Here is a 143,332-nt window from a genome sequence, read left to right on the forward strand (position 1 = left end):
GTGCAACGTAACGCTTGTCAGGCGCCTGCATACGCCCCCCACAAAAAAAAACTGGTGCGAGCAATCCGCACTTTTTATATAAACGGTTTCGTCCATGGTTTCATTGTTGCGACGCGCGCCCAGGGGTGGCATCATTTTCTTTGGCCTACCTACTAGTACGAATCCGATACGGAAAGAGGGGGTCTTTCCGCCGCCTATCCATCAGCCCTCCTAATTCCTATACAATATTTCGCCAACTACCATCCCTAATTTTTATTCTAGCGCATGGGGCTTCTTACCCCAGCAACACGAAATATTTTGGGCCTACCCCACTCTAGTGTAAGCTAAACACTCTACTGCCTACTCCAGTGTAAACTAAGGTTTGTTTCCCGAGAAGCTGCTTTTCTTACAGACAAATAATTTAGTAACTGCCTGTTTTCATATATGTAACAACTGCGTCATTTATGAGTTTCCTTGTTGTTGATATGTCTGTGCTTGAAGCGTTTTCCCAAGCGTTTTACGCAAGGTTTTACGCCACAGGCGGCCCCCACCCTCAAGGCACGGTAAATAGATACGCTAAGCACTATGCAAAAATTAAATTGTGCCTTGTATGCACTTCTAAAGGTTGAATGAGTGTTTTTACATGCCTTTGTTGAATGCTGAGAAAGGTTGGTGAAAGAGGAAGTTCACAACTTGAACTGGAGGAAAGTTTGAGTTGCCTCAACCTGTACCGTTTCATTTTATTTCATGAAATTTTTCATGATTTACCTTGTTTCTTCAGATACCTGGAGATATTTGAGCTGATTCTGATTTTTTTCAGCTGAAGTTGAAGCTGTTCCAACTTCCAGTTCCACTTTGATTTGCTGATTTGATTCCAGTTCTTCTTGGTGCTGGTCGCTGGATGTCCTTGCCCTGGTCTGATGTCAATAAGAAAACCAGGCAAGTGAGTATTCTCAATTTGTATGTGTTGTCAGTTATGTGATTGAGATTGGCAATATTTTTGGCTATAGTGAGTGGGAATGATGAATATCATTAGACTGTCATGCTTTCATCAATATTGATGGTGTAATCACCATTTGAAATCGCCCCCATGACTCAAAATTGAATAAAAACCTCACTGTATTGTCATAAAACATATATAGACCTAGAAAATTGGTTATTCTTACAGCATGCATCTCACATGCCCACTAGTTTGGGAAAAATTGTGCATACGATCAATAAATGCTGTAAAAAGTCGGGTACACTGACACTACGAGCAGAAATAACAAAACCTTATCTAACCTCACCTGTCCTAAGTCCTAACCTTACATAATGTAACATAACCTTGCATGACTGAACATGTGGTTGCAGGTTGGGTGTAGCTTATAAAGGCTTGTGTAAAAAGTATCATCATTATTGATGAGTGGTCTCACTTTTTAACCTTAGAAGGATGTGTTCTTTCTTTTCATGTTCTTGTTTTGTGAATTTCTTCAGTTTTCAAAGGGTGCAAACTGCAGAAGGAGGAAATCACCAGTGTTATGTTTTTTACAGGGTTCCAGGACATATATATATATATAGTCAATAGTCATAGAAGGCATGATTTAGTGGGTATCAAATTTAAGTTATAATTGTTGTAAATTAATTTAGATCAACTAGTTAATTTTGAATTTAGTGTTGAAAGCTGTGCAGGAACATGAAGTGACTACATTTCACACTACACAGAGGGCTTATGTAGTCCTGTTTCTCTGCTGCCAGTGTCTATTGCTTTGGAAATCAACCCTAAGTCAAATGTATGTGATGACAGCTCCACCTCAGCAGCCTGCAGGCCACCAGTGGTCACCTACTTAAAGCTGTGTAGTGGATTCCTGTTTGCTTTTTTTTTCTTCCTTTTCAATTTCATTTTATTGCTCAATTGCCTGAGCAGCAGTAGAAAGTAAGGAGGGAAGCAAAACATCATGAATAATTTGTACTCTGAATCCTTTTCTTCATTTGAAGTCCTATTTTTCAGTCATTTCATGCTTAGCTTAGTAGAATTAATGCATGTAAACATCTTCAAAATTGTTTTCCTTTGGAGGATTATATGTGATAAGCAAAGCAAAAGTGCTATGTTGGTGATCATCAGTGGGTGATCATCTTATGATGCCACTGCTATGATATTGATGATATTGATTGCAGAAAGAGCAGTTAATACCAAGGTTAATACTAAATGTAACTTGTATTCAACTTGAAAATGTTTTTCAGTTTCTGTTCATTGTATTTTGCTTAGGCACCTGTCATGTTGTACTACAATTGCTGGTATCTTATCACAGTCTATCATATCAAATTAATGAGACTTTAATGCTGGCGAAGTTTTATAGCAGTCCATTTTACCACTGGTGACAGACTTCTGTTATTCGGTTGATAAGGTTTGTCCTTCGAAAGCTCTATTGAAGAAACGCTATGTGTTAATTAACCCGCGCCCCGTAGGGGGGGGGGGGCCGTTGTGCTTCCTGATGGACCAACTTTCTGACACTACCTATGCTAAGACTGTTTCCTAAAACATTGTGTTTGTCCAATGCTAAAAATGTCTGACAAATTTTCTAGTGCTGCTTGCAAATGCTAGGTGCAGGTGAAGGCTTGTGGAAACCAGCTAGATGTTGTCCTTATGTTTGCAATGTTGTAACAGCTAGACAATGTGTCTTTGAGTTCTAATAATGTCATGATCACTGATCATTGGTCTGTGCTCCACTCCACGTTTTAGGCATTCGACTAGTGTCGCTGTACTGTGGATGACTCCAAAAGCCTGTGCTGTGATCTGGGGCCGGTAGATGGCTCTGCTGCTCGGCTGATCGGCCCTGCCGGCTTCCGTCAGCGTGGTGAACCGTAAACTCAGTGAAAGGTGAGGCAGTTTTCATTGTCCCCATTTCATCGTATTGTGTTTTCATGGGCGGGTTCCCATTTCATTCTGAATGACCTAAATGAATTACGCTTTCGCATTTCGATCAACATTTACTTTTCGCATTCAAGCCTGGAAAGAATGATGAAAGGCACAATTTTTTTTTGCGTCGGTTTGGTCCTCTGTTTTTTTGCGTAATCCAGTCATAATAACGCGTTTTTACCTACATGATGCATTTGTATTTTGTGACTAAATTCCCCATATTGGTGCCCCATCTCTATCAAATTTATTTTGGGTTCCACAACGACACGATTGCGAATTTATGGCATAGTTCGTTCTCCATATCTGTCACCGTTCGATGTGTGAGAGCGGGTAGGCTTCACCCTGAAGTCCCACTACCCGCCTCGGTCTGTCTTGTGATATTTTCCACCAGGGCACCACGGCTGCGTTTTGTCACGCTAGACAACGGCGGTGCCCGACTGCCTCGCTCCACTTTGGGGTGTCCCTTCGAATGGGACGGCCGCACCGGGACCGGAGCCCGCCTGAGGACGCTCCGATTGTCCCCCACGGCTCCAGACTGACCCACTTCCCCAGATTACAGTAGGCGCGACGGCTATTGCCGCTATTCCTACGACACCCATGTTCTAAAAATAGCGGCTCTCGGGCGGCTAGCGGCTTTCTAGAATCTGGCGATTGTGTGACTACGCTCCTGTTTGTAATATGAGTTGCATTTTAACTGCCAAACAATGAACTTGAGAATTTTCGAACTAGGAACCAGTTTTTTTTTTTGCACTCGTTCTGACCGGCAGCTTCCACCTCGGCCGTACACTGCTCCTCCCCGTCGACGCTAGGTGATCGCCGTCGAACGCGGCTGAGTTATGCCAACTCACGGTGATAAGATGCGTTCGGCTAGAAGCCAGTCACTGGCGCCGCCCTTCCTGAGTCAAATATGCAGACGTCAGACGACCCTCTCACAGGTATTGCAGCGACAATATTGGGTCGGCCTTTCAGGAAGTCCATGAGACTTTGATAAATAATGTTATTCTCAGAAGGGACAAGTTAGTGGAGTGACTTCCTTGAGCTATTTGCAGGGAAATGCTAAGTGAGCTCTAGGAAGCAAAACTTTCCCATTCCGGGTTATCTCAATGAGCCCGTTGATCATGGTAACTTTCCACCGTTACCAGGACCTTTCGCCGGGTTACGGTGCTACTTTTCACCACTGAACATCATGCTGTTATATCCTTGAAATATCTGGGATATTCCTCGGGCCTTACAGTTTCGCCAGAAGCGCGCAAAGTGCCGACGAATTGCGGCGTCTCATCAGCCCTCGCCTTGCTTCGATAAACGTTACGCAATGGAGCTGCCGCTTTTGAGCCCACCCTGATATCCCAGGAGAACAGTCGCAATATGAGATCCTGATTCCTGGTAGTCAAAAGGCAACATTATGGAGCGCCGTGTGGCATACGACGCTGTCTTGAATATAAAGCTCTGGTGTTTGCATTCTGAGGAGTTGTGATGGGTTGTTTTGAGAATGACTTTACAATGTCTCTGATTTACTGTTCAGCTACGCTGAAGCTGATGCCATATTCATGTGATGTTTGGCGGTAATAACTTCGATTTTCGCACTGTGGACTGCTCGATTGTAAGTCAGCATTTGGGATATTGATTGCCCGTTGTAGTTATAAAAAGTGGTGCCACCATTTTTTTTCTATCGTAGTATCCTGAACTAACTTGACTGGATTGTGAGCCCGAATATTCGCCCACTCCAACTCTGTGCGTTTTGGAACCAGAAAACCGTCGACTCTGTTGCGCAACTGAGGAGCATTGCGGGCCGAGCTGCGGAGGCGGGTCTGCACTGAATGCCTACCGGGCGCCGTAAACACACAGGCGCGGCGCCGTCGTCGTCGGCGGCCGGCCCTCAGTGCGGCGGCGCGGCGCGGCTCAGTCGGGGCGGCAGCTCGGCAGCGGAGTGAGCTGACAGTGACAGTGGAGACTGCGGAGGTCCGGACCGGACCGGCTAGCCACGGCCGGTAGGCAGAGGATATGGCCATGGAGGCGGAGTATGCGCTGGGGAGGTAGGTGCTATAGCAGCTCACTGACTGAGCTGTGGGTGGGAAGGCCGGATGGGGCGGGTCCATTGGCCGGCCATTACCATGGCCTTGGAGCCAGCAGGTGCACGGCTGGGTGGTCGGTCCGCGCGACAGGCGCTGGCTTTACTGAACGCACGGACGCCTCGCGGCGATCGCTGACCACATGACTGGCTAGACCTGCCTCTGTGACGGCCCCGGCAGCAGGCGTGACAGTGACCCTGGCCGTCCTCCCGCTCCCCGCCCCCACCGCCGCAGGCCGTCGATACTCAGCGGACGCCCCACACAGCTGACGAAATTGGAGCGGCCGGCCGGCGCGGCGGTCCGCCCGGCCCGTGTGCTGCTGGCCGTTCCGCCATGCCGGTGTGTGTGTATGTACTGGGTACTGCCGTGCTGGCGGGTCCCTGAGCACCGTCCGGTGGCCCGGCGGCGGCGGTGCATTTTTGCAGGACACTGGCGGCCGGTGGGCCTGAGAAACCAGTTCTGGCGCCCGCCGTCTGTGTGTGGGGCTGTGTGAGTGATAGGACCATGCGGTCGGACAGGACAGGACACGGACACGGGAGGACAGGATGCACTGGGTTCAGGTTATTGAGTAGCACAGGAGGAGATCATCGGATCCCCGTGGTGCTGCTGCTCCGTGCTGTGCAGAACCAAATGGGATCTGCGATATTGACCAAATGAATGATGTTCGACTAAGCGCTTCGCAACGAAAAATTTCATCCATTTAAAATATATAACTCATTTAATGCTGTTTATGCTGTTATGATGTGGTCAGCACAAATTTCGTCCTTATATCACTACTCACTGAGCAGGAGGGCGGCTCTATTGCCCGCCCTGCCGCCGCTGGCCTCGCTGACGGTCCGGTCGGCACGCGGTCCATATCCTGGCGGACCGTTCGGGGAACCCGTGTCCTGAGGCCGCCCGTGCATACTTCACCGAGCGGCGCCGGCTGGGCGGCGACTCCGCTCGCACTGCACGGTGCTGACCGCTACCGCCGCAGTCCTGATTCCAGGACAGGGTACTGCCAGAAACGAGCGGCTACCTGGGCTACGGCGGCACATGTCCAAGGGATGCTATTCGTTTAACAATGGCAGGAGCGCTTTAGTAACGCTCTCCTCTCCGCAGACCTCTGATATCGTCCTCTCCGTGCTGCCCTCACCGCCTCGGCGGGTGGAGTTTCCGCGGTGACCTGCTGTGTGGAATGGCTCCCCAGGATGTCTGGAAGCGCCTCTGTTCGCCTGGGGACCTGTCGAGGGCAGTCGCCGTCTGTTTACGTCCGCCCGCTGCCCAGACGGTGGCAGACGAAGACGGTGCGTCGGCCTGACCTTAGCGCTGGCGCGTTATCGAACGCCGTCGCCTCTGCGGTTTTCTACACCGTCTGAGCCAATGCCCGACACCATCAGCACTGTAGAAGCCTCTGCTCCTCGTCGTTACGCTACGTGTGACAATGTGACGGCGCCACCCGTCGCCGATCGTCTCCCCTCCGGTCGGTGCGTCTCCAGCGCGCGTGCTGCTCCCGTCTGACCTTGTCGCTGTCTGCCCGGTCGCTCACCCCGCCTGACTCACGGCCGCCTATTGACTTTCTGCGCGCAGCGGACGTTGCAGCGGCGGCGGCGGCGGTCGGCGGTGGCTGGATTTGTCAGCCCGCGTCCGAGAATGTCCGCCTGACACCCACTCAGTTTGGGCAGAATCATGTAATCGTGGTGTGGACCATAGTCCCATGGAGAGGCCCATGGGCCCCTCGGGTCCCGGGGGATATATCGGTGCCGCCAATGGCGGCCGCTCCTGTCGACCGTTTGATGTAGGCCTGGCCAGTTCATTGGCGGAGAGCGGTGTCCTGGTTGGTCTGGATGGATCCGGCTCAGTCCGACCTGGCTGGACACTGTGAAACTCTGCCCATTTGATTGTATCGGTGCAGTGTCGCGCAGACGTGCATTGGTGTCTGATGCTATGTCAGGTGACAGTGTTCCGACTAGCCGGAATCAATGGCTGCTGTCTCAATACCTTACAGGCTTCTCTAGGTCTGTGCGTTGACCGAGCGTGGCCTGGGCGCCCCAAAAACCAAATCACAATCATCACCAACCACTAGAGCTGTGCGTCGAGCGGTTGCGATTTGGCGGTGCCACCTGACAGATCGTCTCACTCTCCAGGCTGTCGGTGCAGCCGGCGCGGCCTGCTCTCCTGGTCGGCGGAGCGGGCCGCCGCTGACGTCTGGACCCCCGCCCCGCTCCCGCCCCCGCCCCCGCCCCCGCCCAGTCGGCGCCCATTGGCTCCGATAGCGTATCGCGGCTGCAGACGCTACCGGCATAGCTGGCGTGTCAAGGTCGCGGCCGCCGCGCCGCTCGGTTCAGCCGTGTTTCCGCCGAGTCACGGTTGGCGCGGGTCCCAAATGGCGCCATTTCTGCTTTCCTTGTTGTTCTGTTGTCCTATCCTGCTCTTGCTGTCTCAGCAGACAGACATAACTCCCATCCGCGCTTATAGCTTGAACGGGATGCCCGCATCAACTCACAGCATCTCACCGCTGCAGCTCACCGCATCTCACTGCATCAGCTCACCGTAGGCCATAGACAGCTCAACCATATCCCCAAACCGCCGATCGGCAAACAGGTCTCACCGATTCGACAGAACAGCGTAGTCGGCCGAGCGGCTTTGCGGCGGTTCGTAGCGGTTTTTGTGCCTGTGAGGCTGGCACTGAGAATAAACGAATGCAACTAGCGTGTGCCTGGCTGAGTCACCGTGTGGGCTCTCCATTAGCGCCGCACCGGTCGAATGTCAGGCAGCAGGATGGGTCACGTGTGCTGTGTCGCAATGCCCGTGATTCGGTTTTCTCGAAGGTGGCGTGCGTGCTGAGTTGTTGCGCATAGGTTCCAGAAGACGATCCGCCGTTCAACTCCTGTGTTGAAGTGATTGTAGCTCTATCAGTGCTGAACAGGGACCCACAGTCCTGACAAACGGGTACAGTCCCGAGGTGGTCCCCCGGATATCTTGCACCTGCTGGGCGCTTGCCCACCTGCTTATGCGAGGGTAATTGTAACATTGATTGTGACAGTAAGCCGGTCCGATCGGTCGGAGGGGCACAGCTCTCTGGTGACGTTCGGTACACCGGGAATCACCCGCTCCGGCCTGACAGTGGCGTCTACTGGCCGTATCCGGGAGCATGGCGGTCACGTGCCGGCGTCAGTGGACCGAAACAGAACGGAACTCGACACTGAAACTGCTGTCAATACCTCACAAATATCCGCCCGTGTAGGGTGACGATTTTCAATTTTGTGTTTGCCTGGGAGTTAGCAGGAAGCCACTATTCTTCCTTCAAATAGTGCTGCCGAATGATTCATGAAATATTGATTATTTGGTAAATACTAAGAGAGTCCGGTCTTTCCAATGTCTCAAGCAAAGAAAAATCAGACGTTACCGAGCCCTGAGCTACAGAACCTGGGCACCTGGCGAGCTGACGAGCGGAGCTGATCTAGCATCCCCAGAGAACTATTAGCAGCCCCACTTGCGACCAACTCTTGTCTGAGGTGGACTTATCAGGAAGGAAGCTATTTGTTGACTTGCTTAGTGTGAGGTCTGTCGAACAGCTGACTGGGCAGTCTCCCCCAGGCCCCAACCACCCTCCCCCGTTCCGCCACTTCTCTCGCCCCTGCAAACACTCACCTGAGCGGGGGGGGGTACGAACGGGTCATCAGCTGGTCTGACTCATGGCACAGGTGTCCGCGCTGTGTCCGATATTTGTCTGCTGTCTGTCTGCACCTGTCCACTGTTTTCACAGAAAGGGGAAGTATCTGTCAAGGCGAGGCTTATGAACACAGACTTATTTTCATTGAGCGATGCAGTCTGGATCACCAGAGAGCCGCTCATCATCGTCTATGATAAATGATGAAAGATATCGACTCTGCTTCGCCCTCCTATGCACTCCACAGATCTTGGCTTAGTTGGACGTTGACACCTTTTTGAGGGCACAGACTAGCTGAGACAGTAAGAAACTGTGGGGAAATGAGGAAGATGTTGTGAGCTCGGCTCATCTTTGACAAACATATTGATTTTGGAACGGCTCAAAACAAGCCATTTTTTCACAAAAGTTTTGAGTCGGATAAAAACCAAACTGCTAACGTTATTCGCACGCGCACGCACGTTTGGTCTGACAGTTTGGAGCGCGCTGACAGTGTGCCCTGTGTCCTGTTAGCCCCTGGCGAGTATTTGGGCCGATCGGGCCGCCTATCTAAATAAAGTGGCTGGTCCGGCCGGCCGGCCGCCGTTCTGCAGGGACAGGCTGCTGCTGCTGCCGCCGGCTGCCGGATGGACATTGGACGGGCTCCGTCGCGCCGGCAATTGATTATGTAACGCACGGCTGGGGCGGCGACCGCGACCGGCCGGCCGGCGGATCGACCGACCGGTCTGAGAGGAGGGCCGATGTGCTCTTCACAGTGTACACAGGCTCCGGGTAAAACAACTTCTGGGACGTGCATCGTGCAGATCAATAGGTCGCTTTTGGGTGTTGGATTTGAGTGCAGCATGGGTATTGACTTACATTGGGCTTCTTCATAGAGCTTCTTGCACAGAGAAGCCAACCTCGGAGGGTTTTTGTTACTCGAGCGGTGATATGTAAAAGGGAAGCCGTTTCAGTGCTGCTTCTTCATTGCTTTATAAGTGACAATTGGATGAAATTCCTCGTTGTCATGAAATGCCAGCGTGGCAAGGAAGCGACCACCTATATTCGAGCGTGCAAGCCGTTTGTCCTGTCCCCGTCACTGACACCTGGCTGTCCTGAGCCGGTGCCGAACCGACCAGGACAAACAGGACAAATTGTAGGTGCGAGACGTTGGTCGATGAGTCACGGCGGTAGCCGGCTGGCCGGCCGGGCATGGCGCGGCCGTCGACCGGGTACTTTTCCGACCGATCCACTCCGGCGGCGGGCCCGCTCCAAACTGAGTGTTGCCGCCGCGGTGGGCGGTCAGCTCACCAAGTGGACGGGATCGCTGCAATTGAGGGTGAGTCTGACGAGAAACGTCTGGGAGCATCCTTGGTTATAGTGAGGTGGGTCATGAACTCAAACCAACGCGTCAGTCCGTAATGCGTAGCTTGAACTACCATTATGACCGCTGAGCAACCTTTCCCAACTGGTCAATGTGCCCAACAGCAGGTCATGTCAGTGCGTTGTGTGCGTGTGCCAGCCCACCAGCTGTGTGACGCCCTCTATAAGCTATATCCCTACGCCCGCCGCCATGGGCCGTGCTCCTCCGGCCGCCATGGGTCCATGGCAGTCGGTGACACACCAGGGAAATAAGCTAAAATTAGAGCGCTCTATTTATTGCTCCCGCTACTTCACCGTCTCCCATAGGGTCCTGTGTTGAGCTGGTGTCGAGGCTCTAAAAATGACGCCGATTTTTGCACCCTTATCACGAAAACCGCTCGGACCGCCTGGAAACTAATTGTTCCGCTCTAAAAATTTCATGATCGACGAGAAAATGAATGAGGAAAAGATTGGTCCTGAAATAATTCTGAACTCCCTGTAGAACATATCGAAATATGGCTGCAAACTAGGAGCATGTCAAAATCGACAAAACAATACAAATAAACTTACCGGGATTTTTTATTTTCCATGCATCTGTGTATGAAATCAGTCGGTTTTTCGGAAAGATCATCTTCTGTTTAATAAATAATTCCACAATTGCAATCGAGAAAAAAAAACATTTCTGCTGTGACAGCAGTTTTGGCATTTTGCCAGTAGTGTGGCGTGCGCGGTGCTGCGTGGTCGTCGGGACGGAGTTGTGAGTATTTTCGGTGTTTTAAATGGTTGATGGCCATTTGAACCAGCTTTATATTATTTCCTACAAATTTTTGCATCAAATTATTGCTTTGAAAGACCATTGAAACCCCTTATCTCTTCATGAAACACGATCATATTCATCGTCGACGAAAATGGCGCGGGACTTCATGTGCGTTCCGATCGAAATAAATCGTAAATTAAATAATATTCGATGATAAGTATCATATTCTAGTGACACATTTTCATAAAATAAGGCATAAACTTTGCAAGGAAGTCAACATTGGATAATTGGATTCTTATTTTCCTCACATATCCTTGTGTAGTCAAATGGCTCAATTGTTAGATAAATGTAAGCATATGTTTTGGCTTGATGTTTGCAGTGAAACCACCCAGCCACTTGCTGGTTGAGTGTTTTTTGATAATTACCTGATAATCATTTCTCCTTTTCCTTAAAAGAAACTAAAATTCTTTTCAAAGTAATCCATTTTTAGGAAAGGCGGCTTGCTCATTGACATTTCATGTTCTTGTTTTGTTATTGCTGGCAGTATTTTGATACAATAATGCAATATGAATTTTTTGCAATAATAAAACCTAAGACAAACTTAGTTAATGCGTCAATCAAACACCCAACAGAAAGATTGTGAGTCCTTGTGACGTGAAGTAGAATATTCTATGAATGTGTTATATAGAATATGCCAAATTTTAAATTAATTTATTATTTGATACTGATAGCTGAGCATGTGAATTATGCCACAATATAATTTCATTTTCTGGTTTTGAAATAGCCGGCAGTATTTTACTTCAACAAATGTAATATACATGGAATACATGTTATGTTATGTTAAAAGTTTAATAACAGCAAACAGAAGGGGCTGTTTCAGCAGATAATATTTGTACCTTATGCATTACCTTTCTTTTCTGCAGGACCATGCTTCCGCTGGGTGGTCGACATTTGCCTCCTGAAGAAGTTGAGCAACATGAAGACCACCAGATGAGGTGTCTGCAGTTCATGTGGAACTCTGCAGACTACATGTGTTATGCCAACCACAACCAAAGTGCTGTGATCATGGAGGCATGAACCTCATGACAACACTTCAGATTTGCAGTTGTACCAAAGTGTGATTCAAACCACCCGTGGCATTTCACTCAATGTGTGAACAGTGTGATCATTGTGCAGTGTTCAGCTGCAACTAAGACATTTAGTAGTGACTTGTTTTGCAATTAGCCACCAAAAGCATTTTTTGGGCTGGCTGCTGTAATTTGTTGTGCACTGCGCAATGGTGGTAGTGTTTTGTCACTTGTCAAGTTGTCAGTTGTGCATGTTGCATGTTTCTCTTCCCTCAGCCCTCATCAGTTAAGTGGTGAATTGGCATCACTCAGTCTCCCCAGATCTCCATTGACTGTCTGTCAACCACCTAACTTGAGATGGTAGTTGCTAATAGTGTCAGAAAAGAAGTGATTGTAGACATTTTTAGGAATATGAGCTCCGTTTCATGCGTGTTGCAGTGGTCATTTTGTCACTTGTCCCATAGTGTAATAAATGGAAACTGTTGTTCCCTTTTCAAGGTACTCGCGGATGCAGAAAGCGTTGGGCCTAATTATTAAACGCACCCTTCTATCAGCGACGCACGAAATCGACAAATATCATCCTTTTTAGAGCAGGAGGAAACGAAAACTTGAGAACATAGCTGTACCCATGGGTGTAGTTTTCCAAAAATCATTGGGGGTGCTCAATAGCTTTCAGAAAGGCATGCCATATTTTTCGTAGGTCTTTTTTCAGCTGTTCTTTTTTACTGTATCAGGCATCATGCAAGAAATGATGTTAAATCGATTCGAGAGCTTGTTTAGCGCCACTGTAAAACAATTTTGGCTCACCCAATGCATTCATAATCACGGAATTTTTTTTTCAACATATTTCAGAACACGCTGGGTTTAAAATTTTAAATTCAGGCCCTACCGGACTTTTGGTAGGTCCGCGCTTAGGCAGCCTGGTCTGCATAGCTCTGCACGAATGAGCTTATATTGAGGGCTATCCAACATGACGCCTGACGGGACAGGCTCGATGGTTACTCTCCGGACATGGTTCTCGTGAAATATTGCATTTTGTCCCTGGAACTTAAACCTCGCCGGCACAGGCCATTTTGCATCCTTCGATGGCACAAGGGAGGGGGGTGGTAAGACCCCCCTCGCGTTTGGCCTCTGATCGAGCTAGAGCTTCGCGAAAAAAAAACGAGCGTGTTGCCCGTCACGAGAGAAAGCCGATGATACCCAATTTTAAGGTCCTAGGTCATCGGTTGACCTTCCAGGTCAGGTCAATGACCCAAAAGTCGGGAAAATCGTGACCTGTTAGAAAGTCGTAAAGTGTGGCTGTTATGGGGTTCCCGGGGTGCTGATCACGAATATCGCGTTAGTTTTGATCACAGATGATGTCTTTAAGCATTTAGACCAGGTCGGGTCAGGTCAGGTCAGGTCAACCGGTAGGGGCCGTGACAGGTATTTGTACCTAGTACGTGTCAACCGCCTCTGACAGCTTCGTAACATGTTACGAAGGCACCAAAACTACTTCGTAAATGTTCAAATGGTTGCTAAATTCGAATTCAGCTCGAAAAACTAGCCAAGAAACATGTAAAACTCGAAAAAGTGAACCGAGGTCACCAAAGGTAAATGGTCTGACCTAATCTTGAGGTGACCTTGACATCCACCCTAATGCATGGGAGCAGCATCAAATCACATGTTTGAACGTTTGAAACCACGAAAAACTTACAAAAGCGCGGCTAAGGCAAGCCGACATACGCCGAATCGCGATTCCGGCCAAACATGGTCTCGGAAAGTAGGTCACAGGTCAAAGGTCATTTGGGTCAGGGTCATGAAATTTTTAGAGTAGGTGTAAAATTGATCAATGCGAGGGTACTGAAAGTTTCGTCCCGATCGGCCGCTTTTTACGCGAGTTACTCGCGAAAAACCTTAGGGGGGTTGCATCATGACCCCCCCCCCCTCCTCCTGTGCCGGCGAGGGTTAAATAATAACGCTATACTTGCCGTGCTATATTTACATTTATTTACTAAAAAATGATATAATTTCATTAAAAATATTTAAAAATAGCACATTGATTTCAATAAACGAAAGTCATAGATTTGCTGCCGGATGCTGGGGCTCCTCATGAGGAGCATGGAGATGCCAGCTTGTCCACCTCCAGCGCGTCTCGAGCACAGGGCGATACTATGCGCCTTCAATGCTCATGTTAGGTCCGTCCTCCAATACGAAAGTGTCATTTGGAGCGGTGCAGCCCAGTCCCACCTGGTACGGCTGGAGCGGCTACAGCACTGCTTTCCCATGTGGCTAGGGGCTAAAACGCAGAGGAACTGTCCTATGGACTATCGTAGTCTACTGCAAACCTTTAAAACTGAGTCCATCAAAGCCCGCCTCATTCATACCGATGTCATGTTCTTGTACCAACCCCTTCACCACCGTACCGACTGCGCTTACTTGGTATCGATGTTTGGTCTTAACCCTCGCCAGCACGGGGGGGTTGATGCAACCTTCCCCCCTCGGTTTTTCGCGAATAACCCGCGTAAAAAGCGGCCGATCGCGACGAAACTTTTAGTACCCTCGCATTGATCAATTTTACATCAATCCTTAAAATTTCATGACCCTGACCCAAATGACCTTTGGCCTGTGACCTACTTTCCGAGACCATGTTTGGCCGGAATCGCGATTCGGCGTATGTCGGCTCGCATTAGCCGCGCGTTTGCAAGCTTTTCGTGGTTTCAAACGTTCAAACATGTGATCTGATGTTGCTCCCATGCATGGTGGATGTCATGGTCACCTGATGGTCAGGTCAGGTCATTGACCTTTGGTGACCTCGGTTCACTTTTTCGAGTTTTACATGTTTCTAGGCTAGTTTTTTTAGCTGAACTCGAATTTATCAACCATTTCAACGTTTACGAAGTAGTTTTGGTGCCTCCGTAACATGCTACGAAGCTGTCAGAGGCGGTTGACACGTTCTACGAATAACCGTCACGACCCCTACCGGTTGACCTGACCTGACCTGACCCGACCTGGTCTAAATGCCCAAAGACATCATCTGTGATCAAAACTAACACGATATTCGTGATCAGCACCCCAGAAAATCCCTTAGCAGCCACACTTTACGACTTTCTAACAGGTCCCGATTTTCCCGACTTTTGGGTCATTGACCTGACCTGGAGGTCGGCCGATGATCTGGGACCTTAAAATTGGATATCATCGGCTTCCTCTCGTGACGGGCAACACGCTCGTTTTTTCTTCGAAGCTCTAACTCGATCAGGGGCCAAACGCGAGGGGGTCTACCAACCCGCCTCATTCATACCGATGTCCCCCCCCCCCTTGTGCCGTCGAAGGACGCAAATTGGCCTGTGCCGGCGAGGGTTAATGTGCCTGGGAGGCGTAACCGCCGCACGGGCTTGTTTCATGTGCCCTTCGGGAGATTGAAAACCGGAAAGAACTGTCTTTCTGTGCATATTCCTCGGTTGTGCAATCAATTTTTGGCACAAGGTCCGTCGGTGGACTTTTACCACCCTTCCACGTCCTTCCGGCGTGAGGCTTTCCAGTACGCCCGAACACTGGGCAGCTATGGGATCTCTCTGTCATCATGTCCCACTTGATTCATTGACCCAGGTTGTACTGAACTTTTAGAATATTACAGAAAATTGGATATTGTTAGGCTGGCGGCTGCTTATACATGCTTGTATCATGTTTTACCCAAACAGAGGAACTAAGTATGGTGTTGTGAATGTCGATAAATTTTACAGCCATTGACATTGTTTGCCAACCTTCATTTATGTTAGATTGGACTTTGGAGATCCTATACTTAGTCCCAAGCACCATAATATCAGATGTAATGTAACCACAACCATCATGCATCTTAATTTGTGGTTATTTATTCAATGTATACTCTCTTAGTCACTGAATTGAGTAAGCATAGTATTTGCATGATTCACTGAGCTCATTACAGTACTAGGAGAAGAAAATACTGATTATTGAGGGCCTTGAGTCAGCTGGGAATGTTTTGAGGAGGCTGGGGGTGCTTTAAGGAGGCAGGGGGTGCTTTAGGGAGGCAGGGGGTGCTGAGCTCAGGATTGGGGGTGCTTGAGCACCCACAAAGAGATATAAAGTTACGCTTATGGCTGTACCTACAACAGTGCATAAGGAATTGAAATTCTGGGAGTTTTTGAAATTCGGAGAAACTCAAGTTGTCGACAGGTATGCCCCCTTGTACGTCAAAGACCGCCTAAAAAACAAACTTCTACAAATGAAGACAGTATTTGTATGTTCGTTGTAATTGCAGCAGCCTAGCAACATGCATTGCGGTCCGATGGCGAATTACACTCGTGCTAAAAAAAAACTATGCCGGTAACTGCCAACGTACTTAGGTCATAGGTGAGGAGAGGAAGGGTTATGTCAAATGTCAACATCAAAGAAATGGCTTCATCTGAGCTGTGCCTATTGTACATAATTCAACCAATCTATGCATTTCGTTTCTTGCAATCTACTCATGCTTTCACTCCAGCTTCAGAGTAATAATCCCATATTGTGCGTCTTAAGATATTGATTTCTATGGCAGTTTGCAATTGCTAGCCACGTCTCACCTCAGTTTGGTGGCCCCGCATCGGCCCATTCGGCCGCTCTAAAATTGACTTACGGAGGAGAATGGTGGCTTTTATTTTAGCTTCTCCGCTGGCTGCGGGGAGCGCCGTCGCCGAGGTAGGAGCAACAATTAGCTTATGTTTGGGACTAATTTCCACGCTTAATTAGCATGTTAATGTTATTTTAATTAATTCATGTTAATCTTTGACGCATTCTCTTTCTATTGATACCATCCACCGGTCTGAGAATTACTGTCTTGCTGCGTAAGGGCCGATAAAAGATCACGCTTTTAGGGGTATCTCTTCAACATGGGGCAGGAGCAATAAATAGAGCGCTCTAATTTTAGCTTATTTCCCTGGTATGTCACCAACTGATGGACGGGCCGGGGCGGCAGCGGCTGCTCCAAGGTCAGCGGCGCGCGGCCGGCGGCGGCAGCGGCGCTCCTGACCTTGTCAGCACCGCCCGGCGTGCAACGAACCCGCCCCGGCTGACCGGCGCGTGGTGGCCGTAACGATGCGTGTGACGGTATGTGACAGAGGTGACGCCAGCCGCTCCGGAGTGCCCTATCGTGTCAGCCCGGCGGGTGATAAGTCACGCAGTCACATCATACGGCGCTGACGTGAGGCGGTGCGACACGTCACCCTGAAAGGGGTACGTCATCAGCTGTCAGACACGGGTGTCAGCATACGTCACTATCTGTTTGACATTGGTGTCAGACAAGGGCCGTCAGACAGTCCCGAGTGTCAGGGTAGAACAGGGAGAATTGTGTAGGTGGACATCCGCCCGTACTGAAGACCCGCCCGCCCGTATTGGAAGCCCGTGAAGTGTCGAAGCTGAAAGCTAGCTTTTCAGTTTGTTTGTGGTGACAAGCCTCTTAGTCTGCTCCTATAGACATGCGTTATCTTTGTACCTATTGAACCAGAGACCCTGTAGATAGAAATGTATGCAAGGTTCTTAGGGAGGTTTATCAGGGCTCTTAAGTTGAGATAATTTATCTCATCAGAGGACAAGTTGTTTGTGTGAAACACACACTGATAAACGCCACCGTTACGCTGGCGAGGATGTCTTAGATCGACAGGTGGCCTCTGTTCGCCTGCCTTCAAATTGTCATGTTTCGAATAGGCGAACAGTTTGAAAGCGTCCGTCGCTCCCTAAACTAGCTGTGGCAGCTACACGGTCAGGCCGTCGGACTGGGTCGGACCGGGCCGGACCGAGTGCCAGCATCAGTCCAGTGCAGACAGTCGCGCAGATGGGGCTGCATTTTAGTGACGTTCAGTGAGATGGCGGATCATCTAAGGTTCCTCTTCTGACTGTCGAGATTCCAGTGACCATACCTATCTGTCCGCTTGGTGTCAGTTTGAGAAGGGTTATCTCCCAACCGGTCAGAGCCCCACACGCACCTCTCCCGTCCCTACCACCGCCACCGCTGCTGCTGAGAGGTGTACCCAAATCCTTGACCCCGACCGCGGACACCGTTCCATGAAGCTACACGCGGGTTCTTGCCAGCTGCGACCCCGGGCCGGCTCGGAGGTCGGTCTCGGCGCCGGCCGGTCCGCCGAAATATGTATGAACTCGTCTGCGCGGGCGCGGGGTCGTCGGGTACGTTCTGCGGTCACAAGTGTTATAGTTCTGACCCTGGGGCCAGGTGCTGCTGTGTGGTTGAACGTCGCCTTACTCGTACTGTGGTTCCGGACCGTTGCGTGTGTTGATGATGGCCATTGCTTTGAACGGTCTGGTGCTGTTCAGGTAGCCTCGGCACTAGATGTTCCCTCGGTCATACCGCCGCTTTATGGGCTGTAGCTTCCATATAAGGAAAGTGGGATTGGGACGCTATCAACATTTGATATGCTACACCGGTGGATCCAACCTTTTTTGCTTTTAGATTATGAGCTTCCATGGAATGGAACGGCTAGCACAATATTACTTCTTTTCGTGCACTATAATAGACAGCGGTATTGTAGCTTTCCGCTGCCAGCCCACATACCTAGCTTCAAAAATAACGTCAATTTGCAGAAGCGGCAATATCATATCCGACCGGGTCAGCCAGTGGTATTTTAGTTCTCTGGTGGTTTCGAGCTTCTATTTGGGATCCACTCCCGTAATTCAGTGATGTTATATCACAGTCGAATCTCGTCCAAGGATTACCGGTGTGAGGATGCTCTCATGGCAATGGTGACCGTAACGGAGGAAGGACTTTTCCGACTTTGTATTTTTATTGTGGTCGATATGAGTCTTTGGTGACGTGAGCACTTGTCAGTGGGTCCTCTCTGCACCACACAGAAAGGGGATGAACGCACGCGACTCAACGGCCGATTTCGGGAAGTGCCTACGGTCTACGCTCTGAACGGACACAACCGTGACTCATCGGATGACTCAGACTCTGTCCGTCACTGCAGACGTCCCTATCAGACGCGTCAGTGAGATAAAACGAACCTAGATTTCTACAGAAGGATAGTCTCATACGATCGAACATGATTCGCATAAACATGGTTAGGGGGCCGTGTCGTATTGTGAATCATGGGTCAAACTCTAACCCTAGCTCTCGGGCTGGGAGCGGTTGTGCCGCTGTTGAGTGTTGACTGTACCCCGGGGGTGGAATTGCACCCGGCCGTGCTCTGTGGCCGTCTGGTCGGGCCGACCCCGCGGCGCCGCGGCGCCGTACGATGGGCAATGTGAGCCTGCCGGGCGGTGTTCAGTTTGTTCCGCCTCAGCGTCTGGCGTCCGACTGTCCTGCCGCCGGCCGGGGCAGCGGTGTTATCCTGGAGAGCAGAAGGTATTCATCTCATAGCGGCGACGCGGCTATGGAAGGTTAGGACCCTGCCCGGGCGCCACCGAACGTGACCGGAGCAAAGGGAGACGGGGGTCGGAGATAGATAAATCACCCCGCCGACAGACGCGGGGCAGACCCTGACTAGGGGTGGTGCGAAGGGGAGTGTAGGAACGGGCGCGCCGCTGGCAGGAGAGCCGAGAGGCGCGAACGGCAGTCGTCGACTGCGACGGACGGCGAGTGGAGCAGAGAGTGGGCGAGAAGTGAGCTAAGGAATCCGTGCGGAGTGCCAACGGCTACGAGGATTATCCGATCACGCACTCCTTAACGCCGACATGGCCGCCGGCGAGTGGAGCGGAGAGCGAGCGAGAAGGCAGGGAAGCTGTGGGGAGTACCAACGGCTACAAGGATTCTATGGTCAGGCATACTAACGCCGGCACGGCAGGTGAGGCGTATCGAGCACGGCTCGGGGGTACGTACAGCGGAGTGCGGTTCCTTGGCGGCGACACCACGAGGATGGTCGCCCGGCGACTGACGCGGCGCCACCATGAGGATGGTTTCCCCGGCGACTGACGCGCATCTATTCAGAGGCATATTAAGCGCACACGCAATCGTAAAGGAAACCGGGGAGCCTGGTAGGCACGCTTTGAAGGGTCGTGCAACGCGGCACCCCAACCTGCGACGCGATACACACAAAACACCTGGTTCCGGCCACCCTACAACTCATGCACACACATCAGGTCCGCCGCCGACCCCTCGGCTACTCTGCAACTGCAATGCGTCCGACGCCCCGGCAACTCCGCACTGCAAATACATCAGGCCCGCTGCCGACGCCTCGGCTACTCTGCAACTCACGCACATACATACTCATGCACATGCATCAGGTCCGCCGCCGACGCCTCGGCACGCACATACATCAGGTCCGCCGCCGACGCCTCGGCACGCACATGCATCAGGTCCGCCGCCGACGCCTCGGCTACTCTGCAGTAGAGATGTCCTCGGATATAACTTTTCGGTATACCGATACCATACTGATACCAACTCGGTACTTGCTAATTGATTCCTAATGTGTTCGGTATTTTGTTGGTATAATGCACCCTAGGTTGGTACTTGGTTTGGTATCGGTATTCCGACTTTCCGTAGTCGACGTCCTACTCTGCGCCGCACATACATCAGGTCCGCCGCCGACGCCTCGGCACCCACACGCATCAGGTCCGCCGCCGACGCCTCGGCACCCACACGCATCAGGTCCGCCGCCGACGCCTCGGCTACGCTGCTGTAGAGATGTCCTCGGATACAACTTTCGGTATACCGATACCATACTGATACCAACTCGGTACTTGGTATTTGATTCCTAATGTGTTCGGTATTTTGTTGGTATAATGCACCCTAGGTTGGTACTTGGTTTGGTATCGGTACTCCGATTTTCCGTAGTCGACGTCCTACTCGGCACTGCACATACATCAGGTCCGCCGCCGACGCCTCGGCACGCACAGGCATCAGGTCCGCCGCCGACGCCTCGGCTACTCTGCAGTAGAGATGTCCTCGGATATAACTTTTCGGTATACCGATACCATACTGATACCAACTCGGTACTTGCTAATTGATTCCTAATGTGTTCGGTATTTTGTTGGTATAATGCACCCTAGGTTGGTACTTGGTTTGGTATCGGTATTCCGATTTTCCGTAGTCGACGTCCTACTCTGCACCGCACATGCATCAGGTCCGCCGCCGACGCCTCGGCACCCACACGCATCAGGTCCGCCGCCGACGCCTCGGCTACTCTGCTGTAGAGATGTCCTCGGATACAACTTTCGGTATACCGATACCATACTGATACCAACTCGGTACTTGGTATTTGATTCCTAATGTGTTCGGTATTTTGTTGGTATAATGCACCCTAGGTTGGTACTTGGTTTGGTATCGGTATTCCGATTTTCCGTAGTCGACGTCCTACTCTGCACCGCACATACATCAGGTCCGCCGCCGACGCCTCGGCACGCACACGCATCAGGTCCGCCGCCGACGCCTCGGCTACTCTGCAGTAGAGATGTCCTCGGATACAACTTTTCGGTATACCGATACCATACTGATACCAACTCGGTACTTGGTATTTGATTCCTAATGTGTTCGGTATTTTGATGGTATAATGAACCATAGGCTGGTACTTGGTTTGGTATCGGTATTCCGTTTTTCCGTAGTTGACATCAATACACTGCACTGCACATACAACAGGTCCGCCACCGACGCCTCGGCTACTCTGCAACCCACGCACACACATCAGGTTCGCCGACAACGCCCCGGCCACTCCGCAAATCACGCACATACATCAGGTCCGCCGCCGACGCCTCGGCTACTCTGCAACTCATGCACATGCATCAGGTCCGCCGCCGACGCCTCGGCCCCTCTGCTACTCATGCACACACATCAGGCCCGCCGTCGTATAGCCTCAGCCACCCCGTAAAATCTGCACCGGCATGGGTCGAGAATATGGTATGGCAGGCATGGCACGCGCCACACCAACTTAAAAGATGGTATGGCAATGCCATACCAACTTTTCAGGGTAACAGCTACGAAATTTAAGGATTTCAGTTTGATAAGAATAAAACACGATAGTATTGTTTCGAGCAACTGGCGCCATACCAACTTTGAAAACAATTCTCCACCCATGTTCGCACGTACATGAGGTCCGCCGCCGACGCCTCGGCTACTCTGCAACTCACACACATGCATCAGGTCCGCCGCCGACGCCTCGGTTACTCTGCAACGGCACATACATCAGGTCCGCCGCCGACGCTTCGGCTACTCTGCAACTCACGCACACGCATCAGGTCCGCCACTGACGCCTCGGCTACGCTACACCCCTTGCACGTAAGTACCTACATCAGGACCGCCGCCGACGCCTCAGCTACTCTGCAACTCATGCACATACATCGGGCCCGCCGCCGACGCCTGGGCTGCACTGTAACCCCTGCACACATCGGGTCCGCCACCGGCGCCTCGGCTAATCTGCAACCCATGCACACGCATCAGGCCTGCCGCCGACGCCTCGGCTACTCTGCAACTTACAGGCGCCAGGTGCGCCGCCGTCACCTCGGCCCTCTGCAACACGGTAGGCACTTAGCTTACTAAAGCGCATTTTAGTGACATCAGAGCCTGAGTCGATCGCCGGCGACCTGGTCACTCGTGGAGGTGTTCACCGCCGTACCGTACAACACGGAACGCAGACCATTTAGTCACGCCGGCGATTCGATCGGAGTCTGGCAGGCGTAGTTCAGACACGCTATTGTCATCGCATATAACATCTTGCCACGAAACCTGACACGAACCTGCCTGGGAGCCGCTTCAATAGCGAGATAAAGCAGCACTTGTTGACGAGGCAACGTGGCGGGGTTGGTTAGATGGGATAAGGCCCCTTGTCAAAACAGACCACGCATTTCGAGAAGCGCTTCCGAACGCAACCTGATGGACATACGCTGCCGCAGAAACACATCTCAGCCAGTCACCTTGGAGGCTCGGTTTAGCACTCAAGGAGTCTCTTTGTGAAAAGGTCTCAAAGTATTTTCTAAGTGGCCGCCTCCGTATTTCTGCAAATCGGCATACGCATACATCCGGTCCGGCGCCGACGCCTCGACCACTCTGTCTACACTACACACCTGGTCCGCTGCCGACGCCTCGGCTACTCTGTCTACACTACACACCTGGTCCGCTGCCGACGCCTCGGCCACTCTGTCTACACTACACACCTGGTCCGCTGCCGACGCCTCGGCCACTTTGCGCTTAACACATACGCACACACACACACACACACACACACACGCACCCCCCCCCCACACACACACATACACACCCGGTCTGCGTCATGCATCGGCTGCTCTGCAACTCGACAGGCATCTAGCTATCGACAGACTATGAACTTCTTTCGTCCAATGTCTGAAATACTGGGCTCAACGGTGGCAGACGAGACCGAACGAACAATCCGCACACACTGAGAAAACAGTTTCTCCTTTTTCGGTCTCAGAGATCAGTTTCGGGCTAATGTCCCCGATTCAAAACAGATCACACATTTTGAGAATATTTTCTGAGCAACGCCATTGATCGCAGAAACAGAGCTCAGTCGGTACCTATTTTCGGTGTCAAGCTTTTAAAAATTAGTCTTACTATGAAACCAGTTTCCAGTCCGAACCCCAGTTTCGGTATCGCTTGAATCCAGTATTCGGGTACATGAGCCCTTAGGAAGCCTTACTGAAACCGTTTTAAAATCAGACACATTCGAGGCTGGTTTTCAGCGCTCAATTGAGTCTTTATATTCAAACTGCTCTCAAAGTGTATTCTGAGTGCAGGAATCGAGCAAGCACAGACAAAATGCATGCAAGATCATGCCCGGACACAACTACACCGACTACGCCGCTGCCTGCCGGCTCCCCACTCTCGAGACTCTGAGTAAGCGTCGCGACACTGCAATCTGCGGCAAGCTGGCAGCCGACACTTTCGCGAACCCTGCCCACCCACGGTAACCCGTGCGAGCAGCTGCCAAATGTGAGTCCCCATATGCGCTGGCAATGCAAAGTTGTCATCCCGCAGGCCAGAACGGAGCGGCAGAAAAGTCATCGGCGCCCGTGCTCACAGGCCTCATGAACAGCACGTGATTCTTAGGTAGGGGTAGGTGCGTTTAAAGTACCCTAACAATGCACCGTTCCTACTTTCCGTGAGGCACTGTGCTTTGCGTGCGGTGCCATCACAGCACCGGAATCTATGCACAACCTTTTCTACCAGTCATTCACGGCCACATGGCCATACAAACCCCATTTATGTATGTGCGGTCGTATGAGCACGTAAACCGGGTCCGCCGCCGACGCCGCGGCTAAGTTGCGCGCAACATAGGTCTACGGGACCGCTGCAGACGACTAGATAATCTGCAGCACGATATCAAAGACGAAACCAGGCCACTGATCCCAGATTCGCGGCATTCCATTTTAGCCAGCACCGATGACGTCGGTTTAGGCGCCGGGAAGCGTGCCGGGCTAAACATCACAACCCCGAGGCCGTGAACACGGGGGTCCAAGACCGACACGAGGACAAAACCATCGGATCGGACCCCCCCCTCTCACCGCAGTGTGTCCAGGCATGGCTTCACACACACCGGAATATCAGCGAACGACACGGCAGGGCCGCCGGGAACCACAGTCGCCCCTCCCCCCCCCCCCCCCACCCCCTCCCCCAAGGCCGACCGCGCCGACCGCCAGTCAGAAAAGACAGCCATCGGCGGAGCCAGAGCCGGCCGCCGGCCGCTGTCACAGCCCCGGCACCGCCATGACACCGGACCGGCTGATGAGACAGTCAACGCCGGGGCAGCCGCGGGCCCGCCTGCCGGTACTGTCCGCGGGGCCACAGAGGCTCACAGTGGGGCCGCCACGGTCCTCAAACCGGGCGACAGCGGCGGGACGGGCCGCCCGCCGCAACCTGATACCAGCCGACGCCGCACGACCCGGCTCCCCCGCTGGTCCCCCGGCGGCCACGAGAGGCAGACGACTAACGAACACCCCGAACACGGTCACGTTCCATTAGTGGGTCGCGGCGCCCCCACGCCGGTCGACAGTGAGTCACTGGCGTCACTGTGCGGGGAGTATGGGGTCCAGTCACAGCTGACTCAGGACGGGAGCCGACCTTGGGGTGGAGGGAGTCCCTCGCCGCCCCGGTTCACACTAACTGGTTCGACCCAAACTCACCACCAAGAGCCATGCCGCAATAACAGACCGGGCATCGCCAGCGGAACACACTGGGAACCTTCCGCATGCGGCATGTGCCCGGATTCGTGGTCAAACCATTAACTGCTCAGCAGAGATCGAGAAAGGTGTGGGCAGCGGACGCTTAGCCTAAGACTTTTTCATTCCATTGGGTGTATTTGGCGTTTTTTAGGGGCCGTCCTACCCTACAAACGAGCCGACGCGAGTGGTTTCGGCCGCTGACAGCCAACTGAGGCGAACGCTTGGTGATAGTGGCGCGGGCAACGGGGGCCTAATCATCTCATAGCGGCGACGCGGCTATGGAAGGTTAGGACCCTGCCCGGGCGCCACCGAACGTGACCGGAGCAAAGGGAGACGGGGGTCGGAGATAGATAAATCACCCCGCCGACAGACGCGGGGCAGACCCTGACTAGGGGTGGTGCGAAGGGGAGTGTAGGAACGGGCGCGCCGCTGGCAGGAGAGCCGAGAGGCGCGAACGGCAGTCGTCGACTGCGACGGACGGCGAGTGGAGCAGAGAGTGGGCGAGAAGTTTCCCACCCACCCTCACCTATTTAATAGATGCGACTTCGAGATTCGTCAAACCTGCATATCCTTAATCCCGACCATATACCTCGTCGTTATCACTCCGTCGGTGCGTTTTTTAGGGGCCGTCCTACCCTACAAACGAGCCGACGCGAGTGGTTTCGGCCGCTGACAGCCAACTGAGGCGAACGCTTGGTGATAGTGGCGCGGGCAACGGGGGCCTAACTGGTGATGTTGACAAGAAGTTATCTCTGAGTTTTGTGTGACTTCTGCTGCCCACAGCACCAGCGATTGATATCCTCTAGTTGTTTATTGATTACAATCGGGATTTACTGGCCTTGCTCTTCTGCTTCAAATCGTATGTTCGAAAATTTGTCGCTGGCTACTTCACGCTGCTCCCAAGACCCAATCAGGTTCTGTAACGCTTCTTGAAACGTCTCTCATTCGCGCTTCCGTTGCCATTGATCCCTTTCAATTCTCATTTACAGATCATCTGTGCATCATTCCGATACTTCACCTGCTTCTAGTCCCATTGCTGACCTTCGAACCACCAAAGAGACCCCTTCTGGCGAAAGACCCTGTCTCCTCCTTTGACTGTAGGGAGACCCCCTTTTGATGTGCCCTTGTCGCGTGTGAAGAGATCCCTTCTGATAGGAGGCCCTCTCTCCACCTGCTGACTGTGCAGAATGGAGACGCTTTCGGACGAGAGACCCCACCTGACGTGACCTTTCACCGTTGACTGTGGGGAGACCCCGTTCTGACAGTATACCCCCCCCTCTTTGTCTCCCGCAGGTCCAACACGGTCTCGATGGCCGAGGTGCCGGAGGTGACCGGCTCGGTGGTCACCCCCACCACCGGCAAAATCATCAAGGAGGGCTGGCTCTACAAACGAGGTGAGTGTGGGTGGCTGCGGCTGGCAGTCTACGTGGGAGTGCGGTGCGTCCAGCGTTGGCTCCTGTCTACGTGGGAGTGCGGTGCGTCCAGCGTTGGCTCCTGTCTATGTGGGAGTGGGTGCGGTGAATACTAGCTGCCTAGGACGATGAATGCATCGAGGGTTGACGGTTTAAGGGGGTGAAGTACTTGCTAATTGGTTTATCTGTTTGTCCTCGCACAGACGTCCTACAGCCCACACTCATTGCTGCAATGAGTTAAACGTTTATAACTGACCATTCATGCAGAAGGGCTGTCTCTAAAAGCGAGCTTGTGTCGGGCGTGAACGCCGGTTAGCCATTCAAAGGCAGTATCATACCGCTTCCTGTGTCGTGTATGGACACAACTTGGGACCTGTTCGTTCCGAATATCACGTACTCACCTGATCCCGTTGTCTCGTCTTTAGAGTCCCGAGCGAGTCTTAAACAAAGCGTGAGCCGGTGAGTTGTCCGGTCACTGACCCCCAAGCCTGCCCCAACCCTCCGATTCTAACACAGGTGGATGGACCTGTGGCGTCATAGGTATGTACCAGTTTATACCTCAGAGGGGCAGTCACCGCTAAAATTATTATCGGCGGGGTCTTCCCGGGGCGACAGGGCGCGGTAATTAATTCCTTGAAAGTGTCCTCGCTGATACATCTTTTGAGGGATGGGTTTGATAGCTGATGGCTCGTGGCTGTGTGGCCAGGTGGGTGGGACGTGTGTTGGGAAATTGATACAGTGACGTGTTGGTGAGGTGCAAGCCACCAGGAGATATATGAACCAAATATAGCAGGTAGTGCCCCAGTACCAAAAGAAGACAAATGACGTGAATGTATGTCTAGGAATTATTCGGTTGACATGGCATCTGTATTCATGAAGATAGCACCGCAAGCAGGCGTGATCGTAACATTATTTGTAAATTTATTTAATAAACCTGCCACAATCTGAACATAGAGAGGGAGTGAACAACCTCAAGCGCATTGTAGTTGGTCCCTGCCAGCTGCCGCCACCGCTGTCACGGCTCCATGGCCACCGCGGCCCCAAATCGCGGCGCAGCCGGTCCGCGCACCGCTAAATGCCACTCCGCGCTCACCGTTTTACAACCGGCCGGCGCGCGGCGGCCTCGCGGCTCGCTGTGTGTTTCCGGCGGCCGGCATGGCAACTGGCGTCTCTCTGGGGCTCTGTGGGGAGGAGGTGATCTGGTCTGACCGGCACCGAGGTGTGGATTAGCCCCGGCCGGCCGCTCTCGGCGCCTCCGCGGCGTCACGAACACGGTTCTCCAGGCGTCGGTCCGGGAATCGGGCTCAGAGTCTGCAGAAATCCGCGGTGGTCGCATCTGATGGGGTTGGTGGGGAACGGCGGGTTGTGTGTGGAAGGGTGGTGACTCCGGTGAGGGTGGAGACACTGGGGCAGTGGACACAGTTCAGGTGGAGACCCTGGGTTTGGAAATTGGGTGTTTGTTATTGTAATCATAGTTGTAAGGTGTTGCATTTGGTGTTTGGCAGGCTAGCAAAGCCGAATAGGGGACAAACTCGGGGTTATGTTCTTGACAAATTGAGCATCTGTGTTCCAGGAAGTGGTCATTTAGGACTTGATCCAATGAACCAACCAACAGCCAACATGGTGTAGCTTTGAGTCCTTATTTCTTTCCTGGTGGCCATGGTTGTCCTGTGGTGAATTTAGGGATCGCGCTCGCACAACCAATCTCTCTAATATCAGACACCAGCTGTGCGCCTCTGGCCGCCTGCGTCAATCTACCCTCCGCAGTTCGCCCACGTCAGCCTGCAACTGCGTCTGACGCTGCTGACGTCCCATTCGTCTGCCCACTGACGTGCCGGACGTACCGACAGTTTGTGGCCGACCGTGACGCATTGTCGACACTCGCGGCGGATGGCGGCGTCCGTCCGTCCGTCCGTCCGTCCGTCCGTCTGGACGTCAGGACGTCTGTCCGCATGTTCGCCTGTTCGCCTGTTCGCCTGTCCGTCCGTCCGTCCGTCCGTCCGTCCGTCTGAACGTCGGGACGTCTGTCCGCATTTTCGCCTGTTCGCCCGTCCGTCCCGCCGCCCTTCCGCCCCATTCTGTAGACACAGGTGTCCTCTCGGTGTAAACAAATGGCTGCACCAGCTGGGCGGAAGGAATGACGCTGAGTGCGCTGTGGTCTGCTGTCTGTTCTGACTGACCGGAGGATCTGCCTTGGTTGATGCGTTTTCACAGTCTAGCCATGCGATTCTTTCTCCCAGTCCCGTCCGAATGTTAGGCGGGCCACTCTCCAGCGGGTGACGATGACGCCATCACCCCGGTCGAGTTGGTTTAGTCTCGCCCGTGTTTTGTGCAGACTGTCTGGGTGGGTCGGAGGGGGAGGGGTGGATCGTCTCGCCCGGCTCCTCAGAGGCCCATTAGCGGCGGTCTGCAGCTGTGCCGGGTGTCTGCAGTGGGATGGGCTGGGTCCCCTGTCTGGGTTGGCGGTGAGCTCGGCACCCTGGCCCCAGTCGGGCTCCGACCGGAGCCGGTGCACGGGACAGGCGAGACTGACACACATGTTGACAACTCCGGCCGGTTGTGGAACGCGGCGGTACGCGCGGTGGGAGCCAAGGACACCGCACTGCCCGTGCCCGGCCGGCGACCTGTGCTCGGGCGGTGACTTGTCCGTTCGGCCGGTGACCTACGCTCGGCCGGTGACCTGTGTCCGGCCGGCCGGTGACCTACGCTCAGCCGGCGACCTACGCTCGGCCGGTGACCCGCACCGGTGCCCGCTCGTCAGTCCGGCCGCCGCGCCCGGCTCCACACAGGCTGCGCGTCGCCCGGCCGGCCGTTCACCTCTTGTTATTCACCTTCCACTGTTGGCAATTTACGATCAACTTCCGCTGTCCGCCTTCTGTCGTCCGAGTAACTTAGCCGCACAATTGTCAATCGTCCTCTTTGCGCCATTCTGTTTTCACCATGCACCTTTCTCTGTTCAACTTCAGCCGTCCGCAATCCTTTCCATTGCGCCATCATCCGTTGTCCTTCCACAAATACCGTCCATCTTACCATCCTATCTTCATTCCACTGTCCACCTTCCACCATTTACATTCCACCCAACGTCCACCGTCCACCTCTCTTCCACCCCAGTCCCCGCCGCCGGCCGGCCGGCTGTTTCCGATGCCGCGCTGTTGTTTGCACACACATTCTCTGGGCTGTTTTGGCGGCCAAGGTCACCGCTGTTTTTGCAGTCAAGGGCACCGAGGCGGCGGCCCGATCGGGAAGTGAACGACCTGTATTGCTCCGGCCGCCGAGAGATTGGCCGTAGACGGGCACTGCTGCAGGCGGGAGAGTGCAGAGACCGGCCCCGGCGGCCGCTGCCGCAATAGCTGGGGGCTTGAGGCTGGTGTTTGTCGCTCCATTATCGTGCGGTGTGTTGGATGTTGTTGGAGACGAGGGCAACTCGTTCCGACGAGCTGTTTTTGTGCTCGGAATTCGGAAATGGTGGCAAGAAACAGTGCCTCCGCCATCGCTGATGTTTGTTTTGTTTTCGGAGTGGTTTGAAGAAAGCTGCGTTGTTGTTCACTGTCGAGTTTGTGTGTATAAAAAGTTGTTATCTCACTCAGTAAAAGTAACCATATCGGTCGAAATTGGTTGCATCTTGCAGACAGTTACGGATCGGTATTCGTCAGCTAATCTCCTTCCTCCCACATTCCAATTTTGTTTTTTATCTTTGCGAATGCTTCCCTTTCTGCTTACAGATCTCTTTCCTGTTCTGATTTCCCTCCCGGCCCATCATGTTCCCTCTCAGCCACCAGCGCCGCTGCCGTGACCGAAGCCTATTTATGAGTCGCACTGCCGCCCGCGCTAACCCCGGAACGTGCCGTCACTAACGGCTGGCACCACCGCACCGCAGCGGTCACCACAGCGGTCACCAGTATCACCACTGCGGTGCACCACCGACCACTCGGTGTTTATGTCGTAGGAGAGAGGGCTGAGAAGGCGAGGGAGAGGATGAGAGAGTGAATCGATCGTGGCTGGACCAGGCGGTAGAGAGCAATGGATGAACGGATAACATTGGTGAGAAAGAAGTGAGACTGCAGACTTTCTGTATTGAAATTGACTACGGTTATATAGGTAGTGGTGTGGTGGTTATAGTGGTGGTTGATTCCGTACCGCTGAAACTCCCTCCACGGTGACTCCAGTTAATACTATGTTTATTAGCCGCGATAGACGTGCTGTTTTTTCGCATGTAAAAACTGGTCGCGTTATCTGCTATTCGGCAGCTTTGTTTAAAGTGCTTGGTAAACAGATCTTGTCTCCGAGACAGAGTTATTTGCCGAGCGGCTAACCGGTTCTGGGATATTAGAGGCGGGTGGAGCTGAGATTGTAACTCTTCAACGGTGCGAAGAAGTGAAAACTCAAACACTCGTCAGCGTTCTATGGTTTGTTTAGTGATCGCCGAATGGTTGGAATCCGACGTTATAACATGGATTTCGTCAGATGCCTCGCTTGAGCTTCATCTTGACTGACGTCCTAGCCCACCCGGAATTTATTTCTGAGAACGCTACAGCTGAAATGTTGAATACTTTGTACGGCAAAGAGAACTGATGAAGGCATGCATATCTCGCTTAAATATAGCAATAATAAGTTTTGCGTTGTTTCGATGCATTCGGGTGATGTTTTTTTCACTTTTATCCCCTGACTCTCTGTCGATCGTCCCCACCCTCCTTCCGCCGTGGGCCCGTGGACATCACATCAGAACACCTGACTCCCCCCCCCCCCCTCCTTCCACAGGTGAACACATCAAGACGTGGCGGCCGCGCTACTTCACACTGTTTGACGACGGAAAGCTGCTTGGGTTCAAACAGGCGCCGTCGGCGGGCGACTTCAGCTCACCGCTGAACGACTTCAATGTCCGAGACAGTCAGGTACGAGATAGAAAAACGGTCTATATGTCAGAACGATGCCTGTAGCGGGTACGAGATATTCGGGTCTATGTTTGTCAGGTCAGGCCAGGTTATTACTTGGTACAGTTAGAGGTAAGTGGCAGGACAGTGTGAGTCAGGTTAAGTAAGCTCAGGTCAGGTCAATGTCCGCGCCGGTCGAATATGAAGGTGTCGGTTGATGGTCAAGCTAAGTCAATGCCTGAGGCGTTCATATCGATGTTTGTCGATCAGATCAGATCGATAATCAGGTGAGGCCGAAACAATTACTGAGACGGGTCGATGTCTCATCAGTAAAGTCAGATCAATACCTGCCTCAGTCCATGGCTGTTGCAGGCCTCAAGAAGTCGACTGTTGTGGGACAACGAACGCCTCTTCATTCGTGGGCACGGAAATGGTCCTAGCTGAAACGCCGATGGTAGCCAATCCCACCAAATGGTCCCAGGGGCCACAGAAGCTGCCGTAAAGCCTGATTGGGGACAGCAGTCGCAGCCATTTCTGAGCCGAAGCAGCTGAGTGGGTGACTCAGGATGTGTGAGTGGTTTGTTTCTGTGTGTTATGGCGAACCAGAAAGTTCGACTCTTGCGCCGCGGACGCCGACGCGGACGCTAACCTGCGCCGCGCTTGTGCAACCGAGCGTTCACCCGCGTACACGCGCACCAACGCAGTCCGGTCATAACATCTTGTTTTCGTTTGCCTCTGCGGTGGGGTGGGTAGCGCCGGTTAGGCGGTAGGCGGTATTGTGTTTTTTAGTTACGGTCTTGTTTATTGTAACTCGCTCTGACAGGGCGGTGGGGATGTTTAATGCGTGTGTGTAACGTGATAGTGCGTCGGACAGGTGTTATTCGGCGGGCGGGCGTCGGTAGGCCTGTCTGATGGAGGTAGGCTGGGGGAGATAGTAATGTGATATGACACGCGTCATGTCGCGGCACTGGTATGGTAAGGCTAATAATGCGTATTCTGCTACAGCCCATTCATCGCTCCGCATTAACCACTGAACTATCAATCGATCCCTGCCTATGTAGTGTCGTTAGCCGTGGCTCAGCTACGCTCCTCTCACTGACCAGGGCCTCGTTTCATAAAGCGATTCCGTAACTTACGCCGGTTTTTGGTCTTGTATTGCAAGTGCATGTGAAGCGCTAAGGATAGTTTGAATCGTGGAATTTATTCATCTTGCAAGCAAGAATAGAAGGGAGAAGGGGAAATCAATTTATCGCTTCACATGCGCTTGCAATACAAGCTCAAAAACCGGCGTGAGTTACGGACTCGCTTTATGAAGCGAGGCCCAGGACACGTATGTGATGGCCACACACTGCCACAGGTGTGCTGGGGGAACCTGGGGCTCCCGCTGCTCGTCACGGCGTGAATCAATTGCGGGGAGTGTAACATTGCTAGATGTGGGGAGAGGTGGCCATTGGAGGATGGAAAGAGGTAGTCAGGGTAGGGATTACTCAAACCTATCTAAGATCCCAGCCTTCTGACACGCCTGTGTTTGTGTTTATCCAGTGACGTCTGCTCAACTGACCGGCCAGCAGGGCCGACCGGGGACGGAGGGCTGGTCTTGGCCGTCGGCCGGCCGTCCTACCCCACCATCCCCCCTCGGGGGAGGGGGGGGAGGGGCCCACCCCGTCCTGGCCAAACCGACGGCCGGTCGCCTGTGCTCAGTCATCCCCTCCCCACCGCCCCCTGACAGGCTGCCCCACCGACCGAGCGACTTCCCTGCCGCCCTTGGACTTCACGGACAACCAACCCTGCCTGGACGGAGGGCTCCCACCCCGCTCAGACCCCATCGCGTGGCTCGGGCTCCCTCCATGACCGTCTGCAATGTGGGGTCGCTCGGTCTCGTATGTCATATGCTGGGGAAGGGCGGCCGATGGGGTGCGGTGCGGGCGCGGGCGAGAGGCGCCAGTGGGGTGTGCTTTGGGCGAAAAGGGAGGGCTGCTGCGAGGCGTATGGGAGGAGAGGAACATAGGTCATAGGAGAGGGTTACGGGGGTACGGGTGACCGCATGGAAATTATGTGTCGTTCCCAGGAACCTGTTGTTATTAGCCTGCTCGATAGTCTTTGCTCAGCTAAAAACGACATTTTTCGAGTTATTGCAGTACGTTCTTCAGTGCATATTGCGAGCTTTGCAGAATGTTTGGAATTTGGAAACGTGATGATATGAATAAAAACCATTTTATAGATTAGCATCATGATTCACCCTGCGTTACACCAAATCCAATTCTGCCTTGCGCGGCCCCTCATTTGACATCCCATCACTGTGCAGTGTGCAGTATGCATGGCTCCACTTGGCCGGCTCCTCTCCCATTATGACTACGTTTCCATGGCACAAGTTAAGCCGATTTTGAAAAATGGATTTGCTCCATCATAGCATTTAGGCATAATGTAAAAATGTAAATACATATAGGATTAGGTGCTATAGTTCGTTTTTTTTTCAAAAGGACGCTGGCTCAAAGTGCAATATCGAAACTCTCACGTGAGTTTTGGCAGCTTCAGTGTCTGGCCAAGAATTTCTTACCGAAAAAATAATCGATTTCAAATTGTGCACGGTAAGTAGCTGGAAATTGTTTCTTAAAAATGATCATACTATGATGACGTCACTGGTGGCAGCGGGCACCCAAATGTCCGTGCAATGGGACAAGTGTCAACGAAGTTGGGAGAAAATTAGTTTTTCACTGTTGCCGAGCATAATCGAGTAAGCGGTTCCGTCCATGATAGTTATACGTTACATTGCAATACATGTTTGACAGCATGACGTCACCACTGTTCCCATATCTGGTTCCAAAACGCACATATGAAAATTATCGGGAAGAAATCACATGTTAAAATTAGTCGACGTTCGATTTTCTCAGGTTCAGTTTTTGCTCGTTTTGGCGGCTAAAACACGTGCTTGTTCGAAAAACATACTTGGAGCCAGCGTCCTTTTGAAAAAAAAAAACGAACTATAGCTAAAACCATATATACGCTCATTTTTTTGCATAAGGTAAATAGTTTCCGAGAAAAACGCACGTGAAATTTCGCTTAATCGATTAAACGTGTCATGGAAACGTAGTGATTATCTCCTTCTTTGTCTCTCTCCCTCTGCGCTGCCCATCATTGGCTAAAACGATGGAGCTATCTTGCTTTACACTGGTCATTATGTAACGATCCGGCCATGCCACTGGTGACTGAGCATATTCGATGGCATACCATGCCTTACTGCGCCTCACAGCGCTACGAGACACCACTGCATCTGCTGAGTCAGTGGCGTGCATCTTGAGACTTCCTGGAAACTCTGCCTGATGTGTGCTGAACTGTTGGAATTGTTTTGATGCACTGCGCACTTTCGGATAGGCTGTCAGTTAAACAAATAAGTATTGAGTCTTCACTTCTGTAGTTTTGGCGAATGACTGCCTATTTTGACTGCCCTACTGAATGATGACTCTGGAATTGGTGACTGATGACCGTTTGGTGAATTGGTGAAATGGTGGCCGTTTCGTTGCCATCGTGCAATGCCCCGGTGGGATGATGACTGTGACTGCTGATATCCTGTCTTGCTTCCGCTTGTGGGTATCACTGCAGAAGAATGAATGATGTACCTTCATGGAAAAAATGGTACCTTGATGGAAAAAATGGACCTTTTCCAGCAGAATGGTAACTAATGTAACCTGACCTCATACCCCGTATTCTCTTGCCCACACCTGTGCGAATGTGTGACTGATGTGACCTGACGACTGATGTGGCCCTCTGTTTACCCGCAGGTGATGGTTTCGGACCGACCCAAGCCTCACGCGTTTAGCATCCGGGGTCTCCAGTTCATGTCGGTCATCGAGCGCAACTTCCACGTACAATCGGACAAAGAAAGGTATGCGTGCTCACTGGCCACAGGGTGTTTAAGTTGAGGAGAGCCGTGTGCTGCTGGAGTCGTGCAGGGATAGAGACTAAGGAAAGGTGCATATGTGTTGATGCCTCAGGACGAAGTGAGACACCACAGTCTATCTGTTTGGTCTGCTTTGTTCCGTCTGTATCTTTGTTTGGTCTGGTCGGTCTGTGTCTGTGGCTCTGATCTGTAAGAGTCTGGCTCTTGCCTAACCTGCTCTGGATGATCTGGTTCCGACCTTCAAACAATTTGCCCGCTCAGCTGGCAGTTCTAGACTCGGACATGCGCCACACACCATGTCGAGCTCTGTATACAGATGTGTGTTTTCTGTCCTCGTGTTCCATCGGAGACATGTGCCACTCCCCCTTGTTTGTCCCGCTCTGTGACATATTCCCCCTCCGCGCACCCCTTCCCTGTACCAGTGTACTCATCCAACGTCTGCTTCCCCCACCCATCCTTCCCTGAATGCTACACTCCTTCCAACGTCTCTCCCCGTAATGCTGCTCAGTGCTCATCTCCCCTATTCTGAAAACCCTGCATCCCCTACACCTCCCCCCTGTCTTCATCGTCCCTATTTCTATAACTTACACCCTCCCCCCCCCCCCCCGTCATTCCGCAGGGACGAGTGGACGCAGGCGATCTCATACGTCATCAACAAGCTGGCGGATGACGATCGGGGCGGCGGTGACGTCGAGATGGGACGCGTGGCAGAGGAGGATGACTTCTCGGCCAAGTTCCGAGCAATGTCCACCACTCAGAGCAAACACTCGGGAAAGAAGAAAGTGGTGCGTGGCGGTGATGGTGGGGAGGGGGCTCGCTCGGGGACAGAGGTGGGAGCTATTGGGGTCGGGTCGATGAGGGAGGAATGATTTCGGCAGTTGAGTAGGACATATTCAGCTTGGGAGGGTAGGCTGAAGAGCTTTTGTAAATGGAAATTCCATTTCGGGAACTGTTGATGTTTTGATCAAATTTGGTTCATCAGGCAGCATAACACACCGCGAATGTTTGTAAAATCACTCGCTGAATTTCCATGCCCCACGCATTGTAGCAACTTTATACGATAAATATGTGCAACTGGCGACTTGGGTTTGCTAAACTGTCAGACTCACTCTGTGACCCTGCCTAGTGCTTACGTCACAGGCCCCATCGTAAACTCTCTGCATTATTAATCTCACCCGTGTTTATGTCTTCCTTCTACAGACGTTCGACAATTTCGAGTTCCTGAAGGTGCTCGGGAAGGGCACGTTCGGCAAGGTGATCCTGTGCCGAGAAAAATGCACCGGCCATCTGTACGCCATCAAGGTGTTACGGAAGGACGTCATCATTGCCAAGGACGAGGTGACGCACACGCAGACGGAGAACAGGGTACTACAGCGCACCAGTCACCCCTTCCTTACGGTGAGAACTCAGGGTACTACAGCGCACCAGTCACCCCTTCCTTACGGTGAGAACTCAGGGTACTACAGCGCACCAGTCACCCTTTCCTAACGGTGAGAACTCAGGGTACTACAGCGCACCAGTCACCCCTTCCTAACGGTGAGAACTCAGGTTACTGCAGTGCAAAGTCACCCCTTCCTAAGGCACCAGGTTTTTCTAGTTAGGACTTTCCTGGTGGAACTCACAACACAACAACAGCACACATTACAACACTACCACATTTCAGCATCAAGATTCAGCAGCAAGAAATGTAAGTACTCAAAATCCCTCTCGGCACTGCCACTCTGGCACCCTTTCTGGCTTTCCCTTGCACTTGCTCCCACCGGACGTCACATGAGCCGGTCTAACGTAAACTTTGCTCTTGATATTGCCTTGGGCCGGAATAACATAGCCGGCATTAAAGTAAAGTAAAACGGAAGATCTGGCTAATTGCAAGCTAGTAACTTCCCCTACCCCGACCAGGGCCTCGGCCTGTCGGGAGCAAAATTCAAAAAAAAAACCTTCCTAACGGTGAGAACTGGGTACTAGCGCCACCCCCTTCCTTACGGTGAGAACAGGCCGGGTACTACAGCCATCCCATCCAAACGGTGAGAACAGCCTATCCTCACCAACCATCCCATCCTCAGGGCTGGTGAGCCGTGGAGAACGGAGAGAACAGGCCCGACGGTTGTAATTAGTGATGTCAATTATGGAAAATCGGAATACCGATACCAAACCAAATACCAACCAAAACCGTGGAGAAATACCGAAACCAAACCAACTTAGGAACATGAGGAAAATACCAACTTTTTACCGATTTCTTAGCCTCTTAAACATTAGCGAGGGTTCATGATACCAACACAATACCAAACATATTAGGATTGAAATACCAAATACCAAGTTGGTATCGGTTTGGTATCGGTATACCAAAAAGTTGGTATCCGATTGACATCTCTAGTTGTGATGGTGGGAGGTGTGGATTTGGAAAGTCGAATCACAGTCCCGCTTTTACCGGATGTCTCAATAGTCGTTATGGGAGAGGAATCTTCGAAAGATGTGATGAGGCAGCTGGGTTATTCTGAACTTTGTTCACAGTAGTTGGAAGGGTTGTGTGTAAGTCCGATCGCATTTCCCGTCCCTCCCATCTCGTGCCATCCTCATCCAGTCCGCTCTTCGCTCTCGTTCCGCAGTCGCCGGGCTGAGATCCGTTTATGTTTCCACATTGAGCGTTTCATCCTTACACAGTATAGGGATATCCGCCAGTTCGGCTTGTTTGCGCCGATGTAAGTGTTTGGGCGTGCCACTGCGGGCGGTAGATCAATGGATTCTGTTCTGTGGTCCGGGTGACAAGTTACCATGGTGATTGCCGGGCCGGAGTGGAGTTCCGCTCCCGACTCAGTCGAGTGCAGTGTCAGACGGTACGACCGGTAACGAGATTGCAGTCCGAAATTGGGTCGCCGTGCTGTCTGAATCCAGCAGTGGCAATTGTCTTTGGTCTCGGTGGCAGAGGAAATGGGGTTTGTGGTAACCAGTAGCTATCTTTTCGAGCGGGATGTCGGAGCGAGGTTGTTGAGTATAACTGTTTTATTCCAGCCTTCTGATTAAAAGCTGGGGAAGAGCAGATGATCTTTCTTATTTCAGTTCTGACATTCGTGAGTTCGTTATAGCAAACATTTATGAATATGCTTGTGGTCAATCTCAAGCTGTTTTTTTTTTTCAAAACGGCATGTCGCAACTTCATTTCAAGCATGTTAACTGTCATATGCACTATGCAGATCCAAACATTCACCAACAGTAACTGCCTTTAGCACTGAATATCGCCAACCTCTGCCAGAATATATGTATAGCAGCTCCCCATCGCTCCTGTTTCGCCCCCACAGACCGCTGAAATACTGATATACCTCTAACCTCCCCCACCCTACCGCCCGCGTTAACCATTTCCTGTGCCCCTTTTCAGTCACTCAAATATTCGTTCCGGACGCCGGACCGGCTCTGCTTTGTGCTCGAGTACGTGAACGGCGGGGAGCTGTTCTTCCACCTGAACCGGGAACGAAAGTTCTCCGAGGAGCGGACGCGCTTCTACGGCGCGGAAATCATCTCGGCGCTGGCCTACATGCACAAGAACGGCATCATCTACCGGGATATCAAGGTAGGAGGTGTGAGACGGAGCTTCATTGAGACATTAGGATGAAGGGAAGAATGATACCGAGATCGGATGTTCGAGACTAGGGAGGGCAGGGGCAGAGGTATAACGGCAGGCAGACGGGGACGAGACTAAGTGGGAGGCATAGAAAGTGGGAGGCATGAAACAAATGCGGAACGAGACGGGAGGGGCTGTTGCCAGGGGAGCCTCAGCTCTATTAATTGAAAGTTGAATCAGTGTGCTCCATGACGGCTGCCATTTTAGTTACAGCAACGAGAGTTTGTGCGCACCCATTTCGGGCATCAAACAAATGAGTGATAAGTGTGGCTGCATGCTAATTAAAGACAAACTGGTAGACTAGCTGCGGAATTCTAGCAGACTCAGGCTCAACAGACTTCCAACATTCTCAGAGCAGGGCTCGCCATTACTAGCCTTGTGTTATTGTCCCTTAGTCCATCAGCAACGCTCTCCGCCATCCGATGCCTCCACTGACCATCACCAGGAGCCATAATCGTTGCCAGCCACCACGGAATTAGTTATCCAATCCGATCGCTACATATTCATGCGGGTTTTGTCCTATTCCCTGTCACTAGCGGCTGTGGCCTGGCATCGCGCCCGTCTTATGGCTGGGGAGATCAGTGACCACTGTCCTGTCCTCAGTTCTGTCTGTTAGTTGGGTGTTAGGTAGCAATAAGGGATAATAGTCGACTGACCTTGACGAGTGATGAACTTTCTGAGATGTAATGCGTCTCATTGATTGGTGCTGTTTCCTGGTTTGAGGCAATGAAATTATTGCCTCGTTATGAGGAAGTCACGGTTCCAGTGGGACGGGGATTATGTGTCGCAAACTGTGAACAATGATCAGTACAGTAGTCCAATCATATTTGGTGGCGCATCTCGCTATGATTGCAGCAAAATGCAGTCAGCGATCGGTCGGCATCTGTGATTGTTTTTGGGCGGTAGACCTACCTCGGACTCACCAATTCTCACTACTCTGGCTGTGGTTTCCCACCGTGTCTGCGCTGGTCAGAAGCGATGGCTGTTCTGCCCAGTTAAGAGCAGTTAGTCTGGTCGACTTTAGCCGGGTGACAGCCGGGTTTGTCTGGCCGGCTGCGGACAGCGGCGGGCGGAGGCTTCGGCCGGCGGTCGGTGGCGATTGAAGCCAGGTGGATCGATCGGGTGCCGGTCACCCGGCGGTGGCACTGCGCTGGCGGCCGGCGGCACGGGGACGGCACGAGATGGTGCTGCGGGACAGTGCGGGCGGCCGGCGGCACGGGACGGCACGAGATGGTGCTGCGGGACAGTACAGGCGGCCGGCGGCACGGGGACGGCACGAGATGGTGCTGCGGGACAGTGCGGGCGGCCAGCGGCACGGGGACGGCACGAGATGGTGCTGCGGGACAGTGCGGGCGGCCAGCGGCACGTGGACGGCACGAGATGGTGCTGCGGGACGGTACAGGCGGCCGGCGGCACGGGGACGGCACGAGATGGTGCTGCGGGACAGTGCGGGCGGCACGGGGACGGCACGAGATGGTGCTGCGGGACAGTGCGGGCGGCCGGCGGCACGGGACGGCACGAGATGGTGCTGCGGGACGGTACAGGCGGCCGGCGGCACGGGGACGGCACGAGATGGTGCTGCGGGACAGTGCGGGCGGCCAGCGGCACGGGGACGGCACGAGATGGTGCTGCGGGACGGTACAGGCGGCCGGCGGCACGGGGACGGCACGAGATGGTGCTGCGGGACAGTGCGGGCGGCACGGGGACGGCACGAGATGGTGCTGCGGGACAGTGCGGGCGGCCGGCGGCACGGGACGGCACGAGATGGTGCTGCGGGACGGTACAGGCGGCCGGCGGCACGGGGACGGCACGAGATGGTGCTGCGGGACAGTGCGGGCGGCCAGCGGCACGGGGACGGCACGAGATGGTGCTGCGGGACAGTACAGGCGGCCAGTGGCACGGGGACGGCACGAGATGGTGCTGCGGGACAGTACAGGCGGCCAGTGGCACGGGGACGGCACGAGATGGTGCTGCGGGACAGTGCGGGCGGCCGGTGGCACGGCACGGGGCGGGACGCTACTCACCGACGCGTCCCAAACTATCAGAGCAGGAAACCCTAAATGTCCTGCCCTGCCCCTGTCCTGGCTGATCCTTTCCCTGCGCTGTTCTATCCCGTTGCCACAGCCCTTTCGTCACTTTCCTCACCTCTCCCTCAGTTGGGGTCTAATGGTATTTAGAGTCCAACTCTCACTCATTGACTGCCAACTGCAATCGCTACCGCCGCCACAGCCGCACAGCAGCAGTAGCAGCAGCTTTGTGCTGGTCCTGCGGGTTTTGTCAGGCCGTGCCCGTTTTCTGGTGTCGAAACTAATGAAGCTGATTAACGATAATACATTCCAACTAGAAGCTCCGGCTTCCGAGCGAGGCCTGCCTGCATCAACCCGCTCAATACTGAGTGTTGGGAGTCCCCGTGGCGTATCAAAGCCGTGCGACCGAGCCGCTGTGACTGCAGTCCGCTGGGTCAAAGGCCCGGCTCAGAGTGCTGTGTTGTTCGAGCATTAGCTCACCGTGATGATGTAGGTACTAATGGCATTTACGTAATGTCGGTAGATGACGGATTTTATAGTTGTCGCGTCATTAGTCTGTCTAGGCAGCCGGCCTGTCGGTTCCCGTCATGGCCGTAATGTGACGTCTATCCTAGAATCAGAAATGTTCAACGAAGATCGCTGCGATCGCTAAAAGCGTACCCGTCCCATCGTTACCAACCCGAACCGACTGGGCTGCTACCGGCACCGGGCTTCGGTAGTGGTGTCGGCTCGTGACGACGCATAATATCCTGATTAACCCCTGTCGCGGGGCGTCTAAATCGGTCTCAGAGAAGCGGGAAGAAGGTCTGGATGTGTGCTACCGCGCAACCTCTGGTGAGATACTAGTCAGCGGCAGTGTCCCAAAATTTGTAGATGTGGGTGGGAAACGACATCGAAATGCAAATCATTTTCCACTCTCACCTCCAGTTTTCAAGCCCAATTTTCCACTCCCAATCCCACCGAGAAGGAGCAATTGCGGGAATGGTTGTTTTACATCTGTCACAATTGTAGATAGATTAATGTTTTTGATCATTTTCCCACTCTTTTTGGGCCTTACCTGACCGACAATTTTCACTCTCATCCTTTTTTTGGTCAGCAATTTTCCCCTCTGACACCCAAGCAAAAATATGATTTTAGTACACTGGTCAGCGGTGAATGTCTGTCCCAATGACAGACTCATGATGACTTGGCGACTATGCAGATGAAAACCGTGGGTCGGGTAGGGGTTGGTAATGGTCTTCCCGTCCAGTGTCGTAGGCGGGAGCAGCTGGGGAGAAGAGCCACGTGGGATGGTCGTGATGCCAAGAGGAATGAATTCGTTAAGTGCATCGGCACGGGAGACGTCGCGGGGTCGTCATACGCGTCCTTGTGCAAGGACAGTGCACTGCTAGGTGAAAAACGACTGGGGCGCTGATGGAAGCATTTTATTACGGATATTTTCCTGTAATATAACGGTTGTTGTTTGTCTTTCGATTATTTTTATTGTTGGTACTGTATTTCTGTATATTTATGGTAACCCAACATTGCCTATTTCCCGCACGTATCCATTTCAGGGCATTTCTGTTTGAGATTTTATCAGAAGCGTTCACCAATGGTATCCGTTTACTGTTGCTTATCGTTCCCTAATGTGACTGGTTATATAATGGCCAGTTGACTTCTGTGCGTGCCTTTGCCCGTGGTCAACATTCACTCCATTCTCCGGTGCCATTTTCCTGTTCTGACGTCAGCTATCCAACGTCAACATGTGAATGCCGGATGACGCGTCCGCAGTGGTGTGCACACGCTTTGAAAACCTGCTGATGGCCTGTGTGTTTTGCTAGATGGTGAACCTGGCTGACCTGTGTTTTTTTTTCGGTTGGCTTACATGCCGCTATCCTTTCTTACTCTTCTGTTTTTCTGATTGTCATACCAGTTGCTTTTTGGCGGTTGAAGAACCTACTGACCTGTTTGCCTTCTGTCAATTTGAGGACCTGATACTGACCTCTTTTTTCTTCTTTCAGTTGGAAAACTTGCTCCTGGACAAGGACGGTCACGTCAAGATCGCCGACTTCGGTCTCTGCAAGGAGAACATTGTCGATGACACGACGACCAAGACGTTCTGCGGCACACCGGAGTACCTGGCGCCAGAGGTCAGTATGGGTGAGGTCAGGTCACGGACGGGACACCGGTGAGGTCAGTGTCAGTTTGGTTGTTATTACGGAGGTTTGTATGTGGCCGGGGCGGGCCTGGGAAGACTGTGTACTGTGTAGTCGGCGTTAGTGTCTGTATCAGTATCCGTGCTGTGCGGGGGATGGATGCGGGCTGGGGCAAATTACGGTTAGTGCTAGTCTCAGTGTCAGCGTTGTCTCAGTGTCGCTATTTAGATATTGTACCAGTGCTAGCATTCAGCATTCAACATCCATATTGACGTCTGTGTTTATATCGGGCTCGGTGATTGACAGTGGCATTGATACCTGATTTTGTGATCTTGCATTCATACCTTATACCTGGCGGTCTAAATATGGATGGAGTAGGGATCGGGTGGCAGCGACAGCCGCTGGGATCCCTGGGGAAATCACCGACAGACCCCGGCTCCAGCCACCGCCGCCGGCGGCGCTCTGTGGGCTGAACAGATGACCGTCAACGCGGCAGGCAAAGCAGCTAGATATAGGGCCTGGGCAGCTAGTAAAGCTATTTGGTACGGGATGAAGTGACATCTATCTGACTTTGTCGCCTCCGACAGTGACAGGCCCAGACCACTCTGAGTGCACAATCAGGCCTATTCGAAGTTATTGCTGTCATCTCAGAGTTGGTGTCTCACAGAGATGACCAAACTCAACCTGTCCTCACATGTAGACTCCCTGCTGAATGCAACGCATTAATGTATTCTCCACGACTTCTATCGCGATTCCATATTCTCCTGTTTCCAAAATATACGCTGCTGCAGGCCCTGAAGTCATTCCTCCCAAGTATTAGTCTTTCCCACTCCTACCCTACTTCCCTTCTCTCCAAACTCGTCAGACACCTCCGCCCAGACTCTCTCTGAGCTGCCCAGTTACCGCCGCCAGGCTCTCTCCGAGCTACTAAGTTGCCGCCGCCCACCCGTCTCGGTGCACCAGTTCCGGGCTGTTCGCCGAACTCCTCCTTATAATAGCTCTGTCGTCGGGCGCCGAGGGATTCTTCCGCGGCTGCCGAGCTTCAACTGAGGGAGGCGGCTGCTCTACCAGGGAAGCGGACGCCTCACAGGGCTTTAGATCGTGGAATGGACCGAGATCTGAGGGCTGGTAACGCCCATCGCGACATGAGGTGTCCTCTTTGAGGGAGACTGCTCCGGAATCTCACAGCAGGTAGAGAGAGCTGGCTCGGAAATGGGCGTGGTCTTGTTCCTTGTACCGCACGAGCGAAAGGAGGAGGCCACTGTCTCTTCTATCCCCGAACCTAACCAACCAGACTACAGGAGCGAAGTATGCATTGCCATGGGAGCACCTCAGGGGGCGTTGTTGGCGCAATACGGAAACTGCTGGTCAACCAGCGGTGAGTGGGTCCTGTCGTGCTCGTGGGCTGTGACATTGCCAGTTACACTAGATCGGTGTGCGCATAGCGCTGGGGCGGGCACTAAAAGTGGGACGTTGACCAGCACTGGAAGACGTGATTTATGACGTAGGCTTGCCCTCTGTGATACTCTGGGTCATTGGAAGTTGTTTGGACTGGCTCTAGTATCCCAATGCAATTTACTGGACTTTTTAAGCGATGTCTTGAAATAGGCTTGGTGTTCCCTTTGATGTCCTGAGTGTATTCTCTTTCCAATATTGTTATCATGAGAGCGTATGATTCAAGATCTGAGATCCGTTATTTCATTTGGATGGCTGAGGTCCTTTGGCATTACCCTAAATCAGCCTCTCGGCTTCCATGGACCGCTCGTTGTACAGAGCCTACGACCACTCCGCGACTGCCACTCGGCGACTGGCTGGGCCTGCTGTGGGCCGCAGTGGCTGTCGGGAGGCCTCCCGTCGTGGCACTACCACGCTCCCGCAGCTGGCACTGTTTGTATCACGGGTAGCGGTTCAACTCCCGAGACGACCAGGGGCCCGGCAGGGGCGGTGGGGGCGGCGTCTACATAGACTGGCAACAAGGGTAGCGGGACTGGCGAGACTGGTAGTGGAACTGGCGAATGACGCGGGCGGTAGCTGGGGTGGCTGGTGGGAGTTTGCAACCTCAAGGGCTGTGTGGTGTCCTTCTCTATGTGCTAAATTTGCCTTGTGCTTTTTGAATGTTTTTTGATGGATTATTATTATGTGGTGGCAGGTGGGGTGCACTGTTAACAGCAGGAAATTGCTGTGGTGCTTATAAAATAGTATTCATTTCTTGTTGCATTTTATCAGGTCTCTATTAATTTAGGAGGCTGGCCGAACTGGCGACCACTGGTTGTTGGTTCTGTTATTTATGCTGGAAATTCAATTAACACTGATTCGTTATGACGAAACACTGGGCTGTATGCATTCCATATGCATACAAATTCCATTTTGACGAGTCGTATAAACACAGCCTAGTTGCTGGTCGCCTTGTAACCTACATCTTCTCACAAGGGTCAACTAACAGTCAACGCTCTGTACAACGCTGTATTTTGCTGCTGTTGACCGACTTTTAGCGCAATCGTCGTATTTTGAGTACACCCCTGTCATACACCGCACGGATCCCCACATGAATTATTGTCAAACCCTGGCTTCATTCTGCTGTCTGTGTCACCGTTTGTTGGCCACCGCGTCGCTCTGGCCTATGTTGCTTCCAATGAATATCTCGTGTTTGATTTCAGCGCCTGACTATTCCAATATCAGCATAAACGGTCCCCAAATCAAGCTCTGCCGGGACACCATTGCCATTGCAATGACCGAGCGCCCCTAGAACTTCATCATCACCATCAAGCTATGTGTAAACTGATGTCGCATCCCCTCCTTTGCTGACCGTCACTTCTTCCGCAGGTGTTGGAGGACAACTACTACGGTCGAGCAGTGGACTGGTGGGGCATCGGCGTCGTCATGTACGAGATGATGGTGGGCCGGCTGCCCTTCTACAACCGCGACCACGAGCGGCTCTTCGAGCTCATTCTCGTCGAACAGGTAATTGAGTGGATGAGGGAATGGGAGGGAAGCGGAGATGAGGGAGAGGGATGCTGGTGTGGAATGTATGGTGACCCGGGTAGCAGGAGAATGATTAATACCGTCTTTTCAGAGGGGCGGGTGACAGCGAATAGGAGATTAATCTGATCCGTTGTTTTGCGTCATATTTGTGTTTTCGTGTTTTTAGTATGAATAAATTACCCTCCCTTTGACGAAACACGCTTCAACAGCTCCCGCACACTTCTGCTATGTCCTCCCCACGCTTTTCTCTCCCATGATGACCGACCCCCGCCCGTCCCCATACTGACTCTGTCCCCCCTCTTTTCACCAGGTGCGGTTCCCTCTGTCGCTGAGCGACATGGCCCAGTCGCTACTGCAGGGCCTGCTTCAGAAGGACCCGGCGCGGCGGCTCGGCGGCGGCCCGCGAGACGCCGAGGAGATCAAGGAGCACCCCTTCTTCTCGCCCATCAACTGGGAGGACCTCGAGGCGAAAAAGGTGAGGACTGGCCGCGGGCTGGGTAGTTGGGCACTGAGGGGGAAGATGGGCATTGACTTGCGTTACGAAAAAGGTGTTAAGCTTTTGTTAGTTTGATTCAGAGGAATGTGATGATTTATTTTTTTGTTGATGTAAAACAATCGGCCTGGCGAACTCCATGTGGACTAACAGCTCGTATGATTGTCTTGCTTATGAATTACAAGCGGAGTAATTCGGAGTTCTTTCGGGAGACTGGCTCAAGAGCGAAGTGAGATGTGCTCGCGCACTTTTATATTATTATCTGGTTGTCCAAGACATGCTCAACAGTCAACTACGGCTTGATCACGTCCTGACGACCTCGCCGATTGCCACCGTTTTGCTATACGCTTGCACCTGGCCTGACACTGTCTCTCCGCCAGATCACCCCACCGTTCAAGCCCCAAGTGGAAAGTGAGACCGATACGCGGTACTTTGACTCCGAGTTCACCGGCGAATCGGTGGAGCTCACCCCTCCGGAGAACGCGCCGCTGGACGCCATCACGGAGGAGCCCGCCTCTTACTTCACCGCCTTCAGCTACCAGGACTCGCCGCGATAGGTGGCGCCACCCGCCGCTATAGGTGGCGCGGCGGGCTTTGGTATAGGTGGCGCTGTCGTCGGCCTGTGATAAACTTGCTCCACGGCGGGGGCGGTTTGTGCTGGGAGCGCGGTGAGCTGGCGCGGTGCGGTATCGTCCGGGCCGGGGCGGTGCGAATGAACTCGCCGCTCGACGGACGGTGGCGTGTCTGGATGCCAGACCCGCCTCCCCTCCCCTCCCTCGGCCCCGCTCCCGCCCCATGTTGGCTCGGCGACCGGTTTTGTTTGTCTGAATCATGTGTAGTTTTAATCGGATGGCCTCGACACTGAGGCCGGCGGGCTAGCCGCCGATGTCTGTTGCCGGCACGAACTGCGTGTGTCTGCGTTCGTGCGAACGTATACAGTGTCTGTGTGTCTCTGTGCGCCCCTCCCCGCTGTTCCCCTTCCCCCAAGATGGCGGCCAACTGGACACTGGAACTCAAGAGCGCGACAACACAGGGATAAATGCACTCTCTGACAGTGGACCTAGTGGATGATGAGCGTGCGTCCGACCGCCGCGGCTGTTATGAGTGGAACGGTGGTTCGGAACTGTGGACGCCGCGGGCGCTACACTAGTGCCACCTATTTGTGGCAATTTGAATTAGCAGCGCCACCTACCGGACGGTGGTCTTCGCGCCCGCGCTAAAGGGCATGAGGGTATGTTCGTGAATGAACGAGTGCGAACGTGTAAGTGATACGCGGGTTAGTCAGAAGTGGTTTCCTTGTGTGAAATGTTCCCGTATATTGCGTATACTTCAGCAGAACTGTCCTCCATGCCAGTCAAATACAATGGAAGCTGCCGTATGATGCATGACTTTAATGTTGTCCGTGGTTCTATGATGGTTGCAGGCTGCACCTGGCTGTGGAACCTGGAAACGTAAGCGTATAGAAACTGCGGGGCTAGACATGATACTGACATGCTCGCACCTCCACAAATGAGTGATGTAATGGATGTTGTTTCACTTATTGTCTCATTGTTTATCGCTAACACTGCCGTTCGCGTCAGTCACAGACTCAAACCAAATACTGTTACCCGGTCATTATTTTATTTGGTTCGGTTAATACCGCTCCGACGGATAATGTATGGTACACAATAATGCTACGGTATAAATTCGGGTGCAACACATCACTAGTCTCCCGACATGACGACATCTACCGTCTCAGATAATGCCGTTTTCACCGTTTCGTCAGTCATTTCACCAATAATCTCACTTCGCCCAGCTTATTTAACGCTGGGAGGTTCATATCGCCACTACGCAATGCCATGAACCGGCGAGACTTGGAAATTTCCCTACTCGACAACCCTTACTCGAACAAAGTCCCGGGACACGCCTCGGCTTGCAGCCTGACGCTAGTAGCTCGTAGGTTGTTGCTCATTGTCCTAGATGTCGCTCGTGGTGACCCTGCCTGCCTCCGACCCACAGGGCGGGCGACGGCTCACAGCTGTTCCAGTGGCACATCACGGCTACTTCGGTGATGATCACAGCTGCTTTTCTATCCATTCGACGTAGTCCCTGACGCGGGTGTAGACGGCCTCCCTGATTCCGCAGGTGTGAGTGCCGAACGACGTCACTCCGACCAGGTACCAATGAGTGCCGTGAGGGCCTGCGGGTCAGTCACACACCGGTCAGTTGTCAGACACTCTCACCAGGTACCAGTGAGTGCCGTGGGAGTCTGAGTGCCGTGGGGGGTCTGCAGGTCAGACATCAGTCAGTAGTCACGATCACGACACTCCGACCGGACCTCAGTGAGTGCCGTGGGGGCTGAGGGTCAGTCACACACCGGTCAGACACTCCGACCAGGTACCAGTAAGTGCAGTGAGGGCCTGCGTGTCAGACATCAGTTAGTAGTCAGACACTCTAACCAGGTACCATTGAGTGCCGACGGCCTGAGGGTCAGTCATACACCGGTCAGGAGTCGTAGCGGCTCGAGTGGCCATTCTGGCGGAGCAGTGGAGACTGGAGACTGGCTGAAGGCAAGGGGGAGGGGGCAGAGAAGCTTAGCGGCCTCTGCCTTCCTCACTTCCCACTCCTCCCACTTTTCCCTTGACAAAAAAAGCCCGTTCTCTCACTCACTGTGCGTCATCAGCGGGCCACCGGAGTCGCCCCGGCAGGTGTCTACGCCAGTACCCTCGCCGGCGCACAGGCGGCTCCCGAAGGCGGCCGTCAGGCTGCGTCTGTAGGTGTTCTCACACCTCTCCGGCGCCACTATACGGATGCTGGCCTCCTGCAGCTCCGGGGTGAAGCTCTCCGCTGTCGGCGACAGGACACGGTTGTCACAACTGTGAGGGTTAGGATGTCACTCGCTTGTTGCTTCGTCCTCAGACGTTCAAGGCTGTCGCCATGGCCAATCACAAACCTTTCAGTCGTTCCTAGTCACTCTTACTCATCCATACTCCATAGTCACTCAGTTATTTAAACATTTACAGCGATTTGCTGGAGCTCTCTGACCAGCACATACTGCTAATTAGCCCCAGCCACTCTCAAGAGTCCACAGACCGTCCCCAGCCACTCACAGGAGTTCGCTAATCGTCCCCAGCCACCCACAGGAGTTCTTTAACCGTCCCCAGCCACTTACAGGAGTTCGCTGACCGTCCCCAGCCGGTGATGAAGACGCGACTTCCAATGGTGTCGTCGGCACCTCCCCGCAGTCGGGCCAGGTCGACGGGCAGACAGACCGGGCGGACGAAGTCGGTGAACGGTTCAGCAGAGCGAGCCAGGCGGATCACGGCTATGTCGTGCTCCAGGGCGTTCCCGAAACGGCCCTGCGAGGGTGTCGGAGTGGTGTTAGGGGTCACTGTCAGGTTTGTCTCTCCTTGATCTCAATAGCTTTTGGTTTTGCGTTCGGTGTCAGCGCATGGTGGCGGGTGCGGTTCAGTTCGCTTATGAGCAGGGGTCAGGCTGTTACAATTTGTGGGTTGCTGTAAAGCCGAAGTAGAAATGCATGAATTTTAGACCTCCATGAAATTAAATTAACGATTTATCACGAAATCACGTTCAAATCACGACGCCGCGCCGGACCGTAGATTAGTGCTTTATGTTGGTACCAGCGGCAAGCGATCCGTTTCACGCACCTTGTAGAGCTCGTGGGGCCGGGTGCTCTCGATACGGATGTCCCTGAACCGGTCGGCGCAGTGACTCCGGTTGAACGGCAGACAGTCGGGATCGGTGTTGAAGTCCAGCTCGCCGAGACGGACCACCAGACTGAAACGGTACAGACGCCGTAGGACGTAGCCGTCAGTCGTCCGCCATAGATGAAGTGGCTCAGCAATATGGATCGACCGATGCTATCAGCTCCAGGCGCGGATACAAGGGGGGGGCATGGGGGCCATGCCCCCCCCCCTTGGCCGATTTTTTTCCAAAATAAAATAAAAAGTTAAAAAGTTAAAAAGCTGAAAAGGGGGCCTCCTGAAAATAAAGTGGCCGAAATCCGATGAGTTTTTTTTTTTTTAACCTACCCACTTAGTTATTTCTTAGAAGACTAGCTGAGAAGACTTCTTTGTTAGAAGATTGGTAAAGCTTTTCATAACTTGGAGGTCTCTTATACTCACAGAGATGACCACTTTTACAGGGCCTCCTAACCTGCACAGAGGGCCTCCAAGCCTGCACAGATGTTGAGATGTTGCCTGAACAGCTAGATAAGCTCAATAGACGCAGTTTTTTTTTGGGGGGGGCCCAACAAGTGGGAAGATGGGGCCTCCAACAGGTGGGATTATGGGGGGGGGCCTCCTGGTTTCTAATGGCCCCTCCCTTGGAGATTTTCTGGATCCGCCCCTGATCAGCTCTTATATTGATAAACGGTATGATTTAATAAAATGTTTGCCTCCTGGTTCATATTTTAATTTAAATCGATCGACTTTTTATATAAACACGACTTCTATTTATAGCCAGATTCTCATTTGATCTCATTGGGGATTGCTAGTGCAGAGTTAGCAGAGACTACTGAAAAAATCCATTGCTTTTCTAATCTGTCAAAATATTTTGATGTGAAAACGATTGCAAACCCCTCCCCCCCCCCCCCACCACCAACTGCCACGACCTACAGGAAGTTGGATACGACCTTGGACTCGAGCTGTACTTATTGTTTGTACTTTGCCCCGCGGCGATACAATGGACCACGTGACCAGTCACCAGTGCCGGTACCGGCCTCTCGACCAATCAGAGCTCTGAGTCAGCTGACTGACACGTACGAGTACGACGCGATGTAAACCAAATGTAAACTTCCGCCTCGTACGGTCAGTGTGAGGGGAGTGGAGTGGAGTGGGGGAAATGGATATATCATATAAGTGTGGCCAATTTTGGTAATTGTGCGTTGGTGAATTGCGTTACGTATTTGTGTAGCGTTCGTGGTTCTCGCGGTGTGATATTGTGCTGTTTTGTAGCGATGTTGCCAAACTTGAAAGTGCGTGGTTTTCGTTGCGATAACTCAAACTGAAGAACTGAGGGACGCGCTGCGAATTGTTGCGCAGAATGCGTTCACGGACAGTGGTTCCTGTTGGACGACATGAGAAGGGAGTGCTCTTCGCGAAAATGAGTTGAGTGGGAGTGAGTCGTTGGACGTAGGCCTAGATCAAAAGTCAGATCGATCAGCTTAGTGTAAAGAGACTAGTGACCAAGAAGCGTGCCAGTGCTGGCCCGTTGCCGCGCGAACGTCAAACCAAATTCAGGTTGAGGTTGACAACGGGAGAGATATTCTGCCTGAACTGGAACTGGATCGCCGACAAGGTAAGTTCTGAGAAATCTTATGAGACTGTAGCTCTAAATGTCTAGTCCTTCGCAATGGATACCAACCTGAACCATGTTTCGCCGTGACCCAACCCACTCACCGTTCGCTACGCTTTGCTAAGATTCATCGTGATCGGTTCACGATGGGTCCAGACTCCAGTGTTTCACGCATTAGCGTCGCCACGGGGGGGCAAGCGGGGCAGCTTGCCCCCCCCAACCTCGGACCGGGCACCCCCTGAGATCGATACAGATCCGATGAGATTTTTGAGTCGGGAAAAATGGGGGTACCTTTCTGAGAATGCCTGTGAGGTCAGACTCGGTTGGAGCGTGCAGTTCAAACCAGAGTCTGACTCGCAGTTGCCAAAATATTCAAGACTCCGAGTCGAGACTCGGAAATGTCAATGCTGTGATTCGTTCCATGTTCCTAGTTCGTTCTTTATTACACTTTACAACTGATTTTCATAAGTTTTGGAGTGCTCACACAACTTACGTTCAAAGCGTGAAACGAAACCTTCGGGGCCTTTCTCAACTCTCGTCAAATGTCTGCGACATGCTCAAGTACCGTACAAGTGTCGCAGGGCTCATGAGCTTGCTTTAAACAAAGGCTCCCAAGGAGCTCCACTGAGCCCTAAAGAAGGTTTCAGAGGGCCCAAACCGGCCTCGGAAAGTCCCACTGGTGTCCATGTTCTCTGAGGGTCCATACAGGGATCTTTGAGCCTTCGAACATTTCTGAGAACCTTAGCCCTCGCCGGCCGAGGGGGGGGGGGGCGGGTGCCGCCCCCCCATAGGTTTTTTTCGCGATAGCTCCGAACACGCTGGCGATAGAGAGCTGAAACTTGGCATACCTGACCTTTGATCCAAGCCGCATCTTTTGACACCAACCGCATTTTTTGGTCAGGTCAGGTCACTGACCTATGACGTCATAAGTGAACCTCTGCACGGTCTTCAGATGTCGCAACTTCGCAACGCCCTCACTGCCAGAGGAGATGTCACAGGGAAATGAAACTTGCAGGATCTAGTATCCATTATGAGTCTCACGACTTGTATATCTCGGATTTTTCCTAAAGGTCATATGAGGTCAGGTCATTTTCGTGACCTCACCATTATAAGTCAATGGGGAAAAATGAAAACTGCTTTTCTGGCGCCGGTAACGATCTCCAACTATCTCAAGCACACAGAATCGTGATTTGATGCACTCCTTGCAAGGTTAGATGCGTCACTTGTGCAATGTTGACCTTCCGTGACGTCATTTATGACGTCATTAAGGTCATATTAGTTTTTCGTCAATAACTCCCGACCAAATTGAGCTAGCGAGTCGAGAAAGCCACCAATGGACTCAGGAAGACCTGCCAAATCGAATAATATGCGACATGACCTCTTTCGACCAACTTCGTGACCTGGGGGTGCTGACCTGACCTTGACCTGAGGTCAACATCCTAAGTTGACCTGACCCGAACAAAAAGTATATCATTCGACGCGCCTGAGCGAGGCGAACACGATGCTGCCAAAATCGCGGCTCTGCGGCCGTTTTTTGCGAAGTTATTCACCAAAAACTGAACCGTACCCTGGGGCACTTGACCTGACCTCAGAGGTCACCGGTTGACCTAGGACCTTAAAATCGGGTACAAATCTCTGCGTCTCGTAACGGCGCACACGCTCGTTTTTTCCGCGACGCGCTAGCTCCACCAGGGGCGAAACGGCGAGGGGGGGGGGGGTCGTACCCGCTCCCCCCCTCGGCCGGCGCGTATGTAGAAAACCAATAGGTCCGGCGGGGGTTAACTGGCCTCTGATAGTTCAGCCAAACTATTGAGACTTTGCTAACCCAAAGCCGGCATCTGAGGGGTCACAGCTCACGTGTTCCTCTGAGGTCCGCAACACATGTTTATTATGTCCCTGCGTAGGGTCTTTAGGGATTCGAAACAGACCCCGAAGGTGCATACGTTATCCGAGGACTCCAGGCTCACCCTGGGCCTAGTCTCTTAGCGCCCGCCGCCCACACTGGCTTCTTAGGGCCCCACCTTGGGCTCGGAAAGCCCTAAAGCACCACGTACACGTAAATATTTGAGGTGACCCACGCCGATCTCCGGGATCCTAAGCATGCTGCCGAGAGTCAGCAGTCAGCACTGACCCTGAGTGACCTGAAATGGCCTGAAAGTCCCAAACCTATCTCTAAGGGATCCCTTGCCGCTATGCTGTGCGTAACTTTTGGTTCCGTTGAACAGTTTTTGCTCGCGTTTGCAGCGCTTCCCTTCACACGAAAAACGGGAAACTTTTTTCACACTCGAGTGAACAAAACACTTCCTCTCACCATGGAGCAAAGATGAATTACCTCCGATTCAAACTTCCGACATTCACTCTCCGCCGAATGCCCAACTTAGCTATGATCGGCGGCTGGGATAAGTCCTATACATTTTTACGTAAAACCTCTGCATGCATGCGTGAATGGAGGTTTTAGCAGGGTGATCCGATTAAATGGAGCGTTTTTCACCTTTTTCTGGGTAATGATTATGAGCGTCGAGCGTCTGCACACCGCCAGCGGCCCTCTGCAGTGCGTCGGCAATCGCAGCCACTATACACTAGTGGCTGCGATTAGTAATTCTACTAGTCGTTTTTGTCATGAAATTTCAATATTTCGATTTTTTTTGTATACTATAATTCTACTAGTCGTTTTTGTCATGAAATTTCAATATTTCGATTTTTCTGTAAAAAATTACATGTCATAGCTAGAAGAAAACCTTTGTCACCATCGGATTCCTCGCACCATTGCGCATTGAATGATATGTAAAACGAGTGAGTTAAGACTGGGGAAAGGCAAGTTTTAACACAAAATTTGATTTTGCCCCCCCAACCGAAAATCTCTGGCGACGCCTATGGTTTCACGTCTCACCAATGATTGATTTAATACCGTAACCAATGGTATGGCCAACTCACGGTTCGCCTTCGCCGACTCACGGTTTCCCGTATGGGCGGCTCACGGTTATCCGTGACCGACTCACGAGTCACGACGCGGCTCACCGTGACACCCATGGTTCTCCGTTACCAACTCACGGTTCGCCGTATGGCCGGCTCACGGTTATCCGTGACCGACACACTGCTTGTCGTGGCTGACTCACGTTTCTCCATGATCGACTTACGGCTCACCTTGACGTTCACGGTTCTCCGCGACCGGACCGACTCACGGCTCGCTGCCTGTGACACTCACGGTTCTCCGTCTCACCAACTCACGGTGCGTCATATGACAAATTCCTGGTTTGTCGTGACCGACTTACGGTTCTCCGTGACCGAATCACGGATCGCCGCTACCAACCTCGGTTTGCCGTGACTAAATCACGGTTCTCCCGCTCCGTTACCAACTCACGGTTAGCCGCATGACCGGCTCGGTTATCCGCCACAAACTCACGGTCTGCTGTGACGGACTCACGGTTCGCCGTGACACTTCGCGGCTCAACGTGACTCACTTTTTACCGTGCCCGACTCGCGGCTCTCCTTATGACCAGCTCAAGGCTCACCGTGACACTCACGGTTCGCCGTAATCAGCTTATGGTTCACCGTGCCCGTTATTCACGGCTTACCGTGACCGACTCACGGTTTGTCCGTTGTCGTATGGCCAACTCACGGTTCGCTGGTGCCGAGCTGAGTAACGCAGTGGGCGGCCGTCACCACATGATGGGACGTGATGAGCGTCCCTCCGCACTGCCAGCGGATCTCCCGGGCCCCAGACACTGTCCAACAGAGATGACCCGTTGTCAGACATGAGACAGGAGGCCGGAGGGGCTGGTTGATGCATGGGCTTCGCGGTAAAAAAAAGATAATAACCGTGCTTCGTCAATAAGCCATGTTCGCCTATTGACAATGAACAAATATCCTGATTTTACAGCGCACTCAATTCACTAGAGGCGTTTCCGTCCCAAAATAAGCATTTATTTCGAGAGGCGCTTACATGTTGTGGGTCTTAGGTCTCGAGCGCCACCACGTCTTTCATATAGCTTGTAGCTGTGTAAGTTGATCTTTTTCTTTGTCGGCAGCGCATCGGTATATTCACGGATGCAGTTGGTAGGTACTCGTCTGCTCGACTGTGATCATTGAATGGCATGTAGCCTTGCAATGGCACGGCAAGGAGTCAATCAGGCATCAGCTGCAGCGCCGTGTACTCTCACCTCTGTATCCGATGGAGACCACCCAGGGCCACGCGCCGATCTCCGCCGTCTGCCCGCCGAAAATCCGTGACAGGAACGTTCTCATACCGCACACCGACTCATCGGGCAGCTTGCTCGGGACGACGGGCGCGGCAGGGGTCACCGCGGGGTCAGGGGTCACGACGGGGTCAGGGGTTACCGCGGGGTCAGCGGTGGGCACAGGCGCGGGGGTCTCAGGTGGAGGCAGGATCGGATCGGGAACGGGGGTCGCTGGTGGAGGCAGAATCACATCGGGGACCGGTGTCACTGGTGGGACAAAGGGAACCTGCGGAACGGGTGTGACCGGGGCCGGGGTGACGGGATCGAGTACGACCGGGGCGGCCGTCTGAAGGCGCGGCAGCCTCGGCTTCTGGGGTTTGGTCGTGACGGGCGCGATGGCGCTGAGTTTGCAGCAGACCCGCGGATCGTGGGCGGCGGTGAAGTGGCATTTGAGCGTCTCCTGCCGGAGCCGGAGCCGCTGGAATGGGTCGGCCTGGTTGCGTTTGTAGAGCCGGAGCAGGTGGTCGAGGGGCGGGCAGGCGCGCAGCTCCGTACAGAGGCCGTCACTGCCGTCCGCGGTGGTGCAGCGCGGCACGAACGGGCCCGAGTCCGGGGCCTGGCGCCGCTCTGGGAACAGAAAGGCTTACATGCTTAAGTTCCGCCGCCATCCTAGGCCTGACGCCGCTCTGGGGGACAGGCAGGGGCACAGGGTTATGTTCCGCCGTCCTTCAGGATGTGGCACCGCTGTGCAAGGTTTAGAAATGAGGTCACATTGCAACTCAATGAAATGGCCGTCGGTTTAATAACTTCAGTCCCACACAATTCACATTCCAATGTGGAAAGAAGGAAAAGGATGCTTTCCTGTTGCGTCATAAAATCCAATTTAAATTTGGTGTGTCATGCAAAAAAGCACTGTGAAACGGTGCTGCATCAAAGCATTGTGCAAGCATGAATCAGACTGCCGATCACGTGTTCCACATAATCGGTGATGGCAAAATTATCGAGTCGTTCCTCCTGCGGGACAACATGCCGCAAGCAATGTCCGGAGGGACCTGCAGGGTCGACTTTTTTGTTTGTTTTTCGCCTAGTTACATGGCGATTGGCAAGACGTACTTGACAGAAAGAAACTTATAGAAGTTGAACTGGTACAAAAGTATACCTAAACATCTTACGAGGAACCTCTTCAGCAAAACAACAATGCATTTTTACTGTTCAACAACGGGTCCAAGTCCGATCGACGGAGGACAAAATAGGTAGCCAGCACAATGATGAGTTTGTGTTTGCCTGAGTGTCGGGTTAAAGACGGGAATAGATGTAAAATGTTGGCGCCAGGTGAGAAAAGTTTTACATTCATCCGGCACTGATGAGTCTTTGCGTGCATTTCTTTACCGCTGCAGCAACCTGACCATCATTCTACCAATGCATCAAACATGGAATGGTCCGTGTTTCACCGAGAACCATGGGCATCTGTTCGATTGAACCACAAAATTTATTTAGCTGACCCAGTGAGCGAAAAAGATAAATCCCGCTGTTTGCTCTAATTAGCCCCAAACGGTCTTGCCCACCACTGATGAGCTGGACTCACCTCTATCGTGTGCTGCGCGTGCAGAGCAGGTCAGCCCGGCCAGCACCGTCAGCACCAACAACAGGCCGACCACCGACGGTCGTCCGGTCTCCATTCTTCACTGTCCTGTCCGACCCGCGCCGACCGCCGTCCGTCTACCACCCCTCGCCGCCGCCAACAGTGCCGGCTCGTCGGCTCGGCGCGGACACCCTTCTCACTCGGGGAAAACCGCGAACCGACAGGTTCCCCGCACTGTGGCAGCGCGGCGCGGCGCTCGGGAAGGCCCCTCGGTACCCACTCTGATGGCGAACCCATCACGATTTACAATGCATCGAACTTGCTGTATACAACGGTCGGGGATAGGCCAACTTTCGGACTGCAGAGCTAAGGTGATTTCCCGCCGACCTGCATCTTCTCTGGGCCTACATTCACATTAGCATAGCCGCCAGTTACGTTAACACGGCGGCCGCTGGGCCTCCGCGCCACCCGCCGGCCGCTGGGGGGGGGGGCATATAGTTGCCCCCCCTTTACTTCTGCGACGATATCGTCGCAACGCGAAGAGATAGAGAAGCGAAACTTTGCACACATCTTCCTGAATACCTAGCCGAGGTTGTGTCCAAATTTGGTGTCGATCCCATTTGAAATGACGTCACAGTGACGTCATAAGTGAAATTATAGATTTGTGACTCTTATATTCCTCCCTCACGATACATCAGATATATGGGACCGAATATAAAGGGTCGATTATTGGTCAGAAACTAGATGGAAGTGTAGTTAGATATTTTAGGATGACAGCAGGTGCTGTCTAGTTCATTTACAGTTGAGTTTCATGCTCAGCGTCATCAGAAACGGTCCATATCGGAAAACGACAAAACTTTATGACGTCACTGTGACGTCATCTCAGGTGCTACAACCACCAAACTTTCCTCAAACATTGCCTAGGTATTCATTTGAAGCTATGCCAAGTTTCACGTTCGTAGCTCATCAGGTTTCGGAGATATTTCACAAAACGTAAAGGGGGGGGGGCAACTTTATGCCCCCCCCCCCCCAGCGGCTCGTGGGTTAATGTTTGAGCACAAACGAATGGGACTCTCGGAGGTGTAAGGTCACACTATGAGTATGACAATTGTGCTGAAAAAGGTCGTGGTCAGCACGCGAGCCAGGGCGGCGGCCGACACTTTTCCCTCTTATAGCAACACCGTCATGGCTCCTAAGTAGGTATAATGACCTCTTCACCTCTCTGTCTCATAGGCGGCGGAACGGGGAGGGCACCGGGGCACCGTGCCCCCCTTTGATTTTGACATTTTAACATTAGCCCTATGGGCGTTACGTGGAAAGAATGGGACCAAAAGTCGGCAGTGCCCCCCCTTAACTAAAGGTGTTCCGCCTCTACTGCTCTGTCTCCCCGTGAGATCACTGAGGTCATCCCAACCGTCTCCCAAACCGTATAGTTTTCCCAGCCGTCCCCTGCCTTACCCGATGTCCTCCACCATCCCCTGGCTGTCCCCAATATCTGCATCACCCACACTTCACTCGAACTGCCTTTCCGCAGTGACAAACGAACGCGCGTGGCTATTCGTCTTGTCCTCAGTCGCGACGCTGAATACAACAGGCCTTTGTGCAATGACTGAGGAGCACACTGAACAATGACGAGGTCTCTCTCGCTGACAGCGTTACATACAAAAAGGTCGTTTTCCTACAGCACTGGACAAGCCCGTTCGTTTCCCGATCCGGCATGAGTGATTATTTCTGTTCGTGTGTGTGATTATGCACGAATAGTCCTATAGTTGACGTGACAAGTTCATCTGGTAGCAGAAGATAACAAACATCAATGGTGCTGGTCACAATCGGTAACTCTCTGGCCTCTGCAGCGCTCAACCTAGGAAATGTAGAAGAGGGCTGTGGTAGGTATAATGCTAGGAGTGAAATAAAAGTCAACAGGGGTAAGGCCAGTCCTGAGCCGATGACTTTTAACAATAGACGCTCGCGATAGCGTATAATGATGCTCATCAACCGCCACGGAATTTCTGGGCCAGCCCTCGGCTGCTCGGGGACCGTGAATTCCTCGACCCCTCCCCGATCCAGCCCTAGCCATTTCATTTGTCGGGCGTGCCCCTCACTCGGATATTTCGAACGATATATGAAGGCAGTAAATATCAACAAATGTCCCGGAAGATTTGTCGCCACAGCGCGTGTCAAAGGGTTGTATTTCTGACAGTGATTCCTGGACAAATTGTTCATGTTATTTATTTTGGCAAAATTGGAAAGGAATGGGTTTTCTGCTGTGCCAGTGGTCCGTGTTTGGTGATCTAGCCATTTGACGTGCTGGTTATTCCGTCGTGGCGTGACCATCGATGACTATCTGCAACCCTGCACTGACATGCAACCTGACGGCTGCCGTCTGAACGCCACGTGCAGTGAACGAGCTCGCATCCACAGCCCTGTCATTAGCTAAAGCATGCACAACAACAAAACCTGCAGAGACAATGCTATTCGCTGATGTTCCGAAGTCCGAACCTTATTACAAACGGTGCATGCTATTCTCATAAACAGATTCAATGGCCTAGCCTCCATAAGACATGTGTTATTTTTGTATGATGACGTCTCCATATCCGACAATTTTCCTTGCTATCATGACATTTAGTTTCTTCATCACAAGATCGTATTTCCTATTGTGAAATCTAGCACGGATGTGACACATTTAAACGGTAGCAAATTCACCTCACCGATTGTTGCGCCAGGCATCAGCCTGAAAAATAATTGGCCTCATTTGATCGTAGTCCTAGTACCCATATTACCCACCTACGTAGCCCGTGGATTATCCACAAGATTTAAAACGGTAGGTGGTGTAGTTTTATGTTGATCGAAACTGGAAGGAAAGTAAGCACGGTGTTTAAATTAATCGACCATGGTTAGCCTTTTGGACTTGTTATAGAATCATAAGAATTTATTGCCTATTTTATTAGGCAATGAACATGCTATTCAATTTAATAGTGCTATCAAACCATTTAAATGCTCTTAGCTTCAGTTTAAAAGCATGATGGCGCAGTCAGCATTCGTGACAATAATTTTTAAACGGTTTTACTTTCACATGGTTTGACAAAAAGTTGTACATGGAGAAGGGATTCTTTTAATATAAAATTTAAGCGCTGAAATATTTTGGCTGGCTAGCTTGGGCCACAGATAAGAGATCACCAGTGTTTGCCTCTCCCCCTCTAAGCTGCTCGGACCACACTCGCATACCTAAACCCTTTTTCGTTAACTCGACATCAGACATGTTTATGATTACCTATCGAAAACGTGCTTATGCGCATGAGAATATAAAGCTGTTGACCAAGAAACAATGCTCAGAAATGCCTTCGTGTCATCTCTCGACTCAACATAAAGGCTCATATTCACATTGTTACTGACCTCCTGACCTGCCATCCATCGCCTGTGCGACCTCCCTGCAGCCCCGTGGACCACGACCGTCCTGTGGCGCCACCTATAGAGCGCCGCGGGGCGCCACCTATCGCGCCTCGTTAGTGAGTATTGACGCCCAGCCTGCGGTGACAATGCCGGTGCTGCGTCCAGCGGCGCCGGCGGTGACTGATGTAAACATGTTTGGCGCGACACGGGCCAGTGACAAAAACGGCGCATTGTTGCGGGTGGCGGGGGCGGGACAGCGGCGCCGTGGTGACCCGATACCATCGCGGCGCGGCGCCCGGGCACGCGCTCATTTCTCAGCCGGCGGCGGTGGTCGGCCAGAGGGACCGGTAACGCCCCGTCCGACCGCCCTGAGACCGACCCGGGCCGGCCCGGTCCGACCCGGGCGGGTACACAACACATGGCACGTGGTATCAGCCATGAGGAGGCCATTGGAATGATCCACCTGCGTACTGGAACCGAGTTGCTGGCCCCGAGTCGCTCCAGACCTCGTCTTAGGTCACAACTTGACATGCAATCATCCCGTTCCCATTCTCCCTTTATATAGCATGTGTAGTAAAACTAAACCGATCGCTTTCTTTCCTCATTAGTAATAGCATCAGAGACCAGGAACGCACAGAAGCTGATTCTTGGTCCATTCCTACAAATTGACGGCGCTACCTCCCGCGCCACCTAATTGGCTTCCGTATGTGCGTGCGCACCTGCGACGGATGCCGTGTTATGCGATTACATTATCGATCAGCTACTGCCCCGCGATAGTGTTCATGTGTACGAGGCGCGATTATCTAACTATCTCGTACGCTAACGCTCCACTACCGTAGGGGAGGGAGCTGATATCGTAACATCAATAGCGACGTGCCGTCTCTACCACCGACTGATGATAAAGCTGATCTTCTGATAAAACCACCATAACGCTCTGCTCCTCCATCACTGATGCTCCAGTCTACACCACTCCTTAGAGTTTCCGTCATTATTTCGGCAACATCACACCGACGTCATTCCGTCTGATGATGCCGTCACCCGTCTAATGTGGCCGTCACCCCGTCTAATGTCGCCGTCACCCGTCTGACGGCCGGACGGTGACGCTGACGGCCTGTCGGTCGGTCGTCGGTCCGTCAGCGGCCGGCTCTAATCTCGGTGGTCCGTCGGCTGTCGGCTGGGTATAAATAGTGAGGTGCCACCGCCGCCCGCGACCACGCCCTCGCCTGGACCGCGACTCGGCGGCTGATCTAACGCACCGCCAATGTTTGCTACCGGCTAGTGTAGTGGCTAGTGGCTACACAACACACTGATAGGCACGCTCATCGGACCCGCCCTCTCTCTCTCCCTCTCCTCTCTCCCTCTCCCTCCCTCCCTCCCTCTCTCCCCCTTTCTCTCTCTCTCTCTCTCTCTCTCTCTCTCTCTCTCTCTCTCTCTCTCTCTCTCTCTCTCTCTCTTTCTCTCTCTCTCTCTCTCTCTTCATCCGCCTCCATCAGGCCAGTTTGACAAATCACGTGCTGCACACTTGCCGGCGCGTCCGCTGCGCGCATCCCGCGTCGAAAACAAATTTGTACCGCCCGCGCTGCCAGGCCGCAGCCGCGTCACCGGCGGTCGTCGGCGCCTCTCTGTGCGCACAAACCCATCACCCGGCCATCCGTCATCGCGAGCAGGCCTGCTGTTCGCGGAGGTTTTTCAGCGGTGCTTAGTGTGCTCCTGTTGCACACTGTACCTCGGTGGTGGGGCCGTGGGATGGTCTGGTGTTCCTTCCTCATCTCCCGCAGCTGGGAGATGGGGAAGGATATGATGATGTGGAGCTCGGGAGGGTGTGGGGTATCTGTGTCTTCTGATGGTCGGGACGTCGTCAGTGGCGGAGGCTGTGGGGTGATGAGGCTGCAAACGCGTTGTAACTGATGCCGTTGAAGCCTAATTTAGTTGTTCATTGTTTCATGTCCTCATGTTTTCCATCGGCGGCTCTCCAAAGGACCAAAGCTCCCAACCACGGTGAATGAACCTCAGTCCCCAAAGTGACCCGTCTGCTTCACCCAGTGTTTTGTCCATTTGGAGAAGCTTAATGAACTTACCGTATAGCTGCTGGTAGACCTTTGTAAGTTGAACAAGGCTTGGTTCTTGCGCCCTGTTTTTCTCCTTGGATGTTTTCAGCACCTGACATTAGCGAAGAAGCAGCACTTTGCAAATTGTGCTGATCGCACCGAAAATCTATACACCTTGTTTGCGTGAGCTTCGATGAATATTTCTGAGTTCTGACTCGATAAAACTCCTCATTTAATGCTTACCTATCTCTTTTTTATTTCACTTATACCGGAGGCTATATCTAGGTATATTTGTAGGTACCAGTGGCTGAAACAACGGTAGCTATATGGCATTTGTCGTTTTGTCATACTAAACTGACACCGATAAAACACCGGTTCATTTATCCAGATGATATTTTGCAGTCAGTTTCAAACAGTCATGTCTCGCCCAGCTGGTTCAGCCTGCAGGCTGGCCACCCCACCACTACATATGCATATTCGCATACCCCGACCTCCGCGCGGGTCAGTCAAGGGACGACACGCACACACTCACTTACCCGGCCCCTGGTCGAAGCCAGTCCAAGGGGCGCGCGGGCGGTAAGAGCGGTCCGGATACCACTGATCGGTCCACTCTGGAGCGCTGATCGCGACCCAATATCACATCACACGGCGACAAATATCACATCACACCGCGACTGATATCACATCACTCGGTGACTGATATCCACAGCGACTGATATATCACACAGCGACTGATGTCACATAACATGGCGACTAATATCACATCACACATTGTCACTGATATCACGTCACTGAGCGACTAATATCACATCATATGTAGGATCACCTATATCACATCACACAGCGACTGATATCACATCTCACGGCGACTGACTCCGCCCGATCGACACACCGATTACCAGGGGCGTAATCACTCCTCAAAAAATGGGCTGGAAATAACTCCCTCTGGGGGCGGCATCAAATGCCAAGGGAAGGGCGGCACTTGTGTTTCGGGAGCCAGAGGTGAGTACTTGAGGGCATTTACTGTGTCGCTGTTGTGTGTCAAATTCTTACGCTTTGTGAAATACGAACAATAATCAGCAGTCAAACTGACTACACGTTATAAGGGGCAGACGCAGAGAGCACGCCACAGCTCTGGTGTTCGAGATACTGGTACTTTATGCGGTAGATATGCATGCGTAAGATGGGTGGTCAGCCCGCTGCTGGCAGTTTGACTTTGCTACTACGCACCGGATTGATAAATGATAGGCACACTCTTCAATAGTTCACTTCATTCAGGTGAGTTCAATTGCAATGGGATCTGACCATGGGCGTCGAAAGCGGGGGGGGGGCCTCAGCGGTCTCTAAGGGCCCTTACCGGCCTCAGGGCCCTTACCGGCCAGACCGTCCTAACCAGCCTGAGGGGCCTTACCGGTCCATTAGGGGCCAGCTCTAGGGGCCCCAGGCCACACCCGTCTGTGACGGTCCCACACCAATTTCTTTGAGGGCCCCGTAATGGCGACTGATAGCCCTCACCGGCGCCTCTGAGGGCCTAAACAGGTCCCGAAGGTCCCCCACACGGGCACGAGGGGCCCTGTGGCGCCAATTGGCCGTTGAGGGTTTACTGACCATATTTCTGTCATATTTCGACTCAGAAGTGCCCCACAGGGCTCGTAAGGACATCCCATGGGGCCATGGGCCCCTGAGTAGCCACACTAAGTTCTCCATAAAGGCCCTACGCCACCTTCTGAGTGTCCCTTGCTGGTTTCTGAGGGCCTTACCGGCCTATTACGGGCCACCTCTAGTGGCCTCGAACCCGCCTGTGATAGCCCCACACTAATTTCTGAGGGCCCATAACGGCGACTCTGAGGGCCCTCACCGGCGCCTATGAGGTCCCAAACCGGCGTATCTGAGGGTCCCCCCCAACTCTGACGGCCTACACCAGTGTCTCTAAAGGCCCTGTATCGGCGGTCCTGAGGGCCCCACACCAGTGGCTCTGACGGCCTCACACTGGTGACTCGGAGGGTACCAGCAGCATCTGAGAAAACCATGCCGGTGTTTAAGGACCCCACAGGGCTCCTCAAGGCACCACCGACTTCTGAAATCCCCTTGTCGGCTTATGAAGGGTCCACAACAGCAGCTCGCGCCTCTGATGGCCCTGTGTCTCTGAGGGACTCCACATTGGCGCCTGTGAAGGGCTTCACCGGCGACTGTGCAGGTCCTACACCGGCGCTTCTGAGTGCCCCCACACTGCCACCTCTGAGGGCCTCATACCAGTGCTTCTGAGGGCCCCACGCTGGCACTCCTGAGGGCCCCACACCGTGCCTCTTCAGGACCTTTATCAGCGGCTCTGAGGACCCAACATCGGCGCCTCTGAGGGCCCCACACCAGCGCATCTGACGGCCACCCACCGGTGACGTTTGAGTGCCCTACATCGGCGACTCTGAGGGCCCCACCGGCGTCTGAAAGTATTGTGCCGGTCCCTAAGGACCCCACAGAGCTTCTGAAGGTATCGCCGGCCTATGGGAGCCCTTTGCTGGCCTGAGGGCCCCTTGCTGGTCTCTGAGAGCCCCCTGCCGGCTTGTAAGGGGTTCAGACCAGCAGCTCTAGCCTCTATGGGCCCCACATTCGTCTGTGACGGCCCCACACCAGTGTCTCTGAGGGCCCACAACGGCGCCTGTGAGGAACCTCACTGGCGTCTCTCAGGGCCTCACACTAGCACTTCTGAGGGTCCACACCGGCACCTCTTTGGCCTCAGTCAGCAATAATACCTCTGAGGACCCCACAATAATGCTTCCGAACCGGTCCTACCGAAGGCACCACTTAACCCTCGCCCGTATAGGGGGGGGGGGTCGAACGGACCCCCCCCCATGGTTTTTCGCGAATAAATCGCGTAAAAAGCGGCCGATCGCGACGAAACTGTAAGTGCCCTCGCGTTTATCAATTGTACACCTACCCTTAAAATTTCATGACCCTGACTCTAATGACCTTTGACCTGTGACCTACTTTTCGAGACCATGTTTGGCCCGGCCGGAATCGCGATTCGGCGTATGTCGGCTCGCATTAGCCGCGCGTTTGCAGTCTTTTCGTGGTTTCAAGCTTTCAAACATGGGATATGATGTTGCTCCCATGCATTAGAGTGGGTGTCAAGGTCACCGGAAGGTCAGGTCAGGTCATTGACCTTTGATGACCTCGGTTCACTTTTTCGAGTTTTACATGTTTCTAGGCTAGTTTTTTTTTTAGCTGAATTCGAATTTAACAACCATTTGAACATTTACCAAGTAGTTTTGGTGCCTTCGTAACATGTTACGAAGCTGTCAGAGGCGGTTGCCACCAACTACGAATACCCGGCAAAACCCTCACTGGTTGACCTGACCTGACCTGACTCGACCTGGCCTAAATGCATTAAGAAATCATCTATTATCATAACTAACATGATATTCGTAATCAGCACCCTAAAAACCCCATAGTAACCACGTTTTACGACGTTCTAACTGGTCCCGATTTTCCCGACTTTTGGGTCATTGACCTGACCTGGAAGGTCAACCGATGATCTAGGACCTTAAAATTGGGTATCATCGGCTTCCTCTCGTCACGGGCAACACGCTCGTTCTTTCCGCGAAGCTCTAGGTCGATCAGGGGCGAAACGGCAAGGTGGGGGCCAACGGACCCCCTCCCCCCTTATACGTTCGTGGCTGGAAAAACACATACCTACGGGCGAGGGTTAAGTCCTTTATCACCTCGCTAAGCTTCAATCCCATACCGGCCTTCGGAAGGCACCACGCCAGTGCACTCACTGCCCCACACGGGCAACTGTAAAGGCTTCACACTGACCTCTCTTGAGTCTCACACCGGTGCCTTCCTCTGAGGGTCCCATACCGGCTCATCGCCCACGGCCCGGCCACTCACCGGTGATGCTGAGAGTCCTCACCGGTGACTCTGAGGGTCCTACACTGAAGACTCTGGAAGCCCCCACCAGCTTCTAAGAGCACCAGCCACCACGCGACGCCGGCCTCTGAGGGTATCACGCCAAACCTCAACGGATCACACACCCGCCTGTGAGAGCACCACGCCGACGCCTCTGAGAAGCTCAAAGGGCTTGACCAGTGCATCTGAGGGCGTAACACTGGCATTTTAAGGCACCACGCTGGTCTTTGGGTGCCCAACGCACAGGCCTTCTGAAAGCAGTACGCAACTTTTAAGCAGCCACGCTTAACTCTCAGAGCCCCACACCGGCCTCTGATGGCCCCTAAGCTTTCGAGCCTGCCTAAAGAGGACCCATTCCAGGCGTGAGCCTGCATGACGGGATCCAGCCAAAGACCTCACCCACTCAAGGGCCCCACAGTAGACCGAGGACTCTTTCAAGTGCTCAGCTTTACTCTTGAGTCTTGCTGCGCGCTCAGGGCACTATTCGTTGGCTCGGAATGTTTACATCAAGCAATCACACAGGGCCTTTTCGCGACTTCGATGGTTGTTTGCGATCAGAGCGTCTCACCTGACGCTCTCATGGGCTGAATTCGCATAGGCGAATCCCTTAGACTTATCGAGCCCAAAATGTAACACTTTGTGTTGGGCAGCATACAGAGCCCGCCAAAACGTGCGCACGTCCTTCATTTGCGCACGTTAAGAGTAGCAACCAAACTGTGATACCTAGGCATGGAATTATGAATCCCCCGGTCCGCACGATGTTCACCTATCGGAGATGTTTCAGCACAATTCGCCAAGTCTATGCGTAGTTGTTATATGTAAACAGCAGCAATTTAAGCACCCCTGACTGAGCTATCGCAAATATTCGCCAGGGTTAGGGGCGAAAAACGGCCCCCCCCCGGGCCAGCGAGGGCTAGCATTCCGGGGAGAGGTGGCACAGCGCCTGACGAGAGCAGCACAGACGTCGATGGAGCGTTATAGGGAGGGGCGAATCATTAAACCTTTTGACACATTCTGGGAAGGGAGGCGCGTAAGGGCAGAAAGGCGTCTGGGGAGGGGCGGCACGTAGCGGCGGCAAGGTGCCTTGGGAGGGTGGCGCCGACTGCGATAGAGCATTGTGGGGTGTGGCGGCTTGTTGAGGGCGGCGGGGTGTTGTGGCGAGGGGCGGCACATAGTGGGCGCCAAGATACTCTGGGGAGGACGGCAAGGCGTTTATGGAGGGCGGCGCAGACGGTGGTAAAGCGTTGTGGGGAGGGGCGGCACATTGGGGGCGGCGGGGTTTGTGGTGAGGGGCGCCACATAGAGGGCGCCAAGGCACTTCGGGGTTGGGCGCACATATGGCGATAGAGCATAGGGCGGCTTATTGAGGGCGGCGGGAAGTTGTGGCGAGGGCAGCACATAGAGAGCGCCGAGGTACTCTGGGGAGGGCGGCACAGACGGCGATAGAGCTATATGCGGAGGGGCGGCACATTGAGTGCGGCGGGGTTCTGTGAGGGGCGGCACATGAGAGCTCCGAGGAACTTGAGGGGAAGTCGGTGCGGAGGGGCGGAAAGACATCTGGGAGGGGCGGCATGTAGAGGGCACCTAGTTATTTTAGTGAGGAGCGGCACGTTGAGGTCAGGCGTATAGTGGACCGAGCAGTGCCGTTTCTTTTTTCTTGGTTTTGAAGTCCGCGAGTCCCGCAATTGCAGACTTCCTCTACCGGGGGCGGCATTTCAGCATCCCAAAAATGGGCTGGAATTTCCAGCGTTCCAGCGCGGTGGTTACGCCCATGCCGATTACTCCATCATTACCAGAGCTCCTACCAGCGCGGCGCACAGTCTGTGAGCTCTCGGGAAGAGCAGGAGAGCGGGAGAGAGGGAGGGAGCTGGAATGTCACCGAGACCAGCTCCACCCACCCCTCAGACTAGTTCCGGTGGCCGGCCGGGACCTCTTTACAAGATAGCGCTCGTGAGGAAACAATCTACTAATCACCTCATTAGCAGAAAACAAGAGCTCTCGGCGGCTATTAATCAAATAATATGACAACCAGAATGGAAACGGACAAGCTTCGTAGCGCCTGCATTCTGACTTTGACGTTTCCCCGCAAAACCAGTTGGATTCTGGCTGCTGGCTTTGCACGCATTGTGAAACGCCACGACAGTCGATGAGTAAGAAATCATCTGACGGCTTACCGTCAGTTTGGCTTTGTTCTGTTCGGCACCGGTGTAAACGGCCCGATAACGTTATCAGCGCTGATTAAACCATTTTCCAGCAGTTAATTGTGTATCAGGAATCCAAACTGCTTCTCATTGATGTATTTGCATCGGTTCTCCGCTGAAATTGAATAAATTTTTAAACGGCTTCGCAATTTGCATAACTCCAATGCAGTCCCGACTTCCAAACGGCTTCTGCATTTGACCAGAACTGCGTTTGATTCCGCATTTTGTAACTGCATTGAGGGACAGTGGACAGACACTACATGGTTCCATTTCACCCGTCTTGCAATCAACCATCAGTCGTTCGTGGCCCACGGCGCTGCGCTGCTCCGCTGTGTCTTCTGAGGCGTCTCTCGCACGTACGGCGCTCGTGTTTACGAGGCCAGTGGTGGAACACCATGCGCCGCGCCTCCTATATCCGTCAGCCTGCCCCACTGTCCACAAACGTACGACCCTCCGTGACCGATTAGATGCGTCGGGGCGCCGCTGAGCAATCTCGTGTCTCCCTTCTTCCGGACAGCGGCTGGCCCATGGCGGGAAGTTTGGCTGAGGGATGTGTGTATAGTGGAGGGTTGGAAGGAGGGGTTGTTGTGTGCCGGCGGGCTGCTGTCAGTTGGTCACGGATTCACCATGTCCCCTGCTCGGTCAGAGGCTCTTTTGTGATCAACTATTGTGCCCTAACGAACAGTTTGTCTAGTGTAACGGTCCTTACCCCTTCCTTTATAGTCGGCGTCATTCACCCTAATATTCCACGGCTTGGCATAGCATGCAAATTAGTGAGCGTATTCACAACGCGTCCGTTAGCGCCGACCTGTTGACATTTCGGTCGATATCAGACCAACATGGATGGTCCCAATTCTGCGACAGCATTCACTGGCGGCCGTTCGGTTCCTAAAGCCGTCAGTTCGGCTCGATATGTGCTGAACGGCATATGCCTACGCTTGATTCGCCTGCATACAAACGCGCCGCTATGCAGCCTGCCTTCGTGGCCGATCCTCGATATATTATTCATCGCCGAGTGAGCTGCTGAAACTGTGTCATCGGACGCGGACGGTCTGTCACACGGCTCCGTGACAGGACAGTGGCAGTTGGTGGGTGACAGCCGCCGGCTGATTCTGACAGACCGGCTGACACAGGGGGACAACGCCATGGCCCCCGGCACTGCCAGCTCCCAGCGCCTTCCATGGACAATAGGACACGCAGCGAGCGCACTGAAATACTCATACTCCCCCGCGATAGTCAATAGCCTTCCATCATACTGTGACGTGCCGAATCATATGTAATTACAGAGAGCTGAGCGCCGCGGATCAATGGTGTACAATGACCCAAGTACGGCTGTGACTAGCCAGCTGTGTGTGTGGCGGAACACAGACACAGGCAGAGTCGGTGAGGAGCGGTGTCACATGCCTCGGGCGAAGCACCCAGCCTCATGACAAGGTGGCGAAGATTGATGTCATTCATATAAAAGTTATGAAATCGATGATTTTTTTTCACTGGGGCTTACCTAACTTGATTCAGCGAATAAAACAAAATTGTAATTTTTCTGCATTGGCTGGGACTATTAGTAAAATAACTACCAGCAATATTTGTCTTTTTTTTGAGTGGCGGAATAACTATCGAATCTATCCTAGTGATACTCGTAAGTAGATTATATTCATTAACCCGCGCCCTGCTGGGGGTCCTGGATTTCCACGCCCTGCTGGGGGGGGGGGTGTTTGAACACCCCCTTGTAACTCGGCTCCTGGGCCACGTAGCGATACGCGGAAGGCGGCGTTCGAAAGAGCGTGAAAAATAATGACGAAATCACTTCGGTCAATTTTTTGGTCAGGTCAAAGGTCAGGTCACCAGAGGTCATTGAAGGCAAAATTTCGCCGATTTCCAGGTCGAATGTCGAAAATTTCCAAGAAGCCAACGCATAACTCGGGAACCAATAGAGCTACAGCGCCGCGGAAAAGCGCATTCGATAGCCCTATTAACGCCCTTTCTGAGTAATTCTCTCAGATTTGACCTAACGTCAACGGTTTTGCCTGCAGGGGGCAAAAACTGCAAAAATAACTGATTTTTTCGAAAACAGTTTTTCTGCAATAACTTTTGACCCAAGCCTTGTACGAGCTTACTTTTACCGGCATCGTGTTCCTCTCGTCAAGACGCATCGAATGAACTATAATTTGACCTTAAAAGGTCAACTTGAAAATTTGACCTCAGGTCAAGGTCATGACCTGACCGGAAAGGGTCATGTTGCATATCAGTCGATCCGTATCGTCGAGCTGAACACATCTAAGGCGTTTTCATCGCTCTAGCATGCCTCTATCAAAAGTTATTTGCGAAAAACTGTTAGATACCATTCGTGACCTAAGATGACCTCAGGGCATAAACAAGGGTCACGGACACCATTTTCAAGTTCAGTGTGTCTAAACCACTTGTAATTCGGTGTTTGGGAGTGTTTATAATGTCTTTCATCCAAAAGAGGCGCATTTCAATTTTCTCCCATTGACTTATAATGGGGAGGTCGCAAAATTGACCTGACCTTAGGTCATCGATATCAAAATTCTGAGATATACATTTTGTACATGCTATTGCTCTTAGCAATCGCTGAAAGTTTCAAAGCGATCGGCCACTCGGTGTAGCTATGACAGACATTGAAAGTTTTTATGAGGTGAGGTCACTTCAAGTGACCTGGTGACCTGACCTTGAATGACCTTGGTCTGAAATTTTCACAACATGTGTAGAATTGATGTATGATAAGGTGTACCAAAAACGGCGGCGCTCCGCGACGCCGTTTTTTTAGATATTCGCGAAAAACCACAAGGGGGGGTGTTCAAACACCCCCCCCCCCCCCAGCAGGGCGCGGGTTAAATATGGTCTGTTTCATTACCATAACATTGTATCACACGATATTTTACATCGTAAATGGCATCACATCGAACTGAATCTCCTCTCCAGAACCTCAACCAAAGATAAATGTAAACGGGTGCTTTCAGCATTCACCCCGATCCTGACGTTGCACTCTTTCCTGCATGTCCATCGACTGAGAGGCTGTCTGTTCAAAGTGCATCAGTCGCTCTATAGACCAAAGCCACCTTTATGGTGGGCGGATATGTATCGAGCCTGGTTGTGACAGGAGCTGCAGCAGCTCCAAGCTCTCACGGCTCCGTTCACTGAGATTGTATACCGGCGGCCCAATAGTCGGCCAATGGTTGAACACTTCAGTGAAAGCACAGAAGCTGCATTCAGCCTTGCTGGCTTTTACGCGGGAATACGTCTTTGAGTAATTGTGAACGTTCCGAAGCTCTTGCGTAGTACTAACGATGAAATAACATCGGTTTGACGAGTTTACTGGTCGTTAGGCATAGGTTTGAGATTGCTTAGGTAATTTGTACTTGTTTATGTTATATGTTTCCCCTGGGAAATGAGAAGTTACATTTTGATGATTATAACCAATCCTTACGAATGAAAAACTGTCATGTAGGTACTTTAACAAGTATGTATCGGTACGCAAAATTGCCACCTGTGTCTCGCTTGGCACATGCCGATTGACAGACACCCTGAAATCATCGCAGACCGTATGTCGACCCAAATTTATGGGGCGGAGACGTCACCAATGCGAACAGCACTACGCCGCTACAGCGATTTTTACCGCCATAAAATAACCAGTCATTCCTGCGTGCTAAAAATCAAGTAGCCGAAACAGAACAATGGGCAACACCACCCACAATTGAGAGGCATATGTCATTGTGGACGCGGAGCGAAGATAGAAAAGAACATCAATCTGTTTTACCGTGACGGCAAACGAACACGGTTCTGCGCGCTGGGCGGACTTTCTGTCAGTATGCTGTCAGCGCGATGGTGCAGCGGCCGGGTGGAAGGCGGGTAGATATAGGAGGAGCAGAGGGGTGGAGGGTAAGAGCCGATGATGTAGATTTTCGGCCGTTTAATAACAACCGTTTTTACGATGGGCTATCTAGCGAATGAACCTTATTTGACCAAATCTGTACCAATTCTGCACCAAATGTGTACCACATAGCCGTCGTGAAGACGGCTTTTGGCCGCATTAGAGACGGTGATAGCTTCTTTGTTGGATGCTTGCTGATTTCCTCCGTGAACGTAGGTTCACACAATGTCGGTGAATTATGCACTTAATTACAAGCGGTGCCTTTTTTTCCTAAAATGGATGCGATGCTTCAATCCTAATTCGAGTCATCCTTCGCACCGTATACCTATACTGCAGGCCTGGGGCTGGAGGCTGAGGCAATTGTTGCCTCTTCCCAGGTAAGTCTGTTTGTATTAGTATGCTAGTGTGTGTGATTGTTGACGAAATTTGTTTTGTTCTTATAAATGTATCGCCAATGGCTAGCTATAAATTTATTTACCAATGAATCAGCAGAGTATCGGAAGAAAAACCTGGGGTGAGTCGGAGACTGTCACAACAAAGGGCCGCGCCGGCCGTGCTGTGGGTGCGCCGGGACGGGGGGCGGTGCCGGTCACAGCCGGGTGGGCGCCGATCAGCAGGATGTTGCACATCAGGTCGACCCTGTCGGTGACCCGGCGGCCGCCACCGCCGCCCACCCGCCGACAATGCGGCCAATCGCAGCCCCTAATCAGGATGTGACAATTCGGCGGCGGCCGTCTGACGGTTACCCCGCCCGCCCGTCCGCTGCGGCGGCAGGGTCCGACCGCACCCGCGCGCTGCATCATCGCTGCACTGCGCTGCGGTGGGACGACAACACCGCGATGTGGTCACTGTCGGCCGGTTCGGCGGGCTGGTCACGACACTGGTCCCGGCCCTCTCGCCATATCCTAGTGCCGGCTCAAGGCTGAGACCAAGTTCTGTCCTCTAGCTTGGTTACTCCACTTACTTCTGTTCCGTCTCCTGTCATGGTCTTTTCCGCGTCTGTGTCCTGCCACGGTCCTTCCTGTTCCTATTCCCTTGCCCTTGTTCTTCCTTTTCCCTTTCACTCACCTCGGTATTCACCCCATCTGCTCTTGTTTTCGCACGACCAACTGTCCTGCTCTTCCGCTGCCCCTCGCACGCCTTTCTTTTGCCTGACCCGGGTCCGGCTGTTTTGAAATAGGACACTGTTTCAGAGACCAGTCTGTATTCACTTCCGCACCTTACCGGTCCTCCAACCATAGTCTCGGTCATCGCCGGAAGAGGCGTGAGTAAAGGCGAGAGTGCGGTCACACACATACACAAAGGGTCCACTATTCAGGGGCACGTGGATTGCCGGCTGTCCCCCTACTGGCCAGGGGGGACGGCGAAAGGCGCGGAGACAGACCCCCCACGACGTCTCGGCCACCGCGCCGCCCGCGATGGACCACTTCCCTTTTCGGTCCGAGGACAAATACCGCTCTTTCCATTTTTACCTTCTAGTACGTACTAGCATTTGAGCATTTCCTGATGTTGGCTTGTCAGACATTGCTTATTGAAGCTCCTCTAATGCCATGTGAAGATATTTCCGGCATCTTGAGGTAGCTGTAAGTTGTAACCGTGTGCTGCTATGCGCTTTTCATTTTGATTTATTACAGTTTCTTTAGTTGATTCCAATATTTATTGCAGTTGTCGAACATTTTGCATTTTGTAAAATGCAATACCAATAAAATGCAAATAAAACCTGCAATATCCTGCCCAGCTCGGTTTCCCTGAAGCACTGACCTTTGTTACATGTCATCAGTTCCAGCAGTCAATGCCAAACGTCTGAGTAACCGTGGTCGACCTTCGTGTCGCTAAACCGCAGTGAGCTTTGCAGCCGACGTCGCTGAAAGACGACTATGCAGCAGTGTGTGAACGCCGCACCCTTAATGGAGCAGATGTATCCATGTGTTTGACTGACAGAGCCTCTCCAGACCGGACGCTGCAGTGTTTTTGTATATCGTGTTATTGAAATGAGATATCGTCGGGCCGCGGCGTCGACATGACAGTGATTGAAGCCTGGGACAGTCTTCCACAGCGCGACTGATCAAATCTGCAGTGAAAACAAGCTCACACCATAAATACTGGCATCGAGACGGGCTGCGAAAATTGTTTCATAAATCACAAGAAAAATCGGCAACAGGGGCGCCACCTGCGTCCGATCGGTCGGCTGGCGGCGCGATCAATTCTGTACCCGGGCGGCGCGGCGGGGAAGTCGGGGGGGGGGGGGGAAGGGGGCAGGGAGGGAGTGGGCGGGCCCGTCCGCGTGCCAGCCGGACGTCATCGCCAGGCCATCCCACCTTCATCACCGGACGTCATCGCGTCATCGCGTCAGTACGTCATCGGGCGCGGCGCGGTCCGTGGGGACCTGACCCGATGAACTGAGCGGCCAGGGCAGACGGGCTGCCGGCCGGAGTTCTAATTCTCGTCCGTGTATGAAAAACACCGACAATAAGTGATTGCAGGAGCTGAAGCGAGCCAGTGGCGGGTTCTTGTACCGGAATTTTCGGGAGGTGAAATTGTGCTTCTGAGTAAGATGAATGTAAGTGAGGCGTCCTAGTATTCGGGGCTAGCCGGCCACCATCAATTGACATTTGTCCATGACCGGCTTTGTTCTGTTCTTGGTAGCAAATGATGTTTCAGCGTCGTCACCGGAGGCTGGCTCGATCTTCCCTTGGGCAGCAGCGCTGGTCGTTCATCTTGTCCACGGCCGACGTGACGGATAGATTCATCTCGCCGCCGCTGCCGATACCGCCACCAAATCGTCGACTCCGACGGTCTCCGTCCGACTTTCTCCGTCTTCGGGGCACGATCGGAGCGGCTCTGATCGCCGATGTCCGCCGCCGACCTCTGGCCCAATCGTCTGTGCGAACTCATTCGAGGGTGATTGTGGCGCTCATCGCCTCAGGAAATCGAGCTCGGCGGCCGCGGCGGTGATTGTCGCAGGAATGGGGGCGTGGTGGCGGCGGTGGCAGCGCCGCGGTGGCGATAGACCGCCCCGCCCGGCCGCCACCACCATCCATCATCCAGAGGTCCATCCATTGTGACCGGCGGAGTCGTCCAGGGACCGGCACTGTGTGACCCAGCTGCGCCCAGGGCCGCCCCGGGCCGGAGAACGATCACAGCGCGGGGAGACGGACGGATGAGGAAGGGAGAGAGCGTGGGAGAGGGCAGAGGGACGGAGGACTCAAGTGGCGATGCGTCATGCGGTGCGTCACTCGATCGGTCTTGGGAGGTGTCGCCCGCTCCGATAGCTGGTCATACCCAATCTGATAATGGATAGACATCGATGGCACAGGCAACTGGTGTATAGAGCTGTGATAAATAGCATAAGAAAGCCGCAATTCATGGATGAATGTGACCAATTTTATCGTGATAACTTATTGTGGTGTTAGCATTAGATTCAGAAACATGAAAATTTGAGTTGCTGTCTGACTTGTTAGCTAGAAAACGCTGGGAAGCAGCTGCATTTTCAGCGCTTTGTGAGCGCTTTGGAAGTAATTAAATGCCACACAGAAGAAAACTCTGATTACTTCAATTACCTGAGTGCTATGTAATTAACGAAAGTTTGAAGGGTTTCACAAGAGGAATTATATTTAGACTTGCACTACATTGCTACAGCATTCAATAGAACCGTATTGAATTCAAACGGAAACCTTAGACCGTTTTGTATAGTTTCGCTATCTCGTCAGAGAGTGGTTTCCGGAGCGTTTCGCACGTCACGGCTCCCCATTTTCGGGGATTTCACCAATCACACGGTGCAAACCCATCCTTTGAAGTCGAGTCGTTCGCTAGTGATCGCTCCCGCCTTCGACTAAGGCCTCACAGACCCCGTGCTACGCGTCCCTCCGGCACACTCGCCCGGGCGCCGGAGGCGATATATCGGGCCAACTGGCGCCGGCCCACTGCCGCCGAATTAGGCCGACCATTAGCCGTGACCTATGGCCGTTAAGACTCCCAAGTTCAATTTTCCAAAGTTGCATCGGCCCCTGAGCCCCGGACCGGTACGGTTCGCTGCTCACTGCTGCCGCCCCGCCCAGGCTGCATGTGCTCAGCCACCATTTTACTCCGGGACCCAGCGGGGCTCCGGTGGATCTGACAGTATCCGCCGCGATCCGGGGGCTGCTCGCACTGTGCCCGCGGCGGGGCGTCTTAATTAACCTGTCCAGGTGAGCTCCGACCGTTCTTATTCACCACTACCGCTGTGCGGTACACACACACATACCGGCCCGCCTCGGTGGAGAGCGGGCCCGGTGAAAGCCCATAGTCGATCGGAGAAGGATGGGTTCTGAGTTTGTGGGCGGCCGAGCTAAGAGATTCACTGCTTCCGATCGCTCTGATTGTTCCGGGCCGACGCCCTTCCACCGCCCTACCACCGCCCGATGAACCACCCGACCAACTGCCGGATGGACAGCCCTGTTCACCTCATCGGGACCGATCGGTCCGACCACCGACCGGTCCATCGGTCCGACCGCCGACCCGATTGGCCGACCACCCGGCCGGCCCGCTGACCGATGTTCTGTATCACCTGACGGGGTGCCGCCGTCACTGCTCCTTTCACTTTCCAACGGGTGGCTTCGTGGGCAGATGTGAGATGATTTGGGTAGGAGATAATGTTCCGATATCGTTTTGAGATCATTAGTTGGATTGCCGTCATCTATGAGATACAAGATCTTGTCATCTTTCTGTTTGGATTTTTAACGGCTGACGTTTTACATGAATGTTGTAAGGTATTGGAAACATTTTATCAGCATTGCGTTGAGCATTTCATAAGAAATAGCCGATAAAACCAAAATGCATACAACATGCTTTGATTAAGCTTATCAGTAACCAAAAACAAGGATGTTCCGTAAGAGGAGTACGCAATATTTATTGTGGGTGGGTATGCTGTTCCGGAGTACTCAACTGCCTTGCGGCACAGTCTACCTACAGGTGAACGCTTATCGTACAATGTAAATTGAAATGGAAAACAAACATCTTGCCTGATTTCCCGGCACAAAACTGTTGATGGCAATTTTGTCGACTATATCCCTTGTCTTTTATGAAATATTTAAATTTCCGCAATCGTTGTAGCATCCATATTTCTAACGGTTTGGCTCCCGGTCCCAGTCTATCCTGAACCGTGGGACGTAGAAACTGTATTAGGTTTGTTCGCCCATCCCTAATATCTTCGCTCGTTTGTTTCGGAAGCTAGACCACATGTGGCTAGTTAATTCCAGCCACCATATGCTTGTTCAGGCCGTTGTGGGTGACACGCACAGCCTTTGGCCAGCCGCCTGAGCTCAGCCTGACCAGGTTGGACCGGGTTGGGCCGTGGGAGGAGCCGGCCGCGTCTGAGCAGACCCAGACTCCCGCGGAGACGCCGATAGACCCGAGAGGTGCTCGTGAAGGGTGAGACGGACAGCGAGAGCCGACGCAACAGAGACGTGACAACAGCGGCGTGGGAGGTGACGGACGGCTCGGGCCGACCCGAGATGGGACAGTGGGCGGCAGTGAGAGCGGGATGGCGCGGGTCGGCCGGCCATCAGGAGCCGGCTCCCCGCTGGCTGCAGCCTGTCAACAGAGTACAAACAGCCGACCTGCTGGGCCGCGGGCGCCTCCGCGCCGCCGGCGCCCACCACAGAACAATAGTCGCTGCTTCACCGGCCGACCAGTGGCGTAATGGAGCGGCATTGTGGATTTTCAGAGCAGCTAATCAGACCTCATCTGCAGGTAAACACACGGTGTGTTCGCGCCGCCGGTCGCGGTCATTAGCTCTCTCACGGGGCGGTACTGGGTAGCGGACTCCCTGGACGGTGGCGAGGGGTGGCGCCAAACGAACAGAGCACGTGAGAACCCACCGAATTCGCTATAGGTGCTCACTGCTCAGCCTGTTGGCATTTTGTTGTGAATTTTGCAACTATTTATGCATCATTTGAAGGCTTTTATTTTATCCCTAGACATGGCATGAAAGTGGTAACATGTGTCGTTTACATCCTGCATTTGTTTGTCTGAAATATAAGCTCATGCTAATACCTATATCTTTCTTTGCAATTATGCCTACGATCTACTCGTATACTGTTAAGTGTTATGCAACAGTTAACAAATTTCTAGCGGCATATTCACTTAAAATGAAGGCGCAATTTAGAGAAAAACGTCTGCCAATGCCTGCATCACCGCTTACAGGGGCGGTGCCGAAAATACTAGTCCCGGATGCCTATCGTGGTCAATTATGGGCTTAGCTGCCCGCGGCCCAGTGCAGCCGCCGTCTGAAGCCGTGCACTGGCCGACCCGGAGGAGTCAACATCTCAGCCGTGTATTATTGCCGCTCGGTGTTGACTCAGCCGCCTCTCCAGGTGTCGGGCCAACCGGCGGTCCGATAAGCTGCCGCACCGGGCCGAGCTCACGCGCCGCCACCATCATCGGCCGGTCCGGCGGCACTCCAAACCCGCGACCCATCGCTCGTTTTAACCGGCGCCTCCTCCCCGACGACAGGCGCGCGCCAGAGGAAACGACCCGACTCAGCCGGCGGCAGATGCCTGCCATCAAATCGCACCGGCTGTAAATAGCGCCGTGATGAGCTTTTCCAATATGTTGGATAAACAGTTCAGGTCCATCTGGCTGCGAGCGGTACCCCGGGGGGCGTAATTCAGGTCTGCTCCGCGTCTGACGCGAACCCGGGGAGCGATTGGGCTTGGACTCCCGGGATCCGGCTGACCGCCGGCAGCTCTGGACGGTCAGGGAGTCTGGGAGCCGATTTAATACACCTGGGTGGCGGCTGTCTTCAGACGCCGTCGGCGGTCGACCGTCAGCCGAGGTCATTTCCCGACCAAATCGCGTCCTCCGCCACCGCCTTGAGAATGTCAAGGCCGTTCTGCAATTCGAGGGAGGCGATTAAACGCGATGGGCCGGGCGTCTGGCCCGCCCCCATAAGCGAATTAGCTCCGTAAGTAGATTGGGTGAATCGCCGCTGGGGGTGGCACGGGAGATTGGATGGCAATTGCCCTGCAGGGCCACCTGTCAGGACATATGTTAGGATTTGGTGTGCCCGATTACATGTGCGCATATTTTGCAAGCAAAGAAAGACGGTCTTCTGTGTGTCGTTAACATTTGTACATCCACCTGGATCCTAGTCATGAGCATGCAAGTCATTTTTTAGCCAATTATCTGATTTCAAAATAAAACCATTTTAATTAGCCATTAGGTGCGTCACTCAAATTGAATTGCATACTGAATGCATGACTACCGTATTTATCCAACGTTCAGCTCCGTAGCCTGCCTGACATTTTTGGTAGTTTTAAGCTGTAATCCATGTCATTAATTTTACTCGCTTGCGAGTTAATCAACGCACTCCACATGACAAAACTCACGGCATGTTTGAAATTTTATCCGCGCTCCCTGTGTTTATCCAAATTCCGTCAGTTTCCAAGGCTGGTCGGCGTTAGTTCGTTAGTGCCCTGTTGCCCCAGGGACAAGGGCGGCGCGCGCCCCCGCCTCAGACTTGGTCCGGTTGTGAAACACAAAACTAGACAAACCTGGCCTCTGATCACCAGCCGCCGAGCCCGCTGTTCGCGATGTTAATGCGCGTGAGAAGTACCGACATCGGCTGTATGGGCCGCTGCCAGCGGGCGTTCAGAAGCAGCAGCGGAGGGCGCGGAGGGCGCGGTGGGCGGAGGGCGGTGGGCGGCGGCGTCGCGGAACGGCGCCTGTATTGAGAGCGCCGCTCGCTCTAGCTGTTTGTATGCTGTCGATCGAGCCACAAAGCGGCTCGGCGGCCACGATGGATCGGATGGGATAACAAGTTTACGGAGCGGCCCAGAGAGAAGCCGAGAGGAGCGCCAGAGATCTGTTGTTTCCAGAGGATGAGACGCGCTCAGTGAGAGGTGGTGGGCGCGAGCGATATTTCAGCAGCAGCGGTCGGGACTGGGGCTGAGATCGGTAACTTTTTCTGCTGTAACAGCAGCGAATATTGACTAGGACGATTGGTAGTTCTTTCGTATTCGTTGAGTTCCATAAAAGGGTAGGTAAGTTAAAGCATGAAGATGAATTTATTGTCACATCTTTTCTAAGCTGCAGGTCATGTTATCCTGATTTAACAGAAGACCTGTACCAAGCGTCTTTTATGTTATTTATCCTCACGTTCATGTTGAAAGACGTAAATCGCTGTCCCGTGTCCATTCTTATTCAATATAGGTTTAAATGCCAGTTCGTAGAACTTTTTTGCTACCAAGCAAAACAGCTTCAGGCATGAATAGAATGCGGAGGAATGAATATATCACAATGAGTCTGAGGACCCTCCATTCTGAGGTCGCCGAGTTTACAGCTATGCCGCCTAATTGTCCCATCCAGCGGTAGCGCCGGGGGTCGGCCCTCTCGCTGCGCGCGGTGCGGCTGGGGAGTGCCGCACTCTGAGGGCCCTCGGCCCGGCCAACAGTGCACTCTGAGGACTGTCGATCGGCCGACCTGCCCGCTGAATTGACAGCCGGCGGCCACCGGTCGATTGAACAAACTGTGTGGAGCGTGGGAGCGCCCCTGTGGATTTCAATGGTGGCTGCGCCCGCCCGGGCGACACGTGCGGGCTCCCTCAGTGAGGGGCTCCCTCCGTCCCCCGGCGCAGGGTCGCTCACGGTTGAAAGGAGTTCAGTTAGATGCGGAGATGATCAATGCCGGGTAGAGCCCTGTGTGCTAACGTTGTTAGCGAGATCAAACGAGCTAGCCTGACTCTGAGGCTTATCAGCCATGCCCGTGCGGCCATTCGTCGATTTTCCATTCTTCATGTCTGCAGTGCCGCTCCTTCCGTTACTGCTAAGCAATATCGGGCATCATGAGCATTGGTGATTGGACATTGAACTGCGCTGTCCGTCTTCGTTTGTCCTCTGACACTATTTATTCGGACACCGTTCTTCTTAACTATGTTTCATTGAAACTACCTTACAAGCATTGTGACATTTTGCGAGGAATGCGAGTAAGGAATTCGCGTGTCACTGCCCTGGCAGCCTTGAACCCACTCCCGGCCCATGTGTCGTACCCCTACCTCCATCCTACAGTGTCACCGTGCCCCGATCCTCGGACCCCCGCCGATGCCGCGTTCCCCATTCCTCCCTGACCGCCCTCCTCATCGTTCTCCTTCCTCCGTCCCCTACCGTCTGAGGTACCCCGGTCGGTGGCTAATGGTGTCTGCTGTGCCCCGGTCGGTGGCTGCTGCTGGGTGCTGTCCTGCCAGTGCCTGTTGGTGTCTGCTGTCTACTGTATACTGCCGGTGGCTGCTGGCTCCCTCCCGTAGCGCCGGTGACCACTCACTGGCCGCGCTGCACCTTTGTCCGTGGCGGCATCTCATCAGCGCTCCGATCCATATCTAGTGGCCGGACCAGCCTCCTCTGCGAGTGTGTGCATACCGCGATACCCGACCTGATAAACACCGGGTGAAACTTAATTGAAACCCAGCCCGAAGGAAGACAGGTACACACCAGTCTATAATCGTGTCTCTATTCCTGTTTGATCAGGTTTCTTGCCTACTTTGTACATATCACAGCTTTAACAAAATACAAACGGGCCGATCGGAGCACAAGGGCGCGCGCTCGCGGCTCTGCAGGGCAGCGGCGGCGGTGGCGCACGGGTTATTGCGGCACGTGCGACGGTCGCCACGGGCCGCCGCACGTGCAGATGGCACGGGAATGACACCAAGCGGTTACTGATGCCGCGCACGCGGAGACCCTACAAGCAGGCGGCGCAATAAATACACAACGGCGACTCGCGCACGCTCGGCCGACACGAAGAACGCCCGCGCGTTCATCGTACGACGATCACGTCCAAATAACGTCCATATAACGTCCATCGGCGCGACGATAACGACTAGGCCAGCTTTTCCACGACGCCGCCGGCTGGCTGAGCACTGGATATGTGAGGGTAGGCGACCGGCGCGGCCGAGCGCAGCCCGTAGCCGTGGTAGCCGCCGCCGGCCGGGATGCCGTAATAGTCCGAGTCATCGGTCTCGACGGGCGGCGCTGCACGGCGCGCGCACGGCACGACGCCCGGCGGCGGCCGCTCGTCGTACGAGGACTCGCCCTCGGAGCAGCGGTACTCGACGCACGGGTCGCGGTACTGGTAGCCGCCGCGCGCCGCGCCCGCCCGGTGGTAGGTGGCCCGCTCGTCGGGCGGCGGGTGTGACGGCGGCGGCGGTATGACGTCCAGAAGACGCGGCTGGCACGGCTGGTGCGCCCCGCCGCCCGCGCCGGCCGGCAGCGTCGGGAAGCCCCTGCTGCCGCTGCTGCCGCTGGCGCTACTGCCGCTGCCGCCGGGCAGACTCTGCGCGCCCGCGTACCCGCCCGGCAGGCTGTACATCCGATTGAGCGGGTTCTGGCGGATCACGCAGGCGGACGCGTACGGACCGTTGTCGCGCAGCTGGTCGAGCTCAGCGTACTCGGCGCAGAGGGCGGCCGTCTGACCGGGCGGGCCGCCGCCCACGTGGTGCTGCTGGTACCCGAGCAGCTTCTGCTCGGACAGACTCGAGTCCTTGTCCGAGTCTGCCGGCCGCCAGTTGCGGTCCACCCACATAGCCTCCTGGCTCTGTTTGCCCCGCGGCGACGACAAGCCCTGCTTCAGCGTCTGCTGTCGCTTCACGTACACCAACCCGATCACCAGCGCCGCCACCACGAACACCAGGAAGCCGAGGAGCGCGATGAACCAGGCCTGGTCGAGCACGCGGCCGCTGTCGCCGGCGGCGGGCGGCGGTGGCCCGCCGGTGGTGAACGCGAGCGGCTCCGTGTCGGGTCCCGTGCCGGGCGCGGTCACGGCCGCCACCTGCACCCAGTAGTCGGTGTGCGGCTCCAGGTAGGTCAGCCGCAGGTCCAGCGTGGTGGCGTTCAGCGTGAAGTTGCGCCGCAGCTGGGTGGCGTTGGACAGCAGGCGCAGCACGAAGCCGGTGAGGAGGCCGTTGCGGTGCTCTTTGGGAGGCGGCTGCCAGTGGAGCAGCACGCTCGTGTCGTTCACCACGCGCGCCTTCAGACCCTGCGGCGGCGCCGACGGAGCTGCAACAGACACGGCGAGGCAGATGTCAGTGCATGGGCGGCACAGATGGTCACATCCGATAGCAGTACATTATAGCTGCATGATATTGCGTTGCACAGAGTTGTACCGTTTGAAATACCTGATATCAGCAGAGACAAAAAGTGAACGATGACAACGTCGTATCGGTAATAACGCTCGACATCAACACGTCACAGATACGCAGCTAGCGGTAAATCAAGTCTAGATTGCAAGGCGTGATACATAATTAGAGTCCAATATGTCCTAATGTAGCCACCAGCCTCGCCACTGCGGTATGTGTTTTCGTGTGACATAGGACCGGACCCGACCCGAGACAGCTGCTGCTGTCTCAATGTATGTCGCTATTGTTTTAGAATTTCGGCGGCGCTCCTGCTACCCACTGCACTGCTGCTTGTTTTTCCCAAAAACAAAGGTTCCACGGGGTGACTCAGGTCTCGCTCGGTGGCAGCACTGCTGATTAAACACCGGAAGGCGGCCACAAAGACGGGCGCCGAGACGGCTCTGCTCACCGCCGTGAAATAAATGAACGACGGGCCGCAGTGTGCGCTGCCGTGCCGCTCAATGTGCACCCGGTGCCGCTCGGGTGCGCGCTGCACGGCATTCTCTCCGGTAATGTGGCGTGCAGGGGTCGTGGCTCGGCCTCTCGGCTGTGACTGTCGCCGGCGCTCCGTCTGGGACGGCGCTGGGGGCCCGGACTGCTCCCCTCGGCACAGCGCTCCGTTCCGCCCCACATCGCGGCGCCCGGTGCGTCTCCGTCTGGCCGTGGCCGCGCGGAGACGCTCGGGACCGACGCACCTCCCCCGCCGCGTGTCTGCGCTGTCAGAGGTGTTCGGCGTTACCCCGAGTGTGGTCCGCACGGGGTCCGCTTTCACCCAAACTCGTGGTCTGAAAATAGTGCGCCGCCCACCCCGTGACATCACCCGGGTGTGGTATTCCAAAAGCTGTGTGTTTTGTTATCCTATACCGGTGGTGACTGACTGGTGACTAACGTCGGTGGCTCGTCCCTCTCCGGGTGTCCCGCGGTGCTCCTTACCGTCCTGCAGAGTGGTGAAGGTGGCCAGCGGCGCGGCACGCCCCTCGACTCCTCGGTAGTACGGTGACACGATCGCCTGGTACTCCGTGTGGCTGCGCAGCGCAGTCAGACGGTGGCTGGTCGCCGCCGGGTCGGGCACGGTAACCGTGGCAAACGGACCGCCAGCCGCCGGTCGGTACCGCACATAGAACCCGTCCACCGGCGACAGGCCCGGTTCCGAGCTCCAGACGAGCAGCGCGCCGGAGGGCGACTCGGCGCGAGCGGTCAGCAGGGACACCGGGCGCCGGTCGAGCAGCTGGCGCGCCTGCTGCTGCGGCGCCGGCAGCTGCGCCACCGGCTGCGAGCGCAGCAGCAGCTCCATGCGCAGCAGGTCGGAGCCGGCCGTGCTGACTGCGCCGCACACGTAGTAGCCCTGGTCGCCGGGCCGCGGCCGGGACAGCACCAGAGAGCCGTTGGTGCCGAGCGTGTGCCGTCCGCCGGGAGCCAGCGGCTCGGGACGGCCCTCCTTCAGCCAGTAGACGATGGGCGTGGGCCGGCCCTCGGCGCGGCAGTCGAGCGCCACCGGCTCTGAGATGTCCGACTCGGCGATCGTCGCCCGGGTGGTGATCTTCGGCGGCGCTGCGGAAGGTCAGCGAGAGGTCAGATCCAGGTCAAACATGGCCAGAGGGAGGTCTGAAGTCATTGTTGATTGTGTTCAGAGGTTGATTGTGTTTTAGTGACGGGATGAAGAGCAGACGGAGTATGTCGTCGTCCGTTCTTTAGTGGTCCAGGCACGGAGGCGCCTGTGCGTGACGGTATCATTTATAATTCCTTGTGTTGCCGCCAGCCGCCAGCCCAGCTGACAAACATTACCGCGAATGACAACGGGCCTTAGAACTAGACACGAGAAATCGGCAACATCCGCCGGGCCACATCAGAGGAGCGGATGGACAGTGAACGGAGCGGGCGGATGAGGTCACTGCGGGGCACTGAGCCAGTCAGGCGGTGGCAATCCAGACAGGGGGATCGCAATACTACACAAGCGCCGAGTGATGCCACAAAGGCGCACAGGATTGATCTAGACAAGCTTCACAACTAGTCGGCAAGTTGTGTAACGCAAATAGCGAGTGTAGTTTCGCCAGCGGGTCGGTCGATTTTAGTCAGCGTGTGATCGTAATATCTCAGAAAGGCGGCGGCTTAACAGGCTTTTGTCTCGGGTTACTGGGTGCGTAATATGAATTCCAAAATAGCCAAACGAGGTGATTTATCACAACAATCCAACTTCATTTCATATCGCCCCAGCGCACTATGGTTGGAAACGGCCTCACGGATGGCCGGGGGTCAACGCGAAAAAAATGTTTTGCCCATAACTTGTTAATGCGTAGACCGACTGCGATGAAACTTTGCATAGGTATACCAGTGTCTTTCGTGCATCATACAGTAACTCAGAAATGACGAGGTCACGTCACGTCACGCGTGTGTGACGTCATCATTGCAAGTATGTTATAAGTCGCCTATGTCTTTCGTTATGTTATCGATATCGCGAGGCATTTTGAACATGTTTTGAATACTGCTATTACTGAATGGATATTGTTGTTATGCTTTAGGGCAAGACATATCAACGTAGTGACGCACAGTGTCTTACTATTGGTCATAAACGGTCAAAAATTTGGAGAAAGAGTATTTATGATTTTTTTTAGATTGGGCAAAAAAGTAAGAAATAAAATGACGATCAAATGACAAAACATGCGTCAGATTAACCCGGCAGTTGCTGGGGTATTTCCCCATCCGCCGTTTGCCCGGGGGGGGGGGGCGTTCAACGCCCCCAGCCGATAACTCGCGAACAAATAGGCGCAGCGAAGCGCACGAGGCGCGGCAAACGAAAGAAGAACGCGACGAGACGATTCACATGAATACTTTAAAGTTGAATTTCGAGGTCACAGGTCGGGTCAAGGTCAGGTCAAACACTTGAAATCGGGTTTTCAGTAGCATGGACTTTAGAACCTCGCAATCGGTGCCTCGCGTTTCGCGTTTCGATTATATCGTCATCAGTTGGTCCTAAATAAATTCAGTCATCAGTTGGTCCTAAGCAATCTGTCACAACTGTCACAACCCTTCATATAAGTGCTAAAAGAGTGTCAGATCAATGTAGGGGTCAGTCAAACATAGGCCACTGGCCAGGGTCAAAGTCAGGTCAATCAGGTAAGCACATAACCCCGAAAATTAAAACTGGTACCTATTCGCAGCCCATGCATGACACATGTTTTATGGGTACTTTTGGGCGTAGAACACGATGGTGACATTCATTTTATCATACGAGTACGTAGCTGGTTGAAAAAAAGATCAATTTCAGAAATGCATGCATCATGGTCGTGAAGTAGGTAGTCACGAGAAATTGCCAACATTCAGTTCAAGATTTTGGGAAATGTAGAACGATGATCAAAAACCATAGATAGCCATTTGATTTGCCATGGTATTGGCAGTGTAATGGCGTTTACAGCATGTCTGTATGTCTGCTCTGTCGGTGGATATCCATATCCATACTCCAGGATATCCATACACGTTTGCACGATATCCATACTCCAGGTGCAGCGGCGAGCAGTTACTTCTTACGAGGGGTGCGGAGTCGAAGTCAGAGTCGGAGTCAGAGTCGGAGTCGGAGCCAGAGTCGCCCAGAGTCGTGGCAACGAGCCAGGAGTCGGAGTCGGAGTCGGGGTCGGTCAGGAGCCCGCAGTGGAAGTCGGAGTCGGTCCGAATCGGAACAGCTCCATCACGACTCCGAAACACTGGCAGGGGTCCGGAGTCGGAGACAGAGTCGGCCGGAGTCATGGCAACGAGTCAGGAGTCGGAGTCGTAGTCGGAGTCGGATTTGGCTCCACCACGACTCCGCAACCCTGCTTCTTACCATCATTTATAAGGATAAGCGATTGCAAGACTGACGAGCCGACCTGGTGCTAACGAAGCGACGGGTAGGTACGCCTCGGGAGATGAAGCTTCACGGACGATTTTGCGCACAAGTGCGCAGTCTGCTTTTACGTTCCCCTTACGCAGAATTGAACAGAGACTTATTCTGCCAAAAAGCTCAATGGAGGTCGATGGAGAACTTTTTGTATGTCCAATGAAACATAAACGTAATTTTGCAAATATTGCTGTGGTGACACTGCAAACAGAATGCAATGCCGTTCCTGATTTTGAACACGCATGGGAAAAAGAGTCACTCCACTCGATAGCCAACATAACAAGGATTATTTTGATATATAATAATCCAGTTTTACAACGTCATGGAGGTACTCCACATGCTATCACCAGCGCGGTTGTTTAAACCTTTGACGGCGCACCAAAAAAGCCACTCTCAGAAACTCCCGATTCCACGTACAATAATGGAGACTAAATGCGCAACTAAATAATTTTTTCTGCCCAATTCAAAACATTTCATCAATTTCCAACAGAATGACACCCCAAATATACATATATTCCGAGATTGCCCACGGCCATCCGTGAGGCCGTTTCCAACCATAGTGCAGCGGTAGATCAAACTGAGGCCAGCTGTAACCGTCGCCTACCGACCAAAAAATGGCCTTTGATCGCGGGTGATCCGTTTCCATATACCGTCTCGGCTGGGGTGGCGAGTATTTCATGTCACATGTGGTCGGCCGCTGGCCGGCGTGCGGCGCAGCGGCCCGCGAACTTGTGACAGCTGACAGCCTCTGGGTCTGTCAGCGACACGGAGGAGGGCCGCCCCCGCCCCCGCCCCGCGCCGGACAGCCGTCAAACATGGCCAAAGTTCCGCCGACATTCCCGGAGTGGTGCCGCTCAGAACTCTCGGCAGTAGGGCGATGCTGACCGGACATGTTGGACAGCGCACTTAGCGGCGGGTTAGCGCAGGGCGGCGCCGGGAGACCTACAAAGAAACCGTCAGCCGCCGCCTGACTGCCCTTTCCCGTCAGACAGCGGCCCGCGCCCTGCATACAGTCCGGTCCTGTACCCGCCCTCGACCCGGTCCTTCCGCCTGTTGCTCCTCGCTTCCTCCGCTGATAGGCCCGCTCTGCTGAGACTGCTCTGACTGACGGCCCGGGCGGTCTGTTCGGGAGAGTGACCGAGTGTGACAGGAAGGAGACCGCCCACCTCCCACAGAGGAGCGGAGGGAGAGGGGCGCACGAAACTACCGGTGCACACTCCCTCCCCTTTTTCCGACTCCCACGCAGCCTTCATTCGATAGAAGTGCAATAGGCGCCGTGCACGCTAAGGCCGGGCAACTGGCTGGTTTGTTTATGAGTTCATGGCACGGGGCAGGCTGCTGACGTCATTGTACCAGTGGTGTGAATTGGTGCACGTGTGTGCTAGGCATGAGTTGGAGTTCGATGAATGCAAACACAGGATTTCAATGGGGCTTATATCATAAACCAGCTGCAAAACTTGCTGAAATTCACACATTAATTACTTTACAGTTCATGAATAAGCTGAACATATTACGGACATAATCACTAATTCATTTAATCGTTACAAATGCTGTCCTCAGCCACCTGTATAAGCTCGGGAGCCGACCAACCCCGCGATCGCCCACCACTTAGGTCCCTCCACGCACCTGTGGTAAGGGGGGCGCGCCGGACTCCGACCCCACCCTCCTCACACCTCCTTCCGGGTCATCCTTATTGAGCCGTGACCAAGAGGCGCGTGCCGAACCCCACCCCTCCACTCGAACCGTTTCCCCTGCCTCTGACCCGAGAGGGTTCACGCCTCACTCCACGCGCCTGGACGCTCTCGAGCGTGGGTCAGCCGTGCGGATCTGCTAACGAAGAAGCGCGCCTATACCCTACCCTTCAGTTCAGACCTCTCCAGCCCGGGTCACCTGTACCCACCTGTAACGGAGAGTCTCGCCGATCCGGTGACACTCCCGACGGCGTTCTCCGCGCGGCAGAAGTACTCTCCTTCGTCCCCCAGTCGTATGTCGTCGATACGCAGGCTCTTCTCGTCGGTGACTAGGACGCGGCCGACGGGTAGCTCGGCGCCCACCCGTTTCCAGACGATCTGCGGCTGGGGGTCGCCAGACACCTGGCAGGTGAGCTCTGCGCGCTGAGAGACGGCGGTAGTGATGTCCTCCGGCGGACGCAGAAAGAACGGCTTCACTGAGGACACAGGGGTGCAGAGAGGGTTACGCTGCTGTCCCGAGGTCGTCGCCTTTGGGTATTTTGTGGCGTAGACACGGTATACCGAACAGAAGCAGAGGTCAGCATGCTCAAAACAAGTTTGATAGCGAGCTGTTATGCAGTTTTCTCAATTTCCTTGTCCCTGAAGGCTTGTCGAATAAGTTAATGTGTTTACAAGTTGAACGGCGGCCCATCCTCAACCCGTCAGACCACAAGACGAATTGCGTGTCATCTTCAGAAGGCAGGCCTGGGCTCGGGTCCATACTCCATACTGATGTTACAGCGGGCTACCTTGCCATCATCCCAAGGCACAAAGGTTGACGAAACTGATTTCGCAAGTCACAATAGCAAAAAATAGACCCGTCCTGATACTGTTTTGGAACGTGCGACATCTTAACATAACATAACCCGATTATGTCACAGCGATAGGGCAAAGTTTGCATTAATCGTAACCGCGCAACAGCACACTGCGAAGCTGCAGTGCATATGTAGACGACGACTGTTCAAAAGAGGACAAAAACTAACAAGCAGTTGCGACGGAAGTGATAATAAAAAGGAACAATCCAATCACATGTCAAGAAAAATGAAGGAATCCACTGCGCTAGAAGCGCTGAATGCGCTGATTTCAGATTCGAAGTAGCATATACAAACATCGTGGAATACCTGGTCTGCGCAGCCTACCCACAATGGTTTTTGTCATGATTCTGATAACATAACGAAAACACAGCTTGAATATTGTCGACGATGGCATATATCAACAGATACGATTGACAGGCCACACATTCAGATTGGTCTGCTTGTTTTCGCAGACTACCGCGGTTACGCGTCTGGTGCACCTCTCCACCCACTCCCCATCCCTCTCCTGGCCGTCTGGAGGGCTGTGCCTTCTCACGTCCGAGGCTGTTTGGGGTGGCATGCGCCCCAGCCTAGCAAATGAGAAAGAGTCAGTCGTTAACTGGTCGAGGAACTCGATCAAATCTTATAGGTCTGTAAACCAGGAAGACGATGGCTGATGTTCTATGTTGGTGGGCTACAGGATTATTTTTGAAAGATTGTCCATATGATCAAAGAATGAACTACTTGGATTTGATGGTACTGTTTCTCAGGCTGCGTACTGTCTTTGTGTCATTCAGCTGCTGAGCGTGAAGTTTGTGGCTGTCAGACACTGCTGAGGGCGATAATCCGCCTGTCGAACACAGTTGGATCGGGTTATGTCACCGTCTCAGCCACTGCCGAGCGGGGTAATCCGCCCACTGACAGCTGCCGGCTCCTGTGGCGCCGTGTCGAAGGCTGCCATGCTGTCCTCGGCTCCCTGTCTGACACTGTCGCCCTGCTGGGTCACGCAGTACCTTGCCGTGTCGCTGAGCCCGGCTGCTCGGGCGGTGCCGTGACGCGGCCGGGGCGCAGGCGGTAAAAGCGAGTGCGATCGGCGGCGCTGACATATGGGATAATTTACGACGGTCGGGTTGGTCCCGGTGGCGGCCGGGCGGGGCCGGGCCGGTCCATTACGGCACTGGACATCGGTCACCCCAGCCGTCAGTCCGGCGGCGCGGGCGGGGGCGGGGGCGGGGGCGGGGCCGGCCCGCCAGCTGGTGTCCACGGCACGCAGCCCGTCGGCCCACCGACGCGCTGTTGTGACGCCGTAAAACGTCTCCATCCCAATAAACTGATGGCGAATTACCGTCCGACCAACACGCGGCCGGCCCGGCTCGTAAACCCGTCCGTGGCCCGCCGGTGGAGCGGCGCGCCGGAGACGGGCCGGCCGGCCCTCCCATCGGACGGCCGCAAACGGCGTCGATGAGTCGACCCGCCAACTGAACCGTACTCGACAGCTTTATTCACATCCTCAGAACGGATGGTGGACGTTCCGGGAACGCAGTGGCGCCGCCCCGTGTTTCCCGAACGCCGTGTGCGTCCGTGCGGCGCCGCGGTGCCGAGTTTAACGAGCGCTGGATCCCGGGGGCTCTATTTGCCGGTCTGCTTTAAACACAGCGCCGGGCAACATATCATCTGGGAGTGTCAACTGCGGTGGGGTCTCAGGCCGGCGGTGACCGACCCGCTGAGTCGACCGGCGGACAGCACAGCTGTCTGCGCTCGAATCTGTCCGAGAAAAGTAATAAAACCACCGTCGTCCGCTCATGAAATGCACTGCATGACTCAGGCACGCTCGTAAACCGAGCCCTGCGAGCCATCAGAACATCTGAAGTGAAGCATTACACATGCTGAGAGTTGAGACAAAGCGCTGCCAAATAGGGGTAGGCGATTTTCATCGGCGAGATAGATGGTTGTCCATATATGATTAGGGTGCAACAATACCCTGCACGATAACGGCCTGCTATTCACGAGCGCCGCTCTCAATAGGCGGGATAACGAATAACCCGCAGCTTAATCGCCGCTCTGCCGGCTGCATACTACATTCATCATGAATTATGCTAAACCAACAACGGGGTATTTCTGGTGCGTAATGCTCAGCATATCCGGTGGCCACATGGCGTTAGTGTTACGGTGATGCTGCATAGGTAAGCAATGTTTCAAGTTTTTTCTTCACTGTATCAGTCACATTTTCTATGCTCAAGAAGAGCAAGACAAAGGTCAAGATAAACAGAAGGTTACTTATAGGTAGCAATTAAATCACCGGAGCATCAAAAGCACGCACATTGATTTTGATGACGTACTAGGAGTTTTGGGGACCAAGTTATTTGAAATCGGTAGCTGGGAAAATTAAAATAACTGGGCCTGTCGTATCTGTCGATAACCCTGGCCTCTGCCTTTCCGTTGTGCCACTGAAGTTTGTGTTTCCGGCTGGCCACCGTGCGGCCCTGTGCCCGGCTCGTGCACTCCTCCCTCCCCGCTGTCTACGAGCGGCCGGCAGGGGCCGCTCCGCTACCCGCGGGGCGCTCCTTATCACCCCGGTCCGTCCCAGCACCGCGGTAATTAGTGGTGTGGCACGACTCGGCTCGCGCCCCAGACACACGTGACGCACCGGAGACAAACGCGCCACGTGCAGCGCGCTGGGTTGCGTCGCGTTTGTCGCCGGCGTCGGATGTTGCGTGTCGGTCGTCTTGGAGGCGTGTGGGATGAGACAATTATCACGCTGTCGGTGCAATGATACGGTTGTTTATCAGAGTAAAAACAGACGTCATTCACCGCGCGGCGTGACGAAGGGAGCAAAAGCGATGCATTGAGAACAGCGACTTACGCATACTGAACTATGGTATTGGTATGACGTAACGTTGACGTCATTGGCCGTGGACAGCGGACTTCCTGTGTGTGTGATGTCACTGACCAGGGTCCATTTCATTGAGTGGCTCGTGTAGACTACTCACTCACTCAAACTGCACGCTCCCAGAGTCGAGAATTGGACCATTCCACTCTGCCGTCCGGTCCCCAGAGAATCAGTTGCTCAATGCTGCAGCGGGCCACATCCCAATCTCCGCACCAGGCGTCTCACTGCGCGCACCGGTCGTCTCACTCGCAGCCGCCCCGGACCGGCACACCGGTCACCTGCCGGTCTTTGGCGCTATCGCCGTGAGGATCGGACGCTCCGTCAGTGAGCGAGCCGGCGGACACGGCGCACGCGGCGGCCGGCAGCACACCGCCACTCGACGCTCGAGCACGGACAAAGGCACCTCAGACCGCCGCCTCCCGATATAGACCCATCCGGGCGCGCGGTGTCCGTCAATGGCTGTTTGGAGACTATTCTGGCGCCTCGTGTATTGTCGGTGTGGTGGTATTTGCGGACTGAATGGTGTTAGGAAGATATGCGCTGTCAGCGAGGTTTTATTAGGTTGTGCTTTTGTATTGATTCTGCTCAGTGATCAGTTCTCACAGCTGCCAGGAAGGGCGACATTTCCGCGTAAACTGATCAGGAGAAGGAAGTCTAACAATGTTCACTGTGCAGAAGCATTTCAAAGGAACATAAGTCACTGCGGACTGTGAGATTATTTTCATTAGCGCTGAGGCGTCACACTGTGCAGGAGTAATATTAATGAAACATGGCTCAGCGGCAGCGACACTCGACTGAATGACAACTGCCTCAAACGCGCCGCCCCGCGCTCTGTTTAATCAAGAAACATTGCCGAGCGCTCGCCATACATTTGATCCGAGGCGGTGCACGGCCAGATCAGATGTCGGAAACATAATGCAATGGCCGCTGGAAGTCCAGTGTGAGATTGCCTTAGTTCCTTTGTTCCGGTAACCAATACAAATGAGGTCTAGAGGCGCACACGGACACGCCATCAGAGGCGGCGCGCTTTGATACAGTTGCAGCGCGGCGGCGGCGTGCGCGGCGCGGTGCGGCGACTGTCGACCTTGTGCTGCCAGTTTGGGGCGGCGGGCGGACAGGCGGCAGGCACAGCCTTCCCTCCTGCCTCGCCTCCCACTCGGCGGCCCCACGGCCGGTACCGACGCGTCCCGCGTGCACCTGTCCGGGCGTCATCAGGCCTCCGGCACGCTCCAGCCCCCGGAGGAGCCGCCGAGGACTGGCGGCCGAGAGCACTGAGCAGTAAGCACCCCCGGCACGTCCCGGCCTCCGGACCGGAGGAGCCAGCAGGGCTGGCGGGCGTGAGCGGCCTCCTCCGTCACGCATATACGGCCCTCGGAGAAGCCTCTGGTCGCAGCTGACTGCCGCCGTCGCTAACCGTCAGCCGAGCGGCGAGCCACGACCCCCACCCTGCCCTGCCGGCTGCTCCGCGAACTGGCCGCCGCCGTAGTCACTGCATGCTCCACTGAAACCGACCTGCCGACCGGCCTGTCTGTCAGAGACGTGCAGCGACAAGAGCGGCACGGCGGGGGCGGCCGCGTCCGTCAATAGCCGTGAGACGGATGGCCACCAACTGCACAAGACGGATGGCCGGATAGGCTACTGCGCCGATGCTGATTCGGCTGCCGTCCTTGGTGCGATCATTCGTAGCTGCGTGTATAGCCCATCAGCTGCGTGTGTGACTCGCAGAATGGACTGGTAATTGGGACTCGGCGCGGCGCTCCCTGAAGGGATCAGCCGGCCGGGCGGGAGCCACCCTGGGACTCCGCTGGGAGAGTACCGGGAAACCCGAGACCGGGAGCCTCCCGGACGGCGCCGGGGCGCGGCCGCTGCTCATCAGAGGTCCTTCTGTGCCGCGAGTACACGGCTAATCACCTCCTCCCGCGCACACCTTGAGCGGAGTGGAGCCTGATGAGGCTGCAGGGCATGGGCAGCAGCCGCCACTGGGGCCGGCTATTGTTCTGTCAAGGTAATACCCCGCCCTTTCCCTTTCATCCTCCCCCGCACGACATTACCGATACATAGCCTGCCGCCCGCGGTAACCCCACTCGGCCCCCGCTGCTCGCCCCCGCCGCGGCTGATGCATGCGCTCCCGCCCGGCCCTGTATCTGTCTGCCGGCCGTGAGGGCACGCAGAGACCGGCACGGCCAACACGCGCCTTACAGCGCGCCTTACACCGGCGCCGACCGACTACACCTGCCCCGCCCCCGCGCACACCGCACAGAACATATTGCACAATTTATTGGCGCGCCTGCCGAAATAGCGAGCGGTGCGCTCGTTGGCATGCGCGCGCCGGAGCGGCGCCCGCTTAGCGGGGCGGGCAATTTGTCAGCGGGGGCTGCCGGCGGTACAGAGGAGCTCGGCTGACGGCGAGCCCGGCTCGGCAGCTCGGCGTCGTCATAACGGCCGTGCAGCTCGTCCGTCCTGCGCCGGCCGCACTATCTAGATCGGATATTTACATTTTCGGACGCGCCGCGCATACCGGCTGAAGTGATGGCCGTCCGGTGCGCGGCCGGAGCGGGCGTAAGGCAGTTTATCGGGGGCGGTGTGCGCGCGGCCGACCGCCGGACGGTGCTAATCCTGCAGAGGACGGGACGAGGCGAAAGGGGCACACCGATCCGGAGGAGCGTCGCGCGGCTGTCGCCCGTCAGTTGCGCCATCGGTTCCCATCTACCCCCGTCTGCGGCGAACGGCCTGGCGTCTGTCTTCTGGAGAACACACCCCCGAGACAGACTGAGAATACACTACCGAGAACAGAGCCGCCGCCGAGACACTAACGAAGAAGCGTCCGACAATCGCAGCACAAAGCGGCGCCCGCCACAGCCTCCATTACTGCATTGCTTGCTATTCATGCGGTATCACCGCGCCGGCCGGCTCAAAGCCCGCCCTTGTGGCGTCATGCAAGTCACTGAGCTGCAGCCGAGCGCGGCAGAATATGTGCCCCAGACGGTGTCTGAGTTTCACTGATCTGTTTCACAAACACGGTTCCCGCCGGGCTCCCCGCCCCGGCTGCGGTCGGCCGTCGCCGTCCCGGCGGGTGAGGCGCTTCTCATGCAGCCGACGGCGTCATGCAAAGTGGACGGGGCACGCACGGCGGCGGCCTCACAAATAAGGCTGCCGTCGGCGGGCTGACACGTCGACCACCAGGTGTCGCGGTGACACCGACTGACACCGGCGGATAATGTGACACCGCCGCCGTCCGGGGGCTATCCGCTCTCCGTGTCCGGCTGTCTGTAACGGCGCGCCGTGACACCGCCCGCACTCCATTTGTATTGTATCGACACCATGTCACGGAGCCAGGGCGGTCAGTGCGACCCACGGCCGGACACGACCGTTTATAAGTAAAACGGGCCACTGGATAGCAGAGATGACCGCAATGCTCATATTCACGGCCAATTTATTCGATATTACACACCACAATCACACACTCATATTCAATGCATTTGAGTGTAGAGCTGAACCACAAATCAAAACGCAATACCGGGAATCCAATCTGGAAATCAGATCGCTCGTTTCAGAGAGACATCACGACCGTATATGGGCTCTGGCGCGTCAAAGTCGTATTCACGAGGGTCGCCGTGTACGCCATATCGGTCGACGGCGGCGGGGACACGATGTAGCGCGGTCAGGTCACTTTGATGGCACCATGTCACCGTTTTCGGCTCGGGTGCTCCCTCCCGCCGGGTAGGCTCAGTCCCCTGCCGAGAGACGTTCGATTTCCCGCCTGCCTGTCTGTCCGTTCCACTTGTCCCAGCTGCACGGGGCCTGTCAACGTCAGTTTCCGCTGCTGATTTCAAGTGTGAATCATGGATTTGCTACTTACAGGACCACGCCGAGAGGGGTGCATACTCTAGGGAGGGATCTCTGATCGCTGCATAATTCCGCGGCTTTTCGACCATCGTAAGTGCTAAGGCGGGATTTCACGCCAATAAGTGTCACAGAGAATCATTTGATAACGAGTTGCACTAACCTGCTTCATGAATCACCGATGGCGTGCTATACGAGACTCAATTTGGTGGTGCGTGAGGACGTACAAGGAGCGTAACTTGCAAAAGATACGTTTCAATTTACATTTACAATGCCCAGATACTGAAAGGATATTGCCAATAGCCTGCTTCGTGCACATCATGCAACGGGCTATAAATTGGTCATTGGTCAGCTCGTATTCTGAATCGTCAGTCCATGACATGAGTCACGTTTCGTTTTATCATAAACCGTGAGTCGGAACCCTCCGAGTCACCATGCGGCATAAAATGTGAGCCAGCCTACCCAAACATTACGAACCATGAGCCAAAGTTTCATGCTCACCATGGTTCGCGAGCCTCATGACTTCGCTGACTGCGTCTCGTGAGTTTTCACTCCACACGGCCTGCAAGCTTTCCCTGCCCATTCGCCTGGTCCTGTGACTTCCTTTTCCCTCCTTCCCTCCTTAAGTCCCGTGGGCTTATCTCCTTCCCTCTACAGTGCCTTGCATTCCTCACTCCCCGATACTCCGAGTTCCCCACGCCACACTCTCCTTGACCTGTAAGTTTCCCTACACACTCCCCACGACCCCGTGAGTTCCCCCTGTCCCACTCACCATGCACGGTGAGACGGGCCGGCCGGCTGCGTCGCTCCCCCGCTCTGTTTCGCGCCACACACGTGTACGCGCCCTCGTCATGGTGCCGCGCGTCGGTCACCACCAGGTCAGTGCCGTCGACACGGAGCCGCCGTGACCCGGTCACGTCGAGCGGCTCTCCGTTGCGCAGCCAGGTGACCTCTGGCGGCGGATGACCCCGCGGCGGGTCACAGCGCAGGCGCGCCGTCTCCGTCTGCGCTACCTGCACGTCCTGCGGCGACACGCGAAACTCCTCCCGCAGCGCTGTGGAGAGGGAGGGGTGTTGTCAGATCACATGGGTCAGAGCGGGGGAATGTAAGACACCTGTGCTATTTGTAACACTGAGGCAGACCAGGTGGCCGTGGGTGAACTCGGGGTAGGGTTTGGACAGGGTGATGCTAACCACACGGCGAACAGGCGGGGAGAAACGCAGCCAGGAACTGCACACCTCGACACAGAACAGAGCCGGTGAGTCGGTGCCGAGACGGCTCACAGGCCTCCGAAGTGTCTGCTGCGGCCACACAGCCTCTCAGAGGTCTGCGCTGACACACAGCCGCTCTCAGTGTACCCGCCGTGGTCGGCGGTCGCCGCGGCTCCGACCGCTCGCTCAGCACGTGGCACCCCCATCAGCTGCACGTCGGCGACGCCACAACAATGGGCGCATTGAGCGCGCGGCTGCATTGGGCGCCGGCTCCATCGGCGCTCCGTCTGCGGTCACCGACAGCAGCGCCGTCGGCGGCGACGACCAACGACGCGGCGGTGACGAGTGACGCGCCGATAAAAGCCGCCTTCAGCGCCGCAGTTTTTGTACCTCGTCCGCACGACAATCCTGTAATGATTTCATTAACGGAGTGGCGCCACAAGAGTTGGATTAATGACGGTAGCTGGGGGACCATTCGCGGGCCGTGCATGGGCCACCACAATTATTCGCCACTGGCACGACAATACAGCGCCGGCCTGAATATGTGCGGAATATGGAGCGGCGCGGTGGCCGTTCCGAGCCGAGGTGCGGCGGTATTCTCTCGGGACGTGGCTGCCGTAATAGGTCGTTCCGGCGCAAATATGGCGCATATTGCAGCCGCCGAACAACGCTGCCGGCCTGCCAAGGGTGTGTTCTACGGCCACACAGCGGTTTTTCCGTACGCCGGGCCTGGTCGGCAGAGATAGACGCCAGCCGCGGCTCGTCGAGGGCGTATGGTAGGGAGGGAGCAGTCTGATCGAATGCATCCCGAGGCGGGGGTGTGCTGAGGTGTGAGAAGTAAGGATCCGCATGAGAATTACTTCTCTGACACCATCGCTCCGCCAAGGAGTGCCGCGCCCTTCCCGTCCACCTCCCGGGGGCAGGGCGGACGGTCGGCCGGCCGACTGGCGCCCTCGGTCGTCGTTCACGACGCTGGTGACTCACGGCCGCACCGGGTGACCTACGGGCACACGTCACCTTCGACACGAGCTCCGGTCCGCCGCTCGATACCGCTCACTGTCAGGGACAGACAGGTGAACAGAGCTGTCTGGGAACCCTCCTGCACTGTCGAGCAGTCTGTGCGAGCGGCAGTGTATCGCCGCGCGACCCTCCTCAGCCGCGCCGCGCGTCTGGCGTGCATCGTTTATAATTTATCTGATAATGACGTCGCCCTGCTGCATCCGAGTGGCTCGGGGCAGGTTACCGGAGCGGCGGGCGGCCCGGTGTTGATGCCAGAACAGGTTCCTCCGACGGCGCAGCTGATAATCAGACGGCGCCGAGACGACGGTCTGTCTTCGGTGCGGGCGAATCGCTGTGCCGAGGGAGTTACACTGCGCCAGGGCGGTGACGTGTGCCGCCTGCGTCAATAGCCGTTAATTTCAGCTGGCCCAGTTATCGACTGGGCTGGCGGCGGCTGCGACCGCGCCGCCGGAGGTCTGACCCCAGGTGTGGCAGCGCCGACTGGGGGAGCGGGGCGGGGGTGCACAGCAGCGGCGCCGGATCGGCCGACAGGCACGCTCCGGCCATGAAAAAGTTTACGGCCGCTCCTGGCTGAGTCGCTGCCTGCGCCGGTGCCGTGGCAACCCTCCACTTCCTGCCTCCCCCGCGCGGCGCCACTCCCAGTGAGTCCGGCGGCTCTCTCTGGCGGCGCACCCCGCGCCGGCCCGGCGGGTCCGCGCGGCGACACGGGACGCATGTGAAACCGAGGACTGTGCTCCCCACCGTCCGCCGTCCCCGCCGCCTCTCCAGCCTCTCTGTGTTTGTTTGGACTCTGTCCAGCCGGACCGTGCGACTATCGGCGCGGCGACACAGCCGAGAGTCGCTATCAGCGGGGCCAGGCGCCGTTCCAGGCCGTTAGCGACAGCCCCGAGATGGTCGCGCCGCCGCTCGATGATCGCGCCGCGGCTGTCGTCCCGACCAGTTGTCCGCCGGGCGCGACCCGCTGTCGGCCAACCGGTCCCCACTGACTTGTTGCCACAGTCGAGCGCGGCTAATTTACACACAGAGATGTGCAATAAATAAGAGGAGATTGCCTGCCTACATTAGCTGTTATGAAGACGGTGAGTTCGCGCCGGCCGGCGCCTGCCGCGGTGTTTTTTGATGGTGACAAGCTCTGCCCAGCCGAGGAATGAGCTCCCACAAATCTGCCTGAAGGTGGGCTGGCGAGCCGCCTAAAAAATGAACGCATTCCGGCGTCTGGTCTCATTAGGAGGTAATTGCTCGGCAAAACGTGCCAGCCACGGCCGAGCTGCCGCCGTGAGCTTCTGTCGGCTGCGGCACGTCCTGAATGCGTCTCATCTCCGGCCGAGCGGAGGAGCCGAGGAGATGGAACGCACATGTTTGCGGAACGACGCGTGAATGAAATCCGCTCAGTCAACCTCGGAGCTGGGCCAGGTGCTGGCAGCCGTATCTGATTTACGGAACATTCGCCGCAGCTGTCGTACAGCAGAGCCGACATCTTGAGGGACCACCTTTGAGATCTCATGAATCGCGAGGTTACTGCTAACCACAAAGGCCGTGCTAAACACCTAATGACGTGCGGTGTGAAAGAACGTCTCCTTTACGAACACCTAGCCTTTCATGCTCGTGTTTTAGAGAGCGCTTAAAGGGGTGCCTGATAGCATACGACACCATTTCATTGTCATTCAATTGAACCACTTACGGTAAATGGTGCGCTTATAGAAATTCCCGAGTTATGGTCTGGCTGGCGCCTGAAGGGTGAGAATGTTTGGGCAAAGTCCGCGGCCATCCATTAGCTCGGCCAAAGGACCGCGCGGGGACGTTTAGGTCGCCAGGCGTCAGTGAACCCGCTCCTTTCAAAGTTTGCCGAGCCGCACTACAAAGAGCACAAAGGGGCTGCCATTCGATTGGCTCAAGTGGCGGCTGGTGCGCCAGCGGCGGAGGCGGCGACCACGGCTCACACGCGCGACATCGCCGCACCAGTGACGAAAACACACAGAGTGTAACGCGCTGTGACCTGTCCAAGGAGGCGCCCCCGGCAGCCGGGTTTGTGGGCGCGAGTGTTGGCGTTCCGGTGACCTCAGCCAGCCCAAAGCAGCGGCGCTACGTGCTCGACGGAGCGATGACAGCCGTATCTGCGCAGTCCCGCAGCAGACCGCAGATGCAGATCTGGACACTGGACGATTGATGGCGTTTTAAGCGGCACCATTGTTGAAAAACGTCCCGTAAAAAGCCCGGCTAAGTATCCCCTCGCCGGTGACGGAAATGCATACGCTCGTCATACAGCTGACGCGTTCTTTCTCGCGCGACCGCCGCCGGGTCGTCACCTCCTCTCACAGTAAAAACGCTTTACGCGTCGCCGAAGACAGGTTGAGTTGCGCGCGGCAGCGGCGCGGCCGGTCATCGCGCTCCCATTAGTGCCACGGTGACAGGCAGAGGAGCTGCCCCCGCGCTGGTGAGGGCCTCCGCCCGCCGCCGCGCGCCGCCGGCCTCCCCTGGGCGGAGGGAGCGGCCGGCGGCCTCCCGGGCCGCCGACCGCCCCGGACGCGCGGCTGGCAAAACATTTATCCTGATCTCAGGAGACGGCGCCGAGTGGCCGGCCGCGCGCCGCGCGCCGCGTCGCCGGACCGCCGGCAGCCCACCACGCCTCCTGGCCGGCGGAGATCGATTTCCGCGTCACGACTCGTGCCGGAGACAGCTGAGGAGACGACGGTCCGCGCGGCGTGGCCGTCCGGCAGAACGGCCGGCCGCAATCAATCCGCTCCGCCGCCCCTCCGCCTCCGCGAGTAGAGCAATAATAGCGGCCACCGACGGCGCAGCTTTGTGGACAACTGGCCGGCGGGGCCGATCAGCAGCCAGCGGTATGGTCCGCCGACCACAATCCACGGCGGGTGGGCAGCTCGGCCGGCGGACCGACCACAGCTCACCGAGCGGGACGTACGGGGACAGACCCGACGAGCGGCCGTCGTCGCAGGCAGTTGAGCAGCCTCTGCAGCCAGCTGAACTATGTCCGAATCGCTGCCATCCGGACCGACTCACCAAACCGCCCGTCTTCAAGGCTGGCCGGGGCGTCGCGCCCATACTGTCTGAGAATGAGGCCCCGTCTGCCGGTAGGAGCTGGGAACCGGTCAGTTGGTCAGTAGCCGTCGGTCAGGCTATGAGCTGTATTGGTGCGGCGCTTCTCCCCACGGCTCCGGGCCGACTCAGTGCCGGTGGGTGGCTTTCATGGGATCGAGGAGACTCTCACATACAACGTGACCACAAACGTCGGTAAGGCGTCGGCGGTAGCGACGACGCCGACGGACGGCTGTGCTACAGTGGTTTAGCGCCGGAGTCTATACCGACACGCGCCGTTCCGTGGCAGCCGTGCCGGCGGCGGGGCGGCGATGACGGCGGCGCGGGCGGCGCGGGCCGCTGATGAATCGGCTGGCGGTGGCGGCTGTCAGCAGCAGCGGCCCGGCGCGCCGCGGCCGATCGAGACAGAGTGCGTGCCGCTCGGAGCCTGACGCGTCCCGGTAACACGCCGTAATGGAGCGCCAGGGACGCGGAGGCGGCGGCGCCGACCACCCGTCTGACGACCCCCGCCACCGCCCGCCCTGTTTGTTGAGATGTGTCATGCCGGTCGGTCTGACGGATCGCCCGGACAGGTCGGCTCCTGGCACCGACACCGGCTCTGAACCAACCCGTGTCACCGGCGTGTCAACGACATGTCATCGGCGTGTCGCCGGCCGTGTCAGCCGCCGGAAAATACTGTTCGTTTGTTTATTCAGCGCGAGGTGGGTGACATCTTCATTTTTCTAGTGCAGCCAAGTGTGTCATTGGAGCTGTTGCAATTTAGGAAGCTGAATGGGGACGTGCACGAATTAAAACATACGCAACAGAACGCACTGGCTGGGTGTAGGTAGATAAAATCAGTGCGTACCGTGTATAAATGCGCGGTGTCTGGTTCCCCGCCGCCGTTTCACCGTTGCACACTGCTTCGGTTTCGCACATTGACGTCGCAATCCGTTACCGCACGACGATCCGTGTACCAGTCCGACACCTGATCTCAAGTGGAATCGACCAGTAAATTCCTACACGGCAAATCGCTGCAGTAAATATCATATCCCTCTCACTGCCGCTATGTAGTGCCACTTCGATATAAGGCTAGGCCTATATAGCACCGTTACCTATGGCCATCAATATACATATAAAGGGCCCCTGCTGGGCCCTATCAGAGTAACAAGGTGCGCTGAATGTGCGTGCGAGTGTCCATTACTCACCTGGGCCGCGTGAGGTCCCGCGGTGAAAACTGCACCCAGCGACATATGCACACGCACATGCAAAGCGGCATACTTCGCCTGATGCAGTCCGCGCGTGCAGATGAATAATGGGGCCCGGGGTCAGCTCTTTACAGCGGTCACATTGTATATCAGCGCGACACGCCCGTGTTCGCGGCGCTCGTAGATATGCGCCGTTTCCAGCCCGGCCGGCTATGACCATTGAAATGCAGCGAGCGGCAGATCGGGGGACCGCGGGTTGTGTGTCCGACTGTCCGTCCCTCGGAGGCGGTGTCACACAGCCGCTCTGTCGACAGTCCCCGGCCCGCTGACCGATCACCGCCGGCCGACACGGCGCCGCTGACATTTGAGCCCCGGTGGCGTCGGCGCCTGTCACAAAGGGCACCCTGTGCGGCTGCAGCAGCGCGCGTGAGCGGCCGACCCCCGCCCCGGAGCCGCGCGAGCCGCGCTGACTCGCCCACTCGCAAATGGCTGACTCGCCTGAGTTGAGTCGCTGACTCGAACCAGACCCACTGAATTCTAGCAGGAACGACTATTTGAGTTTGTCGTCCGGCAGCAATGAAGTCGTGCCTTCCCGACCCGGAAACGGTCAGTTGGCTTTTATTTCATTTCCGAGACCGACTCCGGCCCAAAGTTCCATTTACAGCAGCTGAGCCAGAAAAATATTGAAACATCATTTTGCTGAAACTACCCGGTCTGCAGTCTGATTTTAAAGTCGAGTTTAGCCCTCTGCTCTGGCCGAGCCCATGAGCGTAATTTGTCTTCCCGGCCGCGCGGGGCTACTCTAACGACCATTTAAGCAGGTAGCTTCCGACCAACTCCTGCGGGCCGGGGCGGCGCGGCCGGCCAGCTATATATGCGTCTGGGGCGGGCGTTGCTCGGCGGCGCGCTCCTGCACCGATTGCCTTTGATGGGTGTCAGCGGGGCTATTTTTCGCCGCAGCTCGCCGGCCGCCGACCACCGCTATCGACCGGACGACGGCGCGGCGCGGAGCTGCCGGCTCACGGCGGCGCCGCACGCACGCGTCGGCACGGCCGGACGACGGTCAGCGACGGGAGGTGGCCTGCACACCGGTCTCTGCACACGGCCCGCTCCCAGCCCCACGGCACGGGGACGGTGAGGTCGCGCGGAGGGCGCCGCCGACAGCGTGGTGACGGGGCCGGCACGCGCTGCCGCCGCCGCCGGCCACTCGATGACACTGTGACGGTGGCCGTGACAGCGGTCCGTGACGAGGTGGTGACAGCGCGGTGATGACAGCGGCCGGGGCGCGACTGTCCGTTGGTCGGAGCGCCGCGCTGACAGCGCTCCCTCTCGGCCTCCTCCACCTCCCTCCGCGCACCGCCCATCGCAGACAAATTGAGCCGGCAGTCCACCCTTCAGACGGCTGAGCCGCGGATTTGCTGACGCCACCACGGCAGCCGAACCGCCGTCAGCCGAAATCAAATGAATTGATCATGCAGCCCGTTCGGGCGTCGCGCTGCTGCTCCGCGCGTTCCCCGTCCACCGGTCTCGTTCGTTCCGTCCTGTGCCCGTCCTGATATAAAATGCAGTGTCGTTACACCGTTTCTGCTGTTCTGCAGCGGACGAGTGTCGGTGTTCGGAGGACGATGGTATAATTTTCCGGCGGGGACGGCGCGCTCTGCGGACCGCCGATGGACAGAGTCCGGCCGGCAGACGCCCGCAGCCGACCCCCGACTGCAGACGGACGCGCACTCGATAAATCATCACCGCCGCACGCCTCCCCATTAGCATACACTGCATCATGCTTGTTATGCAGACGCGGTGCTTAGACGGGCATTGTGCAGAAGACGACTTTCAATGAATCTATAAGTTGGTCTACCACCGGCCCTCGGAGGGCTTTGATGTGCGTCGGGCCGGACCGCCTCCTCGCCGGCTGAATGGCGATCGGTTTTCGGCCCAGCAGTCGTTAGACGTGGTAATAGGTGGGTACAAAGCGACGCCAATCGACTCGTGCAAATCATACTGACTGCAGAACCAGCCCTAACGGCGGACGATTAGGTACCACATGGCCGTATATAGCATGATAAGTATATTGGACTAACGGACGAGATGAATATCGCTACTTTGAAAGAACATGAATGTGAAATTCCACTGAAATGGTGAACGGTAAGGCGGGGTCCTCATTCCCCCGCCTGCACGAATGGTTAAGAGAAAAATACGATGCCGGGTTCGCCGAAAAAAGGACTAGGCCCGGAAACGGAGAAGGTAACAGGTGGCCAAATGGTAGCGTGCCAAGTGACTACATGGATGGGGTTATTGCCATGGGATTATTGGAGAGATTAGGTATGCCGTTAGAAGCCTTCAAGCGCCGCGAGGTATTAAAAATGTACACAGTAAAAAGCTAAAATCAGTGACAAAGATGCATGACATGTTTTGTCGATTAGCGTAATTGTTTTTCAATAAAAATGTGAACAAAGTTGCCATTGCTTTTGTTCTGATGCCAAAAGCGTGTATGAAAACGGTCTACGTAAATGCAAAGCTGGTAGAAGATGAGTCGCCTGTGAAAATCACGCAGCTTATCAGCGTTAGCGCGTGAGTGTACATTTCCATCGCTAGATGTCACTAGTATCAAACGCCTGAAGATATGCTGTTCCGCAATACACGCTCGCGGTAGGCAGTTACTCGGAGTAGGCGCGCGCCATTTAGTGAATGAGCCGCTTGTTGACAATGCTCGACATTCAGAAACCGACCTGAACATGATCAGATATCGGACTATGTCCTGGCTGTTAGCATTCAATTGCACCATTACGGGCATTCCAGAAATACCGTATGACAATTGACGTATGTATAACGGGTAACGACCCGGTAAGTTTAGTAAGGCTGCTGGAAGGTCAACAGCGCGCCGGAGGACACGGAATAAGACCTGAAGCGTATGTATACTGTTTGAAGTGTGTTTCATTTGCTCCCGCCATGATGCCGCCCCCCTCGGGCATCCCCTCCCCCAATTCTGGGTCTCACTCACCTGCTATCTGCAGCGTGGCGTTTCGGCTGCGCGCCTCGCCGTGCCGGTTGGCCGCCACACACCAGTAGACTCCAGCATCATCCTCTTTGCGCACCTCCACAAAGTAGAGCGTGTTGCCGTGCAGGAAGAACCTCTCGGGTCCCTCGCCGGGTACCAGCGGGCGGCCATCTTTGAACCAGCTGACGATCGGGGTGGGCTCGCCCTCGGCCTTACAGTGTAAGGTCACCGGCTGACCGCGCACCACCAGCTCACTGTTGGGCTGCTCGGTGATCCGTGGTGCGGCGCCGTCACCTGCCGGAGATCAGGGCGCCGGGTCAGTGAGGATCACCTGCCACAGGTCAGGGCGCCGGGTCAGTGGGGAGCCGGGCGCACTGTGGGGTCTCTTTAGGCTGCCAAGGTCACCAAATGGCAATGCAACACTTACGGGTAGGTATGTGCTCCGTGAGTTGGACACGAAAAAAAAACACAAATTAAGGCGTATAGCAGTGCAGCAATAAAATGCTGAACCATCACACCTCATTAATCCAATGATAACGAATGAAGTCCTGCGCTTAATCCAGCAGGACCACTGTTCATGCTTCGTACTAGCTCGTCCTTCCTGGGTTTGAAAAAAAAGACTGGCCGAGTTAAGTCATACCCAAATAAGTCCTGGAGCATATGAAATGGAGCCCGACACCACGCTCGCGGTTTAAAAATTGTGGCCTTAGTACGAGTTTAATAAGCTTGGTGACGTTATCTAGGCCCCGGCACGACGCTAATTTCCGACATAAATTTACGTCAAATCACTTTTATCTTGACATTCGTGCACTTAAATAGTCATTAAGCATGGGCAACACCCAAAAGCTTTCAGATCAGAACTTGTCATTCTATGAAAACCATTTTGATCAACAAATTGGGGTCAACCGTATGCGTCCATTAGGTACCTAGTGTCTGCAACGACAGTTCTTCCATATCCATCGTTCTTTGCATGGAATACGTAAAATGATCCAACATTAGGGGCATTTATGGGTGTAATTGAAGACAAAAAAAGCAAAGAATGCATGTTCTGTCTAGCCGTCCAGCCATTGTCTTTAGCTGGACTGTACGCATAATTGCTGTTTTATGGCTGATCGTCGTTGATAGCTGGGGTGTTTCCGCCCAAATAATGCACGGTGCAGATCTGATGTATCCCACGCGTCTCACGTCTGGCCCACGCCAGCACACCAACGCATTTCAACATGGCCATTGGTGGTAGGGATGTCTCACGCTTGTGATAGACGATAGACAGCACTTACGTAAGAATTGGCTCATGCCAATTGTCATTGACGGAATTTAACTCTAAGGAATAGGCTTGAAATGATCTCACGCATGTCAAAGTGTTTTTATTTTAGGCAAAATAAATATCTAAAACAGTAAAACAAGCTTTCGGCATTACGCCATCATCAAGTTTGAATAAATTAACATGTTAATTATTAACATTAAATTAACATGTTTGAATAAATTAACATGTTAATTTATTCAAACTTGATGATGGCGTAATGCCGAAAGCTTGTTTTACTGTTTTAGATATTTATTTTGCCTAAAATAAAAACACTTTGACATGCGTGAGATCATTTCAAGCCTCGTTATATTAATAATAATCATGTCATCCATCCTCGACCACATAAAAACTAAGGAATAGGATCTCATTCAGTTGCATGTGCAATTCCAGTAGCAAATGAATGTGATTGTTATGGTACGGTATAAGGATCATAATAAAAGCCTTTTGACTAAAATGACCGGTCACGAGACAGTCATCCCAGTCAGCAGAAACGACAGAAATTAACGTAATATATCACAATGTAGTGTAACTAATGTGCGCCACCGAGGCATAGGTTATTTAAATAATATTTTTGCAAGTCTCTGTAGAAAAGTTACAACGAAAAAGCCCTTGATCTTCCTCGTTGAGGTAAACCTCGGTCAACCTGATAAATCACCTGGCGTTGTCTTCCCAAACCGTAATCACCACCCTTACTACATACTGCTGTAAGAATTACATCCAGAATTGGCCATACCAGTCATCCATATGAGCGTTATGAGCAATAAGCGTCCACAGGTCGCGCTACGGGAGGCAGGGGTCAAGTGTTTCCAAACGAACCGCGCTCACACGAGCACCCACTCGTGACCGCCGAGCATGACTTTCAAACGGGACGACCCCGCTACCGGTGGTCCGCTCCCTGATGGCTCCTTCTGCATGTCGCGGGCGAGGAGTGGCCCGGTGGAAGCGGCCGGACCCGTGATCATCGAGTTAGCTCGTTTCCTGGTAGGGCGGCTCGCGTGCCGGCCGCCCGTCTGCGGCGCCGCTGCACGCTGGTCCGTGTACCGACAGACGCGCGCGGCGACTCCACCCGCCTGGAAATGGGCCCGTGAACCCGCCGGCCGACGCGGCGGTGTGAAAACCAGCGGCGGCGCGTTATACATCCGGCCGACGGCCTGTGATCTGTGCCGGCCAGAGGTTTGAGGCTCTCGTAATGTTCGCGGGCCGTTGCAGAAAGCTGGCACAAATTCGTGATTCCGATGGGAACTTGATGGTGGTTTTGGATCTCGGTTACACTACATCGTGCTGATGTGCATTTCACAACCCCACAGATGGCGTTCGTGGGTCGCCTCTGCAGAGCTACCTTTCTGGTTCTCTCCACAACCTACCTCAGTTCCTCAGCCCTCTGACCCCCTTTGGACCCCTCCCTCTCCGGAATGCCCTCCCCCCCCCCCCGACTCTGCGGTCGTGCCGACCCAGAGCGGTGCATTTGGCCGCCGGCTACAAAAACTGCGCGGGTCGCCGTTTTTGCCCACCCGATCATTTGTCAGCATTTGCATGATACACATCTTCGTGGAGGTGTGGGCGGCCCTGATGGCTGGGGAGGGGAAGGAGGGGGGTTTAAGGACCGGGGAGAGGACAAGGTGGGGTGCGGAGCCGCTGAGGGGCCGGGAGGGATCAGTGGAGGTGCGATATGTTGATCCCCGCTCAATGGATTGCCGCTGGAGGGAGCTCTGAGCCAGTCGCTGCGCGCTGACAGGCACTCCGGTGGCGTGTGGGCGTGACGGGGGTGCAGCCGGGGTGCGAACGGGGTGTGCAGGGAGGGTGCCGGGTGCAGGGGAGGTGCAGAGCCGCGGAGTCCGCCGTAGGACGGGCGCAGGCCTCCGTTTGTAGCCGTGCTTCGTTTATTTATCATACCGGTGCGCCGGGCGAGGTCTGGTGGGAGAGAGAGGTGAGACGGAGAGAGGGAGAGGTGAGATGGAGAGAGGGAGAGAAGGGGAGACGCAGCCGGACAGGATCGGCACTTAGCTCCCCTCCAGCGTCACCCCAGCCGGGAAAATGGTTCAGAACTGGCCGAAATGGCTCTCTGGGAAAGGAAACCGTCTGAAATTGCCGCCGTCTCTGCAGGTGGCAGATGGGGGACGGCGGGGACTGGGAGAGCAGGACCGGGAGAAGGGGGACTGGTGGTTACCGAGGGGCAGAGGGGACACCTCGGCCACCAGATGATACAGGCTATTTGTTTATTCGTACGCGGCGCACGGCTCGGATATACAGGAAGTGACTGAGGGGTTGGCCTCTGCCCGGAAGGCACGCTCGGGCATACACAGAGCTCTGATTGATGGAGGCGGAGACAGAGGAATAAACACGACGGTCGCGCCGGCCCAGTGCCCTCCTACTCAGCAGCCACTCATCTGGGGACCGCAGCGAACGCGGCCGGCGGCGCCACGCCACACCGACAACACCGCCATTTTTGTCCGCAATAATAAATACACAGAGACCCAAGTGCTAAGTCCAGAGTTTGTCATGTTTATGGCGGGCATTTAGCTTCCACAAGAAGTCCCACCGCGAATGTATCGCGGTCGTTTGGGAATCACAAACTCCAGACGCGTATCAACGGCTGTCAGCGTGATAGAAGACGGCAGTCGCTGTCTTCGCCGCTGGCACCTACTTTCCAGCTGTTTTGCAGGGTCTGATTAGTGAGACCAACTGCTAGTGCAGCCGCACGGGGCCGGGTTCTTCCACCACCTGGCCGCCCCCTCACCCCGGACCCCGGGCCCCGGACCCCGGGACCCGGGCTCCCCAATTTGTCACCCTTTCCGGCAGCGCGCCGGTGTCGCGTTTCGAGCACGCTTCATTTGACGCCCCGCGCCCCGAAACGCGCCTGCAAATTAGCCGTGCATGCGAACAATCGGCCGACTAAGAGCCGGCCCAGCTGTCGACGACGCGTCGCCATGGAAACCGCTCGGACCGGCCGTGGCAAGCAGTACTTTGTCATGTCACAGTGCTGCACTTATCCCCACTGAATGGGTGCATTAAAGCATATGGCTCCTGTAACTTTGAGATGGTTACATGTCTTTATTCTCAGATTCCTAAGCGAACCGTATAGTTAAAACGCATATTTCATCCAAAGGATATCCTTCTTTATCCAAAAGCAATTAATTAAATATAGGGGAGAGTGGGGTGGGTTGTATCAGTTTTTACTCCGAGACCCATAACCTCGTAACTATCCGTGATAAACTCATTATTTCCATACTATCTCCTTCCTTGATTCTTCTGCTTTTTTGTGCAAAGTAACTTTTCCGCTACCTCTACCAGTTTTTCTTCTACGGTCTGCCGAATAGAACAATGTTTTTGATACAACTTGCCCCATGGCTTGGGTGAGTTGTATCACATGGTGGGGTAATTTGTATCACTATATATTTCACGTTTCAGGGAGTGTGCTTGCTACTGGTTTTGAACATAACAACAACATTAAATGGGGTTAATACAATGTATATGCTCAAAAACTTCACTTTTATTAGACCAAACTTAGGTCAATGCAATCCGAACAAAACATCGAAACGAACGAAACATCAACAGACTAGATGCAAAAGTGGCCCGTTAGGAGCAAAGAAGCCAACACATTGTGCCGAAATGGAACGAGTATTGACTAGCTACCTACAAACGCGAGACAGGGCCTAGTTTTCGCGATCAAAAGCAACATGCCCATACAAACATACATGTTACAACATACCCCACCCGGCTCTGATACAACATGTACGTCGCCGCCATCTTGGAAAAAAACATCCTCGTGCTCAAAAACAGCGGACAGCTGGAGAAATCCATTTTCACTCACGCAGCCTTAGAACCTACCCTCACCACCGCTACGGAGATCTTTCAAATTCGTGCACATCTAAATGCCCAAAACACACATTTTCTTGCAACTCATTTTTTTAGAATGACATTAAAAAAACATAAAATCGGCTCTCACCTCGAGACGCGTCCACCCAGCCACACGACAGAACAGGGAAAGATGGCGCCCGGAAAACCTCGTCGGCTGGTCGTGTCACGAGCGCTATCTATTGGATAAGTTTGGCACAATTCGCCCTGATACAACTTGGACATGATACAACTCTCCCCGCTCTCCCCTACTACCAATATAAATGATTTAACATCATCCTCGCTCTAATTTCGAGCGTCTCACAATTTTGCCGTTCGCTCTGGCCATTTTATCCGACCGAGTCGCTGCGATAGGCGTTATCACAAGTGTATTCGCGGCCATTGGGGCGACGAAAGAAAAGAGGAAAACAACTGGCCCCAGGAACTTTAAATTATCAGTTAGCATGCATCTTTTCCTTGATATGTAGATAATTTACCATCAATTGTTAGAGAAAATTGCATATAAAATCTTCCATTTATGCTTTTTTCATCGTTTGCATAATATGTTCTTTTACTAAGCTAGAAACACTAATTAGAAATAGTTCCCGCATCATCGTCAAGAACAATAGGAAAGGCTTGAAGTGAATACAATAATCTAAATGGTTTTGTAATCTATGTGAAGACACTTCTAAAATTGCCTGTAGAAATATTGAAGGCAAAAGTTCAACTTTTTCACAAGACGGATGTCTATAAACCTATTCAACGTGTGACAACTCAGCCGGTATTTCGTCGCCTACAGCCAAGCTTTCCCTAGTGACCGATAGAGGCGCTGCTATCGATGTCCGCCCGTGCCGCCTAACGGAACCGGCTGGCGCTCCATCTACGCGGTCTGATGCGCGGCCAGCGCCGTCGGCCAGAGACACTAATCTGGCGACACATTTGGCTCCATCAAGACGACGAAAGACGCAGCGCACTAATGAAGGCAATCAGGGGCGACATCTGGCGTCGGTGCGACGACCGTCGTCGTCCCCCGTCCGCCCGTCGTCTGTCCGCCTCCCCCCTGTCCGTCCCTTCGTCGAGCGTTCGCCAGACGGCGCGGTTTTCTGCCCTGATTGTCCCCGGCCCCAAGTCTCTTGGCGAGACGCTCTTTGTCCCCAGCCAATCACGACACCAATCGTGTCCAGCGCACGGGAGGGGGTCTTGGGCATCAGCCGAGCCGCGGCGGACGCACACCCGAGCGCAGGCGCTTCGTGTCCAAAATCCAGCCCCGTGTCCAACTCGCCGGAGGCTGATGCTCTTTTGAATGACGCCCATTAATTCATTAGCCGACAGCGAGTTGCCGGCACTGTCGACGCGGCTGCATTTATTAACATCAGAACGGGACGACGTGGCGAGGGCACCGCCGGATCCGTGACGCGCGCGCCGCTCGCATCTCATCTATGCACGTCCCGTGGCGGCGAAAGGCGCATCTCTCAGCTGGATTCAGCTGTCAAACGCTCACTCGGCTGGTAAATGGTGAGTCGGCCGGCGAATGCATGCCGGATCAGAAATGAGCGTTTTTGTCATGACAGAGCACTTCATTTTTCTTGACAGCGTCCAGGCCGCGAACAGGCAAGCCATACATCATCTGCCTATTTCGCGATTCGATGCGCTCGCTTTGCGCAGACCCCAGCGGGGGGCTCACGAGATCCCAGCATATGCCACCGAAATCGGACGGGCGTTTTATTTTCGGAGCGTCGAATGAGCGCGTTAATCAGCATAAACGCTGACGGATAACACTCGCAACAGGGCCTCCTCTAACATACCCACTGGGTGGGCAAATGCCCACCCAGTCACCATAAATGCCCACCCAGTGGCGTCGATTTGCCCACCCAGAAACAAATGCAAAAATAAAGGTCCGGCCGGACGTCCGGTACTACCACTTCGGTTTCCCGAAAAAAGAAAAACTAGCTAGCAGCCAGTGCCCCAGTGTCCCACTCACTTCCAGTTATTTCTTAACTCTCGCCGGACCTATTGGTTTTCTACATACGCGCCGGCCGACTGGGGGGGGGGCGGGTACGACCCCCCTCGCCGTTTCGCCCCTGGTGGAGCTAGCGCGTCGCGGAAAAAACGAGCGTGTGCGCCGTTACGAGACGCAGAGATTGGTACCCGATTTTAAGGTCCTAGGTCAACCGGTGACCTTTGAGGTCAGGTCAAGTGCCCCAAGGTACGGTTCAGTTTTTGGTGAATAGCTTCGCAAAAAACGACCGCAGAGCCGCGATTTTGGCAGCATCGTGTTCGCCTCGCTCATGCGCGTCGAATGATATACTTTTTGTACGGGTCAGGTCAACTTGGGGTGTTGACCTCAGGTCAAGGTCAGGTCAGCACCCCCAGGTCACGAAGTTGGTCGAAAGAGGTCATGTTGCATATCATTCGATTCGGCAGGTCTTCCTGAGTCCATTGGTGGCTTTCCCGACTCGCTAGCTCAATTTGATCAAGAGTTATTGACGACAAACTAATATGACCTTGATGACGTCATAAATGACGTCACGCAAGGTCAACATTGCAAAAATGACGCATCTAACCTTGCAAGGAGTGCATCAAATCACGATTCTGTGTGCTTGAGATAGTTGGAGATCGTTCCCGGCGCCAGAATAGCAGTTTTCATTTTTCCCCATTGACTTATAATGGTGAGGTCACGAAAATGACCTGACCTCATATGACCTTTAGGAAAAATCCGAGATATACAACTTGTGAGACTCATAATGGATACTAGATCCTGCAAGTTTCATTTCCCTGTAACATCTCCTCTGGCAGTGAGGGCGTTGCGAAGTTGCGACATCTGAAGACCGTGCAGAGGTTCACTTATGACGTCATAGGTCAGTGACCTGACCTGACCCAAAAATGCAGTTGGTGTCAAAAGATGCGGCTTGGATCAAAGGTCAAGTACGCCAAGTTTCAGCTCTCTATCGCCAGCGTGTTCGGAGCTATTGCGAGAAAACCCTATAGGGGGGGGGGGCGGCACCCGCCCCCCCCCCCTCGGCCGGCGAGGGTTAATATGGAAGCATTCGTGACCTCTAGATGACCTCAGGTCACCCGAACTTGGAAAACCTGGAAGTTGGTTATAAATATACAACTCGGTGAGCTTAGCATACCCTGCCAGTTTGAATCAAGAACAACTCTCAGATTTCATTGGCAAAATAGCGCATTTTCAGTGCCATTTTGACCATGTACCGGTTTTTGTGACCTTGTGACCTGACCTGAGGTCATTGGAACACAAAACTCCCAGGTCACATGTCAAATGGCTGCCCCAAGTAGTGTCTGAAATTTGGTGACGCAATGTTTTATGGTTCTTACGCTATAAACGATAAACTCAGCAATTCCGTCGCCGCTAATATAGTCCAATTTTACCCTGTTATTGTACCGGTTTTAGTGACCTGGTGACCTGACCTAAAATAGCAGAGACCTGAAATTTTAAGGGAAGGTGCCAAAAAGGTGGCCCCAGAGGTATGCCAAATTTGGCGGTGCTACGCGCCGCCGTTTTTACGCTATTTGCGAAAAACCTAAGGGGGCTGCATCAACCCCTCTGACCCGGCGAGGGTTAATGTCAATGTAAGAAGGCCGTGTGTAACTAAGATGAAGAGGACGCGTCAAAAGTAAGCTGACCATGCCTCCTAAAAAGAAGCAGCGAACATTATTAGATTTCTGCTTCAAGGAGCCCGAGCAATCATGGACATGGTAAGTTTGTGTTAACTTTGCAAACTGTCATCTTGTTTCCAATAATGGCACAGCTTATTTCGCCTCGCCCTCACCCCCCCCCCCCCCCGGTCACAGGTTTTGAAATTGGTTGACCTCCAAAACAAGTGGCTGGATCCGCCCTTGGGCAGGGGAGCGGCGAAAAATTTTGCCCACCCAGTGAAAAATCCTTAGAGGAGGCCCTGACTCGCAATTCTCCGCCCACGCCATCCGAGTCGGTTTTATGGGGCGCCTGGTGCCGTTCGAAGTTGCGCGTCCGCGCGTCCGTTTTCCGCTGTGGTCTGCAGTGCAGCAGGCAGCTGGCGACAGTTGCCTCCCCTCGCTGCCGCCGTCCGCGCCCATCCCCTTCCCGGATGTCGGTATACAGCGGATGGAAGCCCGTCCAATGATCGCCCCCGGCTACCCTTTGGTGCAGAGCAAATAGGGCCCGTCTGGCTCGCTGTCTATACCAGCCTCGTTGGGCGGTGGCTGAGGGGAGAGAGAGCCCTCGCGAGCAGGCAGCGATGTGGCACTGCGGTTCACAGCCCTGCCTCACTCCACAGCGTAACGCTCAACGCAGCGAGGCGAGGCGGCCATCGACAGCCATCGATTAGAATTCCGGCAGCCGGGCCCCCGAAATCCCACACTCCCGATAATGGCCTGTCGACCGAGCTCGGCTGCGGCCGACCGACCCGGCGCCGGTCCGAGCTGTCGAGCGGCGGGCCGCACCGATTGGCTCCAACTCAGCACTGTCCGGGTAATTGAAACACTGCGTGTGCGTGGGCGGTGCGTGCTGCAATGTCGACCCATCAGCGCACAGTGTGGGGCCGTATTGGAGGCTGTTATTTGCACAGTGCTTCAGTTGATGGAGGGCTCAACTGAGCCACCGCAGTGCCGCGAGCCCACCCGGCAGCGGGCGACGAACAGAGAACGGGCAGGCAGTGGCGCCGGGCGATCAAATGATGGACATGATTGCGTGAATCCGGCCGACGCGCCGGCTCACTGGCGCGGTGACTGGTTGTTGACAGGCCACCGACTGTCGGCCGCGCCCCACGCCCTCCACCCCCACCCGAACCCATCATCAAACATCCTACTGCGCCATCATACCCGTCCGTCCCACCCTGGAGTGGCACTCTTTGGCCCACCACGCTCCCGGACATTACACCTGCGCAACCCTCCACAAGAGCAGCGCTCGACGCTCCATCGACACCCCTTGAGCATCGTTACCGACAATCTATATACCCGATCGTGCCACAGAGGGAATTCATGAATGCGGCGGCTGCATTTGGCCCACAATGGCGACCTGTCACATGGCCAGTCGACTGCCGGCGGTCAGACAGAACTGAGTCAACTCATTAACGACACACAATACGGGAGGTGTACTGATCAAACAGACTGGCGAATACGCCGCCGGGTCGGAGCGCGCACGGGAAGCGACCGCACGCCGGCACGGAAACGGCGGCCTTCCGTCGTACCCGACACGGTGTCTGGTGTGGTCGGAAATTGGTACAACATCGACGGAAACGGGCCGATCGTGCGGCGGGGAGCGGTGAGCGGCCCACCGGCGCGCCGAGCCGACGATAGCGCCGGCGGCCGCCGAGGAGCCTACCTGGTCGGTATCGACCCAGCAGCACACGGCGCGTCCGCTCGGCGCCAGCCGGGGCCGGCACCGGACTCAGACGAGTCGCGTGTCACCGTCGACCTGACCCCGACCGGCGGCGACGGGTCCCGTGTCACCCAGGTGAGCTGACCCGGCGCCGGGGCCGGGCGGCGTCAGGTCGCCGGCTAATGGGTGGCCGGGTTCACTGAGGTGCGCTACCAGAGAACCAGAGAGGTGTCAGCCGAGACGCCAGCTGAGCTGTCATCCTCCCCGTCTCGCCTATCGTCTCGTCTCGTGTCGCGGGGTAGTCTCCATCCCCGCAGCACCACGCGTCCTCAGCCGTTACCACCCCGTCAGCGCGCCGGCCAGCTCAAAGAGGCGGATCAACTGACACGCATCGTCTTCCACCTTTGAGAGGAGACGGACCAGATCCGCGCCGGATAAAGACCGGCTGAGCCAACACCGCGGCCGTCTTTCACACCGGCCGACCCGGTCTGATCCCATCGGGGAGCGGCCGGATCGGACGCTCGTTCATCACGCACTGGCGGCGGCCCAGCCGGCAGCCCGCCGCACGCAACGAAAAATCCACGGAAAAAGTCGGCTGCAGCGTATGACATGCAACTATGGGGACCTCCTTCTCTGCGGTGCACGGCTTGCAGGGGACAGGGGGAGGACAGAGATGGGCCGGGTGTCATTATAAGGCCATCAGGCGGACGGACGGGGGCGGGCCGCGTCCGTTGTGCCGCTGACGCCTGATGGTGACAGACTCCGAGACGTGACTTGGCGCCGTCTCGTCCCGGCCGCCCAGACACGTCTCTGGGGCTGCGGCAGGTCACAGCGGTCACAGGGGTCACAGATGGCCCGGTGAGGGCATACGGCGTGCTGTTGCGTTCCGCTGAATCCCGCAGGACGCATCAAAGTCAACTTGATATGTCAACAGCTGCACCAATCGAGGGCGAGCTATCCCCAGTGGGAGCAGGCATGACGCACTGCCTCCCACCAGAACCTTGTTTGACCCAGCAGCACACGGGTCTGGGTCAGATCAAACACTCGGATCAAATAAATCTCGTCACGATAAATCACACCACCCAGACATCACCTATGTGGTTCGACAGCCCTGCAGCAATGCACGGTGCTCGGAGTAACTATCATTTCGTCGTCGGGCTGTCGGCGGGTCGATGCGGCCCGCTGCAGAGCGCGCGACGAGGTCGACCTCGCGCCCGTCGCCGTCGCCGACACTGGCGGCGCCGTGCGCATCGATTGCCGTCGAATCAGTTGGTCGTCGACGTCAGCGTTACGCTGCAGGTTATTGCTGCCGCCAGGTCGGCCGAAATAAACGGCACTAACTGACGGCCGTGCGCAACGAACCGTTTTAGTTCCCAACATTGATGAGAAAGAAAAACGTCAACTTTGACAATAAATCGTCCAAGAATTTCGCAATAGTTCCGGTTACAACTTTGTTGAAGTCTCGGCAGACGCACGGCTCCGCCCGGAGAGTTTGAATTCGGTCTGGCAGACGGACGCAGACGGCTCCAGTCCTGATTGACGTCAATCTGTCGGCTGCGAACAAGTTCCTCTGTTGGTTGAGCGGCCGAAGTGAGCGAATCTGTCCGACTTTATCTGGGCTCAGCAAACGCTGAGCGGCTCTAGCGAGGCCCACTAAAAACTCTGACAACTTGAATGGAGCCAACCGACCTCTGGCCATCGAGACCGAACGGATGGGCTCCGGTCTCGGGCCTTGAACGGGCACGTCGTAGCTGGATACGTTATGGGACGTATTTGAAGGACCCATCTGAAGGTTGCGTCACGGATGAAAGCAGTGTTACGGCTGAAAATAGCGCCGTGCGTCACGCAGGGCGATCGGCGATCGTCCGCTCGTTCCCAGGAGCGGCTCCATTTCCTCTGATCTCCCACGGTCCGACCACACGCGCTGATGACCGACTCCAAACAGAGCGCTGAGCGGCGAGCAGCGCCGCACAGCCGTGCGCTGCGGCGAGAACAGACGCACGGCGGCGTGGACTGACGCGGCGCGGCCGGTGTGCCTCTGGTTTTAACAGCTGCGCGCCGTGCTCTGGACTCGCTCCAGGTCGCATGTGGTCAGCGCCGTCCGCCGGTCCGGCGCCATTCCTCGTCGACGCCGCGCCATCCCTCGCCGTCGTCTCCGACGCGGCCCGACCTGGCACGACGGTATCGCAGGATCGCGGTGCGTCGCTCGGGCGACAGTGCACCTTTGTTCTGCGCGTCGCGGTGCGCTCCTGCCTGGCCTTCCTCCACTCCGGCGAGGGGCGGTGACGGCCGGCGCGGCTGGTCGACAGTTACGGCGCGTCACCGGCGCCGCGACGTTATCGACGCGGCCGTAACCCGTCAGAGAGCCGTCGCCCGGTTTAATGTCCGCTCATTATCAGCCAGTGCGTCCGGGCGGGTCGCGCGCCTGCGCCGCAGCGGCCGGGGTGGGCTGTTGACGGGGCAGTGAACCGCCGACCGACAGCGATGAACACGCCCCAATCGACGGCCGACGTTCGGACAGCTGCGAATAGCACGTCGAGCCGATGACAAATGATCGCAGTCCGCTCACCTTCCGTGCTTTCACAGCGGCGTCTCTGTAAGACGGCACGCGCGGCCGGCGACAGCGGGGGCGGGCGCCGAGGGCCTTTCACCAGCGGCGTTCCCTGGGTGTCACCCGTGACGAAGTGACGCACCGAGAGGCGCGCTCGGCGGCCGCCGTCCCTCCGCGCCGGCCCGGCCGCCGCTGAGGGACGTTTATTGCCCGGCTGGTGGACAGATGGGAGGCGCCGCGGCCGCCCGATGCCCTCCGATGACCTGCGGCCGACGGACGGGGGCCGCCCTGCCGGCCGGTCCGCCGTGCAGCGCCGCGCCCTCAGATTACATCGGCGCCCGTGTACGGGTCGACTCATTGTCGCCGGTCGTTCCCGGCGAGCGAGTGCGGCGCGCCTGTCTCCGCCGGCCGTAACGCGATCGCCTGTGTAAATTAGATTGTCACGTGCAGTGCGCGGCGCGCCTGTCCGGTCAGGGTTTATTAGCTCGGTCGTCACATGTCGCGCGCGAGGTGAGATGGTGGTCAGAAGATCCTGAGGGCCCGCTGACCACATAGATCCTCTGCACAAACTGCAGAGACAGCTCAGCCAGTCCGAGCGGGTGAGCCCGCAGTCACACCGGAACGCTCATGAGCCGCTGTTTAAGATAAGCGCAGGCAAGCGTAGACTAACATCGTGCAGCTGGCATATCTTATTACAGCGACAGCGTGCAGTCAGCCGGCGGCCCGTTCCCGTTAGTTCCGTGAAGCGGCCCCCAGTTGGCCTTCGGCCGTCCCGTCCCTCCCGTGAGCCGACCAGCCGTGATCTCAGTCGCGGCCGCGGCTTCGGGGCTACATGTGGCGCACCCCGACCGCCGGCGGCTGACGTGCAGCGCCCGGCACGCGGCCAGCGCCGGTCAGCGTGCTCCGGAAGCGTCCACATGAGCCTGTATCAGAGGCGACGAGCTGTGAGTGCACTGATGCACGCATCCGTCCCGCCCCGCCCGCCGCCCTCCCGGCGCCCGCAGCCAGCTCACATCCTCAATCTGAAGTCGTTGCGGCGAGCCAGAGATGATTCAACGTGTTTGGACTGGTCGTTAATGAATCCCAGATCTAATCTGGGATCGTACAAATCTAACATGCTCATGATCACATCATCTCTTGACCCGAATGGTCGCTGTTTCATGAGTTGGCCAACTTCCCGAGCCTCCGCTTGACAGACCCTAAAACCCACTCGGTCTTCTAGTTTGGCAACTGCTCCACATTTTCGCTGAGCTCGCTGGCATCGACAACAGTGGGCCCTTTGTTTTAAGTGACTTGGGCCGGAACGGTACTTTTTAGTCCGGGCCAGGTCTCTGGCCGGTTTGGTTTCGGGCTGCGCCCTTTGAGATTCCACTGGAGTGGGTGCGGCGGTGGGTGACCCCCGGGTGCCCGCGTGCCCCGCGGCCATCGCGGAGGCCTGCCCAGTTATGTCGGCCCGTTTGACTAATGGTGGTAGAATGACGGACTCGCATGTCGTCCGGCGCGGCGGCCGGTGAGCGGGCTGGCCGTGCCAGTCTCCGCGGGCGCAGCAGAGGTCGCCGGTCCGCCGTGCCGCCCCGGTCACCCCCTGACGAGGTCAGAGGCTGTCGTGACGCTGCACGGTCACCCAGATTCCGCCGCAGGACACAGTAGGGGGTCGGCGAAAGGTCGAATGCACTAGCTTCGTGCTGGTGGAGATACAGTACATACAGCACGTGCGATTTCAGTCTCGTGAAAGGTCAGATATTTGGGATAGCTGTCGTGGCACTCCACCCATTTGACATTAGGCAGTCCAACACGAGCGCTGAAGAGACTGCAGCGTTCGGGCCACTCACTCAACGAGCTCCCTCATAGCCAGAACATATCGCCCCGTTCTGCCTTAGAGCGCCGTCGGTGGCGGGCCGGCACGAGCCGTAATGCGGCCGTCGGTCTGCCATGATTGCTGTGGTGCTGCCGTGCGCCGGCTGCAGAGAGCCGTCATTGTGGACTTGGAGCGGCCGAGCGGCGAGCTGCACCGCCGCCCGGCTGAGTTTCACATTAGAGCCGCCAGCATGCAACTCACGTCCCTTTGTGGACTGATTATAGGTGCCGTAATGGCGGCGCACTGCCATCGGCCGCCGTCGTCGTGTGCCGCACGCATTCCTCCGCCGACAGTGGGGAGGGACACGGGGTGGGGTGGGGTCTGTCCAGGGCCGCGCGGGGACAGACATGACCGGCCGGCCGCGCGGCGACTGGGCGAGTCCAAACAGTGTGGACATGTCTTCCCATACGGTCACCGATTGGCCGGTGTCAACAGGAGGCCCTGAGCTGGCCAGTTCCGTGTGCTCTGGCGGGGCCACGGGGAGAGTCACGGCGCCAGGGGAGAGTCATGGCGCCGCGGCGGCCTTGTCACCGCGCGCGAGCGACGCATGCCGATGGGGCTCGACTGCTGTATGATGCTGCATCATTTCCGATGCATGAGGATCCGGAGTTTAACCCGCGCGGGGCTGGGGGGGGGGGGTAAATTTTACCCCCCCCTCGCGAATTTTTGCGATATCTCAAAAACGGCGGCGCGCAGCGCCGCCAAATTTTCAGTACCTTTTCTTACATCAATTTGACACCTTCCCTGAAAATTTGAGCGAAATCCGTCGGAAAATTTTTGAGAAATTGACGTTTTAGTGACGTCATGTTCGCCATTTTCGCCTCAAAAACGGCAAAAGTTCAAACGCCGCTAACATCTTCATTTTTAAAGGAATCAAGACGTAACAAAAAAGGTTATACGTAATTTTACTTTGTCTATCAAATGGTTATCTCGGTTTTTGAAAATTTTGGATTTTGGCCTAATTTTTTTCAAAAAACTGATTTTTTTGGGAAAATCATTGTAAAATCCAAAATTTTGAGTCTATCGAAAAAACCGGAATATATGTCAGAGAAGTGGTCTATGTGCACCTACATACCAAATTTTAGAAGAATCGGTTCAAAAATGTGGGAGTTATTCAAAATTTTATGACGTCACAACACACAAAATTTTTGAAAAATGACTTTTTTGGAAGTTCTAGACCTCGTACGGAAACAAAAATAGCACCATTCAATTCGCCGTGAAAAACTGCATCAGATAGACACCTTTTTAGGCCTTAACAACCAACTTCAAAATTTGACCTCACTTGACCTGACCTTGACCTGACCTCGACCTGAAATTCATCCAGAGGTGGTCCATATCACTTATTGAGTGTGCCTATTGAATTCTATGAGTAAAATGACCCATAAAACATGTGTCGCACATGCCCTTTTCTATATTTTGTTTTTTGGTGACCTGACCTGACCTGACCTGACCTTGACCTTGACCTCTGAATGATATTGTATGCAACTAATATTGTCTTGGTAGCCTAAGAACACGTTTTGGGCGATCAGTCTCAGTCCATGACTCCATTCTTCGGCAACTACGGTGCAAGGCCGATACTGTAGAAACTTGCAATTTGTACCCTTGACCTGACCTTGACCTTGACCTCAAACTTTAAATTAAGTACATGTTTTTAGTAGTTCGTGATGAGAGCTTTCGATTGGCGTTTGAATTTTCCAAATCGGACCATTAGTTCGGGAGATAACAGGGGGGGGGGGGTAAAATTTACCCCCCCCCCCAGCCCCGCGCGTTCGGCTGGAGACCCCAGCCCCGCGCGGGTTAAGCATGGGTTTGGTGATGTGCCCGGTGGCGGTGACATGCATATTTGGGGTGGTCTGAGTGAAATGACTCAGTTTGCGATCGTTTTGGGTATCAACTGCAATCGTTATCAACTTGCGGGTATCCACTGTGACAGGTATCGTCGCTATGGGCATAAGCTGTGAACGATATCAACGATCTGGCTATCAAGTGTGACGGGTATCAACGTGCTGGGTATCGATTGTGACAGTTGGCAGCGTTTTGGGTACCAGCGCTCTGGGTATCAACTGTGCCGGCTGACAGGCGGGCCGAGGTGACAGCCGACAGGCCGGGCGGTCAGGTCAGCGTGCGTCTGTCATGGTGACAGCTGACTGACGGGTGACGGTCAGAGAGCGGGCTGACACAGCGCGGTGACACGACACGGCGCAGTTTTATCGATCGCAGCGAAATATGGCGAGGCTGAACGTAGCAGTTTTTGAAGGGCTGTTTATGTGGCTGAGAAGGAGCAGAGCGCAGCCCAAAGCGGCTCTCGATGATCTCAACGGACGAAATGAAAACTCTATGTTGACTGTCGATTGTTTGAGGCTCGTATGATGACATTAATCAACTTTTACCAGAAATTTGAATGAAATAAAAATGATTCTATGAAGTCCATTCACGTGCATTTAGCTCTCACAAAGCTGGAAACAAGCGTCAGCTATATTTTAACATCAAGACTGTCATGGCTCTTGACAGCTTGCTTGTCACAGAAGACATCTGCAACAAGTAACTCAACTGTCAATTTGTCATGCCCTAAAATAGTGTTTCTGGGAGAGTTCGATGCAAAGTTTGCAGGCCCAAGTTGCACGGTGCCTCTCTGGTCTCGGTCGGTCACCCGGGGCTCCTTATGTTCCAAGAACAGGTGCACGTTGTTAGTAGTTTAGACAGGGACAGATCCGCCTCCTGGAAGCGTCACCCGAGCAGAAGCGACGTGAGATCCCCGGCAGCGGCCGGCGCCACATCCTGCTGATATTGGCATTGACCGACTCAGCTAAATCGACATAAAATTTGCGTCCCTGCTCTCGAGTTCCGGGATGTCGGAGGCTGACGGATTAGTATGACCGGTGCATCAACTTCTTCTGAGAGGCTAGTTAATTCCATAATTTAATTCAAACAAGTTTCATAGACATGCATTGTAGGCGTGTCGGCTGACAGATGTGAAGATCCTGCTTGTCATAGCCATGCTAAAATATGGACTTACACGGCTGTGGCGAGAGAACAATGTTACACGCCTATGCGCCGCTCATAATCGCACGCTGATCTTACAACGACATTCCTGAAGAGCTAGCGCCTTATAATGACATGGTTAGCTGTTCGAGAGCAATGGTATTCAGAAAAGACTGAAAGCTTCTTCATGCTTCAAACAATTCAATCATTTTAAAAGCCAACAGCATTTTAGGTCAAATCAATACCGTGCGATCATAGAGCCAAATTCAGCACTCATAAATGAAAATTTATGCCACTTGAACATCGTGGCTCCCAAAAACGATGGACCAGTCCATTGCCGGATGTTTTGACTCACGAACGGCCAAGTCCGTCCGCTTGGGACCGACCTAACCAGCATTCATACACAACGCCAAATAAGAACAGTCATTATAGACACGAATAAATGTGTCTTCGATTTCCATTTAGGATGATTAATGAGTTACAAGTCCGACAGAAAGAAACCGTTGTCATGGTGTACGAAAGACAAGGAGGTCAGCACACGAAAACACCTGATAGATGAGCATTAGATTTCGCATTTTTTGCATACCTACAAGGATGTTTATTGTTACAAAGGGAAAAAAGGTGTACCACGCCCAATAACAGGCACAGTCTTGCGGTTAGAGTGAACGAACATGAATTTATGACATCTTATTTTTGCAAAGTTGATGCAATACGGCGATGAAGTTAAGTGCTCCGAGTCTGCCTTATGTGCACGCATGCTTGATGTAATTAGTCGTATTATTACGGATCAAGTTACTACGTTATTGTGATGACTATGAGTGATGAATTTCTTTTGAGAAAAAAAGCAAGAATATTATGCTCAGTGCTCACTGCTCACTAAATCGACGTCAGCTCGACAGTTACAATTATACCTACATTTAAAGGGACCCTCCCACCTTAACATTAGTTTTGAGTTGAGATAGCCAAATTGGTGGCCATGGCCTGCAAATACCGGTTTGGGCACTCACAACATCGAGAAATGCTTTAATTCGAAGATATGGAATTTCAAACTTGCAGTTTTCGGATTCTAAGGGCTAATGCATTGGTATGCCCCCTTAGAATTTGTGACGTCAGCGGAGATCTAACGATTTTTAAATCTTAGACTAAAACCATCGTTAACACGTGGTGGTATACGCTGCTTTGCGCGCAACGTCTGCCGCACTTTAAAGGCTGCCAAATTATTGCTTCCAAATAAAGTCGCTAGTAACAGGGAGATCCCAAAAAGTAAACAAAAGTAAAAGCCTAATATCTTGAAAACCAGTGAATATTTTTCGGTGAAGTTTGGTAGATATTCGTTTTCGCTCTTTCTGAACCAAGGGACATCACTTTCATGCCAATTCATTAACTTTTTTGAAGGTGGGAGGGTCCCTTTAAAAGGCTGCCCGTTCTTGCTTGCACACGACCGACCCTGTAGGCCGTGCAATATGCTTTCCATACTACGGAAGTAGGTTTCAAAAACGTACCGTGCGGGTTTTTCCCAAAATGGTTGTGCCAGCAATAAGCTGTCATTACTTGTGTTTCACAAAGCAGCGAACACCTTATTCATATGCATATCACCTATGAACAACACCAAAAACGTTAGGGCATCGCCCTTGTATTTCTCATGCGATGGCATGCATGCATATGCAGAACCTTACTCGATCTATCCATGCAAAGTAAATAGCTCAGATAGAAAATATCTTCGGTTGCATCTATAACCGCAAGTGTGTAAAAATGAACAATGGTAGGCGTTGGCCTTATGACATGTAAGGCAAGCAGTTTCCTGTGAAAGGACTACATGATGAATATGAAATGTTATATGCAAAAATGTGGTAATGCTCCGATGAACAAGGCAGCTGTATTTCCACATGTGAATGAGCAGCACCTGGTTATGAGGGTCATGCAGCCAGTGCCAGGTGTTCTTAGTTCATATGAACGTGCATCCTGCATGCATCCTGCTGTCAAGGATGCATCCGTGGCGGCCTCGATGATACAAACTGAATGAATATGTTAACCTACAAACAAATTATGTTGCTTTAGTTATTGCCGGTTGCTCGACCATTTGGGATAGGTATGAACATGGAAGCAGTCAAATAGTAGGAAACGCAGTTTCCCTTCAGAAGAATGAGGGAGGTGGTTGCTTCTCCAGATATGTTATAAATTATCTCCGCGCTCACAAGAGGTTACTATGGTGAAATTTTGGGTCGTTAGCTGTGGCATCATATGCATGACAATGAAATGTAAATCCTGCATTAATATAACGCAACCCTCACCACAGCTGAATATGAAATGTAAATCATTTCGCATTATAGCCTAACGCAATTTTTACAACCGTGTCAGACTACCACTTCAGAGGCGAGCCTGTGCGTTATTACGGTTATGTTACGCCGTACTAGCATATGCAACCGGACTGTTACTTATCATAAAACCGTGCACACTCTGATATTTCACCGCTCTTATCACCAACGCCGAGGGGACCAAGTCCGCTTTTTAAGTCTCGATTCACATTTCCCCTATTACGGTTAGGCTGAGCAGTGAGCACAACAGTCTGCACACACCATAGTAGGTACACCTTCTTGCACACAACACTCAACAGGGTGAAATTATGTTTATGGCAACGATTTGGTACTCACCGTTTACGAGTCCGAGAAGACAGAGTGCGAGGATGGCCTCCAGCCGGCCCCCTCCGGCCATCTCTCCCGCCAACACCACCTCTCTCTCCGTCAGTCCGTCTCTCGTCTATCGTCAACTCGTCACCGGCAGGCTCACATACTCATCCCGGGCCGAGAGATTCCGTGCGTCTCTGCCGACGGACCCGCGCCGCACTCCCCACACCCGCTCCGGCGGTACTGGCTGGTGTAGCTCGCAGCAGCGGCGGCGGCGGCGGCGGGCGAGGGCTGCCTCCTCCGACCGTCCAGGGGGCGCCACCGTCCGGCTGGGGGCCGGGGGGACGGCAGGGACTGCGGTCTGACCGATATGACCCCACGATGTCCCGAGCCGATACGAGCCAGGCAGCGGGAGCGGTGGATATCTACCTACAGCATCAATATCGGTAAACAACGAGCGACTAGGAGCGGCTCATACGTTATGCAAAGTGTAAACAGCAGTGCCGTCTGCACGGGCGCGTACAAGCATTGGCTCGCGAAGGGCCAGGTCACGAGCTCAGCGGTAACAGGACCCGACAGTATCGGGGATTGATAGCTCATGGAGTGCATTGGTGATTCCGTGCGGCGAACGGGTGGTGGGCGCTCATTGTCATACCGTAGACCCGACGTTTGATTCATATTTGTGCCTGTTAGATGTATATTCCGGAATATCTGACTGCAAATCATAGCCCGTTACCGGTGCAGGCTTCTGAAGCAATTTATAATCCCGCTCATCTAGGTCCATGAAACTGACGCCAAGGCATGCCTCGCCACCCCGGCCTCAGCCCAAGGCCGCCATGAATCATTTAATCCCAGCATCGGCGCCGCCCCCGACGGCCGGCTAAAATCTCTGGCCGCCCCCAGTGAGCAGCTGTCGTCGATAGATAGGCCATCGACGGCCATCGCTGCCGATGAACGGCCGGTATCGTGTGTTGCCAGATCTGCCGAATGGCCACTCGGAGCTATTCATTCTCGACTGTCGAATAACAAACGATATCGGCGGGTGCGCATCGTAAGCCGTTCATCTTTCGCGCTGGTGCCAATCACAACGGCACAGTCAGAGAGCCGGGGGCAGACTCGGCGAGCCAGCTATGACCTCCACGCTATAAACGCGGTCAGAACACGGTGGATTCGAGACGAGTCCAGCGGTCGAGTGACGCTGTCTGTCTCTCTAAAACGTCTGACTACGGTTCGTTTAACTTGGAGCCCACTGTGCTGTCCCAGTGACTCGCCGTTGCAGTCCCATACCCACAGTACACTGACCTCATCTTTCAGTCTCATGTTTGGCGAGTGTGGTTCTCCCAGCTCCCACCCTCATACGGCACCCACCGACCCGCACCGGTGGATGAGCCTTCCCACCCACACCGACCAGCAACCGCAATCGTTGGACTCACCGACTCCGGCCCCGTCCAACACTAAACTCCCGGCCCGGCCCGGCCCGGTCCGCCACTATCCCACTCCGCGAGTGGTGCAGAACGAATGCGAAATCACATAGCGCCTGGGCGATCTTGCCGCTCCCACGGTTTGGACGGCTGAAAACCGCACAACCGGCCGGCTCCGCCCGCAAACACCGCACCATTATGCCTGTACCTATACAGCGAGACGGCCGACGTCGGGCGGGAGCGGTGGCGGCGGCGGCGGCGGCGGAGGCGGCAGGATTCGGGCGTCGCGTGTCAGGAGGCTCTATTCCACCAGGCCGCCCGCCAGCTGACGCGGTACTCTACTCCTCAAACACAAAAACACATACGGCATATTAAAAAGGCATCATACTTACGTCTACCCGACCGTAAACAACAGCCTACTGAAGGTTCTTCTAGGGCTGTCGCCGCCGGACTGACACGTATACGCACGTGTGTGTGTGTGTGCTGTGCGCGCGGGGTTCTCTGTGCACAACTCGCCCACATACCTGGCTGGCAGTCGGCGGGGGCGGCCGAACCACGTTTCGGGGCCATTTGGGGTAAAAACGTGGCCGTGCAGGCCTGTGGAGCGTGACGGGACGGCGAGTGAGACGGCGGCGTGTCCGGCGGCCACCTGCCGCTGTGTCCGCGGGACACGATCGGACTGGCCGGACACAGGGCTGAGGTGTTGTGAAATTGTGAAGATCGTGAGGAAAGAAGACAGCACGCACGATGAAAGATGGGTTCAAATGTCAAAATTGAGTAAAAATCTTTGACGAGTACAGTGAACGCTAGCAATTTTATTAACATCGGTATCGCTTCCCAGCGAACAATTCTGATTGGGGCCCAATTGGGCTGAAGCCGGACCAGCCCGAATACGGTACTTGGGCTAGCCCCGGTCCAGACTGGGATCTTGCTTGGTTTTTGACACACCTAGCCCAACGCAATTCCGAGTTTTGCCCAGTCGGGCCCCACTACGACATGCCCGAGCCAAGTCCGGGTTATGGGATTCAAGTTGGGCTGAGCCCACGTCCTCCCATTGGTTTAACTATTGCGCTAACCTGTGGCCCCACGTGGGCTTGCCCGAGTACGCAGCAGCGCTGCCGGTCGGACCCCGGGTGGGCAAGCCCAAGTCATTTCCGGGTTACGGGGACCTCGCATGGGCAAAGCCCGAGTTATGCCATCGGCTGAACTAGTGCGCTAACCTGTGGCCCCATGTGGGCTAGTCCTGTTTATAACTCGGGCAAGCCCAGGCCAAAGCCGGTTGGGTCCCGATCCATTATTTCCACCTGCCATGGGCGGATGCAGTGTTCGTGTGATCATACCTCCCGAGTCGCTTAGGCCATAAAATGATCAGAGAAAATTTGGAATCGATTGGTGTTCGTTCCGTGTTGATCGAATACCGCGACAAACTTGTTATTTTGTGCAACATACTACATAGGTACGACTGAAGAAGCAATGAAATATAATTAATGGTAATAAGTGCTTTGGAGTGGTATGGTAGTTGAACCACTCCGTTGCTTTCATTACTAAGTCTATTACTTATGATCTTAATTACTCATTCGTCCTTCCTACGTTCCTACGAAGTCCTACCTATACCATCGCTGAATCGCACCTAGTACCTACCTTTCCTGTTATTGTCATTGTTAGGATGCTTTTCGTGCGGCCTACCTACTTTGTTTCGATAACGCGTGTCGATATCTGAGAGCCGGCGGCTGCTTATAATGGAACATTCTGTACGGTGTTTCGCTTGCGAGTTTTACTGAGTTTTACGGCGGTGCGATCGCTGGGGCTTGATGCTGACTGAAAAGAGTAAATACAAATGACTGTGTCAGATCATTTAGCTATCCTCCCACATTCACCATTGAAATTGTGGCTTTACCGCCCTTCTTATTAAAGTTATTCAACTTAATTTGGGTTCATATATTTAGAGGCGACACGCACATCCTCTGTCGGTCGCCGGCACATCCTCTGGCTGCCACCCGCACGGCAGGTGGCAGCACCCGCCCGCGTTCCAAGGCACCATCGCTGATGCGGGGGGTTCGCCCAGTGCCCATGCAATATCCGGGCTCAGCCCGTGTAAGGGATCCTACTTGGGCATGCCCGAATTCAGCCCGAGTTATAGTCCGGATTGAGTTGTGGCATGCCCAGATGCTGTCCGACTTGGGCCCAAGTTTCGGATTCTACATGGGCCTGCCCAAACTCTGCCCGAGTCGCGTATTTAGCTTGGGCTCAGCCCAACCCAAATCACACTCTAAAGAAACAAAGGTTGGGCCAACTCGGGCTTAGCCCAAGTGAAATCCCCCCAGCCCAACCTCAGCCCAAGTTAATTATTGGCTGGGTTACTCTGTGCTTATCTAACATATGCCTATATATATTTGTTGAATTTCTTGTTTAGATATCTGAGAATAAGTAATTCATCAGGCAATGTAAAATTTAACGCAAATTATCAGAATTTCATCCTTCACCTTCCAGGCGGTGGGGGGGGTATTTTTTGCCCCCTCCCCTTAGTTTTTTTTTCGACATATCTCGAGAACCGCTGCGCCGATCGTCACCAAACTTTCAGTACCCTCCCGTGAATAGCTATTGCACATTGTGACCAAATTTGTTTTCCAAAGGTTATGATAGGTTGGACGCTAATGACGTCAGAGTGACGTCATTTCTGCCATTTTCGACCCAAAAAAAGGTTTCGCGAGAAGAGCTGTCAGGCCTACAGCTTTAGAGATACATAAAAATATTTCAACATAAAAGGTGTAAAATTTAGAGGGCTACAAAACTGCTATCTCAGATTTTTGAAATTTTAGGATTTTGACCCCCAAAAATTAAAAAAATAGATTTTTTGAATATAATAGCCGAAAAATAAAAAATGAATTTTGAAAAAGCCGGAAGATATGTGATAGTCCTTACCGCCTTCTATCTACATACCAAGTTTGAGATCAATACCTCTTTTTTGGCCAAGTTATAGCGAAAAAACTTCAAAATTGATGACGTCGAATTTTCAAACTTAATTTTTAGCAATTCTAGACCTCGTAGCGCAAAACAAAGACCACCATTAGACTCCCCGTGACGAGCTTCATCGAACAAATACCCATTTTATGCAAAAATATCAACTTTGAAATTTGACCATTTTGACCTGACCTTGACCTGACCTCCACCAGAAAGTGACCTATACCGTACCTGATGGTCTTATAACCAACACCATTGAGTTCGAAATGAAAAACTGGCCATAAAACATGCATCGCACAACCTTAGTAAAGTTGGGTTCATGTGGTGACCCTTGGTGACCTTTGGTGAGTTGACCTGACCTGTGACCTGACTTGGCATGACCAGTGACCTCTGATAGCAACATATGTACTAGACAACTGACGCCCTATCGCTGATTTTCGACAAAATGCGTTTTACTCGGTGTTATAGCGCTTTCCCTAGAAGCCCCGTGAACGGTGAAACATTTTATCTTTGACCTGACCTGTGACGTCATCGGCGACACCGAGGTCAATAAAATTTGGTTTCTAATAACAAATTTGACAGGGCTATCGAACGCCGGTTGAATTTTCCGGATCCGTCCAGTAGTTTCGGAGATACGGGGGGGGGCAAAAAATGCCCCCCCCCCCCCCCCCCACCGCGCGGAAGGTGGCCGGAAGGCCCACCGCCGCCTGCCGGGTTAATAAATAAAAGCCATTTGTCGAGATAAAAGATGACATGATTACCTATTCATTTCCAAAAAGGCATGTCTCGACGATTTTCAGGATAGTATGAAACATTTTATCAGGCTCCAAACTGGCTCGCATTTGCGTATTCCGGAGCGGCGGCATGCTGTTTTACGGTTCCGGCCGACTGGTCGACCAGCGCGGTGGCAGTGTCCGCCAGGGACGTCCGACCTATACCCTCCGCACCATTTATTGGTTTACCATGGGTCAGAACTGGAGCAGCCTCACTGGAGGGACAAAGACCGCCTTTACGGCTGGCCCCTGGCCCTGCAGTAAACGGAGCGGCGGCGCGGCGGACCTACCGCCTAACGAAGCGGCTGTAAAGTTTATAAACGGACGCGGACCGGGAGCTGGTCAGTCAGCGCCAGCGGCGGAGTGGGGAGGGGGGGGGGGGAGGGGGCAGAGCGTCAGCTGGTCGGCTAGCTGCAGCTTAGGCTGTCTCTTGGACTTTATTTCGTAGGTAGTGGTAATCTCAAAGCTTTCAAACTTATGCGTTGAATATGACATTTCATCCCATACAGCCTCACGTGAGAAATGATAATGTTGTAGAATAATTGTGTACCTATTACCTGCCTGATTGGCATTGCGTAAGACCTGTGATTATGGAGAAAAAAATATTTGACGGTCTTTGATATGATGCTGGTAACAGAAAATAGATTGCGCCGATTCGTGATCGATTGCCATCTTCATCTGCGCTGATGCCGTGTACTTTTTGTGAGTCATTTTTACACACGCATATCTGCAGTTCTTCAAGGAAACAAAAGACCAGATATATATGTCGGTAGTTTTAAAGCTGTCTTATGAACGATTATGTCTTGCAACATATTGCAGTGTGTTATTGGAGCCTTATTTATGGCGCTTCAATAACGTTATGTTCGGCAGTTAAATTTCCACCTTGTGGTTAAACGCTTGAAGAAATGAGACAGCGGAACAGAGATTCGTTCAGCTGAGCGCGCCGCCGTGAGCGGACGCGAGCGCTGCTCACTCCTCCCCGTTACCCCCTTCTGCCTACTCCGTGTGTTAGTGTGAGCGTGAGTGTGGATTTGTGCTACTTGAACAGTCTTTCTACATGGATACGTCGTTTGCAACCTCTTCAAGATCTCGTCGTGGCCAATACCCCTTTCGCCTCAACATGCACCGTGATATCGCCCGGCTCCTGGTTCTGCTCGCCGTAGTGCGGGTACTGACCGTCGTGGCCTGCCCGGCACCAGCGCCGCCACCCAGGACCACTCTTCGAGTTGCCGATCACCATCTCAGGCACCACCTTACCGTAAGAAAACCAGCTTTCCCACGCAATTTTTCTCGGAATTCATCTAACTCTACTTGTGACTCGGCCCCAGCTCTAGCCACCCAACGGCTGCCGGTTTTAAAATCTTCCCGAGCCTCGGGGACGACGGCCCGCAGTCCCGCGCCGCGCGCCGAGCCCCACGGGCGCCAGCTGGCGGCCGTGTCGCCTCACCCTCCCCTCCAGCTGAGAGCCCCGCCGGCCCGAGGGGGTGGAGAGCGGCCGCTCGCGCTGCCCGCGTCCCACGGCGCGCCGCCGGTGGCCCAGGCCCCGCCCATCAGAGGCTCCCTGCGCCACAGGCCGGCCCGCAGCGACGGACGCCGTCCACAACCGCCGCCCACCGGCGGATCGCCCGAGCCTCACGCCCAGCTCCCCACCGCCCTCGCCCCCGCACCCGCTCCAGACGGTCAACCCGCCGCACCAGCTACCGGCGCCCCTAGGTCGGCCCGAGGCGGCGGCCGGCGGCCGCAGCGCCGCGGCGCGCGTGGACGGAGGGGGCGGGGCGGCGGCCGTACCGCGATCGCGCCCACCGCTCATCGTCCCGGCACCGGACTGCTAATCGGAGCCCTCAATGTCCAGAGCCTCAAGCCCAAACTGCTGGAGCTGTCGGACGAACTTAACCGCCAAGATCTCGACGTCATGCTCCTGTCCGAAACTTGGCTACGACCGAGCACACCCAATCGCCTCCTGGTCATCCCTGGCTACTCCATCAGCCGGGTGGACCGACCTGACGGCCGAGGCTTTGGCGGCGTCGCCATCATCACCAAAGCGGACCTTACGCCTGTAGCACTGAAGCCACCAAGCTCGCAGTGCCCGGACAGTCTTCTGGAATCGCAGTGGGCATTGTTGAAATTACCAAAAAATCGCAATCTGATTGTCTGCTCGGTGTACCGACCGCCGCGTTATTCCGCGACCGCACTGCGTGCGGATTTTACAGACTTGGAAACCCAGCTTCAGCGTGTCCTTATCGACCACCCCAACGTCCCGTTTGTTATATGCGGCGATCTGAATTGTGACTTGTTAAAGAGCGCAAGCTCTCCCGCCCGTCAACACATCAGCGAGTTCCTGTCTGACTACTCCCTGGATCAACTCGTGACAACATCAACATTCACTACCGGTTCTCTCTTGGACGTGTGCATTGTACAAAACCGAAAATTTGTGCGTTCTTATAGCGTAGTCCATTGCCATTTCAGCCCACACAAACTCATCCACGTGACCGTCGACGTGCCTAAGCAGCGCCTAAAACCAACTGTCATCCAATCTAGATCACTTAACCAAGCGGACGTTCACTCTATCAACCAAGAGCTGCTGAGTGTCGATTGGCAGGAAGTTTATAACTCGACGTCTGTTGCTGACAAGTGGCAGGTCTTTTTAGACAACTTTCTACCTGTCTTCGACGACCATGCCCCCCTCAAAAATGTGCTGATAAGAAATCCTACAGCGCCCCCTGTATCTGCCGCCACCCGCGACATTATGTCCAGACGTCGCTCCGCGTTACGTCGGCTAGGCCGCGAGTCTCCCGAGTATAAGGCTCTTAACCGCTCCGTCCGTGCCGCCTTACGCCGAGACCGCCGTCACGTCCTCCAAAACGAGATCAGCGAGCGTGGGGTAAACAAAGTCTGGCAAAGCATCAAATCAGTGATCGCCGGAAAGAAAGATGGTCCAAATATTCAGCCCGATCTATCTCCCGACGATCTGAACTCCTTCTTCGTCTCTGTCGGGCCCCGCATTGCCGCCGAACTGAGTACCCAAAACAACGATACTGATCTAAATGTACGTCTACCCCGTGTCGGCGCATGCAGCTTTAGGCCGAGGGCCATCACTCTCGGGGAACTCGGACTCACAGTGTTCAACATGCGAAACTCTGCCGCGCGTGGCACTGACGGTATATGCATCCGCATGTTAAAAGTATGCTTCCAAACTATTGGCGACATCATTTTACACATCATCAACGTCTCAATAACCCGTTCCGACATTCCTGACCCCTGGAAACACTCTATCGTTCAACCGATCTTCAAGTCTGGCAACCCATCTGACCCCAGCAATTTCAGACCGATCTCCCTAGTTCCCGTAATCATGAAAATCATCGAGCGTGTAATCCATCAGCAGCTCTATCACTATCTCACCCATAACCACCTTCTTTCGTCTACCCAACACGGATTCCGCCCCCGACACTCCACTGAGACTGCGCTGCTGTCAGTCACAGATAGCATCCTTGCCGCCACCGATAGGGGTGAGATCTCAATGCTATGCCTCATAGACCTCAGCAAATGTTTTGACGTCATTGACCATGAACTCCTTGTCAAAAAGCTCCAAATCTACGGTATTGAGACCTCCTGGTTTTCCGCTTATCTTCAGGGACACACGCAGAGTGTATCCCTGAAAGACAAAACCGGCCGTAAGATAACCTCTCGACCGCTCCCAAACACCGTAGGAGTTTTCCAGGGTTCGGCTCTGGGTCCCCTCCTCTTCACTATATTCTCCAACGACCTCTCACTATTTGCCGGAGACGCCACCGCTTATCAGTACGCAGACGACACCCAGATATTGGTGAGCGGCCCACGCAACGACATCAGGAGTCTCATCTCGCGCATGGAGGCATCGCTAGAGTCACTTAACGCATGGTTCTGCGCACACGCCCTGAAAGTCAACGCTTCTAAAACTCAACTGATGGTATTCGGTAGCCGACAAAACCTACGTAACCTGCCTCGCTTCAAAATCTCTTTCCGTGACGCTGAGCTCCTGCCGTGCGCGCAGGTGGGAAACCTAGGTGTTGTATTCGACGGCGCACTCACCTGGGAAGCACACGTGGCCGAGCTGAGCCGTCGCTGCACGGGCGTACTGATCGGCCTCTCCCACGCACGACACTGCCTCCCAGACGGTATCCTCAAAACGATCGTGACTGCACTCGTCATCTCGCGCGTCCAGTACTGCCTCACTGTATATGGAAACGGCTCCCAGAAAAACTTCGACCGACTCCAAAAAATTCTAAACTTTGCAGCACGGGTCATATTCGGCCGCCGGAAATTCGATCACGTCTCTGGCCTCCGCGATTCACTCGGATGGATGCCTCCGAAAGCTATGGCCGATGTTAAAACCATGGTAACTGCGCAGAAAATAATAAGCAACGGCGAGCCCGAAGCACTAGCTGCCATCTTCACGAATAACAGTGACGCGCGAGAGAGATCCACACGACAGGACCACCTCTTCCACCTTCCACGCTCGCGGCTCGAGACTGGCAAGCGACGGTTCGCCTACCGGGCCGCGGCGCTACTCAACAGTCTGCCTCCCGGTGTCATCGAACAGCGCCCCGCCCAATTCGCCCGTGCGGCCAAGGCTGCAGTCTGTCCGGCGATGACGACCGCCCGACGATGACCCGTGTCAGGGGAAGGAGGTGCGACATCCGTGTGCGGTGTGCTGTCTTGAATCGTCCGTTTGTATATAGAGAGAGCGAATGTCCAGCGATTGAATTTGTATGCCTGTGTTTCTTGTCCCCGCATGTTTTTGTCTGTGCCCGACTCAGACTCTGGACTGTAATCGCCACGCCCCGCGTGGATTGTCCATGAAGGTAATACAATACAATACAATACAATACAGATAATTATCGTGGAACACTAGCGATCCCTCAGTTTAGCTATAATGATACCTTGATAAACCGGTTCTATGAACTGGAACTCGTCCGTCGGACTATCTTTGAGGTGGCTCGGCTGCGCTACATTCTCACAATTTATCATGTTCCATTCTGGAAACTGACCCGCTGAGTGAAACGGCGCCCTGCTCAAGGGAGGGTCTGCGTCTGGATATGCCGGCACGCGAGAGGAGAGCATCGTAGCACGAGAGAAGAGAGCAGTGTGGCACGCGATCGGCCACTTTGGGCTGCCGTTAACTGGGCGGCTGCTGCCTCTCTGCCCTGCAGTTACGGCCTCATACACGGGGCGGGGCGACCCAGCGCCGATCGGTACATACATGCCGTGGTGTATCGGTGATTGCCGAACGTGATGGAAATGGCTAGTCTCTAATTTGGCAGTTGAACTAAACTGTGCTCGAAACAGAGAGGGGCATCTGGTTCTTAGAAATTATATTCCACGCTGGTGACCTAAAACAAGTGAGTCGAATCCGTATGTTTTTCTGCGCATCGCATAATTGCCAACATTTTCCTGTTCGGGTCATGCAAGTCTGCCACAGATCAGTAATTTTTTATTTATTTATTTAACATCCAGTGCCCAAGGACAGTGCTATCAGTTGGCTTTGGCTCTTATGTGATTAGATACCATTCAATGATTGAGTTAATGTGCCTATATTATTTTCACGAAATAAGGCTGCATATAACAGCTATTATAAAAAGCTAAGTGCGGCGCCGTCCGAACCAAGTTTGTCTCACCGTTAAGGAGCGGCCGTTCCAGTAAAGGAGCTAATGACCCACGGAACAACACCTCTCCCAAATGGAGGAGTGGGCGTGCTCTCCCATTACCGTAGTGGCCGCCTTAATCGCTTAATTAACAGGTGCTAATGACAGCGAAGGGCGGGTTTTACCGATCGGCCCCGTCGATACCGGTTACACGGGATAGCCCGGCCGAGATGGGGCTTCAATGGGCGGCCAATGGGCCTCATATGGCCATTCCCAGCCACTTGGGAACATGTGCGACAAACGGCGACAACTTGGCACCGTAACGGGCCGCGTTCGTCGCTCTTTTATGTCGTGCCGTGCCCATAACTCGTGCGTTGCGAAAACTCATTACATCTATTTTGGGTTGTCCAATAGTAATCTTCCGGCACGGTAATCTTATAGTTTAAAGAGCCCATCAGCGCTGTAACGAACTTCTAAACGACGCCGTTTACGAGGCTGTCCCATGTCCCCTTCGTCGCCGGGCGCTCGCGAAAATAGTCACTTCCATGCAAACATCAAATCGTTTTCAGAGCCGTCGAAAACACCTCTGCGTGCGCGCCGGTGAGAGAGGGTGGCCGTCTCTTGTCACCATTGTCTGGTTCCATTCAGAGCATCCGTGGGAGCGGCTGCCGTGCGCTCCTGTACGCCGCCGGCCGCCCCCGTTCATCCCCATCCGTCCCCGTCGGTCCGCCCCCTTCCCCGCCGGGCGGAGGGGCGGCGCGGGCGGCGGCGGGGCACAATCGGCCCCGTGCTGGGCGGCGCACGATCACCTGGAGCTGGTGTGTGGGGAGAGAACACAGCCCGGTGGGAGCGGGGAGCGCTCCCCGGCCGTGTGAATGGACGACCGATGGATGGCGCCGCGCCACTCACCCAGAAACGGAGATGATGTATGGGCCACTATCGGCGACACGGCGAGCGGCTGGGTCCGCGGAGAGAGGCGACAGTGGTCGGCGACAGGCTACCTGGAAAGGAGCGGTGATTGGGTACCAGTTGATCGTAAAGGAGCGGTGACCGGGCACTTATCACCGATATGTAGCGATTGGATGAGAATTCCGGACGGTGTGTCATTTTGTAATTTCAAAGACTAATGTTTGGTGAGGCAAAACGTCACCTAAAGCTCATACTGACGATGGCCAGGCATGCCCTTCTAGGCTCGAAAAGGCATGTCGTGTACGAAACATGTTGGTTTACCAGAGAACAGAGAGCGGTTGAAACTAAATCCAGGAATCGTAAATACCAGATATGTATGTGTTTAGATCCCTGCATAAACAGGGCGACGCATCGATACCAAGGCATGCAATGATGAGTCATTGAGATCACGTTTGACACGTTTGGCTAACCTGCTTGAAAATATCAAACTCCGACAATCATGAACTTGAGTTTCTATTAATATCAACGAAATTTTGAATCATCCTAGAATGACTGGAACGTTTCCTAAAACATATTTGACTGATTTTACTTTGACTCCTACGGGTCACAAAAAATAATAAGCTGGCTTGTGCAATATTCAAAATCAAATATGGATCCGTCTGTATCCGTCTATGGTCGTCCTGTAAACAGCTGGGATGCGGGAATCTCCTGTCTCCCACGCCGACCGACCCCGGGCTAAAACGTCCCCTGGCCACATCCTGCCATAGCCCGCGCCCTGCTGGGGGGGGGGGGGCAGAATCTGCCCCCCCCCCCTCCCGTTTTTCGCCAATAACTTCCAAACGCGTTACGCCAGCGACGTCAAACTTTCAGTACCTTATCATACATCAATTTGACACGTTCCCTGAAAATTTGAGCGAAATCCGTCGGAAATTTTTTGAGAAATTGACGTTTTAGTGACGTCATGTTCGCCATTTTCGCCTCAAAAACGGCAAAATTTCAAACGCCACTAACATCTTCATTTTTGAACGAATCAAGACAGGGCCTCCTCTAACATACCCACTGGGTGGGCAAATGCCCACCCAGTCACCACAATTGCCCACCCAGTGGCGTCGATTTGCCCACCCAGAACCAAATGCAAAAATTCTGGTCCGGCCGGACGTCCGGTACTACCTTTCTGGTCTTAAGCAAACTGGATGCTGTTTGAAGGTCAAAAAAAAGTTTTGTGGTTGCCCGATATTCAGGGGCGTAGTCAGAATTCCTCAAGGAGGGGGCCAAACGCACAGGGGCCCAAAATAACCCCCTTAAAATCCAAAGAGCCATCTGGTTGGATCCAATATTTTTTGGAGGGGGCCCAAATAAAAAAAAATTATTAACAAAAAATATTAGAACTGAGGGGGTAAGCAGTCCATGGGCCCTGTTAGATAGGCCCACGAATAGCTCCATAGAGTCGCCAGTCGGTTTTGAGGGCGGTCTGAGGGCCCGTAGGTCGGATGAGGGTTCTTCAGACCGTCACAGGCCCCTACAGCGCATGAGAGCCTCGTAAGCCGTCTGAGGGTCATATAAGCCGCCTAAGGGCCACTAAAACCGACAAAAGCCCTCCTTGCACTTGCAGAGGCCCAGTCATGCCGACGGATGGCTCTCCCAGACAAACTAAGGACCCGTTCAGGGCATTTAAGAGCTTCCTCAAACCGATAGGGGCCCCTCAGATCGACAGTGGATCCGATCCGAGCTCCCTCAAACCGATATAGGGTCAGACCAACAGTCGAAACGCATTGATTCTGTTTACACACCGTTGGACCCAAGTTGGACCCATCCCATCCAACTGACCCCCTGGTTTCTATAGGGCCCCAAGGCTCTAAAATTGGGGCTCTCTTGGCCAAAGTATAACTACTCAGCTGTGTCAAAGGATCTGCCGCAGGGGCCTTTGCGTCGCCAAGGGCCCACTGTGTCAGCCAGGGGCCCCTATAGAATAAGGACCCCTGGCTTCCAGGGGGGGGCATGGTCCCTTTGGCCCCCTCCTTGGCTATGCCACTGCAGGTGACAAGCGTTCTTCCAGGCGACAAGGGGGCAGGGGCCGGGCGACCAGGCCCCCAGGCGACCAGGGGCCCCCATGCGACGGGGCCCCAGGAAACCGGGGGTCATCGGATGAGTGCAGGGGCCCATTGGGTCATCAGAGGGCCACAGAAATGAAACTTCGATATCAATTTTCTTCCGAGTAAAAGACGTTTTATCCAGTGTTTGAAAAAAAAATATCCCGGGGCCTGAGGGACTCCCCCATGGCGCGTTTCGCGCTCAAGGGAGGGGGCCATTGCCCCCGTGGCCCCTCCCCCTTGGCTACGCCCCTGCCGATATTGTAATTCATGGACAAAGCCAGCTAAATCTCTAAATACGGCTGAGCTAAACAAATAAGCAAGAATCATTACCGGTTCGGGTAGCCTTTACTACAATGTATTATGTTAGTTAGCCCTCGCCCGGTGAGGGGGGTTGATGCACCCCTCTAAGGTTTTTCACAAATAACGTAAAAACGGCGGCGCTCAAATTTGGCATACCCTCTGGGGCAACCTTTTGGCACTTGTCCTGAAAATTTCAGATCTCTAGTCTTTTCAGGTCAGGTCACCAGGTCACAAACCCCGTACAAGGTCAGGGGAAAATTGGACTAGTTTAGCGGCAACCGAATGCCAGAGTTTTTCGTTGATAGCGTGAGTTCTATAGCACGTAGCGCTACCAAATTTAAGACACGACTTGGAGCATCCGTTTGTCACTTGGCCTTGGAGTTTTAGGTTTCAGTGACCCGAGGCCAGGTCACAAGGTCACAAAAACTGGTACATTGTCAAAATAGCAAGAATACCGAATAAGAATACCTACCACGCAGTTTGCGGAGGGCTGTACATTTAACTCTGGAACGAATCGCTCGAGCATCGCTAACCATAAAACATACGACAAACGTTAACTTTGCAAACTATCATCTTATTTCCAATAACGGCACTGCTTATTTCGCCTCACCCCCGCCCCCCCCCCCCCCCCCGGTAACAGGTTTTGAAATTGGTTGAACCCCAAAACAGTGGTTGGATTCGCCCTTGGGCAGGGGAGTAGCGAAAATTCTGCCCACCCAGTGAAAAATCCTTAGAGGAGGCCCTGAATCAAGACGTAACAAAAAAGGTTATACGTGATTCTACTTTGTCTATCAAATGGCTATCTCGGTTTTTTGAAAATTTTGGATTTTGGCCCAATTTTTTTCAAAAAACTGACTTTTTTGGGAAAATAATCATAAAATCAAAAATTTTGAGTGTATCGAAAAAACCGGAATACATGTCAGAGACGTGGTCTATGTGCACCTACATACCAATTTTTAGAAGAATCGGTTCAAAAATGTGGGGGTTATTCAAAATTTCATGACGTCATGACAAACAAAAATTTTGAAAAATGATTTTTTGGAAGTTCTAGACCTCGTACGGAAATAAAAATAGCACCATTCGATTCGCCGTGAAAAACTGCATCAGATAGACACCTTTTTAGGCCTTAAAAACCAACTTCAAAATTTGACCTCACTTGACCTGACCTTGACCTGACCTCGACCTGAAATTCATCCAGAGGTGGTCCATATCACCTATTGAGTGTGCCTATTGAATTCTATGAGCAAAATGACCCATAAAACATGTGTCGCATATGCCCTTTTCTATATTTTGGTTTTGGTGACCTGACCTGACCTGACCTGACCTTGACCTTGACCTTTGAATGACATTGTATGCAACGAATATTGTCTTGGTAGTCTAAGAACACGTTTTGGGCAATCAGTCGCAGTCCATTCTTCGGCAACTACGGTGCAAGGCCGATACTGTAGAAACTTGCATTTTGTACCCTTGACCTGACCTTGACCTGACCTCTGACCTACTTAAGCAAAAAAATTTGGGCTCTTTAGATCCGCTTCGTTGAGAGCTTTCGATTGCCGTTTTCCCCGTCTTTCTACAACCATCGGTTCGGAAGTTAGACAGGGGGGGGGCAGAATCTGCCCCCCCCCCCCCCCCCAGCAGGGCGCGTATGGCTGAATAGCCCAGCGGGGCGCGGGATAGCCGTCACTTCCGTCCCAGTGGTGTGTTCCTTTCCTGTCCCGTCCCCACCACAGATCACCGGTCAGTGTCACCAGCACCTGTGATAGCCGGTGAAGCCGCACCCCACGTAAATACGGAGCCCAGCTCCACAGCGTCGGTCCGGGGACGGGTATTTGACGCCGACTCTGGATCGGTTTACAGCCGCCCACATGGCGCAGGAGCACAAAAACAGACGCCCGGTAGCCGTGTGGCAGACTGCTGAGCAGGGGCGGTATCAATGAGGGCCAGACTGCTGACTATGGCTGTATCAATGGGAGCCAGACTGCTGAGAATGGCGGTGTCAATGAGGGGCAGGCTGCTGAGTAGGTACAGGCAGTGTCTATAGGGAAGATTGTTGAGTTGATTGACTGTATCTGTGAGACAGACTACTCAATGGTGGACGCTGGCGCAGTTGATGTCTTTGAAATAGACTGCTGGAGATATATCGGGAGGAAGAGTTGAGTTATCGAGCGGCTTATCTTCCGGTCGCGCATGACATCCGCGGGCAGCGGCACCGAAGGGACTGGCAAGGGGTGAAGACCCACATAGGCAGGCGACCCGTGACTGCTGAAA

The 143,332-nt window shown here is 54.2% G+C and overlaps 3 protein-coding genes across 11 annotated transcripts; 1 reads left to right on the forward strand and 2 right to left on the reverse strand.

The window, feature by feature from the left end:
- Positions 1 to 439: 439 nt before the first annotated feature.
- On the forward strand, positions 440 to 47,665 carry LOC122384138 (RAC-beta serine/threonine-protein kinase-like). 8 transcript variants are annotated; one of them, XM_043371177.1, is made up of 13 exons: positions 440 to 542; positions 858 to 922; positions 2,699 to 2,836; positions 26,144 to 26,244; positions 31,021 to 31,154; positions 34,913 to 35,016; positions 35,651 to 35,816; positions 36,232 to 36,429; positions 38,405 to 38,596; positions 42,675 to 42,803; positions 45,633 to 45,770; positions 46,102 to 46,266; positions 46,665 to 47,665. In XM_043371177.1, exons 4-13 carry the CDS (start codon positions 26,160 to 26,162, stop codon positions 46,839 to 46,841), a joined length of 1,488 nt encoding a protein of 495 aa, XP_043227112.1. In that variant the 5' UTR covers positions 440 to 542; positions 858 to 922; positions 2,699 to 2,836; positions 26,144 to 26,159; the 3' UTR covers positions 46,842 to 47,665. The 8 variants fall into 8 exon arrangements, with proteins under 8 accessions (XP_043227112.1, XP_043227114.1, XP_043227111.1 ...); XM_043371179.1 differs by having other exon boundaries at positions 456 to 647; XM_043371176.1 differs by having other exon boundaries at positions 480 to 542; positions 800 to 922.
- A 219-nt stretch (positions 47,666 to 47,884) lies between these two features.
- On the reverse strand, positions 47,885 to 57,745 carry LOC122384139 (phenoloxidase-activating enzyme 1-like). 2 transcript variants are annotated; one of them, XM_043371182.1, is made up of 7 exons: positions 57,343 to 57,745; positions 55,740 to 56,384; positions 55,199 to 55,304; positions 49,932 to 50,061; positions 49,436 to 49,622; positions 48,934 to 49,110; positions 47,885 to 48,463 (listed from the first exon to the last, which is right to left on the reverse strand). In XM_043371182.1, the coding sequence occupies exons 1-7, from the start codon at positions 57,434 to 57,436 to the stop codon at positions 48,339 to 48,341; spliced, it is 1,464 nt and encodes a 487-aa protein (XP_043227117.1). In that variant the 5' UTR covers positions 57,437 to 57,745; the 3' UTR covers positions 47,885 to 48,338. The 2 variants fall into 2 exon arrangements, with proteins under 2 accessions (XP_043227117.1, XP_043227116.1); XM_043371181.1 differs by having other exon boundaries at positions 47,886 to 48,463; positions 55,740 to 56,399; positions 57,343 to 57,595.
- Positions 57,746 to 82,242: 24,497 nt separating this feature from the next.
- LOC122384137 (roundabout homolog 2-like) lies at positions 82,243 to 127,230 on the reverse strand. Its single transcript, XM_043371170.1, has 6 exons — positions 127,014 to 127,230; positions 106,518 to 106,808; positions 97,817 to 98,098; positions 89,688 to 89,954; positions 84,850 to 85,467; positions 82,243 to 83,797 (listed from the first exon to the last, which is right to left on the reverse strand). The coding sequence occupies exons 1-6, from the start codon at positions 127,072 to 127,074 to the stop codon at positions 82,623 to 82,625; spliced, it is 2,694 nt and encodes an 897-aa protein (XP_043227105.1). The 5' UTR covers positions 127,075 to 127,230; the 3' UTR covers positions 82,243 to 82,622.
- Positions 127,231 to 143,332: the final 16,102 nt, after the last annotated feature.

Source organism: Amphibalanus amphitrite, unplaced genomic scaffold (genome assembly GCF_019059575.1).
Source record: "Amphibalanus amphitrite isolate SeventyFive unplaced genomic scaffold, NRLGWU_Aamphi_draft 000182F_arrow, whole genome shotgun sequence".
In the NCBI taxonomy this organism is placed as follows: Eukaryota; Metazoa; Arthropoda; class Thecostraca; order Balanomorpha; family Balanidae; genus Amphibalanus; species Amphibalanus amphitrite.

Excerpts from the sequence above, each read along its gene's own strand:
- LOC122384137 (XM_043371170.1), bottom strand. The coding sequence starts at position 127,074 with ATGGCCGGAGGGGGCCGGCTGGAGGCCATCCTCGCACTCTGTCTTCTC. Across the intron at positions 98,099-106,517 it reads CGCCACGCTGCAGATAGCAG|CGCTGCGGGAGGAGTTTCGC; the intron begins GTGAGTGAGACC and ends CCCTCTCCACAG. Across the intron at positions 85,468-89,687 it reads GGCGAGACTCTCCGTTACAG|CGCCGCCGAAGATCACCACC; the intron begins GTGGGTACAGGT and ends GACCTTCCGCAG.
- LOC122384138 (XM_043371171.1), top strand. The coding sequence starts at position 4,877 with ATGGCCATGGAGGCGGAGTATGCGCTGGGGAG. Across the intron at positions 35,017-35,650 it reads GTACAATCGGACAAAGAAAG|GGACGAGTGGACGCAGGCGA; the intron begins GTATGCGTGCTC and ends GTCATTCCGCAG. Across the intron at positions 35,817-36,231 it reads ACTCGGGAAAGAAGAAAGTG|ACGTTCGACAATTTCGAGTT; the intron begins GTGCGTGGCGGT and ends TTCCTTCTACAG.
- LOC122384139 (XM_043371181.1), bottom strand. The coding sequence starts at position 57,436 with ATGGAGACCGGACGACCGTCGGTGGTCGGCCTGTTGTTGGTGCTGACG. Across the intron at positions 56,400-57,342 it reads ACGCGCAGCACACGATAGAG|CCTTTCTGTTCCCAGAGCGG; the intron begins GTGAGTCCAGCT and ends TAAGCATGTAAG. Across the intron at positions 48,464-48,933 it reads TGGCCCGCTGATGACGCACA|GCCCTCACGGCACTCATTGG; the intron begins GTGAGTGAGAGA and ends ACTGACCCGCAG.